Here is a 144,179-nt window from a genome sequence, read left to right as displayed (position 1 = left end):
TCAATGCAGGACTTTTACTTGTAACAGAGTATTTTGCCTTGATGCATTAGTACTTTTACATAAGTGAAGGATCTGAATACTTCCTCCAACACTGGTATTAGCACGTTCGTTAAATTGTTGAAGTATCTGTGACGGATATGTAACTTTATCTCTATTGTGTTTCTCATTAGGTGACTGTATCAGAGCACCTCCCAGCAGGCAGTGCGGTCATTACAGTAACAGCCACTGATTGTGACTCCGGGGACAACGGGAAGATTACCTACAGAGTAATGTCATCAACTAGGGGCGTCTTCTACATTGACCCAAGCAACGGTAAGGTTACTGTGTGCACATTTATGGCTGTTTATAACTATTTTCTAACCAGAGCTCCCCTTAATTACCCTTCATAAAAATCTTATCCCCTACGGCTCTTCTTGGATGCACATTTGGGGTTTGGACATATTTTCAACAGGCATTGCAAAATATTTAATCATTTTGTTCATTAAAAGTCATTGAAAGCCAGATTTAATGTTATTTGCCTCAGATGTTTTGCTTGAGATAGCATCTAAAAATAAAGAGGACTCTTTTTGCCTCAAGCTGTTCGGTCTCCTATTCTCAAGTGCAATTCCTTTTGCCTCAAATAATGTTCCCTTCAAATCTGCCACAGTGTTTAAAAAAGAAAATGCAATTGAATTATTTATCTGAATGATTTATTGTTATTTCTTAAATAGCAAACCACCCTGTCTAATGCACAATGTTGATAATTAAATGATGAGCTCTGCATAGCAGATCAGAACAATGTTTCTCTTTTTCTTTTTAATCTTACAGGTACTCTGTTTGTCAACCAAAAAACCGAGTTTGATTTTAAGAATCCCTCCATCCTGGTGGTTATTGAGGTGCGGGACCAGGGCACTCCATCCCTTTCATCCGTTGCCACTGTCCAGGTCCAAGTGTCCGATGTCAACGACAACACCCCCATCTTTCACCAGTCCGAGTACAGAGCCACTGTGAGTGAAGACGGGCTCCCTGGATCAACTGTTCTGACCCTAGAAGCTGTGGACGGAGACCTGTCCCGGGACAACTGCGGTTTTGATTTTGCCATCGCCAGTGGCAACTCCGGTAATACCTTCCAGATTGAGAGCAGCGTCCGCTTCTTGGAGGGGCAGGGCTTCCAGACGGTCGGCAGCCTGATCCTGGTGGAGGAGCTGGACTTTGAAGCGGTGCCGAGTTATAACCTGACTGTTGTGGTATCGGATCGTGGAATCCCCCAGCGTAGCTCCAGCGTGCCCGTCCTCATCAGTGTTACAGACGCCAATGACAACCCTCCAGCTTTCAGCCGGGCGGACTACAGCGTAGTGCTGAGTGAGGGTGCAGCAGCGGGGACAGAGATCTTGCATCTTTCTGCCACAGATCCAGACTCTGCTCCCAACGGAGAGGTGCAGTACTCCATAAGCTCAGGGGACGAGACGGACCTTTTCCAGGTCGACCGGTGGACTGGAGCCTTGAGGCTGCGCAGAGCTCTGGACAACGAGAGATGGTGGTCCCAAATGATTGTTGTCCAGGCTACTGACGGTCAGGGCCACTACGCTTTGGCCCCAGTCAGTATTGAAGTGAAGGACATCAACGATAACCGGCCCTTCTTTCCCCTCAAAATAATAACTGCGAGCATCAGGGAAAACCAACCCCAGAATGCCTTGGTCACCATGCTGCATGCGATCGACCATGACAGAGGTGTTTTTGGGCAGTTGAGGTACTACATGCTAGACAACTCTAAAGAGGGAAGGGAGGCCTTTCTCATGAACCAAACTTCAGGACAAATACGGACTCGCTCTGCTTTTGACTTTGAGAAGGTGAACTCCTTCCATTTTGTGGCTGTTGCCATGGATGCTGGCAACTATTCTGCTACAGTAACAGTGCAGGTTTACGTAACAGGGGAGGATGAATATGATCCTGTTTTCACCTCCTCTGAGTTCTCATTTGAAGTGCCTGAGGCAGCAAAGAAAGGTCAGGTCATCGGCAAAGTGCAAGCCAGAGATGAGGACGGAGGTGTGGACGGCATTGTCCTGTACTCTCTAGCAGACAGCTCGCCTTATTTTGAAGTCAATAAATCCACGGGAGCACTTTCCTTAAAGATGGACAGCTACAGTACACATGCGAGTCGCTCTAAAAGAGAGGTGCGTGTGATGACACTGGACGTGACGGCTCACAGCCCTCTGGAGACGTCCCGCATAGCAGTGGCAAAAGTTAGCGTAGACGTGACCCATACGTCTTTTGGTCTCACCGCTGACGTGAATATGCTGCTCGTCAGCGTCATTGCAGTTTCCCTTGGGACCATAGTCATACTCATAATAATTGCTGTGGCTCTCTTTTTTGTTAAATTAAGACGTCAGAGGAAGGTGCAAAAAGCCCACGGCCGAACGGCAGCGTCGGGCACCATGCTGCACAAGTTTGAGGAAACAAAGATAGTGGCCAATGAAATGATTTACCACCAAGCCCTCCCCGGATACACGGCTGATCAGAGCAGCAGCAGCGGGGGTCCATACCCTCGTGGAGGATCCCTGGATCCCTCCCACTCCAGTGGGCGTGGCTCTGCGGAGGCAGAGGCAGCCGAGGATGACGAAATCAGAATGATCAATGAATACCCTAGAGTGTCGAGTATCTCCTCGTCCATGCAGGAGCACATCTCTGCCCGAGGCCCGGACTCTGGGATCCAGCAGGATGCGGATCAGCTATCAGACGTGTCCTGCGAGCCTTCCATAGATTGGTTCAAAGGGAAGAAACTGGGCAGTCTGAATGGTACTTTATTAGCTGGCCAGGTGCCAGTATACAGGGACGAGGGGGGTGGGTATGTGGGTGTGGGACGGGGACTGAGCATCTCCCACCCTAAAGATTATACTTTCCCAGAGGATGGAAAGCCTGCTGTGGATGGCTCCCTGACAGCCATCGTAGCCAGTGACGAGGAGCTAAGGGGCAGCTATAACTGGGACTACCTGCTAAACTGGTGTCCGCAGTTCCAACCTTTAGCTAACGTCTTTACCGAAATAGCACGTTTAAAAGACGAAACAGCTCCTCCTCATCCTCGCAGGTCATTTCACCACAAAGCAAAGGCAGAGACCAGAATCGACCCCCCGCCTCTCATAACCTCTGTGGCCCACCCCGGGGCCAAAACCGTACCTCCGAAGCCTGCTGTAGGGAGGACCTTCCCCCACCTCGCGTCTTTACGAAGATCTCCCATCAGCGCAGAGGGGTCCATCTCCTCCGCCGCCATGTCTCCGAGTTTCTCCCCCTCTCTCTCACCGCTGGCTGCACGCTCTCCCGCAGTCACGCCCTTCAGTGTCTCCCAGGGCCCCTCTGCGTCAATGATCAGCACAACCGAACACAATTTAGAACACAGCGAGGAGGCAGAGCTGCGCATTTGAAACTCTACCGACACATTCTTCAAGGGGTGAATTAAAAATGAGTCATTTCTGTCCCAGACTTGTTCTACTGTATGACCACAGCGGCTGCAACCTGAAATGATTCAGTGCTATTCTCGAGAGTACACAAGGTTACGCTAAGAAGTCCAAATAGCTGAAGTTGTGGTGCTTACTGAAGACAGACTGAACTACATGACTAACAGGCCAAAATGGACTATGCCTTCATTGTGTTTGTGTGAAAGGAACTCCTCATTCTTCTGTTGATCAGTGTTAATTTGCACATGCGAATGGAGATTCATACATGATGTCAATATTTTGTACTAAAGCATTGTCTATATTTTTATATTTCCATGTGGTTTCTGACAAGAAATGGCATTAAAGTGTCAAGCGGTTTGCTCAAACCTCAGAATTTATTTCTATATTTGTATATTTGTAGTTTGTACTGTATACTTGTTTGTACTGTAAGTTGTTTTGATCTTGTAATTCCTAACCTTGTGGTTTTAAATGAAGCTCTTCATCATTGCTTTATGAATTGGGATTTTTGTAACAGATTATTGTCAACATTTACAGAGGAAGAGACGTCCTTGCTTGGACAAACGAAACATCAGGCAGAAAAGACTATTGTGTGATCAGATGTTCTGCGGATCCAGTGTTTGATCTCACATCAAAAGGCAATCATGAATGTGAAATGCTGAAAAGTTGTCTTATTCCACACACGTCCCTTCAGAAAAATGGAACTCGACATCCAATAATCCTGTTGTTCAGGTGCCCTGGCTTTAATTTCTCACAGCAAACCTTAATGCTTTCATTTTATTGTGAAAATAATTCCCGCGAGGAAGAACATTGAGCAGCTACGTGGTAAATGTAAAACATTTTGCTCTACCAGCAGCCATCATTTCAGAGAATGTAAGCATGTGTCAGTCATTTGTCTACTCCTCTAATGTTCCTCAGTAAAATAATAAAGAAACGTTACTTAAGCTCTAAATCAGTGCCATCCTGACACTGAAATTTGCAGCAGCTTTTTCTCCTTTTTGACCTGATTTTTTGTATAGATTTACTGACAAACTGTAATGAATGTTATTTTGGACCACATTTGTCCCCTCTTTTTTAATAGCACTATAAATAATACTATATGAATTAAAAGTAATACTAACAAATGTTACATACGGTATGACGGAAGTATGAAAAAAGGTATTTTTATGAATGTTCAAACACCACCAGAGAATGTTTAATGAAAAGAAATCCATGTCATGAACGTGTACATGTTCAGCCGTAATTCACGTAACGCTTTTACACAGATGCCTATGCTATAAATACATTTGTGATCATAATTGTGTTAATTGTGTTTGGCAGACTTTACAAAATTAAATAATGTGTGAACTTGCATTAATAACTACGTAGAGCCCTGCTGTGGCCTAAATGTGGCTTCCTCTCGCCTTGATGATTATGAAAGTATTTTGTTTGCTTATTCCCCAGTTTTAAACCCTTGCTAACATTACCTTAAGCAACACTAACATTCTGCAGTATTTTTTTTAAAGTTATTATATATGTAGACTTCGGAAGCTGAGAGGCTAAGTAAATTATTTACAAGGATGCTATTTTTGACCATGGCCAAATATACATGAACACTACCTATTTGATAGAAGGTACCTTGTTATTTGTTTTGTTTCATATTGAACAGTGTTACCTGCCACTTACGTTTCATATTTGTCCAAATTGTGCGTGTTGTGGTAACCTGACTCCACCAGATGGATTGCTTCACATTTGCTCGGCATATCCATCTGGGAACTTTCCATTGGAGAACTTTTGGGAAGGGGCGGAAATACTGGTTAGCTGATTGGATGAACCATCTGTCTATAACCTATGTTGCTGATAGACGGGCCAAATAAACCAATCAGATCCACGAAGCGTATGAAAATACAACTACAAGCCCGCCCCTGCTGCTGCAGGCAAAGCACAGCTCGTTAGCTCGGCATGCAAACATGTCGGTAAAGGATATTTGCTGTTTGTGTAACGAGGCTTTAGGAATAAAAGGAACCATTTCAGGTTCACGGACCATATTCCAAAAGAAGGATCCAAGAGAAAAAAAGCATTAGCGAGCGGCTACCGCTGTCTCAAAAAAAACTGGTTAGCTGATTGGATAAACCATCTGTCTATCACCACCTAACCCACCTCAAAACCAACACTGATTGGCCCGGTCGTTTGGCTAACGGCTCCAAATTTTCTCTGCCTCAAGATGCCAGACTGATCTGCGAGTGGAAAACTGGAGCTCGCAAGATCAGGACGGTCTCACGAGGCTAGTGTTATGGTGCCATAGAAGAGACGTTCCTCACTAGCTCGTCCAGAGAAATGTTTTGAGCAAAAAAAGTGCCTGATTAAAGTACTCATGTGAACACATTGTCGTCTCTGTCACTTCTTTCTCAGCTCAGAATAATGGTAACGTATGGAAACGAACCATGTGATTATAGTTGTTATGTGCAGTTAATCCATAGATAAATTCAGGATAACAAGTGAAAGATCCCAAAGATAACCAGTGTCTTGCATTCGATTTGTCCAACAAGCAGGCAGTGACGTGACATTTGTTGACCAATGTTCTACCCTGAGGGTTTAGAAGTTGGGCCGCTCTGATCACTGATGTTTTGTTAATTTAAGTACCTTCAGAAGGCATTCCAGACTCCCAAAATCTAAGTACAGCTAAAGTATCTACCCTGTAACCTCAGGCTTATACTTTGTATAAACTGTGCAACTCAAAACCCATTATTGTCCCAGGGGCAATTGGATAAATGTACAAATGTCAAACAGCCCAGTTCAGTCCCAGTATTGTCCCAATCTTAAGAAAACGTATCTCATATGAACAATATTTGACTTAATGGTAGCCATTAAGCGTTATTTAGAACTTGATAGGCAAATATGATGTAACACATTCACAATACCATAACAAGTTATTTGAAGTAATGGCTTTACAGATGTCTCCCCGCTGTCTCCCATTTCTACTGAAAGAAGCCATGAACAACAACAAGAAAGTTGAAGCTTTTCCAGCACAGATGAAGACAAAACACAAGACTCTGAAATAAAACACACTGGAATCCAAAAAGAAACCTTCAGTTGCTCCACATCAAATTCTCAGATCAGCCTTATTTTATTCTATTCTATTCTATTCTATTCTGTTTGTTCAAATTAGCACCACATTAACATGGAGCCAGACCTATTTCCATCCTGTGTTTATTTTCTAACGCCCATTCGTCAATTTGGCCAAAAGGTCTCATTCACATTATGTTTTGCAGCTCAGAAGTCATTCATCATGTAACACTGACCACACCAAATCCCAGGTCAGATCTCAATTTCTTATCTTTAGGCGTATGCAGCTGATGTTCTCACAACAATTCTTAAAGTATTATTACTTCTCTGTTATTGTGCCTGGACTCTTTGTTTTGCTACTTTAGAAATACCAGTGCATGTTGCTGTTTTTACTAACTGCCCTCAATTTCTATTCCCCAGATCATATAACACATAAGAACAACTTGGTGAAGTAAAGCAAAGTTGAGAAACATGTACAGTCAGGCTTAAGTTTACTTAGTCTATATCGACGACGTTCCACTTCCGAGATTGCTCCGGTGCCACCGGAAATCCTGCCGGATGTCCCTCTTTTTACTTAGATGTCCCACACCTTCCACTTCCTTTGTGTTGGCGTTCTAAACTCCGGCCAATCTCTGCAGGGTAAATCCAGACAGCTAGCTAGACTATCTGTCCAATCTGAGTTTTCTGTTGGACGACTAAAACTACTTTTGAACGTACACATGTTCCACCAAAACAAGTTCCTTCCTGAGGCTATATAGCAGAGGCACCGTCATTGAGTCCGGTGCGTAGACAATTGTGATTGGTTTAAAGAAATGCCAATAAACCACAGCATATTTTTCTCCCATCCCGGAATGCTGTGTGGACTAGCCAGACCCTCCTTCGCAGCGCTGTGGAGGAAGGTCTGGCACTGTGAGACTAGAACTAGAATTGTTTCCTTATTGTAAATAAATCATCTGCATATAAAATTGAATACTCGTTCTCAAAAACATCCAAAAGACTAAAAACTATGATTTCTTGTTTTTACCCCAATGAACTGTTCATCAAACGGCAGAAAGTTCATGTTGGCTAGTGTAATGATATCAACTTTTCTCTCTTTCTGAAATGCATTTGTCAGAGCTCCTTTGAACTTTTGCACACGTAAAGATGAATGCATGTCAAAAAAGTTTACTAAATACTGTTATTTTTTAATATCCAAACCCCACCTGTCATGGGAACTCATTGCATCACTCCAATATTCCCTGAGGCAGGACAACACTCCTGCTGCCTGATGAAACAGAGCTGTAACTGGACCGGCGCTGTTAGTTGGCTCCAAGGCCTGCCTCTGACTGGTTGTGCAGCTGAAACCTAAACCCTGTGGTATTCTGAGCAATTACACACACACACACACACACACACACACACAGGTGAATTCATGTGTGTATTTTTTCTCCCTGGACTGGAAATATGGGCGGATCTGGCTGAATGGGACAGCCCGCTGATGATAGATAAACTCAGCTTGAGCGTCATAGCAGACTCAGGGTATGAGATAAATGCTGTGACCCACACTGACCCACCTTGGATCAAGGGCCAGTATATACACAACAGAACTCAGATGATATGAGAAAGAGGGCAAAAGCCAAGTCATTACTCAAAGCTTAAATTAAAGGGCTCTGCGGAGACCAAATGAAATCTATCATTTTCCCAAAAAACAAAGAGTGGATACACAGGAGGCTGCTCTGTTAACATGCAATCAGTGCCAGGCTGGCCTTTTCCCTACCCTGACGTACTGCGACAACCTGTGTCTCTTACAGAGTTGGCAATGCTGTCATGCTTATAAAAATCCCTGATCCTGCAGTTTTTCAGCAGTCTTAACCTGCTATTTACTTAGTTCACTTAATATTTATTGTGTGTATTTGTTTACCTGCATATATATATTTCTGTCCATTAGGCCTGGTTATGATAACATTGTACTCATCATGTCCATCGTAGATAGTTTGGGAAATGTGGACTCCGACAAGCTTATTGTTGATTGAGACTGCATATAGAAACACAAATGGGTCCTCTCTTTATTGAATATTGAAAGTCAATGAAAACTGAAGGGTGTTTACGCTGTCATTTCAATTTTCAGTTTGGAAACTAGCAAACCATTTTCTCGCACTTGCTAATACTTCTGTAGCATGCACAAAAGCTAAATCAAAAGTGAACAAGAGCTTCACACTAATAAATCAGTATGTGTACATGATTATGACATGTGGGGCTACCAACAAGTTAACCAGGAAGGGGAGCCACTATGCTAAGTAGTTTCCTACAAAAGCTACTGCACATGGTTTTACAGGAGACTACTTTGTGTGTTTACTTTCAGATGAACCCTATGAGAAGGGATTTAAATACCATGGTTTCCCTTTAAAACTTGGAAAGTCATTTGTATTCTATTTCCGTGTGTTCATTAAGCTACCTGTGTTCATGCTGTTCATGCTTAAAGCTGCTTTTTCACAGAGAAGGCATCCAGCCTTTGAAATCTTTGAACCTGCTGGAGAACAAAAGTCTTGTTATTCATATTGATCAGTTCCACACTTTGATCAAAGAAAATTGTTAGCAACTAATTTCATGCATTGCTGAATGATTCCCCTTTGTTAGCAGTATAGCACCCTTCTCAACAGCTGTAATCTTCTTTTTTTCTTGTAACACAATAAGCTCTCTAATGCCATTTCTGCGAAGCATATTGCGTTGCTTTGATTATGTGGGCGCTGCTTGTCTCAGTGAAATTATGCCGAATCAAAAGCCTGTATAAGTTGCATAATTATGATCATGATTACCTTTTTCTGATGGGGCCTGATCACATCTCATAGTGTTTTATTTTCCTCATGCAAGTTTCAACGATATGTCTCTAAACAAAAGGAATGGATGTCTGAAGAGGATTTTAGTGTTGACTACTTGCATGTCATTAAACAGTAACAGTACCTCTAGAAAAAGATGGATGAAAAATCATTTGTTTTCTCTTTCTAAATTTTATTTGACAGTTGCATTCCAGCTCACGGTGTAACGGATTGCTATCGGGGCAAGTCGTCCATTATTAGTGCAAGTCTTATAATGTACTTTACCATGTTGTATATAGTACACATTTGAATACAAATAGTATGTAGTATTGGGTGTTTGTCTCAACCCTTTAAAATGCTGAGTTTGAATTTCTCCAGACATTTATGCAAAATACACTTCATGATGAGTTCCAAACTTGATCCATTATATAAGTGAGTAAACAATATTAAAGTGGCCATATTATGCTCATTTCAGGTTCATAATGGTATTTTGAGGTTGTACCAGAATAGGTTTACATGGTTTAATTTTCAGAAAACACCATATTTTTGTTGTACTACACATTGCTGCAGATCCTCTTTTCACCCTATGTGTTGATATCTCTTTTTTAGCTACAGAGTGAGACATCTCACTTCTGTTCCATCTTTGTTGGGAGTCGCAGTAGCTAGATAAGGATCACATCAGATAGCTGTTTGTTTCTACAACTTCAGTCAGTACAAGGCAGGATTAGCCGGGACTTCCAACTTTGCGTGGAATACCTGCAGAACTGGGACACGTAAGTAGTTCTTTTGTAGATTATGGTGAACTAGTGTGTTTTGTAGCAGTGTTTTGCCATTGAGAATGAGCTAGCATGCTAGCGCTAGCATGCTACGGTTAGCCACCTCGTCTCGGCTGCTGACGTAGAAAGCCCTGCCGATTTCGAACAGCTCATCCGGAGACTGGAGGCAGAAGACATTCAGAAACAAGTATCTCACTCAAAACAGCATGGATGGAGTTTGTATGTGTGTGGAAGCACCAGAGACACAACATACAAACTCAGAAAAAGTGATTTTTTTTCATAACACTAAGACATAGCGCCTGATTTTTATCAGATTTTACTTAATAGACCACCTGAAAATGGGTGCGGTGATGTAGTTCTACCAAAAAATATGGCAAATTCTTTGGCCAGTGAAAATTATAATTATAGTCAATTAGTTATCTCACCAGGCATTGACAGTTGACTAAAACCGTAATTGGTGACTAAGAGTGCAACAGGTCAGACGTTTTGAATCAGCCTGTCTACATAGAAAAAGACCTGCAGTCAAATCTGGTTTGGTTCATTTGGATTTGCCAACTAAGGAACAGGATCCAACGCATAACTTTCATTACAACAGGCTAGTAATGAATGATGTGATGTATGTAATGTACAACACGTCCTCAGAACCATACGACCGTATGGGTCTATGACGAAGGCTCTTCCATTTTTGGATGACACATGGTAAACCCACTCAGGTCACAAAGCACCCAGACAATTTATTTGCAGTCACACTTTTATACATATCATTCAGTAAAACACTGTTGAAAAAAAAACACCACATTACATTAGTTTAATCAGTTCAGTTTATTCATTTAAGTCATTTCTATTTTACAACAAACTATGTTACTTAACCATTATTTTGAACGCTCTTTCCTCTCCAGTCCCTGGGTCTGAACCCGAGCTGAGGCAAAGTGCTGCATCAGAGGCTACAGCAGTCCCACTCAGGTGTGCTGCTGGTGGGAGATACCATTTATCTGGGTCGTAGATTTTCTAGTTGAAAATGTGTGTACGTTTTTGTGTTTTCTAAAGTTAGATGAGTGGAAAATGGTTTGTTCAAGAGTCTGTTATTTGTTTATGGTAGAAAAAAGCAGTGAAATTATGAATGTCTAAATGGTAACACAATCGAGAGATAATTGAAGCAATTAAGAGTTATTCGGTCTAGTGGGAGGGGCTTAACATATATAAGCCTCTGGCCACCTAAGCATGGAGGTAGCTGCACTACAGGTCACCCCATTAGCATAATTACTGGACTTTTATTTTCTGACTAACCATACAATATAACAATACAGTGGTGAATTTTAGGGCTGCACGATATAAGGAAAATATATAATTGTGATTATTTTGACTGATATTGCGATATGATTCACGTTATTGGAGGGAATGATCATTTTTGTATCATTATTCTCATTTTCATTGAAAAATATTAAAATTCAAAATTGAAATCATTGTGTGTGTGATTTACGCGAGGATCTATACAAAGCTTTTTTCTTTATTCTGTTGAATAGCATTTGTAGGCCGGGACGTCTCTGCTTTAACAAATAATGCACTAGTCCATATTGAGATTTAGATTACAATTGCAATTAATTGTGCAGCCCTAGGGCCAAATCTACATGTGTCTAGTGTTGAGACACATTCTAGAGAAGTCCTTCTGTGGAGTTGCTCATTTAAAAATGCGCTGGGGCACAAGATGAGGACCACATGGTGTCAGAGGACTGAAGGTTTTGTGCAGCATGCCTACCTGACATTAAAGGTAGCCAAAAAAAAAGAACCCTTACTCAGATGTTCCAGAGAACTGTCATGCTCTGTAGCAGTAGAGGACTTATGTAGCCCTGAAGGCACAATGACTTTAACGCCTGGAGGATATAATGGTTTTAACATGGCTTCTGCAGAAGAGCTTGTGCCATGGGTCCTTCTCACTGTCTTATGTTCAAAAGCACTTTCTATAATGAAGCTACCAAAATAGGGAGGCTTTCAAAGGTAGTTAACCAGGTCAAGATAATGTCTCTTTTTTTTAATAATCTAGGCAATGATCTCATCTTGATGACATAGTATATGATGTGACAGATAAAAAGATGAATACCAGCTGCAGAGTTTAGTCAACTGTGAAGTGAATCACAGAGAAGGATATGGGCTTATGGACATAAGGAATGAGAATCTTTGCATTGGGGTGTGAGCTGCTTTGTCTGCAGGCCGTTTGGTAAGGGTCAGACCCTTCTCTGGAGAAGGCCAGGCTACCGTCCAGTTAAAATGAGGCCCGACCAGAGAGAGGTCTCTCTGTTCATGCTTGGATTACCCATAAACCCCTCATACCTGCAGCTTGCACGGAAGTCTCTCTGCTTGTTCCCTAAGCAGAGGGCCAGGCTCTAGGGATGCTCCAACCCCAGCTTACCACAATCCTTTCTCCAAACACTCCAGAGAGACTTTTTTCCCCCCTCCGATCATCTTGTCTCTTACGAGTTCTGTTTTTTTACCCGGCTCTCTCTTCAAGGTCTTGCCAGGCTACTTGCGTGACTAGAAGGAGTGGAAAAAAAAGGTTTCAAAACCCATTGGCACGCGAGCCCCAGATCTATTTTTGGAGAGCGTTCTTTTTTTCTTTGAAAACAAAAAAGCCACAGGGAGAAATAGGCAATACTGGGGTGAAGGGGGTCTGTTTCTCATTTGGCCGGGCCTGCCTCCTGTCCTGCCCCGCCAGCGTCAGAACCACAGCACTATGGGGAAAGAGGGTGGCTCAGACTAGGGAGGAGAAGTGTTTTTCCTGCAAAACCGCGGCCAAAGCTATGGACCCTCATCTTAGCCCTTGTCACTTAGCAACCAGCCCAACCTGCTTCCCATTACCAGGCCATCTGCTTGTGTTTCAGGTTTTACTTTGTTTTGATTTGTTTCGCCCCTTTTTTAACTTTTGTCTTAAATTCGCCGTGATTAAATTACTGCATTTAAATTCAACCTTCATTGTTAATTCGGCGATGTTCGGTAGGCCTGCTGCAGAAGCATTTACTGCAGTGCAAGCCCATGGCTTAGCCTCGGTGATTTGTTGCAGTTATTGTGTACAGCGGTCTGTGGAGGGGACAGACGATGAGATAGGAATTCAATAAATTATGCATGGGGCGTTTATTGTTTTGACAAATGTGAATATATTCTTCACTGTTTGTAGCACGTTATATTTACAATAGAGTGTTACAACAGCTCTGACTTTGGTGCATTTAACTGGAGTCAGTCCTTTTGATGTTACAATAAAATTTCTGCAATTGTTGCGACTGCAAGACATTGTTGATGTTGGATAGCAACAAAATGATCAGCTGCACAGTGAAAGCCCTGTAAAAAAAAAAATCAACCCCTTCATTTATCTGACAGCAACACAATTAACATACTTTAAGCATAATTTTACAACTGGCATATGTTATCCTCTTTGATTGTTGATGAGCATGTTTGTTTATGCCAAGTTAAGATTTTCTTTGTTCTGCTGAGACAAGACATGGGATCTTGTCTGAAAAATACTGTAATAAATAAAATTGATGATGATGTAACTGTTTTTAAGACTTTCATTTAGGGCCATTAAGGCTGACAACTAATCTGAGTTTATAATGACAACAGTTGTAATTATGGCAATCTGGGCAAAAGATGCAGCAGTCTGTCAGTCTGATGGGCCAAAACATTATGGCATGAATGAAAATGGAGAGCTCTGCGGTTGTACAGTATAATGACTCACAGCAGTGTGCTGCTGCGCTGATGACGAAGTGTTTCCCATCACTGATTCTGTGTTGGGAAATTTCTTGACTTAGGAAAACCACTCTGCCCTCAACTGATTCTGTGAAAACAAAAGCCTCTTCTCCTTCAAATATTCTGTACAACAGCAGAGTACATGTCTTAATATCCCGACGCACAGTATTGGTTTAGAGCCTAGTACCATGACTCCTTGTTATTCACTTTAAAGGCCCAGACACACCGACCAGACGGCCGACCCTCGGCAGAAAAGGCAGTCGGAATGATCAGTCTCCCCGAGTTGGTCAAAAAAGTGCCTCGGAACACCAAAGCGACGAGATGTAATACGTCTCCACAACAGCAGGCGGCGCTAATCTGTATTGTCGCCCAAAAATGAAAACCGGCAGCTAATTGGATGAACGCGTCATGTGGGTCTGGTTTCTCCGGAAATTCAAAGACAGACTGTCATGGCGGCTTGTTCAGAATACGATCTCATATTGTACTAAAATAGTTCACCGAAACGTGTTTCGGAAAACATTTTAAGCGTGAAATAGGCCGTGCAGTTGCTGAATCTGTCTTCATTTCAGATCTACAAAGGTCAGTTTAAAAGATTTTTGTCGCTCATTCCGCTCCCCGTTTCCGGGTTAGCACTCTACCAATCAGATAGGTCATTTGAGTCCAACTGCCGGCAGTGCCCGCCCCGCCGATTATACATGGCAAATCGGCCAAAATGAAGGCCGACGGCCTCTAGGACAGACAACTGCACCGAACACACCAAACAGACTGGAGTCACTGATCTTGCCAGACTGTCCAACGGACGATTATTGGCTTGGTGTGTCTCGGGCTTTAGGCTACATCTACAATACTATCTTTTAGTTTTAAAACTTTTGCTACGTTTACACCATGCATCTGCAATTTTCAGTATTTTCAACTTATAAATCCATGATTTTCAAGTGCAGAGTAACATCAGACAAACATCAGACAACCTGCTTCCTGCACACGCATTACATGCCCAGTGTATGCAAATGGTCATGTGATATGCGTTGTCAGTTGTGTTAATATGAACGGTGATTAGTTATGCTACTGGAGCTAAAACGTTTCTGTCGACGAAGATCGTTTTTTTCTCAAAATCCTGCTTGAGAATTAAAATGTAGGAGTGAAGATGTACCTAAAAGTCTCAAATGTAAAAGTGTAAGTGTTGGCGTATGTACACATTCTAGAGAAATGTGTAGTGCATGTTTACACTCACCTAAAGGATTATTAGGAACACCCTATCCTATCAATATGGGCCAACATTTCTAAAGAATGCTTCCAGCACCTTGTTGAATCAATGACACAAATAATTAAGGCAGTTCTGAAGGTGAAAGGGATCCCCCACACCATTACACCACCACCACTACAAGTCTGCCCAGTGGTAACAAGGCATGACGGATCCATGTTCTGTTTACGCCAAATTCTGACTCTACCATCTGAAAGGCAAAATTTTCAACTTGCTTCAACTGTCCAATTTTGGTGAGCTCATGTAAATTGTAGCCTCATTTTCCTATTTTTAAGAGATGAGTGGTACCCGGTGGGGTCTTCTGCTGGTGTAAGCCATCCACCTCAAGGTTGTGCGTGTTGTGGCTTCACAAATGCTTTGCTGCATTCCTCGGTTGTAATGAGTAGTTATTTCAGTGAAAGTTGATCTTCTATCAGCTTAAAAACAAGGCATTTTTGCCACCCCAGAACTGCAGCATACTGCATGTTTTTCCTTTTTCAGACCATTCTTTGTAAACCCTAGAAATGGTTGTGTGTGAAAATCCCAGTAACTGAGCAGATCGGGAAATACTCAGCCCAGCCCATCTGGCACCAACAACCATGCCACGCTCAAAGTTGCTTAGATCACCTTTCTTTCCCATTCTGACATTCAGTTTGAAGTTCAGGAGATTGTCTAGACCTGGACCACACCCCTAAATGCATTGCCAGTTGCCATGTGATTGGTTGATTAGATCATTTCATTAACGTGAAATTTAACAGGTGTTCCTAATAATCGTTTAGGTGAGTGTACATTCCCAAACCAAAGAAACTGGATTCTGGAGACCCTTCTATTATTTAACATGCACTATTATCAGGCCAAACCTTCACTTTTCAAAAGATTGTCTCTCCCTTAACTCCTAAACACATTTGTTATGCATTAACATGCTCCACACAGGCAGAAGAGACTTATTGATGCTTGAATTGCTTTAAGTGGCTCTGTGACATCTTTGGTACTACTTTTAGGCTAAACAGGTACTTAAGGTCTGCAGTCAGTTGAGTGCTATGTTTTCTGCAATCTTGTTTGGCTGAACAACATGGATTAAGTGGTAGAAAGAAATCCAATTTGATTAAAAAGATGAAGAGAATCCACTTTATCAAAATTGGATAACAATTAGAGAAAGAGTCAAGTACCCCTTGACAACTAACCAGCGAGACCTTTACGGAAAGAAAAAGAAGTATTAGGTTTGTTTTTGGCAAGAGCCAAACCTTTGACAGTCATGTTTTGGTAAGATTTCTGAAAGAGAAAACCGGCTTTGGTTAAGGTTTGGGAAAAGATGAAGCAGCAGTATCACTGCCTCCTCTGTGCATATCTATACCCGTGCAGAAACAAGTCGGATCAAATAATTAAACAAATATCCAGATTTCTTTCATTAAATCCCACAACATTGCACAATGCTCTAAACTACATTCTTGTCCCATTCTATCTTGAGAACACACAGTGTTGATCTAACCTTGTTAATAAAAGATGGGATTCTTTTCTTTAGTTGATTCATTCATTCATTGACTGGATGCAGATTCCAGCTTTCTTAATGAAATGGGGACCAGTCAGTACACCCGTGATTTAAAAACAGCCGCAGAGAAAAACAATGAATATATTAAAATCTCAAAGGCTTCACCACATAATTATCAGCCAGCCTGCATCTGCAGTAGGGTATACAGGTGCTGGGGGAGTAAGATTAGAAAGCATCCAAGGGGAAAAGTGGCCTTCTAGGGGCACATAAACATACTTTCTAGACATATTTGGTCTGATAAACAACACTAAAGTCCAACTGTTGTAACTGAGGAACTCAGCACTCAACACCTGCTTTAACAGACATATCTACCTTCCACCACTGACATACATCTGGGACTATGAAAACACACGCAGACAGGCAGAAGTAAAAAGACCAGAAAAAGGCATGAGTCGTTTTCACTATCTTGTCATTAAACTATCATATATTTAAACTCTATATGTTTTACTTTGGAAAATCTAAAATAACTATCCAAATATCTTGCATTCAGCTTAGTGCTGCTGGCAACAAAAATAACTCAGTAAAGATGGTAACACATGAACAGACTTGTTCAGAAAAGTTGTAGACAAGCATGCTGCACTCAGACTTCCATTGTTCACCAGCTAAAACCTTGTTTATCTGTGTTTTAAGCCCCCAACGTCTCGTTCCAGGCAGCGCTGCCTGGAAGGCACTAGGATTAGGCAATGGTTATGGTTAGGGTCAAGGTTAGGTTCCTTGAAGTCAACGGTCGCAGCGCTGCCTGGAACGAGACGTTGGGGGCTTAAAACAGCATTGTGCTAAAACCTTACTGTGGTCAGATTTGCCTGTTTTGCAGTTGTAAATATCAGACGTGTTTGATAAGATCATGACAGGTCTGACTGATTTTTCATAGACCAGTGCAAACTCTCTGCAATCTTGAAAATCACTCAGGGTTATAGTCAGCCTCTTGCAGTGTTTTGAGCTTAATAAATGATGGGCCTTTTTTGTTGACAGAATTTTTTCCATTTGGGACTGATGGGACTTTAAACAGACCGGGAACTATAGATAATAAAAACAAATATAAATGGGCTGGTCTGAGAAAATGGGATAAGTAACTTTTATAAGCTTCTAAAAAGTTCCCATGCCTGGCTCCGCTGGCAAACGGTTCCGTAAGCCTGAACATTTTCCACCCGACCACCTGATTAGGAACCTAAAGAAATATCCAATCCCTGATGCTAATTAACCTCCTGACATCAAAATACACTAAGGCCTGAAAGGGGCTTCCAGGCAATTTGGATTTATACCTGACTTTCAGACTGATAAACAGATTTCTAGAACTTTGTTTAAACCCACTGCCTTGTAGGGTCTGGCTTTTAATAATTGTGCTTCTGTTGCGCCGGGATGGCACGGAGCACAGTAAAGCACGGCTGTGTTTGTGTTTTCTGTGAGGCCGACGGTTTCCACCAGAGACCTGAGTATAGCTGCTATAGCCGCCAGCCTTGGGGTTTGATGAGTGGACCGACATACTTAACCTCATCAGTCACTGCACATGTTCTCTCATTTGCATATGATACTTGGCTGTGAGAAAAAGGTGGGGAAAAATAATAAAGTTGTAGCCGAAGGGGCAACAATAATTTATGATGATCCCCTATGATGTTTATATCAAATACACACACTCTCTACCGCTTTGAGGATTTATTGTGGTGCACACGATGAATCGAGAACATATGGCAGTGCTTAGCTGCCAAGTGTGGTTTTTTTTTCGACAGCTCACTATCCTCACAGCTCAATGAGGAGTGGCGAGATTGCTAACATTGAATGGGGATGTTAGTACAAAGGTGCACAGTCATAGAGGAGTTGGTTATTAGTGCGCTTTCCTCAGCCAAAGCTCTTCAATTGTCCTTATTGTCATTCTTTAGTCAGTACACACCGAAAATGCATCTCAAATATTTTAGATGGGGGCGGGGGGGGGGAATCCATTTAACTTTTCACGTTTCACATAAACCTGTACAATGACTCAGCCAAGAAACAGAGCAGCAGTGGTTTCTTTATCCTCCTGGGAAAGAAGAGCTTTGTTGGTTTTCATTCTAATAATGAACTGAGGTACTGCTGGAATGCTAGGTGAATGCGAGTACGGTAATTGCAATTAACAAGCTTTTGTTATACAAAACCAGCAGTACTCTAGACCCAGCCAGGAACAGCACTGAAAACCACTGCTCTATGTGCTCCCTCGCCCAACTTTATTCCACTCAAACCTTCATGTTTCACATAACAATACAAATCAAATATTTACTGTACGCTGTAGCCCGCTACCACTCTCACTGTGTGGTCAATCATGCATTGATATTGCTCTTTTAGAATCCCTTCTGCATATGTATAAACAAAGTGCATGTATGCACACACACACACACACACACAAACACACACTTTTGGCTGGTAATGAATGCACTTCCACGGTACTGGTATTATGTATGCTGCATGGCTCAGTGGCCTGGCTTATGGGGACACTTTGATAGAACTGAGCCATCGTTTCACCATTTGTTTCACCTGTGCGTTGATTGATTTGATTCACGTGATATGACGAGGACAAATCTCTGCTGGGGGGAAAAAGGGTAGCATTAGAAAACATTCCGAACTTAGTTAGAATTTTAGTTGATCGATCGCTTTCCGTAGAAATTGGTGACTTGCTTATGACAGTGGAAAATGAGAATGTTTCTTTCATGTTTTAAATGCAAACTGGTCTGAGTCTGCAGCATTGTCACCATATTGGAACATGGGAGGTTTTTTATGACCACCATGCAACTGGTGATTTCACAAAGGGCTTTGGAAGCCACAAGTAATTTATTAAATAAGTAGCTGAATAATTAAACCCCTGTTAAAACAATATAAATCAGACAGTGAAGGTGAAAGATTGGTATGATACAGCATATTGTGTACATACATAGAAAAAGTAGTATTGTGTGATTATTTAAATGATTTTAAATGAAGTCCTCTGTTAATGTGTTGACATGATCATCTAGTGGATAAATAAAGTTAGCCACTGTATAGAAAAGCAAATTCATCCAATCTAAAAGCATTTTGGGGCATTTTCTATATAAATGATATTTTATTTTCTGCTATAAACTATTTTTTTGTCTTATCCTACCTGACACAGACTGCACTTCCCTCTGCACACTCACTTTGTGTTCGGGTCCTGAACTATGATCTTTTTTTCAGATAGCTGTTTACATGTGGGTGTCACAGACAGATGTGAAAGAGCTAGAGTGGATAAACCAGCCCAATCTGCCAGCGATTTGATTTCCCCCTTCAATCTTAAAAGATTGAGCTTGGTCTGGTGATAGCCAGACTATGAAAGCAACATTTTTCAACTTTCTGCTAAGATATATGTGAGTTTTTTGCAACGAAAATGCGGGGATTATGAAATCATGCAAGCCCTACATATTTTGCACGGAAATCGGCAATTTATGCGGCGAAAGTGCGGTGTATTTGAAAAAATGCGGCCCCCGCTGGCTGATTATGCATTGAATTATGCGATCGCATAATCACATTTTTCTGGAGGGACTGTATAATGTTATTAAATGTCAAAATTATTTCCCTTCTCCTTTCAACAAATCTCTCTAACTTAATGAATAAATAAAATAAATAATTAATAAGTTAACAATAAGTTAGATTTTCAAGGAGGGATTAGTAAATCTGAAATGATGGTGACACCAAACATTCTGAGACAAATTAGAAGTTGGCTAGGGTAGCAGTAAAAGTCCAATCAGAATCCATAGTTCCAGGTCAGATTGGTGGAGTTGGGTGTGTGAATCTTCCCACAGTGTCCTCCATCAGATACACTGAAGTCTGAAGTGAGCTCTGAGGCGTACTTCCTGCCTCCTGGATGTATTGAAGACTGGCCTGTCATCATCAGCCCTCAAAGCTGCAGAGGAACACGTCCACTGGGCCGTGGCTTGCTTCTGCACAGCCACATGTGGCAGCCACGCAGGGCTTAAAGTTGCTCTAAGCGATGTCACGTGTTTTTTAGGCTACAAAATTTTTTGTCACATACAGCAAACATCTCCTCACTATCCGCGAGCTGCCTGTCCCCTGAACACACTGTAAAAAAACGCGGTCTCTGTAGACAGCCCAGGCTCCACAAACGGCAACAAAAACAAACTGTGCCAACCTGCACCACCAAACATAAACAGTGTTCCAGCCAATAACCGACAAGAAGGATATGGGGGTGGGGGTTGGGGGGTTAGTGAGCGGAAGGGAGGGGGAGGGGAAGGGATGAGGAGGAGGGAGGGGCGAGCTAGCCTCCGTTTTTTGACAATACTACGAACGTCAACAAGAAGTGACATCACCCAACATTGCTTAGAGCACCTTTAAGAGCAGGACTGAGTCTTCCTCACAGTCCAAACGGCCACCATCAGCAGAGGCTGTGACAAGCTACCCCCGTAATAAACGGGCCTTTAGCTCCCAGAATGCATACTCTGCAGGTATGAATGAACCAACGTGAAGGGGTAACACGCGGCTGGAATAGGTTGAACTTCTTCAGCCTATTTGCCAGATGATTGACCTCCATTTTGGCGGGGAACACCCACAGGAAGCCTGACCACAGTCGAGAACCAAGGAAAAAAGATAAACGAAAGGAAATTAGCATCGTGCTATGTTGTCAGTCTCATCTGAGCTTTGCCGCGGTCTGCCTCGAGCTTCACAGCTGTCTAGCTGTCCTCTGTGGGAGTGTGGGAGATACAGAAGTTCATCAGGTCAGAACTCTAATTTATGCATGAGATGACACTCTAACATTCTAATGTATTACTGCATACTGATTATTGGATCATTGCATAACCAATAGCTGCAATCAAATGCCATACTGCATTGTATCTCTCTCTCTCTCTCTCTCTCTATCTCTCTCTCTCTTTGCTAGTCCAGCGGTCATGACATTTTCTGTGGCGCAATGCCGCACCATTTTTCACAAAAATTCACAGTGTGAACCATTAGCAATAATGAAAAAACACTGTATGGTAAATAAATACATTTGGTCTATTGCTTTGCAGATTGCATACATTTTAAATCATACATCAGAAGTTTAAGCTGTACAATGTTGCATTAAACTCCTGAATGTTTTTTTTTTTAAACATTCCATATGATCTATATTTTTTCCATATTCCTTTAATGATCAAATACCAGTCGGGACAGGAAGAAGGAAAAGGGCTATTTGGTCCCCCACACTTTATACCCATGGCCTGTTTTAGCATCGCGTCTGGAGTGATCTCATTGCAAGATGGTTTCTAGAATTAAACACTTCCATTCATTAATTCTAGACCAATAGATAACACTATCAAAAGCCCGAGACAGTCTCGGTACAGCCCAACAGCGGGTGGCTGTGGCTCGGCCACAGTGTATGAATGCGTGTGAATGGTGAATGGTTCCTGTACTATGTAAAAGTGTTTTGAGTAGTCGTTAAGACTAGACTAGAAAAGCGCTATATAAAAACAGTCCATTTAACAGGTGTTTTGACTTACTTTGGCTGATTACATTAGGCTGTGCTTGGTTGACATCTACCTTACTCTCCTCCTAACTTTTTTTTAAGTTTGGTGAATAAGTACATTTTAAAGTCAATGCATAGCTCTGCCTAACTTCAACCAGAGTAGAGGTCTAATTGCCAGAATAAGTGAAAACACCTGTGTGGACATGCGAAGCCTTAACTACAGTAAACAAAAGCTGTATATGTTATACTACTTAATTGTCATTAAGTATTTTCATAAAGTCAGAAATAAGATCTTACATGTACTGTACAGACAACAAGATGTAAGGACAGGACATGTAATTTGTCTCCATTTAAACTCTTGAACTCTCCTGCGCATTATGTCCTTCTGTGCTTTTCTTTTCTTTTCTTTTCAGTTGGAGCAGCTGCATACGTGTACAACATGGCAACAATACTTGAATAGCCACAAAATATACACTGTTGTGTCTGGATACTTGAGTGAAATTCTTCATCTCTACTCTGGGTACTCTGGTCCAGTCCAGTATGAGGACTTCTGTCGTAAATCAACACTCTACCCAACGACAGTGTGGTGAGCGTGCTGGGAGCCAAGTAGTTTGAACTTCACTTCTCCAGCCGGGCGTCTGGAACCAGCCCAGCTACTGAGAGAGCTCTGAACAAGAGCGGCCTACTTCAAGTGGAAAGTATTTTAGGCTGCAGTACACTCCCATCTGCTTTCACTAAATAGATAGTGTCTACAGCGTTTGGACGATTATGTGTTTTACACTGCAATTCACTTTGAAAATATTGATGTTATGGAGATTTTCTCTCGTCATCATAAGCTGTCCACTACGCAGGTTCTGCTCAGATCTTGTAGTAACACACTCAGCCTCTCATAAAAGTTATGGCTCATAATTGCAAAACTTTTTACGGCTCATAGGAAACTATTAAGTTTAAAACTTTAAACTCTGACAAGAATGTCATTGATATCCTCAGGAAATGCCTGCTTGTTTCTTTGAGTCCCCTACATTAAAATAGACTTTAGCGTTGCCGGAAAAGTAACCTACATGAGGACTTAAATTTAATCTTACACATAATGCTTATACATATAAATAATGTTAAATATTTTCATGTGTGTGAGTGTGTTGTGTTGTCTGTTATAGTGTGCTATTGCGGCTGGTATCATTAAAGCTCAGAGCATCCATTTCTTCAACGCATAATGAGCATTCATTAATAAAAGATTTTGCTATTCCACCGGATGTCCCTCTTTACGGCCAGATGTCCGTCACCTTCCTCTGTCTCTGTGTTGGCGTTCTAACCTCCGGCTGATTTGTGAGGACTCTGGTTAACTGCTCCTCAGATCTCTGCAGGGTAAATCCAGACAGCTAGCTAGACTATCTGTCTACCTATTTTGCAGCGGCACCATGGCTCTGTCCAGCGCATAGCCCTGCCCATAATGATCGTGATTGGTTTAAAGAAATGTCGATAAACCAGAGCACGTTTTTCTCCCATACCGGAATGCTGTGTGGACTAGCCAGACCCTCCTCCGCAGTGCTGTGGAGGAAGGTCTGGCAAAGCGAGACTACTTTCTAAATAAAACCCAGGTAATAGAAATAAAATAAATGCAACCCTAACCAACCTTCTAGGCAAATAGTCATTGGAAAGAGTTGGCTAAAGTCAACTCCTGTTGGGAAGCAATTTGCCACGAATGAAACGACCAACGGTAGTAACTGTAGCCTGCCAGCATATAGGTCAGTAAGCTTTCAACACCAACTGTGCCACGTTGTGGTGTGGTCAGGCACTTTACTATGTGGTCATCTCTACCTTAGCCTGACCCCAAAACCGTAACTGTAACCCTAACACTGAGTGATTGCCAACCCTAGCTAACCTTGTACTAGTATCTGAAACTCTTTCCTGAGATATTATAGTGAGTTTATCTGCATTGTACTATCGTATATAAAATGTAACTAAAGAAGTTTTACTAAAGGCTACATGTGTACTTTAGTGAACGTGAAACATTACTCTGCTCTGCTCTTGAACCTAGCTAGCTACATATTTAAGGGTGAGTCAGGTTTGATTATCATGATGTCTATTTGGCAAGACTATAAAGCTTCAGTGTATTGGTACTGTTCCACCCAAGACCCAGATGCTGCAAGATCCAGATCAAAGGCATATATAGTGCCAAATAATATAATGCAATCTAAATAATGTAACCTAAGGTTCTGTTAATTAAACTTAAAACAGGAATACAGATTTGATGATGGCAGACTTGAAAGGATCTCTACATCCGAGCTGCTACTGTAACTACTGTACAGGCTGTCTGTGGAGGGGTCTTACAAATTACAACATACAAAATACTGTACTCTGCATAGTCAGCTGTTTCTGGCCGGAGATCAATGTTGAGATTGGTCATAATGCTGTAGGTTAAAAAAGAAGAGTTTTTTCTAGGTCATATTTAATAGCCAACTCATTTGATTTCTTCTTTTAAATCAACTTTGATTGATTGATTGTTTTAAATGATCTTCTTTGTGTGCTGGTTGGGTTTTTTCCTCGTTCTTTGCAGAACAAGCTATCCTTCTCAGTTGTCATAGGAATGCAATGGATTTTGAACACTGCAATACTCTTTTCTGCCTCTGCTTCTATTCTTTGTCTGTCATTTTCTATTTTGTTTAGCGCTTAATCAGTCCATTCATGTTTAGTGTGAAGGGCGATCAAATCGCAAAATCCTTTTTTAAAACTTGTATGTGATCGCTGTTTCTTTGAAAGAAGACCCAGATTGAAAAACAACATAAGGTGAAAGGTAAATCAATGTCCATGTAGGCCCAATCTGAGTGTAGTCTACACTGATGAGGGATTTGGGGTGTGCAGAGTTAGAGTTGAACTTCCTAAAGTTGTTAGGGGCCTCGGTGATCCTCTCTTGGATTGGACTGATGAGAAAGTGGTGTTCTGATTTGCAAGTCTGGTTTAAAACTTCAAAGAGTATCCTTTAGTATTCACAGAGTGGGAGGTGAATCATGGTTCTTCCCTTAAAGCCCATGGAAAAAACCTAATAGGCTCCCTTAACAAAGTTTTTTACCGTTTCCAAGGGTTAGGGACCTCTTTTTTTGATACCAATGCCACATACTGCCTTGTCAGAAACTTGTAATTGAAACTGAATAAACCACATCGCTCTGAATGTTGCCAGAGAGCATCAAAACACACCCTTAAGACATTTCAAGTGCAAACTGACCGCAGTTGTCCAACCCACACTGTCAGTCACATTAAACAGTTCTTTGGAAAAGAAATTCAGAAGTCCAGAAATTTGGACACACTGCTGAACGGTGCATCACTCAACGATACCACAAGAAGAGATGAGCTGACAGTGTTCTTTCTGTCCAAGTTTAACTCATTTCAAGTCATTTTTTTATTGGAATGTTTTTCATCTATAACAGCATCACTACATACATGCTTACACATTTTTATGTAACGGCAGCAGCACATGAACCTGATGCCTCTTCACTCGTACCAGTGGAGTTAGAGCTGCCACACAACATGCTGGTCTGCTCAGCAGGAGCAGTTTGGTGTTCAGTGCATTGCTCAAGGACATACAGAGTAACCAGGGATCAAACCACCAATCCTTTGATTAATGCATGACCTGTAGTACCACAGCTGCCCCAGAAAATACAGAGAATAAAATAATTTGTTATGGGATGGTGTTGGAGGCCAAACAAAAAGAAATGTGATTAATTAATTAATTAATTCTTACATTTGTGCCATGATTTGTGTCCTTGCTAAAGCGTGCTGTGTGTGTGTGTGTGTGTGTGTGTGTGTGTGTGTGTGTGTGTGTGTGTAGAATAAACAAGCGAACAGAATGGCTTCTTCAACTGCTGTCCGGCACACATGCGGTTCAGAACTTAAGAGTATAAAGCAGCGCTACAAGGAACGTTCACATATTTCTTTTGCTAGTCATGCTGCTGCTTTTAGGAAACATGAGTAAAAACACAAAGGGGTTTTACTCATGGGGACCAGGAACAGAAATTATTTTTCTATCCATTATTTCTTAATGCACCAAGTTGTTAGGCTACCGAATAAAACAGCTTGCTGCACTTACTGTACCAGTGCCTGTGACATTTTGAAATGTCTCCTCTGCAGCAGAGTTTTTCTAAATGTATCAGGATTTGGACTCCTAATTTCAAACAGATTTACATATCACTTTGAACACTGCGAGACACCAGTAAGTATGTACTGTAGCTCATAAAAAGTGTAGAAGCCTGGCAAAAGTTTGACTTTAGCTGTTCGTGCAGTGCAGATAGGGTCTGTAGTTGAGCCATTAACTAACACAGGCACATCTGTGAAGCAGGTTGTACCTTATTAAGTGACAGAGTTAGTATTTGGTGTGTAGTAAGCAGATACTCACTACATATTCTACCTTTAACATCAGTCTGCAAAAGTGTATAATATGATCATGGCAATCAGTCATGGAGGAAAAAGATTCATTAAAGATATTTTACCTTTTAACATTCAATGGATTTAAACACTTGAACACTATAAACATTTGTTATAGCATTAACATTTTGTGCGGCATCTATTTGAACAATGGTGGTTAAAAAAAGCTTCAAATCCACATGAAATAGATTGGTTAATGATATCAGGGGATACAATAACAAGCTTATTCTTATCCTTTATAGTCCTGTCACGTGCAATAGACATCTTCTCTGCTCAGGAAGCAGAGTAGGAAGATTCAGGAGGATGTGAACACACATCTTTGGCAGATGTCCCTGATGTAGTTAAAAATCCCTACACTAGATGAGAGCTGATCTGAAAAGCTAATGCTCTGGATATTGTTGGATGTTGTAAATCTTTCGTCAGTGTGTCACAGCTTTTGAAAACACATTTGAATTAGCAAACATGAATGGCGGTGCCCATACTTTCAATAAAAGTGGATAGATTGATGTGAATAAGCTTTTACCAGGAGTCACACCTTCCTCTGAAAGCCTCTGTCAAGGTGCTGGAAGTGAGACTCCAGCCAATTGTCAAACCTATTCAAAAGAACAAATAGGATTCCTTCTTGGTTGTAGAGTGGTGCACTTTGTATCCTCTCAGCTAACTGAGGCATCATGAGAGTCTGCTAATCCTGTCTACATATGTTTTGTAACTTTGGAAAAAGCTTATAACCAAGTTCCCCAAAGTATCTTGTGTGAAGAACTGCAGTATAAGTATGAGCTATTTGGTTCCTGTACATTTAGAATTACAGCTGTGATGGTTCTCTGAGCATTTTTTACAACTCGCTCAATGTGAGCATTAAGCTTTCAGAGAAATGCTCTGTGTCCACTCCTCTGCTTGTAATATATGCATGGACAAGATATCAACACTCACCTGAAGTCTATAAAGCATCCAAATTGGTGTCACAAGAGTGGTATTTCTCTGTTTGCAGATGACACATTCCTTTTGACATCATTGCATGTTTATTTACAGTTTACTAAAATGTATATGCTAAGTCAAAGATCATAATCCCTGATTGAGTCCCCCAAAACAGCTGATAAAGGTGAGGGTTGAGTAACTGCTCTAGGTGGAATAAGGTTTTGTATGTATAGCCTTGTTTCCACGGCATGGTACGGCTCAACTCGACTCAACTCACTTGGAACTGTTTTGTTTTGGTTTTCCATTGGCAAACATTGTTGGTACCTTTTGAGTTTAAATAAAGGTTTGAAATTAATTTGTAGTGTGTGTGAGCTGAGCTGAGCCTATACTAGAAGGTGGAGTTAAAATAGTGCAGACCACTGATTGGTCTGAGAGAATTGTCACATGGGACATCCCGCCATTTTAAATAGCCGAGCTACCGACAATAGCGACCGGAATTCTTTAATTCACTCAACCCAGATTTAAAAAAATAACAAACCGCAAAACCACACTGTGGTCAATTGACAGAATGCAGACATTCCTCTGTTTGGTTGCAGATGAAAGGACCCAGTGAGAGCTGGACAGAGCAACCAAACTGTGTTGCATTGAAGATAACTAGTGGAGTGCCTGTTGAAAATGTGCCTGTTTGGAATGGGCCGATTGCTTGGCCTGTGGTATTGCTGGTTGTAGAATTCTCCAAAACCAAATTGTACCCCAAAATTACTTACAGAAGGACTCCAAACCACTTAATATGCAACTCCACTGTATAGCCTACTACTGACTTACAGCGTAGGCTACGTTTACATCTACATCAGAGGAAGACATTGTGCTACTATATTTGCCTGACAGAGAACGTGGCAGATTCAGAATTTAATGACAAAATATCACAATTAAAATGTGGAGTTATCGGACCTCATGGACTCATGGCAGTGTGATTAATTAAGTGGTTAATCAACCACCGGAAACGGAGCAAGTAGCCTACAGAGACAATCTCACATTTAGGTCTGGACTGTTTTGTGTGTGTGTGTGTGTGTGTGTGTGTGTGTGTGTGTGCGTGTGAGAGAGAGAGAGAGAGAGAGAGAGAGAGAGAGAGAAAACATTGTAGTGTTGTCTTTTTTGTCAACATATCACCACAGTTTAATTACAGCGCCGTTGTCTCGTCTCTCGTGCGATGTCCATGTAAGCAACCCACTGTTGCTCTGGAAAAGCGCGGAAAGGTTTGGTTGTTAACGTTATATCCAGTAATCACGTAACGCAAAACAATCAAAGTCAAAGCCGTTGAACCTCCCCCAATGCTGTACAGAGCGTCGTCAACATTTAGTTTTAAATTGCTGCAGTCAACCTATGGGAAAGACTGTTAAATACACAAAAGTATTCTGGGTTGAAGTTTGTTGCCCCGTCGAGTACTTTATTGTGATTGTAGTAATAAATACATTGGCCAGGTTTTTGTGAGGGAGAGATACGTCATAGGTGTAACGTTACAGGTACCCTGGTAATAGGCGTATGATTTGCTTTTTTTAATCGCCGGTATTAACATTATAAGGTATACGTGGTGAACGTTAGAGGCAAACTTACACAACATGTTGCGATGTTCCTGTATGCTATCCACTCGTGCTCCAGGAAAGTGAAAAAAAAGCTAGTTTGGTATATCCAGCAATCATAGAACGTTGGATGTAACGTTGGAAGTGTACTGAAGTCAAAGCCGGTACACCCCCCCCACCCCAATAAAGCCATCAGTGCAGTTTGCTGAAGTAAGTTGTGTCAAAAGGTGCTTCATGGCTTCTTTAAAAATTAGTTGTGAATGAGTTATATTTATATTGTACTATATATATATATATATATATATATATATATATATATATATATATATATATATATATCTTGTTATGTTTAACATGGAGTTCAAATCTTCATATACCCATCCTAATTAATGGTTTGAGAAAATGCCTGAAACTTAAATGAACGAGATTGCAAAATTGGAGACCTGCAAAGCGGAAAATTGCATGACTGACAAAGTAAGTAAACAGTATAAAGAAACTGAACAACTGCCCTATCGTGCATATCCTGACCACAGCCTCTGTGTCCTAAGCAAAGGTAGCGTTCATGACAACAAAATTAACAACTGCTTTAACACTTCAGTGAAAATGCCAACAAGCCCTTTGTGGGATTCACAATTCTTAAATTGCCCCCCTCATTTTATTTGCGGCCTCTGACTGGTTGTCCCTCTGATTATGCAGGTGAATTTAAGTGGAAACATCAGAGCAATAGCAAAGCCTGTATTTTCTGTGGGTCACTGCTCTCACGCCATATACCCAAGGTTGTTGTGCTCACTGCCACAGAGGCGGTTTGTATAGAAGAGAAAATCTTGGAAAATGACTCATACTTTACTCATGTTTTATATATTACACTTACTAAATAATACCCTAAAGTTTGTTTTTGCTTTCATGTGTTAGATATTTCAGATATTACTTTCCTCAGTTGTTGGGGACTAAATAATAAATACACTCTCGTCAGCTCTGTGTTTATTCCTAAATGAAAGCCTTCAAAATTAAGAGAACACAATACAATGAAACAAAGTCTTTCTGTCAGCAGTGATCCGTCAATCAAAAAAGCGTTTCTTGTCATTAGAAATGTCATTTACCCCTCTAAACCATTTATTATTTCACACAGACCCATGTCTATACTTTTCATACTTTTATTCAATGAAGGGAAAACATAAATATGTAGTGTTCTTAATTATTATTCTCCGATTGACAATCACAGCATCTAATTTAATTAAATTCAATTCCATTTTATTTATAGTATCAAATCATAACAAGAGTTATCTCGAGACACTTCACAGATAGAGTAGGTCTAGACCACACTCTATCATTTACTAAGACCCAACAATTCCACTAATTCCCCCAATAGCAAGCATTTAGTGCGACAGTGGCGAGGAAAAAACTCAACCTTTTTTTGACTTCCATATGCTTTAAAATGTAGAAATTGAGCACTGTTGGTAATTCCTTTGGAGTAACGATGCAGACAGCACTGCTTTGCCATGTTTTTTCTGGATTCCTCTCCACACCAGTACTCTTGTTTGCTGCTACAGAGCACAGGGGACTGTGTGAGGATGAATTTACCTCCCAACATCTGGAAGCGTGCTTAATGATCATTAAAAACAAGATTAACTATTCTCTGAAATGACAAGGGGAGGGGTACACTGTGGTTTAGGTCTCACGCTCCCCTCACATGCATACGCTGACTTAGTGACATGCAATGCAGTCTCAGAGGAGACCCCGCCTGAGACCTTTAAAATTTAATTTGATCGTGTTCTAAATTTATAGGCGACACTAAATTTACATTCTCCTGTGTGAGAATTTGGTGTCTTAAAATGTCTATCCAAGGGTGAGAGTAGAGAGAGCTTGACAACTGGTATGAAGCCCGCTCCCCCCCCACCCCCACTGCTCTTGTTAAAACATTAAACTGTTGACTGTCACGAAGCTAAGTTAATGTGATGTTTATCATGCTGAAACATGAGAGAATTTGTGATTAAAGTCTGCTTTAATAAGCCTCAAGTACCTAATTGCAGTTTGCAATCTTGTGCAATGTCGGTAACTATTGCCTACTGCACATAATTTCCTTTTTCCTCCAACTCCAAACAACTGGTTTTAAAATTCAAGCCTCAGCAACAGCAGACTGTTTGTGGCCCGTGAATAATGCGGGGGTCAAAGGTACCAGAGCTAAAGGATGTTGAGTCAGTCACTCTCTTCAAATGGTAAGTCAAAACATACCCATACAATAATTTACTCACCAAAGTGGAACTAAAGTATAACTGGCCAACCACTGAGATATTTAGCTTTGAGATGATGGTAACAGCCACAGCCTCGTTATCATGGCATTTCTGTGACACCAGTTCCGGTCCTCTGTAAAAAAAAAAAATGTTTTATATGTTTTATGACTCAAACACATTACTGTATTGGCAGACTGGTATTGGATTTGTCTGTTGGCAGTATCAACTGTAGCCTTGTTTTTCTGCTCCGTAAGTAAAGGCATAGATACTTTCACTGGACAAATTTAGAATCCCTTTTTTTGACAGGTCACTAGGGATTTACTAGGTGGACTTGTGTCCTCAACAAAACATACTTGCGATAAGGAGAAGTAGAGATAATTGGCATTGTTACTTACACTCTACCCAGTATAATACACACCACCATGGTTGATTCTAATGATGTAGAACACACGTGTCAAACTCAAACCCATGTGATGCGTAAATCCGGCCCCTGGCAGATTTTGATCCGGCCCGCATATCAATTTAGGTTCACAATACATTTTGGCCCACCTAGTTTTGGTCACTTTTTCTGAAGTCTTTGTCAATTTTCCGATGTTTTTCTACATTTTTTTCAATGTTTTTTCCAAAGTTTTTTACCCTTATCCAACGTTGTTGTCGCCTTTTCCATCTTTTTTGGTGCATTTTTCAATAGTTTGGTCACTTTTTTTCTATGATGTCTAAGGATCTTTGCCGACTTTTTTGGGGCTTTATGAGGCACAAATTATAAGTGAGAACGCTAAATGAGACATGCAATAATACAGTCAAAATATCTGACTTAAATAATAGGATGTCAATAAAAAGTACATGTCTGGCTCTTGATGTGATTCTCATTTTCCAGTCTGACCCTTAGTGAAGTTGAGTTTAACACTTCTGATGTAGAAGACAAATGGACATCTCATTCTCAACATGTCAGGCATGTAAACTTTTGTTAAAATGTGACTTCAACGTATACAAGTCATTGAGGTTAAATGTCTGGTCAAATCACACTTCAGTCCTACAAACATTCGCTGTCTCCCATTCATTTCTATTGAAGCCTGCATGATGGACAAATTCAGGCATCCGTTGCTTGTTTCTTTGCGATCTTCAGCCAATAGTTCAAATGAGAATAACAGTGCATACCGTGGGATAGTCTTTTCTCAAAGGTATTCATGGTGCCGCACTCGTTTGCACATTCAAAAAGGAATAGAAGTAGAGTTTAAAAACCTGCATACTGTCTTACCTCCTCACACCTGGCCAATTGTATAGTGGGAAGTGGACACACTTGTCGCGACGGGAAACATTTTCGATAATCCAAAAAGCACTTTCCTTTGACTTTTAGATTCTACTTTGCTGCTTCTACATACTTCAACTATATCTAATAAACTGGATGATTGAGAATGTAAACATACAACTTAGTTATGTTTGTATAAGGTGCAGCAGTCCAACATTATACTCAAGTAGATCAAGGATCAAAAGCAGAACACATATCATGCCAGTCAAATAACCTTTGACATGTTGATTTGTTGATTAAGGGGAAAACATGACTAGCCCAGCTTCAATATTTGCCATTTTGTGGTCTTTGATCTTTGGGATGTAATGCAGAAGCCTGAGGAAAAAGCAGGAGGATGATGATGAAGAATTAACATCAACATGAGACTTTAGATGTTTGGAAAATATGTCTCTTGTAGAAAATTAGAACAGCAAGGATAATTATCTATTTCACTGTAGGAATACATTGGGGGGTGGGTGTGAGGGCCTGGTTCTCTGTTCAGACCTGGAGTAATTACAGCAAAACCTCTACATTTGGAAACCATGTGCACTCCCCTCGCATCCCTGATTGAAACAAATGAGGCAAATAATTGGAAGTGTGGTCAGTTTACTAGGGTGAGGTCTATCTCGAGGCCTTTCACATCTAAAAACAAACGACTGTATTTATATAGTTTGATTTCAAGAGATACGGCAATCAATGTAACAGGCAGTAGGCTACGCAACAACCTGCCTTCTAATGATTAATACTCACAACATTTGAAGGGCCAGCGCCTTAATTGAGTTACTGATGGAAAGTTGCTGTGTGTTTGACATGTCAGCTTTTCTTTTCACTAGTCAGCGAGCTGTTAGCAACATCTTCAGGACAGGAGCAGGATAGCAGCACCATGACAGCTCCGACTGCAGCCAGCAGTAAGCAGGGATAAAGCTTTTTTTTTTTTTTTTTTTTTTTTTTTTATTGCAATGCTATGAACATACAAAAATAATGCAAGGGGTAAATACAATTAAAAGCACAGTTACAGGTTATAAAGACAGGAGAATATCAAACAAATGACATAGTGAGACAGTTTTAAGGGCTTTAGAGTTGCTGGATGTACTGAGAGTGTCCAGGTAAGATTTGAGTTCCTTACAAAAAATAAAAAAGTAGGGCTTAGTATCCTGAAATTTACATTTGTGTAAAAAAAAACTTTGCTAGAAAAATAAATAGATTTATCAAAAAATATTGGTCCTTTAAGTCTTTATCAAAGTTGTGCTGACCAAATAAAACATCTTTGTATAAAAAAGAAAATCTCTGTGATGAGAATGAGCGTACAAAGATACAGAAATCCTTCCAGAACAGACTTGTATATGTGCATTCCCAGAAGAGATGAGAGACAGATTCTTCCTCAGCACCACAAAAAGAACATAAAGTGTCAATATCAGGAAACATCTTTTTTAAATAAAGCTTCGCCGGATAAAAAAGATGAAGTAATTTGTAAGACACATCCTTGATCTTATTGGTTATTAAGTATTTAGAAGACAAAGACCACACTTTCTTCCATGGAATATTAACAAATTGGCCATTCCAGTATGGCACAATGTATGGGAGAGAAACAATCTCATTTTGAAAAAGCTGTCTAATTCTTCTGTTCCGACCATTAGAGTTAGATAAAAAACAAACATTTCCAATATTTGTATCAAAAGGATGAGCTACTGACATAGAAATCTGGGATCTAGCTGAGTCTCTGAGAAGAGTTAATGCTCCATAACGGATGGCATGCAAGCATAGACAGCAGGGATAAAGCTACAGCCATATCTATGGCTACAGCTACGTCAGCACTGCACTACGTGGAAGACGGAGCGTGGGAGGATGATGCTACGATAATATTATCCTTCAAAATAAGAGCATCAATTCACAGCATAACCTTCCAGCCTCTCGTTTGTCAAAGAACACCCACTAAACAGTATACATTATAGCTTTTACACGAAGTGATTTGCTTTTAAAAGCAAGCCGTGTGACTTGCAGTAGAATAAAAGTAACACAAACTTTTATTTCGAAGTGATACTACTAAAGCTGTTAGCTGGCTGGATGCAGGGATTTTCTGGCCGAATTACATGGAAGCAGGCAGATAACGTGAACGTTGCAGGGAGAAAAATCATGGATTTAGCATTCAATAATAATTAAAATAAAAAATAAAAAACAACGGTGCTTTTCCGTTGAACTTATTTTGTATTTTAAGGCTGCTTTCTGTGCAAACAACGGCTTGTTTCTCCTTCGGACGACTGGACTTGAGGTTTGCTTCAGTGGTGAGGAAGCTAGCTGTCAAGTAGTAACGTTAGCTCACTAGCGGCCACATCAGCACCGCTGAGATTAGCCAGCCGCGTTAGCATCAATGTAAGCAAGCTGTTTATTTTGTGTCGGTGTGTACTAGAACGCTGTGTGATTATCATGTTGTCACACTGCAAACATGATAACATCCTTACGTGTCAGGGTTTGGTGCTGTCTTGCAGAGATTAAATGATGGCAGACAGTATCATGAGCAAAGCTGCCACCATGGAGATCCCCATTAACAGCAACGGAGACACAGGGACTCTGCCAGAGGATGACAGCCTGGAGCAGGTCAGTTAGCTAGTCACATGGTCTCTCACCGTCTCACTGACTATGTCATTTTACTAAATCTGTTTTTGGCATTTTGTGGTTCTCTATCCCTTTTCACATTATAGCACAGTCTTGGACTGAGGCTGGTTAGACCAGCTGTTATCTAACCATACACAGGCCTGCAGCTATGTAACGTACTGTAGCTATACCAATATCACCATCAATACCTGCAACTGGGAATGGTGCGTTGAGAGCATGGAGAGTGAGTACACTTGACATTAATTGGGATAGGATGCTTACGTCACATGAGCTTGCATGACAATATGCATAACTAGTGTAGATTTGTTGGTGTGGTTCAGTATGTTCCTTGTGCAGGTTGACTTGGATCACTTAGTTTCAGTTGAGAAAATATGACCCAGAAAAACTGCATTGCTTCTTTACATTTAAACGCAAAGCGTCGTTTCATATTTTAATTTTGGAATATGGCAACGTGTACACCTATTTATAATATCAACAATTTTGGATGAGAGATACTTTGAGTTGATGATCGATGTAGATAAAGTGTTTGGGCCCTCAAATGTGATAATCGTTAATGCCTTCTTCAAAACCATACTTATTAACAATATGTTGTTGAATCCATCAGGATTTGCAGCAGGTGATGGTGTCTGGACCCAACCTGAATGAAACCAGCATTGTGTCAGGAGGTTATGGAGGACCTGCAGGGGGCATCATTCCCACCAGCACCATCAAAGGTATGGTTAGAAAACCTGATTGCCATCCTTTACAGGTTTTGCTTTGTTTATTCTTACGGACACAGTTTGTGCCCCCCCCTCAACAGGCCATGCAGAATGCAATGCGCTGTGCCAGAGATCTGTCAATGTTGTTGCAATCCTTCACTGAAAGAGGTCGATACCTAATACCCTTTTAAGAAACCATAGGGAGAGCTCTTCCTCCTTGTATTTTGATGTGAGAGTTGCTGACCTCTTGGCTCCTGGTTCACGTTACAAACATCCGTATCCCATAGGGCCTGCAGTTCGCTTCAACCCTGAGTATCTGGACAGAAGACGAGCCCCTGCACCCGGACCAGGTGGCTGTGCATTCTGACCACCCTTTTTTTTTTTTTTTTTTTTTTTTGGTTTCTAAGTTACCCGTCATATGTTAGTCTATGGCCCGTATCAGAGGTTTTGATATTGCTTGCCCGAGGGAGTTGTATGCAACCTTGCTTGTACCTCTTCAACTTACAGCTTCAGCAAGAAGAAATGTTTTGGCAGTTTTAAAAATTAGGGGTGCACTAACCTGATACTTATAGGGCTGTCTATATACTTTAAATGTTGTATTGTCTAATAACAATGTCCTCTTTTGTACTGTAAAATGCACTTTGGATGAATGTTTTGCCATTTTTGGGTTGTTCCGCGCATCCCATTTATTCCATTTTCATCTTTTTATAAATCCCTTTCTTCTGCATGAGAAACCTGCATGGTGGGTTATTTATAAAAAGCCATTTAACTCCAACTTATCATGTATCCTCCACCACAGAGCCTAACATTTTTCTTTCAGTTTACATACTCTGCTGTTCAGCTGCATATCTTACTGCCACACCTTTTTTGACACATATTTCACTCTATGCCCTTTTCTCCTCCTCACTCTTTATCATCATCATCATCACGCTCATTTCAGACATTCGCATGAAATCCAGCCAATCTGCAGCCAGTCGACTTGCCCAACACCCAGACCAGCATCCAGGTATCACCAGACTCATCACCATGTCCACACCGTCCTCACTCATTGTCATGACCCATGCAATTTCTGAAACCTCTGCCATGTAAACTTTGAAAGGATATCATGCATTGGAGTGTATATTGTTCTTTTTTTTCCCTCTGTTAGGGCTGTCGAACAATAACACTGGTAATTCCACTGAGGAAGTTTCTCGTGGTGTGGCAGTGGAGAAATTGGACAGTGTAAAGAAATGGGGCATCAACACGTATAAGGTATGGTGCACTGTGTGTAGATCCTTTGTTTTTAAACGTTGCCATAAGCTGATGAAATGGATATGTTTGTCCTTTCATCACTCTTTGCACTAAGGTCTTTACACACCAGGGACGTTTTTTGTCGTGCGATTGATTTGCACGTCAATGTGATATTTTTTTTCACGAGTACTTTCTCACAGAATATTCTCACAGAATATTACGCACCGATAATGTAACATCATTTCTTTTTTTCAAAACAAGGTCAATTTTTCTGAGCTTTCGCAATGCAAATAAAGAAACCAACCAATCACGTTATGTTGTTTACTTACGAGGATCATAATACAACATAGAGTCTGCTGTCCGAACCATAGACTGCCATTGTACAGACCGAGGGGGTAAGCGAGCATCCGGAAAGTGTACCTCTTATGGAGAGATTTTTAGGCTAACAAGCCATCACCTCCCGTTAGCATCCCATTGACTGCCATTCATTTTGACGGCACTTTGACAGCGAATAACTTTACATCTGAAGCGTTTAAAGACTTTGTTTGTCCATTGTTTATTTCTAAAGAAACACGACAATGTATAAAAGGCTCCATTACCTTGTATCTCCCGTTATGGCTCCGTAGCAGACGTTTTTGTAAAAATAGGCTAACGATTGTGTCATAACCACGAGACTTACTGTCACACAGTAGAAAAATTACAGTACAGGAGAAGTTCGCAAGCAGTTTCGACTTACATTAGCTGTTTAAGTTTAATTACTAATGTTAACTAGTATGTTAGTGATCAATAATGAGCCTGTACCTATGTTATCTCCTTACATGTACCTACACTCTCATTCTCTGCAAGATTGGGAATTATTGAGATTTCTCTCGGCACAGCTACCAGAAGACTTCACACTTTCAGACAGGTTGCTTACGTCACATCTACAGTACGTCTTCAAGCTCAGTTGGAGGCTGCTCAGTAACGCTCAGCCAGCACCGGAAAAGTGACTTCACTGGTCTCCGTCGAAGTATATGGCGTTGCTGTGTCCATTATTTACTGTCTATGGTACAGACGGCAAACTTTATTACTCCTTTCAACCTTAACAAAGGCAGCATTTATTTGTGCTCAAACTGCCGACTCTAGCTACTGTACATTTATTTGATATCTTCACAGCTGTTAATCCTCCTCTGCTCAGATATCTCTCTCCCGTCCGTTGACAAAGCTTCTCCAGTCACTTTCTCCCTCTCTTCAGCAGCGTCTCCAAAAGGAACTCAATTTTTATTATGAATAGTTTTGTTGCAAAATATTTGTAGCAGATCATTTCTTATTTTCATGTTGTTTGTTCGTCACGCCCCCGGTGTGTGACGGCCTTTACCCGCATAAACTCGTGTATTGTGTATAGCATTTAAGAGACATTTAAAATGCATGTGGACATTGTGGGTATCCTTTGGTATAAAGTGTATCCCTATTTTTCCTATATCAGGTTCAGCTGTGTATATATCAGCTGCAGTAGGTAGAAAGTGGGGAAAAAAGTAGAGTGAAATCTCTTCCTGCAGCCAATGGGATCTCTCTCTCTCTCTCTCTCTCTCTCTCTCTCTCTCTCTCTCTCTCTCTCTCTCTCTCTCTCTCTCTCTCTCTCTCTCTCTCTCTCTCTCTCTCTCTCTCTCTCTCTCTGAAATGCCCTGTGATTGTCCAAAGTCTCCCGTCACGGCTAGATTATTCTAAAGCCTGACAACACAGCCAAGTGGAGGTGCAGAAGTCTAGTTTTCTCTCGGAAGAATTAAATAACAATATGCTGAAAGGTTGTTATGGAATCTTTGCCCAGTGACACCAAAAATATACTGCCTATCGCAGCTTTAAGTATATTGCCTGTATTACCATATACTATTACTGACCCATGTATATGACCTCATTGTAAAGGCAATCTCTTGGTTTTTTCAACTGTGACCACTTCCACATGCGTTTTTCAGGCGATCAGACTACATGTTTATGAACAAGTTCATCAGATTCTCTTGACGCTGGGTACCCCTACCCAGCGTAGCATGATATATCGACTCAATATCGTTAACGATATTGAGTCAATATATATCATGCTACGTTATCGCAATATCACGTTGCGCAATATTATATTGAAAGTGTGCATAGATAAGTATGCAATATTTTTTTATATTTATTGTTTCTAATATGTCCTGTTCTGTAGACATGCTCTTTATTTATTGTTTTTATACTGTACAACCAGTACATGTCCTGTTCTATAGACATGGTCCTTATTTATATATTTTATGCTGTGCAACCAGTAAAATATGTCCTGTTCTGTAGACATGGTCCTTATTTATATATGTTATACTGTCCAACCAGTAAAACATGTACTGTTCTATAGACATGGTCCTTATTTATATATTTTATACTGTCCAACCAGTAGAACATGTCCTGTTCTGTAGACATGCTCTTTATTTATATATTTTATTCTGTCCAACCAGTAGAATATGTCCTGTTCTGTAGACATGCTCTTTATTTATATATTTTATACTGTCCAACCAGTAGAACATGTCCTGTTCTGTAGACATGCTCTTTATTTATATATTTTATACTGTCCAACCAGTAGAACATGTCCTGTTCTGTAGACATGGTCCTTATTTATATATTTTATACTGTGCAACCAGTAAACCATGTCCTGTTCTGTAGACATGCTCTTTATTTATATATTTTATACTGTCCAACTAGTAAAACATGTCCTGTTCTGTAGAAATGCTCTTTATTTATATATTTTATACTGTCCAACCAGTAAACCATGTCCTGTTCTGTAGACATGGTCCTTATTTATTTCTAAATAAGTTTAGTAATTTTACATATGTTTAAAAATATTGAACTTAATATCGATATCGCAATATCACATTTTGTCAATATCGTGCAACCCTAAAGCTGGATCTATTGTAATAATCTGTCCATATCCACCACGCAGTGTACAAAGCAGATGTTCTCCGAGAGGTTTGGCCGAGGTTCACGAACCGTAGACCTGGAACTGGAAGCTCAGATTGACGTGTTGAGAGAGACCAAGAACAAGTACGAACACATCCTAAGACTGGCCACTGCACTCACCAGTCATTTTCAAAGCATGGTGCAGACACAACAGGCTTTAGGAGACACCTTCACTGACCTCAGCCAGAAGTCCCCAGAGTTGCAGGTACTGTACAGTAAGCTTCCGGTGTGATGTCACATGGAATCTACGTCAGCAGGTAAAACGTATGTGTTTCTCTGCAGGACGAGTTTGGGTATAACGCAGAAACACAAAAGCTGCTGTGCAAGAATGGCGAGGCTCTGCTTGGTGCCATCAGTTTCTTTGTGTCAAGTATCGACACCCTGGTCAACAAAACAATGGAGGATACTCTGTTGACCATTAAGTTGTATGAAAACGCAAGGTAACAAACCCTGACATCCTGTGTGGAGTTGTGAAATATGAACTGAATTCCTGTATGGTGAACACCTAGGGAATGAGAGTCTGTGACCGCCTGAATTTTTGTTTTTTTTGCGTGCAGACTTGAGTTTGATGCCTATCGGTCTGATCTGGAGGAGTTGAGTTTGGGCCCTCGGGATGCAGCTACCATGGTCCGCATTGAGATGGCTCAGCATGATTACCAGATCCACAGAGACAAATATGAAAGGCTGCGTAGTGACGTCACCATCAAGCTCAAATTCCTGGAGGAAAACAAGGTCTGTGGTTTACATTTTTCTATTTTCTTTCAAAATGTCTTCAAAATTAAAGAGTAACTTAAAGGTCAACTATAATATAGCATTTTCAGGATTATACTTGCATTTTGTGTTTGTACTAGAACATGTTTACATGCTTTAATGTTAAAAAAACTTTTCTCATACTGCCCATGGTTGCTGCACCTGTATTCACCCGGAGAAATGAGCAGCATTGGCCAAGATTACAGCTAGGTCGTGTTAGCATGTAGCTGCTTAATAGTTAGCAGTATGCTAACGTTAGATTGTAGTGGAACGAAGCAGCGCTTTCTACCGTCAAAAATCGCAGATAAAGGCTTCTGAACCAAACACTATCCAATTGGACATGTTTCAGCAGTAATGTGACCCGGAATTGGGGAGAATTTAACAACATTTGCAGCCCAGATGACAATGTTTACTGCCGTTAGCCATGTAGCTACTGTAGTTGGCTGTGGATACTTAATAGAATATAGCAACAATTTCTACAGTCAAAATAAAGGCTTTTCAATCCAATACAACTAACAGAACATGTTTCAGGAGTAATATGACCCGGGAATAAGGGAGAATGTAACGAAACTGGCAGCCAAGACAAAATATATATATAAAAAAAAAAAAAATGTATTTAAATAACACTCGAGTCCTGCCTACTTGGAGCAGATGACCAATCATAGCAGGCAGGCTTAGAGTTGCATAACACTTGGCAAAGAATAGAAAAAACTCAGAATAGTTGGAAATCTGAACGTTTCAGCTCACAGGGATTTGGTCTAAAATATGTTTACCTCATTATTTGAAGTTTTGGCCACGTTTAACATGAAAATCCAACTTTATAACATTGTAGATATGACAGAAAACCCGGAAAAGCATAATATGACCCCTTTAATACCTCCTGAAATCTTGTTTTTGCTGATCTCCACTGGACCCCATGACTTCACTGTTGGGATTGGGTGCAGATACACAACAACAGTGCACACACCTCTGACCACACCCAACCACAGGCACCAGGGATGCTGGGTGTGGTCCGAGGTGAAACAAACTTGAAACTAGAACCAGTAAAACACTGCTCTTCAGGATGGTGTTTAGTTACTGCTCTAAAAACTCAAAATTGATTTTGGATAGCATTCTGAATGAGGAAAAAAATCAGCAAGTTAGTAAATTATATTTACAACAGATAGACATTGTTGGGATGCATTCCAATTTGTCATTGCTTTCTTGTCTTGGTTCACTTCCAAGTGCACTGACTAGAGTTGGGTTCACTTCAGGTGAGAATGTAATCCGACCCAAATATAGGAAGTGAACAAAAATACAGTGCATTTATTTACTAGCCTGCAATTTCAACCTTGCACACAACTTACGGATTTTTATATGGTTTAAGGGATGGTAATCTTAGTTTATTATGACCATACCTCACTCATTGTCTGTGTGTCACAACACATCATAATCTCCCTCTCATTATGGTCGCCCTCTCCTTCGTTCTCTGTCTGTCAGCTTCTTCTAAAATATAAGAAACCCTAAAGCAAAACCAGAAAACCCAAGGCCGCATAAATTTGGTGTTCTATTATTTCTGAGACCAGAAGTGTAAGCGAGTTTCACTCGGATATTCTGTCCAATATACCAGCAACCGTTTCGGGCATTTGACATTTGTTTACAATGATTGGCGTGCTAAAAATGTAGTGTGAACAGAGGTGTCAAAAGTATTCACATTCATTACTCAAGTAGAAGTATAGATACTAGGGTTAGAACAGACTTTTGTAGAAGTTGAAGTATCAACTCAAGCTTTTTACTTAAGTAAAAGTGTAAAAGTACTGGTTTCAAAACTACTTAAAGTATAAAAGTAAAAGTAATGTAAGGCAGAGATCTTCAACAGGGGGTCCTCAAAGTCATTGCAGGGGCCCTCCATATTATTGTAAATTTTTGAGTCTTTTTATTATCTTTGAGTCTTTTAAAATTAAAATGCCTTAACATAATTCCAACATATTATTAGCAAACATAAATTCCCACTGATGATAGGCTTACTGGCATATAGGTAAGGTAGTCCTTAAGATATCAGCCCACAGATAGTTAATCCTAGATTTACTGTGCCACATACAGTATGTAACATTAAAATATTATAAAATCATGCCAACAATTAATATTTTAATAGCTTATGAAAAAAGGGTATGTAAGAACGCTTTAGGTTGCCCTAACTGTTATTGTAGGCCCAGTTTAATATGCAACTTAATTTCATACAATATGTAGTAGGGGGTCCCTGCTACATCTCACTTTAAGTAAATGGGTCCTTGGCTTAAAAAACGTTGAAGACCCCTGATGTAAGGGGGAAACAATGCCATTAAGGACAACAGCTTAACCCCAAAACGTTAGGACAAAATCATATGACTATAATAATGTTATATTAAAATCATACCTGCAAACTCAGAAGGGCTGAAAAAGGTGACACATCTCTTCTGTGTTTTTCAGACAACGGCAGCTACAGTCTGGTGTTACAATCCTCTCCAGTGAAATACAGACACACTTTACACCGTTTAGCTCTCAGTATTTTAACCGTGTTTACTCCAGCTACTAGCTAACGCTAGGCTAATGTTAGCTGCTGACAACTGTAGTGTTAACTAGCGTCCCGTGCGGCGATGTTTCAGTTCCCTCTAACGTCCGTTTTCGGAGCATCAGAGAGAAGCGCAGGCATCTAAGTGGCTCCTAAATAAGGCACCGAAATCCACGTTGCTATTCGGTCCGGTAGATAACGGTCGTTAAAGCACCGGTGGCGTATTAGCAGGTTTGATGGATCGCGTACAAACCAATAGGGTGTCGGAATGACTATGTTTATACTTCTCATCCAACCACAATCAAATTCACTCTATCCGGATGGAGCGATCTGGATAGGGGTTTTTGTGTGTGTGTTTTTTTTTTTTTTAACGATGACGAGCCGGAATGAAAACAAGCCAAACTGAAATATGAGTAACGAGGCTATTTTTAAAATGTAAGGAGTAGAAAGTACAGATAATTCCGTGAAAATGTAAGGAGTAGAAGTAAAAAGTATGCTGTAAAATAATTACTCCAGTAAAGTATAGATACCCAAAATTTCTACTTAAGTAAGGTAACAAAGTATTTGTACTTCGTTACTTGACACCTCTGAGTGTGAATACTAACTGAACCAATTGAAAAATGCAACAATGTGGCAACTTCACCCCTGAATCGCACCAATTCTACCGAATAACATGTGGGAAAGCACCCTAACTTGCCTAATATTCACAGGTCTTTAGACTGCAGAGGAAACGCAGACAACAACGGGCTGATGGAACTTTCTTGTTCCTTCAAAATAGTTTTGGGGACCCCAGAACCCTTGTGTCGAAACATGGCTTGAATACATGTCCATGGGCTCCTTAGAAGATGTCCATGGGCTGTACTTTCCTGTAAACACTTGAAACTGTGTTTGCAATAGCAGAATGTCCCTCTTCTTTTTCTTCTTCTAGGTGAAGGTTATGCATAAGCAGCTGCTTCTCTTCCACAATGCTATCTCAGCTTACTTTGCTGGCAACCAGGAGCAGTTGGAACAAACTCTAATACAGTTCAATGTTAAGTTAAAGCCCCCGGGATCAGACAAGCCATCCTGGCTGGAGGAGCAGTAAAGAGCGCTTGGGGTGCAGCTGTTTGAGATGTACAGGGACACGCTGGTTACTGAAGAACTTGGCATTGTGCTTAGATGGACAAGAGTGAAATGTATAAAAAGAGTATATTGTAGGATCAATTGCAACCAGCGATAAAGAAAAACATGAGATTTTTGTTTTTGTAATGTTTTACGTATTGCATAGACGGTACAACAGTTTCAGTTGTATTTATATTTTCTTGTTAATTCACAAAATGACCTTTTGTTACTTTCTCATTATTTAGGTAGCACAATCATTTACATGAACATCACGTATTATTTATGTACAGTATAGTCTACTATTGTGGAGATACCCCTTGGCAGTTTTGCACATGCATTATTTAGTCGTTTCTTAATGTTGTCTAAAGCGATATATATCACAAATCACATTAGCAAATTAGCGGGATGATGTTAAAAAAATAATTATGAAATATCCTCTGAAATTGTATTTATTATTTCTCTTGGGTATACACAACTGAACGATATTCTTCAAATTTAGTTTTACAGAATTAAATCAAAAACATCAGGATATAGCATATGGCCTTGTGGTATTCTTGCCTGAATGGTCAGTTTACAATGCATAGAAGGGAATATATATATATATATATATATATATATATATATATATATATATATATATATATAGTAATTTTCTTTAACCTAGTATACAATCCATAATTAGTTTGATCTCCTAAATTTTGAGTTACCTTCAGTTATGTTCCTGTGAATCCAGCACAGTTCTCAGTATCTGTCTTGTTTACACATGGAAACAAGCCTGAAAACAGATGTTACACTCCATATGTTGTATGCTTCAATGATAAATAAAAACATCTCAACTATCATAAAGAAATCAAAATTCAACACACAGCCAGTCATTGGTTGACTATGTATTAAGTAAAAAAACGCTGTTGGGACTCCTAAAGCTTGATTTATGGTCCTGCGGAGGCTCCACGCAGAGCTCTCACCGTAGCCTACGTAGGTGGCCTGATGTTTACTTGTGCGCCGGTATGTGCGTCGAGCCTGCGTGTGTTTGTGTGTGTGATGGGGAGTGGGTGATAGAGCGAGGGAGAAGCGAGAGAATGACGGCTATTAGCTTCGGAGTGAGTAGTGACTCTAGAGTCCTAGTGAGAGAACCAAAGTGTCTCCCCTGTTCTTTCTGACCTCGGTGGGAGATCTGGAGCAGGAGAAGTTAACCCTCTCCTTGATTTCATGTTTATGGAGAAGGAGAACCAGGAAATGAGTCGGGGGGATGCAACCTGCCAAGCGACGTGCGTCACTACGACGTGTGGGTCTGCGGGGGTACGCCGTCGATTTGACGCAGAAGCATAAAACGGCCTTTAGAGTCCCAGTTTTTAAAACAGCCATGGAAACACCGGATACATGTGATGCCATATGCACTCTAGGTTAAAATACACTTTTCAGTGTCTCTTCAAGGACAGAATGTATGAGTACATTTTTTTCTTATTCTGTTATTTATTTATGGTTTGTGACATAACACTGTATGTTGTGTACATTTCTTTTAAATTGTAGTCAGGCGATTGTCTTGTTCTGCATTTCCAATAAAATGTGCTGGATGTTTTGTTTCACTTAACTGTGCTGTCGACACACATCTGTCTGTTCATATGGGAAGCTCAGAAAACAACTGACAATATAACATTATGGTTACGTTCACACCGCAAGTCTTAATCCTTAATTCAGATTTTTTGGTTGGTTGTTCACATGACCTTTTAAGATGTGGCCTATATCAGATTGCAGTTTGAACTGTTTGCGGTTTCAAACTGACCTGCATGTGCAAAAGAACAATAACAGTGACATCAGACGCAGCACGCTGTTGCACTAAAGTTAGGGAGGTTATGGAGGAAGTAATCATTTTCGCTTACTTATTATTTATTACACTGCTGCCACGTTCTCCTGTGTCCTCGTTCTTCCATTTTGTTTGCTATTTTTGATTAAGTATCTCCCCATACACTAATTAGGTCTAACACCTCCCTCTCCCTCCATTGACTTGCTCCATCACTGCTCTCCATGTTGTAACCCTAGTCAAGTTTTTAATTTTACCGTCCGTGTCTAGGGCTAACTCCCACCGGTGCATAATTGTGACAAATGTCGTAGATTAACGTAAAAGTCGCATCAAATCCGCCTCAGTTGTTCACACTGCGGCCGCGTTGAAAAAAATTAGACCTGGGTCTGATTCAGGACCACATGTGAAAGTGGTCTAAACCTGATTTGAAAAAATCAGATCTGGGCAAGATTTGAGTGTTCACTCTATTTCTGAAGAAGTCTGACCTGGTCACTTGACCCCAAAAAAAATCTGATTTGGGCCACTTTTGCCTGCAGTCTGAACGTAGCCTATATGTTATACGTATAGCACTATTAATTATGTACATAATACAATCTAATTTCTCAAACATGCTTTCCATTACTTATCTTATTTCATTATTTGAAGGTGTAGTTCAGGTTACTGTAGGAAGGTACATTAAAGTATGTTGATCACTAAACTGTTTCTTTTGGCAGCAATTTCTTGTTTTTGCTCCTTGGTGATGGGGGTCATCAGCAAAGTTCACCGACTAAAAACACTAAGTTAAGTCAGAAATGCAATATGGAGATAAGAACATGCTCTATTCACACTTAACTAACTTAACTGATTCCTTTACTGTAAAAAGCAGTACCAGAAAACATTACCAACTCAGTTCAAGCTGTTGCCCGTACAGGTACTGTAGACCTTGTATAAAAATACTTTGTCAACCGTAGACTTGATGGGTTTGACAGAAACCCATCCCATCCTGTGGCCTACTGTATGCATTGTAACTGTTGTGTGTGTATCTTGGCCTCTCTGATTTAGTTTCAGGCTAGATCTAATGGCTCTGCATTAACTCTGGGGTGGAGAGCTCTGAATGCATTGGTCATGTAAAGCATCACATGTTTTTACCATACAAGCATGACAAAAATATTGACAGAAACCTTATAATTTACACTTCACAGTGTAGGCCTATCCCCTGCCAAAAAAAATGAGATAAAACATAACTCAGTCGCAGCAGGTAGGCAGCAACAGCGCCAACCCTGGGAAACTCCGCCCACTGTGGCCTGTTAGCATAGCATATTCACATGCCTAATAGTTTGGGTAGGCCTGTTACTCGATAACACCGGAGTAGTGTGGAGCCGGTTTTAAAAAAAATCGAGTTTAACAGTACATGGTTACAACACAGCGCATGAACTAAACTGGGAACGATAAAGAAAACGATTAGCAACGGCCCCTGCTGCAGATGACAACCGGGCATTACTGAAAGTGCAATTCAACCATAGACAGTATATGGAATTCAACCTCCATGAGTAAAAAGCCAATATTTTGTCAATTAGCTACACCTGTGTAGGCCTAATTCCCAAAACAACAGACATTTTAGCTGTAGCCTATAAAACAATGGAGCAGATGAAAGTTGGTGCTTGTTATGTAATTAATTGACCAAAACGTCTCACCACAATGGGTAAGGCCAGACTAATGTTTGTTTGTTTTTGTCACAAATTCCAGCACATTTCTAAAACTACATTGAAAATACTGAACACATGTAGCCTACACAGTAGCCTACTGATGACAGTAGGCTATGAGCATGCCAAAATGATCTGTATCTGAAAAATACTCTCAAACCCCAAATGGTTAACATAAGTTTATTAAAATGGCCTGCATTTGCAATACTTGGGACAAAGCTAATATTTGTCAAAAATGTCAAATAACTGACTTAAAAATGAAGGCAGACATTTCTTCCCTCATCCTCCTTTTGGTGCAGGCTACTGCAGATGAGGAGTCCAATAGGCTATTTGATAGTGAGGAACAAAATATTTGCATACAAATGCATTTCGGTTATTAACAGAGCATCATAATGACTTATCATTTCTGGGGCAGAGTTGAAGTGCTTGCTTTTACAGGCCAGTCTGACCATCAGACCACATTCAAACACATGACATTGTCTGAGCTGGTCAAATGGCTTAATGTTTAACCAAAGTAGGCCTGTTTTTGAACTTTTTGCGCATACTAATTACTTGCCATGTAGGTCTAGTCTTAAGTTTTTAACGGTAGGATAGGCTACAAGTGACGTGCTAAATGCTTAGACTACTTCAAACGCCTTTTTAAGAAATCAATTGTTCTTTATCACGCTGGAAGGGTCTAAACAGTGGACTGCACACTTCATGACAGCCGGACAGACACCTCAGCTCGGATCCAACCTAACCTCAGTCCCTCCCGCTGCCTGCCGAGGTGTGAGCGGCCGGGTGGCCGTGTTCTAACCTGGGCTGGGCGTGTCCTTTCCACGCAGGTAGTTTCGACATAGTTCCCCCGAGCTGTTGTCACGCTCTACTTTATGCTGGGGGAAGTTTCAACACGACCACGGACGAATAGGACGAAGACGGCGACACGCAGGAAAATGAGGCGGCATCTGAGTCTAACACAAAGGTAAGTTTTTACCTCCCGGTCCTTATCTGATAATGATGTTAGTGTATTAGCAAACGCTGTAACAAATGGCGGTTTTAGTAGTTTATAAGATTAAGGTGGGTCAGGTTGCCGAATTAAACACCAGACCTTTTACAAGCTTTATTATTTAAAATGATGTATCTTTATTAATGTTTTTGCTAAACAGGCATCTATTCTCAATAACGATTTCTGTATAGTAGCCTACCTCCTAAAGTGCCAAAATAACAACATGTAAATTGTGTGATAGTTTTGGATTAGCTTCTGCATTGTGATTCCAAAGTGTGTCATTAGAGATGGCAAAAGTATACTCACTTCCCGTACTCAAGTAGAAGTACAGATACTTGTGTTAAAAAATACTCTGGTAAAAGTAGAAGTAGCCTACTGATTTAACTTCTTTACTCAAGTAAAAGTAACAAAGTACAGGCTTGGAAATGTACTTAAAGTATACAAGTAAAAGTAGCCTTGCAAATGACAACCACCTGGACCACACAAATGTTAATGGAGAGCAAGCTGAGACACTTCAGTGGACCTGGAGAAAAGTCTCTTTATATGCCATTGCCTACATTTTAATTCTGCCAATAGGCCTAAAACATCACATATATGATTATTGTGACAGAGACTGGGACTCCAGGTTAATAAGATCCTGACTGAGTAGCAAGATATGAATTCAGTCGTGATTCTGTGAGAATTCACAGATCCAGTTTCTCTTTTTTTAATCTTCCCCTTAACATTTAAAAGAATCAACATGTGCTCAAATATGGCTTCTGGAAAGAAAATCAAGAATAACATATGAATTACTAAACAGACATTAATTAAGAAGTTCCCCATACTTTTAGAGTAATGCAGCACATTGGCCAGGAGTCATTCTTGATGCCTATGTCAAACATCTCTCTCAGATAAGGCCATGGATGAACAAGTTACCCCCTGATATTCGCACAATTACAGATGTTGCTCTTTTCAGGTCTAAACTCAAAACCTACCTGTTTAGAATGACTTTTAATATGCAGTAGTGGTGTGACAATGTCCTCTTCCTGTTTCTATACCTTTTATGATTTTAATGTTTTCTACGTTTCATTCTTTTTATTGCAAGATATGTTGTTCTATTCTTAGTTCCTGATGTAAAGCACTTTGGATACCTGCTGGTTGTTGTAAAGCGCTATACAAATACATTTTGATTGATTGATTGATTGATTGATTGATTGATTGATTGATTGGGAATGTCTTGCTGCTTGTCTGCCAAATCTCTGGGATCTCCGTTTTCTTCATTTTCAATCGTGTCGCCGTCCGTACTACATATATGTACTAACGTTACCGCCATCAAGCCGCAATGATTTGCCACAAATGAATGCCGCTGAATCTGTCGAGTCGTCTTGCAGTGCTGCGTCAAGTGCAACGTATATTCCCATCCAATTAGATTGAATTCGGTATTGATGACGCGAAAAATAATAACGGTAACTCCACTGAAATTATTAACTAAAGTAACGAGCCAATTTTGTAAAATGTAAGAAGTATAAAGTACCGATATTTGTGTTAAAATGTAAAGAGTAAAAGTAAAAAGTCGGCACAAAAATAAATAGTAAAGTAAAAATATCTGAAAAATCTACTTGAGTACAGTTACGAAGTATTTGTACCCATCGCTGTGTATCATAGATTATTATAATGTTTTGACAACCCTTTGAAGCACTACTACATCATACGTCATTTATTTAGCTGTGGAGAAAGTGAATCCATTGCTAATCACTGTTGCTTACAGTCATAGACTACATGGGATTTGTAACTGTCTCCACCCTGTTCTGTTTCTTTCAGTCTGAATGCATCATCCTAACGGACGACATTTTGGACAAGTCCCCTCCAACACAACGGCTGAATCACAATCCTATAAAAACTAGTTATATTTTTATTTTTTAGTCATATATTTTACTGCAAATTCCGTACAGACTTTAACCCCGTCTGTGTGTGTGTGTGTGTGTGACTGAGGCCATGACCGCATCCCAAACCCGCTGAGAGCTCTTTGACAAAAGATGCAACCAGGAGGTCCTCCACCACCTCCTCCACCACCCCTCCACCCCTCCACCCCTCCACCACCTCCACCTCCACCTCCACCTCCAGCCCTTGGCCTCCCTCCATCCCTACATGGCTCGGGCCTCATTGCCAGGGGAGCGCTCCGACGCTCCACAATGCGCAATTTCAACTGGGAAACCCTTCCTCAACACAGTGTGATAGGAAAGCACAACATCTGGACAGCAGATAAGACTGATGGGGAGTACGAGCTGGACACTGATCACATGGAGGAGCTGTTCAGCAACAAGCAGGGCCAGCAACAAGTCAAGGCCCTGAACCGCCAGAGTCTGAGGGGCCTGCCAACTGCCGCCTCAGGAGGGGCAATGGTGAGTTCTCCAGCCACGGGACACAGGCGTCACACTTAGCTGAATCAGAGTAACACTTTAACCCCAAGGGTTTGTAGCAATAGATTGAAATGTTTGGTATACAGTATTTGTTGTGTAATGCTGAGATTCCATATCTCAACTCCTGTAGACCTGGATTGATTATTCATTTTAGGTATGTGGTTGAGATAAACAGGAAACAATGTGTATACCTAAAAATCTGTACTAACGGCAAACTGTATCAGATGTAGATCTCCTCTGTTAAGATCATTCCAAATGTGCCATAAATGACATGTGAGTTTTACTGACTATAATGATATTTTAGAAACATCGCTTTTTTAAACTCTTCCCTTTTGTAAGAGTAGAAAAATAATTTATTTATTTGTAAATTGTATTGCCAGAACATTAATAATGTGTCTTGGGAACATTGTTTTGATTTAGAATCACTCTGTACAAGGGTGGAGTCTCATTATTCTTAATTTTTGTTTGCTAAAGGATGGTATAGTTGGGTCCTCACACAGCACTATTGTGTAAAGTAGCCTACTTGTGCTTGTTATTCAAGCTACGGTATATAATAACCTGCAGTTATTGCCATTAATTTAAAGGCAAGTCTTAAACCAGACCATATCTATTCATAACCTTCACTGTCATTGCTTTTGTAGATCAGTCGGTGTTCTAATGTTTACTTTGACCTATGTCCCATTTCCCAAGAGATTCTGAGAAAATGTATCCCTGATACAAACAGGTATCTTTGTCTGGATTGTTCAATACAATCAACTCAAAGAATCCTTAACCTTTGGAATCAACTTCTGCTTGGAAAGCTGACACAAAAGACACCGCCCAAGCCAGTAGTGAAACCAATAGTTTAATTATTTTAGCAAATGACCAGCTGATTATATCCAGGTATTTCTGTTTTCCTTCCCAGGTTTCCATCCTCAGCTCCAAGAGAAGCATGAACATGGGAATTTTCCTGAAGCAATTCAAGCGGTGAGTCAGTGGTAGTACTCTGAAGGTGTGATTGGTTTTGCACAACTGTTTCGTCACATCCCACTGTACAATAACACAGGATGAGGCAGGTAAATTACTCTGGAACATGACCGCATGAAGCCGCCTACACATGATCAGTGGTAAAACTGTGAGGTTGGGCGCTGAGCATAGTGCACTAGACACTTAAGAGGCCAAGTGCAGCGCGGGTATACGCCATCATCACTTCTGGCTATCTCTTTATCTCATTGGATGTGTCTTGAAAGGTCAGCAGCAACGAGGTCAAAGTTTAAATAATTTCAACTTTGTGCGCAGCGCTCTTCTGCAATTTTGAGCGATTTCTCTGAGTTGTCTCCACCGCTCTCCCCAGTGGACAACAATGGCACAGCTAGCGCAGAGGCCAACATGTCCTGGCAGGTCTGATCGACACTGTTCTACAGCTCCAACAGGTTACCTCCCCATGTATTGCCTAAAGCTATTTGGCATATGAAACAGATCTAACAGGAAATGGAAATAAATAGTATAAAACTGTCAATGATGGCCTCCAAACATTTGCCCAGATTTCAGCAACAGCAAAACAACATATGCATTAACTTATTCCTCTAACTATTCAGTGCTTCTGACTACTATATTTGTCTCCAAACATGTTTATACGTTTTTGTTATCCTCTGTTCCAAATATGTTTCTTGGTAATGGATATTAAATCGTTGGAATATCCTGTACAGCACGTGTTTTTCTGGGAATTGACATCAGATGTGTTGCTATTTTGTAAAGCTATTTGAGCAGGTTGAGGCATGTTGGGCGGCCCAACTTTTTCAAAGAAGCAAAAGTGCGGTATTAACTTAGACATGCATTGCTCATGAGAAGTCCTAACCCTTAACAAAAACGTCAAGATAATTAGTGACTCAAGATCTGAACCCTGTCTGTCTCTCCACCTCACTCCACAGGCCTGTAAAAGTCATGATTGACGAAATTAAATCAGGAAGTGGTCTCAGTTTTGGTTCTGGGAAACTGAAGGAGCTGTGCAAGCTGCTACCAGATGAAGAAGAGGTACTTGTGACAGCTGCTTACATTTTTTTCAATGCGTCTGATGTATACCTTGTTGCTTGTAATTTTACCTCATAAAACACAATCTGGTTTTAAGACTTGTGCTTTTGTTTCGGCAGGAGAAGCAGCTGGTCAATTTTAAGGGCGACCACTTTTCTCTCCCAGAAGCAGATCTGTTCATGCTAATGCTGGTCAAGATTCCTTGGTGAGCTCCCTGAATGCAATTCCATGTATTGCATTTGTTAAATGTCAGTGGTAGTTTACTAATGATGGAAACCCTGTGTCTGATAGCTATGGAGAGCGTCTCAGCAGCTTGGTGCTCAAAGAGGAATTTTTCCCCCTCATGCATGAAATGAAAGAATCCATATGCACTCTGACAGCAGCTGGAAAAGGTAATGCTTGTTTTTTTACATTACATGTCATTTCGCTGATGCTTTTATCCAAAGCGACTTACTGTATATGTCAGAGGTCACACGCCTCCGGAGCAACTAGGGGTTAAGTGTTTTGTTCAGGGACACATCGGTTGATGTATCGCAGTGGGAATCAAACCCAAGTCTCCCACACCACAGGCACGTGTCATATCCACTGCGCCATCACCACTCTAGATTTTAATAAGACTCGTAACAGATTTTGAGCAAAAATAGAGTTGTAAACCCATTTAGACTTAGACTTCACCATGTGTGTCTTCTTTTAGAGCTGTTGGAGTCTGATCATCTCCATTCTGTCATCCGCCTGGTACTGAAGACCGGAAATTACATGAATGCTGTGAGTGTATATTATGGGATAGTGGAGTCTTGGGTGACTTTCCTATGTGTTTGTGCATCTCCGAGCCTCATTTTATTCATTTGATCTCAGGGTGGCTATGCAGGCAGTGCAATTGGCTTCCGAATGGCTTCTCTGTTGAAGTTAGTGGACACCAAAGCAAACAAACCCGGAATGAATCTTATGCATTATGTCGTGATGGCAAGTAGCTTTTATTACTTTGATCTGATTGCAATGTAGAGTTTGTTTTTCTGTATCTTAAGATATGTATGTTTGTGAAATGTGATTTTCATACCAACGTTCATATTCAACACAGCAAGCTCAGAAGGCAGATGTGGAGCTGCTTAACTTTACAGACCAACTCAAACACATTGAAGCTGCAGCAAGGTAAGCAATCCCCTTTACAGGCACTCAGCATATTTGAACCCCCCTTTTCTTTGCTGTATCATCAGAATGTATCTCTTTTATTCTTAGAATGAATAAAGGGGAAATTGAAGCAGAGTTTGAAAAGCAGGTGAAGAAGGTCCGAGATGCCAAAGCAGACACCTTGAAGCAAGAAGACCTCAAGGCACAGATGTGTGATTTTTTAAAGGTGAGGGAGCCTTTTGTTGAGGAATCGAGTCCAGTTTATGTTTTTTTTGTGTGTGTGTGATTACATGTTCTAATGTTTTGATTTGGGCTCTATTCAGGAGGCTGAGGTCTGCTTGTCAGAAATAGAAATTGATCTTCAGCAATTGCAGTCAGTGAGTGACTCTGTGGCAGAGTACTTCTGTGAATCCCCAAACAAGTTCAAACTGGAGGAGTGCTGCTCCATTTTCAACTCCTTTTGTGAGAAATTTATGCGAGCCATGCAGGTAAGCCTGTGTACTGTACTTAGCTGAGATTAAAAAATGATCCATTAACTATTAGGGGTGTGCCAAAAAGTTGATTCACATTCGTATCACGATTCAAGCTTTACCGATTCAAAATCCCTTCATAGAATTCCCAAAAATATTTTTTTTAATTGCATGTCTACTGCAATCACATGGGAAAAGTAACTACATTGACATGCTATGAATCGTTTTTGAATTGAATATTGATTTTGAATCGAATCTTGAGCCTAAAAATCAATATTGAATCGTGACATTTTCTGAGTCGTGCACCCCTATTAACTATTACTATATTACTATATGTGATTTTCTGCAGGAAAACAAGGCTCGAGAGGTGGCAGAGGTGCAGCGGAGACAGAGAGACAGGTTGCAGAATGTTACCAAGCGCAGGTCCACAGCTACCTGCTCCAGTAGAGACAAGGAAATGGATGAAGTTGCATTGCAATCCGTACTACAGAACTTCCTTACCAAACGTGTCTCTCGGAGGAGACCGGGATTGCCCTCATCCGCTCATGGAAGCCCCACGAGTGGCAGCCCCAATGTCGGGAGTCTATCAGAAATAACCTCTCAGGCAAACCTCCCCACTGGAAGTCAAAAAAGAGAAGGCTCTTTTAGAGCTGTGGACATGGGCAGAAAAGAGTGGAATTCAGCAGTTGAACTCACAGAGAACTCTTCACAAAAGAAAGCCCAGTCTAATAGCGAGGACAACAAGGCAAAAGGGGGCATTCCTCATGAAGAGGTGGTGAAAACTTCCAGAAAAGAGGACTCTAGAGGTTCTGCACACCCAGCCCATAGGACCACCAGCATTTTCGCCTCAGGCAGATCTTTCTCAGTCATCATTGATGGGAATGAGGAGGATCTACAGGATAATGATGAAGAGGAGGCCCAAAAGTTGCGCGAAGCATCTAAAAAGGTTTTGCACTTTCAGAACAGCCGTGGCAGCATCTCATCTGGGGATTATTCTCTGGAGAATCAGAAATCTCCTGGTCCAATTAAAACTTTGCCTCGTCAATGCACCTTCGATGAGGACATGGAGAAGTATCCTGGAGACCCAACCAATCAGGATTTAGTTCAATTTTTGCTCGATCCTCAATCCACCTCAAAACCTAACCGGCGCCATACTCTTTCTACCGCAGTCCCTAAAACTAAGGAAGAGGAAGATAATCTGTGCCCTAAAACCCCAATCAGAACTCCTAATTCTGCGGCAAGAGAAAAAGGGACAGTGCCAACAGAGGGTGCGGGACAAAATCCCTCAGAACAAGTGTTTGACTTTACTGACGTATCTCACAACATTGAAAAATCTGGTGCTCCAGACCAGAATTCTCCATCAGCAGAGAAGAAAAGCAAGCCAAATGTTTCTGTAACCCCTGTTCCAGATGAAGGTCTTGTGGCTCAAAAGGAAGTGGGCAAATCGTTGGAGCCCAAAGGCAACCACGTGCAGAGGAATAGTGAAAGTGTGACCCCCAAGAGTGCATGGATTAAGACTGAAAACACTGGACTATTTTTTAGCTTTTTAAAACGCCTTGGAGACATGGGCAAACAGCAGATCAGCAAGGAAACTGCCCATAAGGGCACTGGGTCTGGTGTATAGGCTTTGAAACATGTACAATGTAATGTCAGGGAAGCACATGTGACTGCAGTGTTACTTGTAATTAACTTATCATGGTGATGATGTAGTGTTATATTTAATGTTACTTTGTAAATTGATAATGAGGTCGTTAAGAGAAGGAGAGACGGTTTTAGGAAAGTGGTTGGAGAAGGGAAGGTTGAGGAAAGGCCATTGTGTATGTTGTACCACTAGATGGCAGAATATACCAGTAACATGGTAATCTAGCTCAGAAAATATGGGTGGTGTTGATTTCCAGGCAATCTGTGCATTGCCTTGTAAACAAAGAACTGTGGGCCACACACTGTAAAACGTTTGTCTGATGATAATATTCCCTCATCAGTTGGATACATTACTTACAGTGTGTTTTCTTTGTCTGGATTGAAATTGTACAGCCTTGCAGAATGTATTGAGAAAGTCAATGAGCGTGAGAGAATTCAGACTGTTTACAATCCTGGTTTGGTTGCTATTTTTGATACTTTGATAAAAGACTACTTTTCTTGCTCAATTCAGCCATTGTTTTGAGCTTAAATGGGTCAGTGTTACAAAAGGCAGCCTGTATCTGAGCAGAGCTGACCCACAGACTCTCAGTGTCAAAGTGAAAGGTGCTGATCTCAAATTAACTTGAGAAGAGATTACTGTGCTCAAAGGGCCAACACCTGCTGGCCTGTTATGATGGAAGGGAACCGGCCTCCCCGCATTTACAGTGTGGACACTGCTCCAGGAAACGGCCCCAATGTCTCCGATCGCTAGGATCGGATTCAAGGGGTCAGTGAGGCCACAGCTTGTGCCAATACAAGGCAATACAAAATATAAGTTTGACTACTGGCATCTCTTAGCAGTTGACACCAGGGTTACAATATTAAGCTTTTTAGGATTATGTCCAGCTGTCCGACTGAAGTGTAACAATGAGGTAATGAATATGACCTATTTAGTTTTGTTCTAATGTAAACACCACCTGGAGTGATCTGAATGCTTTCTATATTTTTCTTACCGTTGGATATTTATAGGACTAAGATGGATAGCTATCAAAATTACAGAGAAACAAATAGCGTTGTCACTGACTCGTGAGTTGTCAAATTGTTCTTTGTAACTGTCGAATCAGAAAGAGTTGTAAATAAATATCTATGAATACCATAGACTGTATAAAATGATGATTACCCATTTTTTGTATATAAGAGAATCACGTAAGGTAAAAGGGTCAAGGTAACTACTCTCCAACTAAGAGTATTTATATCTTTATTTACATATTTATAGTAACAAATAGAAACAACATATTCATACTGCTCTACAATGTTTGTAACGTGCGATAACACAGCATACTAAAAGTGAAAAGCTCCCCGGCCATAATAATGATTATTTGTATTCTTACATCATTTGTTAGAAATGTGATACGTCTGCTGTAACACGCTGTCTATGATTTGATTGTATTATGTTTTCTGGTTTCTATTACCAGGACCTGGCAGCTGTCCGTTGCTACAGGCAACCATGTTTATTTTTCAATAAGAGATAACCTATCAAAGAATAATCAGCCTTAGCAAATTTCACCCATTGTAATGATGTTGTATTTGTTATATAATGTACAAATGTTAATGAAATAGTTAGAAATGTGGATTCTTCCATCTTCAGTATGTTACAAAACATGTTATCAGCTATTCAGTCCCAGTGTTGGCAGTAAGCGGTACCTACAGTATGTGTTGTGTGACCTGCTCTCTGCTGCTGCTGCTGCTGCTGCTTCTGCCAGACTGCAACAGCCATCTTGACTAAACTATGATGGAAGCAGTCTCCATGGCAACCCCACATTGCAGAATAAAACCCAGAGATGACTGTGTTTTCCTCTCACCCCAAGCCCCACCCTCAACATACTCCCCACCACCTGCATCTCCACAGCAGCCTCCCACAGTGCATCCACATTACAATAGGTTGCCATCTTTTCTTTCATTCATGCCTTTCTGTTATCCTCTTTCTCATTAATCTTTACCTAGAGCATCTATTGACCCATCCCCCCCCACTCCATCCATTGAGCCGTAGTTTGGGCTAATTGCTTTGTTCTTCAAATACCCATTTTGTGCACTTCCATTTTTCCCTTCTACACACAGCCTTTATTATTAGCCTACATATTCCAATAGATTCATCAAGTGTCCTGATCCCAACCCCTATACCGCCACCACCGGACTCCACCCAAATAACTGGAACATCCATACCAGAACAAACAGGACACCCCCTGTGTCTTTGCCTTCTCCTGCACCCTCTCATGTCCCTTCCGTCATCGACTCTACATAGCAATTTCCCTTTTTACAGTTAAAAATGCAAGAAACGGGGGCCTTACAGTATGAGGCATAGGATTTAACATAAAACATGCTGTGAAACATTCCAATCACTGAACTAAAGTCATGGTAAATAGCCTGATTATTATTATTATTCAGAAGTATATTCCTTGTGTCTTTGTACTCGAGTAATTCTTTGCACCCTCTCAATTCAAGGCTTAAAGGTAATAAACTGCATCCTTTGTCCTTTTAAGGGAACTGGGCGGTATCTAAAGAAACCAAACCCCTTTGCACCAGACAGACTCTCCCTCAGTCAGTTCCTGAGATTTGAACTGTTTTGCATATTCCCTACCCCCTCCATATGCCGTTGGGTTCTTCAACTCCTCCCATCAGCCGTCTAACCAATGCTGCATGTAAGCCACTCCCCTAATCTCCTCCTTTCCCTTCTCCTCTTCCTTACTGTCCCCTTCTTCTCCCAGACAGACCCTGCCCTTTCCTTTCTGTTGCCCGGTCTGTGGATTTTGTTGTAGAGGATTGGGACACTGACAATGGGAAGCTTTCGCTACGGCCTGCAATGCTGACACTCCACTCCCTCCTGCTGGGTATTCATGTGAGTACAATCTTGGCTATTCACTTCCTTTTATGATATCATATTTCTGCATTCTCATCTTGTTTGTTCCATCATCTGGATTCCTAAATAATACAATGACTGGGATGAGCGCAGATGAATAATTGATTACTCCATCCCATCTAGCATCTGTGCATTGGTAAATATACATCCAGTCCTCTTTGGTGTGATGTATTCTCTTTTTTTTTTTTTACTCATCTTCATCTGTCAATGAAAACGTAAAGAAAAAGCATTTTATTTCAGCCTTGTGTAAGAGCAACTGTTGCTGCTCTGATTCTTTAATGCTTCCTGAACCAGCCCACACGCTTCTCCATTTTAGCTCCTAGGCAGCCCTGGCTGCCGGCTCTGTAGCAGGTGGGCATCTCTGCTGCAGTCTGAGGGCTGGGCTCTGTAAGCAGGCATACGTGCTCTTTTGTTTAGAGGATTAGTGATCTTTCATTGGTTTTCTGATCTGAATATGTATGGGCTATATTGCTGGGAAGCTGTGTGAGCCACATGTGAATCAGCGTATTGTTTGCTTATGTCATTCTGTGAGCCCTTGTGTGGCATTGTACTGCAGCAACAGCCAATGCATCAGTTTCACACCTCAGGCCTAGACTGTGAGCAGATGCTTCGGTGGTTCCTTATTGGTTGGTCTTCTGTCGTGGAATATAGCTCATCTTTGGTTTGTGTAAAACTATCTCAAAAGTCACATGCTTGATGAGTGCTGTGGATGGAAATGTTTGGCTGGTTTTACTCTGTTGGCTGCCTGCACTGGGTCACAGGGAGGTTGCAGACGGCCCTGGATGCTGTGCCCGAGGGCAGATACTTAGCAGGGCTTACATGTCTGTCTCATGACTTCAGGGTTTCATTCCGTTTGCATGCATGAGCTTGGAGTCTCAGAGGATGTCCAGTATTATGTAGGTAGACAGGGCTGGCAGCACGTGTTCAAGAACTGTGTTACAAACAAGGCTGCTTTGTTGACCGTAACACACTCTTTGTAAATGTTGAACTAATGACAAAGTGTAGTCTGCCAGAATACAAATTGTACCTTCAAAATGACTAGATACAGCCTTTGAAGGCAGACCCTAATTATTGTCCATATCAATATGCTGTGCACCCAGACAAAAGAGCATATAGACCGATTGATAAATGGATTGATTAATCCGTATTATTTGGCCCTGATCAGTGATAGTCATTGATTTAAAGTCAATCTACAGGTTACATCACCCTTGTGTGAATAAGGTCTATGACAGTAACTTTTTTTCTGGGTTTATTTTCTTAACTTGTGCTCTGAAATCAAATGGTACAATCTAAATATGATTGAATTCAATATCAGTTGAAATCATTTATTTGGCTTGTCCTTTAAATTTAAAATGTGTTTTATTAAACGGATTTACTGCGGCATATATGTGTTTGGAACAAATTTCCCATGTAGGACAATACAGACTGAACTGAACTGTAGGTATTAACGTGCCGCACACAGTTAAAGCATATTGTAGTAAATTTAGTAATTTGATAACTTTATTTTAAATCTTTTCAGACTAGGAGCTGTTTGTATCCTGCTCATTATCCTGTATGAACTGTAGGTCTACACTTAAGATTGATCACAGCCGATCATTAGACAATGTAATTTGCCCTCCTTTAAAATGGATTTTCCTGAACCAACCAAAAAGTCAGCACTTTCACTGGTTGAGGGCCTTTTCTTTAGGTTCTGTACGTGAGGCATCATAAGTAGCCGATAACATAACCTCATGAAAAAAGATGTAGTCATAACAGAGATGATATAATGTGCACTGCATACTTAATATTACATGAGACTCTATGAGCAACATTTCCCAGTCTAAGCTTTACATCAGTAATGCCAGGAAAACAACTTCACCATCGTTGCACAAAGATGTAAAGGGTTGATGGTTTATTTCATATTTAAAACTTCAGCAATTGAACTTAAACGTTGCGATTGTTTTTAGTGAACTATGTAGTTTAAACAGTGTTTGGCACTATATAGGGATAAACCCAGATGATGCAGGGCTTCCAGGAAAAACCAAATTACAGCAATGATTAAAGGTTTACCCTGTCAAACATGTTACAGGCCAAAGATTAATGAAGGCTTGACTACTAAGTCAATTATAGTAAACATAAGGCAACACAAATCCCTGTTATTTAGATGTTATAATTCCCACATACATTTTTAAACCCACATACATTTATACCTTTATTATGATTGAGTTGCTTTGTAGAGACCATTATGCCCTGATATAGTGCATTTCATCAAACTAAATATTGTGTCGCTCAGTAAACGCTCATTCCAAAAACCCATCCAGATCATCATACATCAAGATTCACTTGTCTTGTAAAGTCATTCAGAGCTGCAAAGATTAATCGATTAGTCGTTTTTTATGAAAAACAAATACAAATGATCTAAATCAAACTTCTTAAATGTGAATATGTTCTAGTTTCTTCACTCCTCTATGACAGCAAACTGAATATCTTTGAGTTGTGGACAAAACGAGACATTTGAGGATCCACATTTTTCACCATTTGAGGACATTTTATAAACCAAATAACTAATCGATTAATCGAGAAAATAATTATGAGATTAATCAACAATGAAAATATTCGTTAGTTGCAGCCCTAAAGTCATTGACATTCTGTTGTACAAGTTGCGACACCACTAATTCTTCATAGTGCACTCTGACCATTGGTAATCAAACTGTGAAGCAGAACATTGCCGGTGCATTTGCACAGGATAACATGAACAGGACATGATGCGACTATCTGAGTCCCTGTCCCCCGAGTCACTCTATAACTCTTACTGCAGGTGGATAAGGGTCTCAGGCTGGGGCCCGTGTTTGTGCACTGATCGACTTTTTATAAAATCTGCAGTGTATGTTGTGCCTGCAGACACACCGCCTGCATGCCGCATTGTCTTCTGTCAGCCTTTGTAATAGTGGGCTCACTGGGAGGGACACAAATGTCTCCTGACTCCCTTTTGGTGTCAGTGTTGATTAAAACCTCTGCTGACTACTGTTCTTGACATCATGTGGTCACTTTCTCTTGTCTTCTCTCATTAGTTGTCAGATCTTATCAATGTAATGTCTGCAGACAAAAGCATATGAAAGATGGCTACAGTGAGTACAGTACAAGTCAGGGCTGCAACTAATGATTCATCTGTCCATTATTTTCTCAATTGATCCATTAGTTGTTTGGTCTATAAAATGGTGTTCCCCAAAGCCCGAGATGACGTCCTCAAATTTCTTTGACTGTTTTGTCGACAACTCAAAGATATTCAGGTTACTGTCACAGAGGAGAGAAGAAAACTAGAAAATATTCACATTTTAGAAGCTGGAATCAGAGAAGTTTAACTTTTTTTGTTCTTAAAAAAAGACTCAAACCGATTAATTGATCATCAAAATAGTTGATAACTAATCAATTCATCTTTGCAGCTCTACAGTTAGTAATTAATCCTATAGTTTTAAAATGTTAAAATGTACACACTTGGTCGGCAGCTTTTGGCCAGGCATTTGTTAAATATTCAAATATTTTATATATATATATATATCCCTATGCACTCAGACTCAAAATCAGACATAAAATATGAATACTAACACTGAGCACCGTTGTGGATTAGCTAAGCGCCGTGAAAACAATATAACATGAAACAATAGTTGTGTCTTATGTTGAGTCTGTTGTTCTCCAAAGCCTCCTACATTATGGCCACAGACTTTTTTCTTTCATTACGTGAAAAACCAGCGTCACTGCTGTGAGCGGTCTGACAGAGACTGATGCATTGAGACAGATTCCTTCATCCAATGCAGTGAAGTGTAAGGGGAGCTTGTTAGTTTGAGAAGCAAATGTTTCTGTGTGAATAATGATTGATAAGTCATCATCATAGAGCCAGGCACCCTCACTGGCCCCACAACAGCCCCTTAACACTCCCAAAAACACAGAAATGTATTTTGAGAAATGTCTCGTTCTCAGGTTTACAGCCGCCAGCACAAGGCTTCTTTAGATTGTTATTGCTCATACAAATAGGACAATGCAATCAGTCATGCTCGACCTATGTCTGAATTAGATTCAATCAGATATCGCTGCAAATTGACATTATGATCACAAAGCTTTTAAAAAATTTAATTTATGGAGAGTAATGCATCCCTGCGGTGAAGCTAATTTAAAATCTCTGGTACATTACTCTCTCTTCTTTTTTCTCTCTCAGTCAAACAGGTTATTTCTTCATTACAATCTACACACTTCTTTAAAACTTCATCAGCAAAACATCAATCACAGTCAGTAATGGGGAGCTGATTCTAAATCAGATCTAGGCTGGTTCTGCCCAGGCTGGGTATAGGCAGGAACGATTACTGCACGATGACACATGCACAGGGACACAACAGATGTGGATGGAAGCCTAAACTAACAGTCTATATTTAAACACAATCTTGACAGCACGTCATCGGGGTGGCCAACACTTCCTACTACAGGTCGCTGAGACTTTCGCCCATGTTTACCGGAGCAACACACAGCTGCCTGCTGAAATAAACATTTGGAAAACTCTCTAGCCTGAAGTCTCTTACTCTGAAGTCCTCTCTGCTGTGACTCATACAGCAGCCATCACAGATGAGTTATTAGAAATAATTGTGCGTATAATATAATCCAACACAGGTTCATAAAGTAGTAAACCGATGATACTGAAACAGCCTCTTACTCACACAGGGGAAGAGGAAGGGAAGGGTTTAAATACGTTTTATGGCCCTTGAAGTGCAAACATCCTGGAATCCTAAGTAATCACCGTTTCATTTCTCAACTTTCAGTGGAATCATATAACAATGATATGACTGTAGTAGAAATCTAATGGATAAGCTTTGAACATCAGTTTGATTATTGTCTATGGGATTTTGCATGCATTTGAAGTATCATGATATGTCAGAGATACCATAAAATGTCTTCATTAATGTTATAATGATGATTTCAATGATCAGTGATCCTACCCAGCCCCAAAACCATTTTTGTATTATCAGCCAAGTTTTCAAGATCAAATTACTTATTAGCAATAACATTTCTTTCTAGAAGTACTTAGTCAAGACCATATATGTTTAAAAACATAAGGTTGATTTTATTCTGTGGATTTATTTTTATAAACTGTCCCCTTAAAGAAAATACATGTTTAAATTCATATTCATATTGTTTTCTGCATCACACTTTAGGAGTACCCTGACTTACCCAAGAGGTAATATTTTGATATTTAGGGTCTTTCTATGGAATCTTATGAAATAGGTCTCATATATAATCAAATATAAAAACTGTCGGTGATTATCTATTCATTCTGACCCTTTGGGGGATTCTAAACAGGACGTTTTCTTATCCACAAAAGATAACATTAAATGTCTTTCTTTTATTCATTACACTTACAACATGAACTGTACTAGCAGTCATGACTAATTACTTTTTGTATTGTAGGGAAAACCTCCTTCAGAGTGATCATTTGCAGAACGACTGGCAGCTCTTTAGTCCAAGTTCACAACTACAAGCAGCACTTTAGTGAGAGGTGAAGAGCGGGGCATGGCTTCCTGCCCTCCTGCAGCAGAAAAACTCCAAGCGTAATAACGTTTTCTCTGAATGTGAGAAAACGTTGCTGAAATCCATTGAAACCATTCATATTAGACGTCCCCGTCTTCAGCACACAAACAACTCACTAGGGCTGTGCAATTAATCAAATTGTAATCGTGATTACGATTTTGGATTGATCACAATAACAATGTAATCCAAAAAGATTGATTATTTTGCATATTACGTTTTGCAAGTAAACTCTTATTTTGTCTTGTCTTTTAAATATAAAAACAAAGGTTGAGACGGGAAAAGTATTAACCCTCATATTGTCTTTCCGTCGGCCATATTTTGACAATTATCAACACTTTATTGAAGCTTTTTTGTCGCTTTTGACTTAATTTTTAATGCTTTTCTCTGACAATTTCTGTGTTTTTTGGGACCCTTTTTTCAACGGTTTTAACGCTTTGGAGGCTTTCTTTGACACTTTCGACGATTTCCTACCTACTCACATGCTGTCCTATGGTTTGCCTGTTTGTAAAGCATAAAGTATAAATTATTAGCCAATTCTGTGTTACATCTAGGCTTCTAGCCAACTTCATTCAGTTATTTTTGGGAAATTTGGTTGAAAGAGACCCAGATTTCTGATTTAGAAACGGGTCACGTTTGACCCGAGGAAAACAGAAGGGTTAAGGGAAATGTCACAGTTTAAGGTGTTTTCACTATTTCTTAAATTCAATCATTTCAACTTCTTTCCAAAAGTCAATAAGTAATCGTGTCAAATAATTGCGATTTCAATATTGACCAAAAATAACCGTGACTATGATTTTGTCCATAGTCGAGCAGCCATACAACTCACCTGTAGTATATGTAGTATATGATTCCTCCCTATAGTCTGGTCTGTGGTGGACAAGCATCGCCTGTAACTGCTTCCCTGGTGGTAACAGCATTTGAGTAGTGTGTCAGGCCAGGCTTCTGTGAATGTATGTGCAGTGTTTGCTTTAATTCAGATTTGAGTTGACTGGGTGTGATGGAGTCATCAAGTCTGGCAGACACAAATCCAGATGGCAGACAGGACCTGACCCTGCAGGAGGACATTAAGCCACTTAGCTGTAATTCAGGGTGAGAGTGGCACGAGACGCTTTGCAGTCAAACAGCCAAATTTACAAACGACGTTCACATTCCGTGGATTGTCTGCAGGCGTCTCTCTAGTACAGAGGAAACACAGTTGCATACTGACTTGGAAAACTGACCTCGTCTGTATGAAGTGCTGATCATGCAGTTTCCGTGACAGAGCCGTGAAGAGCATCTCGTCACATGCTGCTTCAAACGTTACAAGAAACTGCAGATTTAGCTCTCTACTCTGTACTCTGCTGTCACTAATACTGTATTTCTTATATTTCTGTCAGATCTATTTTTAATCTCTCAACTGATGAATCACTTCTGTTATTTTTAGGTTTGTCAGTCTTCTGAAGATTTAACTATATTACACTATACTATACTATTTTATAGAACATATCATTTATATTTAGGCTTGTAAAGTTCTATATTTAAATCTGCAATTATTTAATCAATGTTATTTTTGTCTTTTTTGTTTATTATTCAGTGCATTTTTCGCTCACATTACTTAGCTTTTCTCTAAGCACATACACGGCTACCCAGAGCTGCTGTGAGTGGGAGAAAGATCCTCTTTCTGTGGTGAGGCGAGTGGGAGGAACTGAGCCGAGGGCTGCTGAGAGAACGGACAGGCGGGGAGGAATAGACAGGCAGGGAGGAAGGGAAGGGGGGGGGACTGTTGCAACCCAAAAGGCAGCAGCTAGCTAGCCGAGAGGGGAGGAGCCTGAGGGCTTTGGCTCCTCAAGCTTCCTCCTGATGTCACCGTTCAGCTGCTGCAATTCAGAGTCCATGTGAAGGGAAGACAGTCCAGGCAGGGGAGGGCTTTTGTAGGGGAGACAAGAGGAGGGGGAGGCAGAGCGAGGTCGGGGAAGGGCTGGCCGTTTGGACAGTGAAAGGGGGAGGCAGAGTAACTTAGCAAGGAGCAACAATGAGGCCTACATGCCTGAGAAAATCCCCATCTGCAAGACGTCTGTGACTGAGAGCAGGCCCGCTGATGCTATGAGTGCATTTATGTGGTTTTACTAAAAGAGAGAGAGAGGAGAAAAAAGAGAGGACAATAGAAAGAAAGAAAATATATGAAGGGAGGGGAAGAGAGAGGGGAATGTGGGGTGGTGAGCTGTGAGCAGATCTGGAATGCCATTGTTAGAGCTCGCTGCTCTGTGTTGTAGAGAGGGACAGCTGCCTCTGAGGCCGGCCTGCTTGTGAGACAGGCAGCCCAGTTCACCGGGAATGTTCTCCCTACAGACAGACAGACAGACAGACAGACAGGCACAGACAGACATACAGGCAGACAGACAGGCAGGCACAGACAGACAGACAGGTGGTGCCTACCTCAACCAGCTGGGAGTTAAGGAAAGGAACTAGGAGGAATTTGGGGAGTGGCGTTTTAAAGCTTCCTCTTTCCTCTCCTTACTCTCAAAGAAAAGGGGCCAAGCTATATTAGTCAGGGCAGAGGCGAAAGGCAGAGTGGGGGGCTTTAGCTCTTGATGCTAGGTGAAGTGCAGGCCTGATGGTTAGCCTTCTGCAGGCCAGACTGAGAGAGCAGTTGTGTAGATGCAACTTCAAAGGAGAAATTACAAACCTTGCTGTTGGAAAAGTGGCTGAAAGATGAGGCGAGGCTGAAGAATAGTACAGTCATAGGGCTGTGACGCATCAAGAGGTGATGGGTGAGTTGACTTTGCCTTCTAAGGAATAGTTTGAGTGTATCTTCTTAGCATTTAATTAGATCTAGATCATGGCTCTTAACTGGGATGTTAACAATTGCAGGTATGCAACATTACAGTCAATAGTGAGTCTTGCAATGATGTTTCACAGTTACTGATAATTCATTACATTTTTATCCACAAGGCTGTTTTTAGGACAAAGATAGGATCCTGTCTCATTTAAGGTTGGAGTTTAGATTTGTCTTTTTGCAGTTGAATCAAGTCAAACATGATGGTTCTTATGTTTCACTGCTCTCAGGCTCACATTGATTATATTAGCACTACAACTTCATGCATATCACATATCTCTGAATGTAAGTAGATTTCACCTTTTCATATACATACACATACATTTACATACAGTTTTTATATTATTTGTTCATGAAGTGGTTTTTAGTATATTTAAGATATTCTTTTCCAAATTCGAATGACATCGTTCCTTAAATTTTCATATAAGTACTAAATTCCATCTCTCTAATTAAATTCGATGAAGTGGATGGAGAGCATTCATTCAAGAGGCACAATGCGATGTTAACGTTATTAGGGGATGTTGCATGACAGACATGGTGACAACAAGAGCAGCATCTGAAATGAAGTGAAAACTACAAAAAGCCAGTGGCTAATGACATGCACTCTACAAAGTTGTGTCTCAGTTACCCGATAAAAGGTGTCTTAAGCCGCTTTTTGACCGCAGGAACTTCAACCACAGGGACCAGGGTGTAAATCAAGGCCCGAGGACCTTTTCATGGGTCTTTTTACCCCCCAAAAGTTCCTGATCTGAGGGTGGTACTTTCTGAAAGTACAGGAACCTTCGGGGTGGGGTTTGCAGAGATTACCGTCATTGATTGGTCAAACACACAGCAACTCAGCGACTGCTTCATTCATAGAACTAGGAATAATAATAATGTATACTATAATATATTAATCCCCAAGGGAAATTACAATGTTTTCACTGTGTTGTTATTCCACACAGGCCTGAATTACACACACATGGTCAATACCTATACATGCACTAATGAGTGGGGGAGGCTGCCCATGGAAAGGCGCCCCGAGCAGTTGGGGGTTCAGTGCCTTGCTAAAGAGCACCTTGGCAGTGCCCAGAAGGTGAACTGGCACCTCTCCAGCTACCAGTCCACCACTATACTTTGGTCTGTATGGGGACTTGAACCAGTGACCCTCCGGTTCTCAACCCAACTCCCTACAGACTGAGCTACTGCTCTCACAATGTCTGTTTATGACCATTTTATGACGAGGAGGGAGAATATATCTCTTTGTTTGATAACATTAAAAGTAAAGTTGGCTTTTTCTTGGCTTCCTGACTCAATTTAAAAAAAGACAGCGAGATCAAAAAGAGGGAGCAAGTAAGCTTGGGCAAGCGAAGACAGAGAGCGGAGGAATGGAGCTGTGAACGAAAGAATCAAAACTTTATTTTGGTGATGCTGAACCAAAAAATAACCAAAGAAGCCTTAGAAGAAAACTTAAGGAGCTTAAATTCTGATTGTGTACAGCCAAATTAAACAGAAATACTTTGTAATGTTACAATACAAACGAGCTAACTACCTAACCAGACCAATGGCTGAAACGTCTTTAACATTGCATGAAATAGATTGATGCTGTTTTGTAAGCAATATTTATGGATCACATTAAAGCAGTGTGCTTGTATTTTTACAACATGTCATTGGCAAACTGAGATAATCTGTGCTTGACCCAGTGATACAATTTCATGTAACAGCAACAACCATCTGAACAGAGAGCCAGCAGGCATCCACCTATCATCTGCAATTTTAACGAATGTTAAACAATAAAACAGCGGACTTTGTTGTGTATGGTCAAATATTGCCAGGAATCAGACAAGATGCATTAAGCATGTTTTTGTTAACAGCATATTTATATACACACATATTCTACACTTCAAACTCCACTGTAAACACAGACATGTTGGCTCCCAGACTGCATAGTTGTCGGGGCTGAGAGTTCTGCCCCGCAAAGGGATAATCACATGTAATCATTTTTCTTCCACTGCATTAGCGTATTAGAGTTTTCATTTATAAAGTCACATAACCTCTGGCTATACGGGTGTTTGTGAAAAAAGACGCTCATCCCATACTGATGCAGTTTAATAAGAAAGGGAGAGCATACAGTGGCAGCAGAGGTTTTTTTGTTAACAACATTAAGACTCATTTCTTCCTTCGCTCATGCTGATGGTAAGCGAACACGCCCTCCTCACTCTCTTTGAACGTTTCCTCTAGGCTTTCTTGACCTTAGTCCTGTTTCTTCACCCTGTGTGTGCAGGTTAAGCGGTTCCTGTGCCCTCTTTGAATGTCCGTCACCATGGCTAAGCGTGAGACCGGCAGCACCAGCCCTGTGGTCAGGCAGATAGACAAGCAGTTCCTGGTCTGCAGCATTTGTTTGGACCATTATCACAACCCCAAGGTCCTGCCCTGCCTGCACACCTTCTGTGAGAAGTAAGCTCTGAACCAATCAATCCAACTTTATTTGTACAGCACCTCTCAAAAAATGCAGTTCAACGTGCTTTACAGATGACTGATTAATTAATACTGCAAGATTAGTATGGCATTAGAAAATAAAAAAGTAAAACAATGGGAGACAATTAAAGAGAAAACAATATAAGATAAAAAATCTAATTAGAGCCATAAAAGATTTGAAATCAAATTTTAAATATGAGACAGATTTTACCCATTTTAGGCTGATGTACCAGAATTTGTTTGTTTCTATATTATGCGTAATTCAGAAAGTGAGCACATAAGAAAAGACATAAATCGTTTAGTGTACTATAATGTTTCTTTGTATTCCCTCTGCCTGCAGTAAGCTCTTTATTTGGGATGCATTTAAGGGATGTTTAAAAGGATTTCAAAATGATGTGTAATGACCCCAAATCACACCACTAGGCCAGCTATTTTGTCATCATTGTGGCTTCTGCATGATGTAAGGCACCAGCCACTCTGAGGTTGGCCCCAATAAAACAGACAGCATTCTTTATGGCACGCCATTGTTGGCAGCAAGCACCAATTTCCACAGAGACAGATAGTCTATTATTTAAATAATTTGATGCTCTCTGTTGTGCCGAGCCAAAAGGAGCAGAATCTTATTGTCTTCTAAGCAAGTCTAAAAACAACAGTTTTGCTCTTTTACACCCTGTGACCTGGAGTAGGTGCTACATTGCAGCTTCAGCCCTCACAGTCATTTCTTTAACATCTTGTCTCTCTGTAGATGTCTACAGAACTACATCCCTCCCCAGTCTTTGACGCTGTCCTGCCCAGTGTGCAGACAGACCTCCATCTTGCCAGAGAAGGGTGTGGCAGCCCTGCAGAACAACTTCTTCATCACAAACCTAATGGAGGTGTTACAGCGAGACCCAGAGTGCAGCCGACCCGAGGCCTGCAATGTTCTGGAGTCAGCCAGTGCAGCGACGGCCTGTCAGCCCCTCTCTTGCCCCAATCACGAGGGCAAGGTAAGCTAAAACAAAAGGACAGAGGGTGTTACATAGTAGTTCAGATCTATCGGAGATCACCCACAAGCTCATGACAGCACTGTCTACTGCAAGATCTCATGAAATATTTCTTTCTTATATGGGTTTGAATTTATAAGCAAATGTAGCCACAGAAATGTGATGCTCAGTTGTCTTGTGCTCCTCTGCGCCATCTGCAGGTGATGGAGTTTTACTGCGAGTCATGTGAAACAGCCATGTGTCTGGAGTGTACAGAAGGGGAACACAGGGAACATGTGACAGTTCCTCTGAGGGATGTGCTGGAACAGCATAAGTCAGCGCTAAAAAATCAGCTGGACGCTGTGCGCAACAGGTAGGATTTTCAGCGCTTTAATCCATAATCAAGTATGTGATTGCATTTGGAAGATCTTGGATGTGTTGGAAATACAAAGAACGCTAATGTGAAAGTATTATTCTGTGTTCATCTACTCTGCTTTTTTTCTGGCAGGCTACCTCAGCTGACGGCTGCCATTGAGCTTGTGAATGAGATCTCCAAGCAGCTTACAGAGCGGAAAAACGAGGCAGTGACCGAAATCAGTAACACTTTTGACGAGCTGGAGAAGGCCTTACACCAACGCAAGACCGCTCTCATTACTGAGGTGGAAAACATCTGCAGCACTAAGCAGAAGGTCAGAGGTCTTTCGGATTTCCCTTTTTTGTAATCGAGAAATCGTTGAGGGGCGGCCCCCATTTCCAGTGACATTGAGTTAAATTACAATAATAGAAACAAAACAACAACACAGAAAAGAAGCGACACCATAAGAAAAATAGAAAGACACTAAACTTTTTGAATTGGACAAATGATTTGATAAATACATTAGGATAATAAGGATGCAAAAGAAAGTACAAGCATGTCAAGCAGTTACAGAATTTCTAAATTGTGAAAAAAAGGCACGAAGTGAGTTGATTTTAAGAAAGTTCTGTAATTTGTTCCAGGGGTCAGTTGTATAAAGTTAAAAGCAGTTTTTCCAAGTTCAGAGCAAATCCCTCTGAGTAACACAGAAGTTCTGTAAGGGAGTGTGGTAGTTTTCCAACAAGGGCCTTATAGTGGATACAGAGATACCACTGAGTATCACGTCTTTCTTGGAGAGAAGACCACCCAACACTTTTATATAAAATACAATGATGTGTACCATAGACATGACCGGTTATGAATCTCCAGGCAGAGGGATAGACTGAGTCCAAAAATGTAAGAGTTGAGGAGGATGCGTGTCTATAAATCACATCACCATAGTCCAAGACCGACATGAAAACTGCTTCAACAACCCTTTTCCTACAAAACATGGGAAAGATGCTTTTATTTCTGTACATATATAGCCAACTTTCTGCCTAAATCGGCACACAAGATTATCAATGTGAAATTTGAAAAGGAGCTTTTCGTCAATCCAGATGCCGAGATTTTTATATTCTGTAAATCCGTTCATAGTGGAAATATTAAGGTTAGTATAATCTATAGCTCTGGCTCTGGAAAATAGCATAAAAAGTTTCCACATTTTAGTACAAGCGCCACTGACTGTCTGCCTCTGTCTCTTCGGACATTCCCAGGTGCTTCAAGCCCAGCTGACCTCTTTGCTTCAGGGCAAAGAGAACATTCAAAGCAGCTGCAACTTCACCGAGCAGGCCCTGAGCCACGGGAGCGCCACAGAGGTCCTGCTGGTCCAGAAGCAGATGGGCGAGCGGGTCAGTGCCCTGGCACGACACACGTTTCCTGAGCATCCCCACGAAAACGGACATCTGGAATGCCAGGTAGAGACGGACGGACTGAGGCGCTCCATTCAGAACCTGGGAGTCCTGATCACAACAGGGACCGTAGGCCACACCAGTGTCGCCACCGGCGAAGGCCTGCGGCACGCACTGGTCGGCCAGCACACTACTGTCACAGTCACTACTAAAGACAAGGACGGAGAGCTAGTGAAGACTGGCAACGCCGCTCTGAGGGCAGAGATCATCTCAGCCGACGGAGTGTGCACTGAAGCCGAGGTGGCGGACAACAAGAACGGCACCTACGAGGTCGGATACACCATCCGCTCAGAGGGAGAGTTCACCTTCTCTTTGCTGCTGTACGAACAGCCCGTGAGGGGGAGTCCGTTCCGTTTGCGCGCTGTCAAGCCGTCGGACGTCCTGCAGTCGCCAGACGACGTGAAGAGAAGGGTGAAGTCCCCGAGCGGAGGAGGAGGTCACGTTCGACAGAAGGCTGTGCGCAGACCCTCCAGCATGTACAGCACCACCAAGAAAAAGGAAAACCCGATAGAGGATGAGCTGATCTACAGAGTGGGTGGGTGAACCTGCTGTTAATTCTGGTTACTACTGACTGAGAGCTGTAGGACGGTGTTTCTCTAGAGCACACTTGCAAGATGCAGAGTATTAGGTTTTAGAGCTCTTTTGCAGCACACAGTTGTTTCCTGTCCGTTCAAACTGTTAAAAATCACCACTGAGGTGCCCTTGAGCAAGGCCCTTAACCCCAAAAAAATAAAAAATGCTCCAGTGGAGCTGCTCTGTGGCCAGCAGATCAGACTATGGTTGTACTGGGCAGCTTCCAGGTATGAATGTGTAATTCTGTAAATGGGACAGGTCGTTGTTGCCATAGAGAATTTGTTCTCAATCGACTTATATATATAAATAAAGGTTAAATAAAAAAATTAAATAAAAATGCAAGTAAAAGCTAAACCTTTTAAGAGATATTCCAAGCAAAGTACAGCAGATTTGAATTGTGTATGATGTTTACACACGCATAACACTGAAGTAGCCTGATGTCTTGTTGATATGACAGGAACAAGAGGGCGAGATAAAGCCGAATTCACTAACCTACAAGGCATCTCCACCTCCAGTAATGGACGGATCGTGGTGGCCGACAGCAACAACCAGTGTATACAGGTCAGTGGCGTCCTCTAGAGCTGAATAAGAAATGTAATGAGTTATTTAATTGTTAAGTGAATTTTGTCTTTTCCTAGGTTTTCACAAATGAAGGCCAGTTTAAGATGAGGTTTGGGGTCAGGGGCCGTTCACCAGGGCAGCTGCAGCGCCCCACAGGGGTCACAGTGGACATGAACGGGGACATTATTGTAGCAGATTACGACAACAGATGGATTAGCATCTTCTCTTCGGATGGCAAGTTCAAGGTGAATGGTCACAGCCAGGAATAACCAGCATTTTCACTGCACCAGTGGTAGAATGTAATTAAGTACATTTAGTCAAGTACTGCACTTAAGTACAAATGTTGAGGTACTTGTACTTTACTTGAGTCTTTTCTTTTCATGCCACTTTCTACTTTTACTCCGCTATACAGAGAAATATTGTACTCCACTACATTCATCTGTTACAGCTTTAGTTACTTTACAAATTAGAATGTTTGCACACAAAACACATGTAGTTTATAAAAGATTATATTTTATATTATTGAAATGATTAACCGATTAAAGACTCACTAAGAAGTGTTTTGATTGTTTTCCAGTTTCTGAGATGTGAGGATTTTTCTGAATTAAGTACTTTTACTTTTAATACTTTAAAGGTCCCATGGCATGGAAATTTCACTTGATGAGGTTTTTTAACATTAATATGCATTCCCCAGCCTGCCTATGGTCCCCCAGTGGCTAGAAATGGTGATAGGTGTATACCTATCACCATCACCAGAGAGAGACATCATGGCTTTCAAACGAGCAAAGTGGCAGTTGGTCAAGGCCACACCCCCACCCTCCACCTTGCCCCCCCTCTCTCCTCCTCAATAGCTACAGACACAGAAATGGCACATACTAAGGAAAGCTCATTGTGGGACTGGCTCTAGTGGCTGTAATTCTGCACCAAGGCTGAATTTCAGGAAAGAGACTTCAGATACAGTATTAGGGGACCACTAAGGTCTATATAAAAGAGACTTCAGATACAGTATTAGGGGACCACTAAGGTCTATATAAAAGAGACTTCAGATACAGTATTAGGGGACCACTAAGGTCTATATAAAAGCATCCAAAGAGCACCATGTCATGGGACCTTTAAGTACACTTTCCTGATGATACTTACATACTTTACTTACTTACAACATTTTCAATGTAGGGCTTTTACTTGTAACAGAGTATTTTTATAGTGTGGTTTTAGTACTTGTACTTAAGTAAAGGATCTGAAAACTGCATCCACCACTGCACTGCACAGATTCATTAATGTTCCACTGAATTACTAACATGTGCCCTCTGGCTGTCGCAGAACAAAATTGGAGCTGGGAGACTGATGGGACCCAAAGGTGTGGCTGTGGATAAGAATGGACATATCATCACAGTTGATAATAAGTCCTGCTGTGTCTTCATCTTCCAATCAAATGGGAAGCTAGTGACAAAGTTTGGAGCCAGAGGAACATCGGACAGACACTTTGCAGGTACTGTGTAATCCTTAGTACCAGTACCTATGATCATTTCATTAATTATGTCTCTTACATGTCTCTTACATGCTTTTATGTATCAGGGCATGTAGTTAGGCCAGATTTACGGATTTTATTTATGTTTTATACTTGGAATGTTGATTTCTAAACTTTATGAAGAAAAAAATCGCACATCCAACAATTCTTCTATGCAGGTATGTTGGAAAATATCACGTTAGACTTAAAAAAGGAAGATCCCGCACTCTGCAAGGAGAGGATTCCCTCATGACGAAGGTCCAGAGGGGTTTCTTTAATAAATTGTAATGCTGAGCAAGAACAGAGTGCGGGATCTTCCTTTTTCAAGTCTAATGTTGATTTGTACAAATCTCATTTATTAATAAGTGTATCATCATCTCTATGCACCCATTAATTTCAGAGTCTAAAGAATGTAAGCCTGTATAGCTGCTTGTTTAATTATAGACATCACTGCACAGGTAAATTCCTTACTATTGCATTAATACTCTTATACTGTAAACATGCACCTGATCATCATAGTGCAACACAGAGGTGTACAGAGGCAAAAGTTCTTAATGCACACTAATGCATGAAAATGATGTGAGGACGGTCTTCCTGTCTTTGCCTTTCACTGAAATTTGGGGAGAACAAAACCTTCTGTTAATAGGATTTGCTTGCTTTACTGGAATCCCTTGTTGATATGGCTTCAGTTGATGCACAGAGAGCAGTATTTCAGTTGAAACTCACCCGTACTTTCAATTTAATTTCTCACTTGGACCTTTTCTTTTCTTTTAGAAAAAAGTGGTGCAAACATTGCACTGGAACAAAAGCTTAGTAAATCTGGCCCTGTTTTCAGTAAGTAATGAACTCCCTGTGAATGTGAACGCAGGAAATCAAACTGTTCTTTTTACATGTTCGATGCATCAGTTGTGTCATGTCTCACTTGTTGTCCCACGTCCACTCTCCGAGTGTCTTTGTGTCCTGTGTGTCCTGTAGTCCAAAAATAGTGTGGAACTTCCTGTCGCGTGTTGTAAAGCAGTGGATGACTCATCTTTCCTCTCTTTCCCTCTCTGTCCCCTCTGCTGCTTCCAGGTCCTCACTTTGTGGCCGTAAATAACAAAAATGAAATTGTGGTAACAGACTTTCATAACCATTCAGTCAAGGTATGGCTTTTTGCAAGTGTGTGTGTGTACATTATTTAATTGTAGTGAACCTGCATTGGAAGTATTGTGAATAAATGGCTTACAGAAAAAATATCTATACTTGAATAATTTGGAACTTGCCAAAGCTACAGTACAGTGTCTTTGCTCTGCGCTGCTTACCTTTTTTTTTCTTTTTTACAGTCAATTTAAATTCAGTTATCTGAATTTAAATGAAGTGCTAAGGGTACTTATAAATGGTCATGGCTGCCATTCATTTACCCATTCATTTACCCATTCTTAAAACAATAAAAAAATAAAACAGCAAGCAATTTAAAATTGCTCAGTTTCAATGAAACAAGAAAATCCATCAAACATAAACATTAGAAAACATAAAAAAATCTTTTAGATCATTTAAGCAATATGATTTGTAACCTGTTTTCCTTAACGTATCTGTATTATGTGTGACAACAGAGTGTCATGTTCCTATTATCTTTCCTGTTTAATTTCTCCTGCAGGTGTACAATGCAGATGGGGAGTTCCTGTTTAAATTTGGCTCCCACGGAGAGGGCAACGGCCAGTTCAATGCTCCGACAGGCGTGGCTGTGGATGCCAATGGAAATATCATCGTTGCCGATTGGGGCAACAGTCGGATCCAGGTTAGCTTGAGAGAACTGGATCTCATCCAATGCAGAGAGCACATTTGTAAGTACATCTCTTAACTCACCTTTTCCCCCTGTGCCGTGTTACCATTCAGGTGTTCGACAGCTCAGGGTCCTTCCTGTCCTACATCAACACGTCAGCGGACCCCCTTTACGGCCCCCAGGGCCTGGCCCTCACGTCTGATGGTCATGTGGCGGTGGCGGACTCTGGGAACCACTGCTTCAAGGTCTACCGCTACCTGCAGTAGAGACCGGAGACGGCCATCTTCACCACTGCGAGCACTGACAACGACACAGCCAATGTATTCCCCCCCCTGGTTGCAATGACCTTTCCAATACAGCCTTTTGATGTGCACATCAGCTGATCTCCCGGATATAATTAAGTGTGTGATCATGAGTTTACCTTCCTTTATGATGTGTATTGAAGGTTGTTTTTAAAGTTGGATAATGTAGCATCCTTGTAATGGACATAAAGCTATGGACGGGTTTTAGAGAGGTGGCAAAAACAGTTTTTGTGTGTTGTACGCTGTTGATGGTATTATTAAATCACACTTTCTATGAGACAGGACAGGGTAGGATTTAGATTAAAGTATTTAATGAGCCATAACTTGTCCAAATGCATGACGTTTTCTTTTATCTTAATGCCTAGGCAACAACACAGTGTACCCATCGGTTGCTTTTCTCATAAACTAGTTAATGCTTACAGTGAAATGAACAGCGCTACGCTTCTCCAGCAATGGAATGTAAAATTTCTCACATACAAATGTCACCACCATCTGTGCATTGATTTGCTGTATGTACTGTATATACATAAATGTATATTGTGTATATTAGATCACTCTGTATGTATGTGCTTTTGAAACACACAGCCGTTTGGCTATTCAGAGAGCAGCAGTCAAAGGATTCCAGGATTTTAAACTTGTGTGTATGGCAGCTGTTAAAAAGTGTGCTTTAAAAACATACCCAGCACATGCTTAATAGAAGAAGAGTGTCATATTTATTAATGTAAGCAGCACAATAATCATTTTTGTTAATATCTGTTGTTTCAAAAGGAAAAAAAAACAAAAGGAAAAAAAATGCTAATTTATTTTATTTTATACACTAGCTCAGCAATTACAAATTATTTTTCTAAATTGATGTGCTTTTTTTTCTTTAGAGCTTCACACTTTATCCCTTTACCTTAAAGGGAAATTTCACCTTTAAGCAGAATTCAGCATCCAACCCCCCTCCCTCCCACACACACACACACACACACACACATCTGGAAACATTTGATCAGTGTTTGTGCATATTAGCAGCTTTGTCTCAAAGCTACAAATCCGTCTTTGTTTTCATCTGGGATTCCTATTAAAAAAAAGTTTTCTCTGTTCAGAACAAATGGCTAAAGATTAGAGCTCATAGAATGAGTGTTATGCCTTTAACAATTAAAGAGCTTTATTCATTGAAGTGCTAAGAGTTATGAACCAGAAAGAATACACATATCTCAGGAAATCCATCCAAATTAGACCAGCATGTCAATGGAACAACTTTCAATATATAGTTTTTAATTCTTTTGATAGTATCACATATCAGAGACGTTGGGAGCTTTGTGAGGAAACTGTTAATTGGTGCAAATGTAGTCTGGATCCAAGGCCACAAAAATGATCGGGATGGAATATGAATTCTGTTTTACTGTGTTTTTGTGTGTGTGTGTGTGTGTGTTTTTTATGTTTTTAGCTTTCACATAGAAAACAGTTGACACAAAACACAAAATGATTATATGAGGACATTTCTATTGGATAATATTTGCCAGCAAACTCATCCACGCTTTAGAACACTCTCGCCTATGATACTGTTGAGTTTCTGCCTGCACTACATTAAGCCATGACTCCCAAGGAAACCCCTGTAGCAGTAGAGCTGTTGCTGCTCTTGCTCTCCCTGGTGTTCATTCTGTGTAATGTCATAAGACAACCTAGACCAGGTGCAGGAAGAAAGCTACTTCCTGGTCCGACATAATTACCCACAGCACTGTGCTTAACTCCCTCACACCCACATTCACCCTCCCCAGGGTAGAGATTTTCCAAGCTACAGAATATGACCTAATTTCACCAGTGAAGTCAAGCAGGAAGCTTCTCTTTTTCATGCACCTGATCTGCTGTTTGACTCGTTGCCAAACAGGAGCCCAGACATCGTGAAACTTTTTTCAGACGTGTCTGAAGCATTTTACCCTATGCTGTGTCACACCAATACAATTTTGTTTTCACTATGAATATGCACTGGTAATAAAAGCACATGGTTTACTGAGATGTTGTATATGTATGTAACTACTCATCATGATTGACTTGCACTGAGGGGGATTGGATCTGTGTCTAACATAATCACTGAACGGTGGTAATGAGGAAATGATGAGTAAAGTAGGCACAGTGGGTCCACTTTTTGGTTTACAGTAAGCAGACTTGGAAAAAAGGAAAATCCCGCACTCTACTTGGGATCTTCGTCAAGGTCCAGAGGGACCGAAAAGTTAGTTTCTTCAATAAATTGTGACACTGGGCGCCTGGGTGGCTCACCTGGTAGAGCACGCACCCATATATAGAGGTTACTCCTCGACGCAGCGGCCGCAGGTTCGACTCCGACCTGCAGCCCTTTGCTGCATGTCATTCCCCCTCTCTCTTCCCCTTCATATCTTCATCTGTTCAATGAAAATAAAGGCCGAAAAAGGCCCCAAAAATAATCTAAAAATAAATGGTGATGCTGTAAGAAGAGCAGAGTGCAGGATTTTCCTTTTTTCAAGTCTGTGATATTTTCCAACACAACTGCACAGAAGAATTGTTAAATGTGCGAAATGTTTCCAGTGGTTTACAGTGAGCACGATTCATTTTTTCTCCACAAATTCATAATCCTGAAATGAATGAGCAACCTCTGAACAGTTTGTAGCTTAGTGTACATTTTTTTATGGCCTTGCACCTCTCTTCATAGAAGTCCTTATAAATAGCATTTTAACATAAAAGGGGCTGATACTCAATTGGATCAATATGTATATTTATAGATTTACATACAGGCATGGCAGTGGTTGCACCTGATTTTCAGCTTTTTTTAGTCAAACTGTTTGAGGAAATGGTTGGTGAGCAGTATGAAGAATCTATCAGCCATTCCACTGACACTGCCTAATAATAGCTTCAAGCTAAAACATATGTTTCATCAAAAAACATACAATTTATTGAAAAATTATTTATTTGCAGACCACGCTGTGCTTCTGGTCTATGTTACAAATACTTACAGCACATACAGTATGCATTTTTTAAACAGTAACCGTTCCCAAAACATCCAAATGGTATATTTATAGGTAATACATATGTATATACATACATACATGTGCATAAAAAAAAAAAGAAAAGCTCAGAACGCACTCAAAGCATTAGAATAACAGTACATTGATACAGTGTTAAACCTAAATCAGCAAGCAAATTGTGCACTGGAAAAAAAAAATCATACTTGGGGTAAACATTTCATGAAGGTATGATATTACAGGTTGCATAGAATTGTTTTCAATTTCAAAATAAAACTGCAAATAAACGTGACATTTGTAAAGTAGTGACTATGAAGTTAGTGTCCAGCATAGGATATACAGTAGAATGAGGTAATCAGATTTTATGGCAATCCTGTGCCTGGATCTGGAAAAAAAAAAAAAAAAAACACTGATACATGGAAAGCTTGTATGATCTTCATCTTATGTGCACATTAACAATGTTCTAATGCAAACATGGCACATAAGTGTATTCTATTTTAAAATCCCAATAACTAACAAGTTATACGGTTTGTAAAGCGAGGTTACAAGCAAAATTAAAAAGGGAGATGAAATGATATATGACTTATGTCTGCACTAAGCAACAAGCATTGAAAAATAAATAAATGCATTTTTAAACTAATGAGTCAGGGAGAGGAGAGAACAGTTCGGACAGCGGTGAGGATGGTTGAGGGTAAAACATTTCATTCCCTTTAAGTGAAACCTGCCAAACTTGTTAGAAGATGTTTCGAGGTTTAAAAAAAAATGTAACAGCACAGTCAACACAACGCCGCGCTGTGCGAGGGATCTGGAGTCCCAGCTAGCTCTACTAAGCTGCAGGAGTCTACACTTAGAAATGATTGAAAATAGTTCCTGTTGTGGACCTGGAACTACTACTATAGAACACTGTACATTGCAGACCAGCTGTCTTAAAAGTCAGTTCCATACTACACACTCTAACAGTTTCACTTTTCTTATTTGCTTAAGTGCCATGCGGCAATTATAAGGTCTTAAAACCATCCACTGTTTCAACAACTAAATATTAGGGGGGATTTAACAATAACAATTGGCCATTGATAAATATTATGTTTCATGGGATACACTGTAAAACACAAACTGCTTGAAATACAGTAGATCAGACACATTTGTCACAATTCCATTCAAATCAGCATTTAGACGTTTTTTTTTTTTACAATGTCAAAATACAAAAATAAACGCATGCAAAAACATAAGCAAAATGTGAAAAATATTTTTTCACTTGCCTTACAGATCACACAGGACAAAACGTAACATACATCATAAAACATCAAAAAAGTGTGATTTCTTAGGCACGCACTGAATCTAAGGACGGGTCGCTCTAAGAACAGACAGGTGTACCTAGTGTAAGCAAACTACGGACAGTGTCTTGATGCAGAAAGTCAAACATACAACGCCCCGCTGCTGACAGCTACTACGGTATGCAAAATATCCGCCTGCTCTTCATCTACTCAGCAAAACACCAAATGCCATTCAAGTTAAGAGGCATCTTCTGTAGCACCTTTGGAAATGTAATAACACGGCTTTTTTTTTTTTTTTTTGGATCAAATGGCATTAAAGGTGCAGTAGGTAAGACATATTTGCTGAAACTGACCCTATGTTCCAGTAGAACTACATAAAGCAGGTCATTAAAAAACAATCCGGCTCCTCTGGCACCACCTACAGCCTGTAGTGGGATTTGCAAAAATCCACAGCTCCCTGTTCAGATGCACCAATCAGGGCCAGGGGGGGTGTCTAACTGCGTGTCAATCACTGCTCATGCACACGCATTCATTCTCCCTTGTAGGGGCCTAGGAGACCGTTTTGGGCTTTAGCAGAAAGGGGGGGAGGGACTGAGAAGTTGTTGATGTTCAAATGTTTTGGCTAAGTCCTGGATCTTCCCAATCCTACCTACAGCACCTTTAAAAGCAAATCAATAAGTGAGTGCTGACAACTCGACCAGTGCCTTCAAACAGCTGCTAACAAAGCCTGTCTCCTAGTTAGTGTCCGGACCCCTCCCCGGCCGTGGGAGGGACGCAGTATTTCAAGTAGTATTTCTGAATAGAATCAAAGCTCTTGTTGCTTGTGTTGCTACACACACAATCTTCGTTGTTTTTTTTTTTATTGTTTTTTTATCTAAATGTGAGGCACTTGCAAAACTAAAATATGAACTAAAGACTCTCAATGGTCAGTGTGTTTGTTAGACCTCGGAGCTGTCACTGAGGGCTTGTGTCACCATGGGTTCTGCGCTGCTGGAGCTCTTGGGTACGCCTTTCTTCTCTCGCTTGGACCGGACCAGTAACACCACCACGATGACGACGAGCACCGTGAGGAGCAGCCCGACAAAGACGCCGATGATCAACACGAGTCTGTCGTCGCCGCTGTCTCTCTGGTTGAGCTCCCGGGGGAGGATTCCTCTGGTGGAGATGTCCCTCTCTGGGCTGGTCCTCTGCTGGCTGCTGCGGTCCAGCGCGATGTGGAGGATGTTGGTGCCGCGGTTGTTGCTCCGACCGATGTCCTCTATTATGTCTGGCACGTCGTCGGCCGATCTTCTGCTGCGATGTTGACCCTTTGGAAGCAGATTTGAGTGCCGGCTCATCACGTGGTACTCCAGGCTTCTCTTCCCTATGCCACGGTTAGCGTTGTCTCGAGAACGCACGGTGTAGATGGTGTGAATGTACCACTCTCTCCCTGCAGACACCTGGAGAAAAGCAACATTATGTTATTGTTTTAAATGATACCCGTGGGTCATTTTTATGGCACATCTTTCTGCAGGAGATTATTGTTTTAGGGGCTTTTCCCTTTATCAGATAGTGACAGTGGATAGACAGGAAAGGGGGAGAGAGATGGAGGATGACACGCAGCAAAGGGGCAGCAGGTCGGATTCGAACCCGCACCCCTGCAAAGGACTCAGCCTACATGGGGCGCATGCTCTTACAGGGTGAGCTAGAGGCCGCCCCCTGCAGGACACTTTTGTCACTGTTATAGCTTCACATGACAGGATGACTGCTTGAGATTGATGAAAATCCAGACTTGACTTTAACTGCATGATCTCACAGATCCCACAGTAAAACGTTACATGCCTTCATAGGCAGTGGTTAAATTGGCTTTTGTAGGGAGGGGGAGCCCTTATTTACGGTGAATGGTCATCATTCAAAATCGCCGTAAAATGACTTAATGTGTTTTTACACCAAAGGGGTTCTTTTTCCAGTATTAATGTGTAAGGTATGGTTGATTAGTTATTCAAACAAAGAGAAATACTTTACAATTCACTTACTTATTATTATTATTTTTTACCTTTAGGCTAATGTTAATAGGCAGGAAACGGATTTCACCCTCGGAAAATGTATGAAATTGAACATGTTTAAAAATATTGGTTGGCAAATATGTAAACATCTTTTTAAACAAAAAAATGATGTTGATTTAAGAGAATCAGGGCCAATTTCTAAATCACCATTTTTTAAAGGCTCTGTTTCCTAAATGGTAGCTACTCGATCGCTCTAGCCATTATTCAGTCTCATATGCCATGTATTTGCCAAGAGATGAAAAATAATTCAAGTGGAATAACAATATTTGGTGCCAGGGGTGTTTCTAGGACTTGAGTAGATTCAGGGCTTAGCCCGGACCCATTTAAATAAACTGAATGCAATGCAAAACAGCGATTCTGGTCCACCCCCAGAATATTTTCACACTTCATTTCCTGCATTTTGGTAAATTCTTATGCTCCTATTTCTACCTTTTTCTGAATCAATATGCCTGAAATATCTTTATGTAAAGGGAAACATTACAATCCAAATTTAAAAACATAATGGAATATATTGCAATAAGGCTCTTAGGCATTATCTATTGCTTTCATCTATTTATTCTCCTTTGGATCGACTTTTCTAATTATATCTGAGTCAGCAGACATGTAGCTTAGCCATCATTTATTCTTCCCTCTTTTGCATCTTTTGTTGGATATGTAACCTCCTTAAATGTGCATATGACAATTATTCACCTCAATGATACATTATTCATTTTAATTTATTGATAAACCCCTGGACTGTAATATTTCAGATGTTTGAGCAAGATTTGTGCTCATTCTCCAAAACTTTGTGCACATTCAAAATATATCTCACCCCATCTGTGTTCTCTGAGGTTTGGAGGAGTCGTGATATTTTGTGAAAAATAAAGTTATGGCAATTACAAGAATTGCAAGAATAATCTGCATGTCCATGTCAAGCCCACTTTTATTTTGGTCTTTATTTGGCCATTAGTCTTCATTTTCTGTGGCACAGCGTTGCACAATATTTGTTTTCTTTTTTAACTAATTGTACAGAATTTTAATACAAGCGCCTTCCTTCCTTCCTTCCTTCCTTCCTTCCTTCCTTCCTTCCTTCAGTTATTCAAACATCAATGGTTACTCTCTGCTTTCTAAGGACGTAACAGTCACTTTGTGTGACTCTTATACTGACCTGGAAGAGAGCTGAGGAATCAATTCTGAACCCATCTGACCCAGGTTGTCTCACTAGGACTAACGCACCGGGGTCATCCACCGCCAGGAAGGCGTTGAAAGCTACATTGCCAAATGACCGGGCCTGGGTCTCTGGCTGGGCTTTGTCCTGGAGTGAGAAGATGACACAGGAAGGAATAATTTGGTTTGAATGGACACAAAGCACATGTGACATGATGAGAGATATCACTTTGTTACTTACAATTATCTTGAATCTGTAGAGTAGTGATGGAGCATCCGCCAGACAGCCAAACTCAAAGTTGCTGGGGTTGTATTTAGGGACATATCCATCAGCTCCAGTACACAGAAACACTTTCTCTATGTTACAAATAAAGGAGTCGCCCAAGTTCTGCACTGGATCCACCATCACTCGGCCGTAAATTGTATCCCCTGAGGGAAGAGAAATACAGTTTCCATCACTGCAAAACACACGTAACACATCACACATGCACAAACTGGATGGTGTAATTAAAAGTTGTAATACAAAAGATTTCATGCTGTAGACTGATGCAGATCACTCAAATGATTTTGTTTTGCTCAGACAACACTACTGAGAACAACATTAAAAGCCCAGCTAAAACTACTATCACGATTTTGGCAATAAGAGCGTTCCACGCAGCTTCAAAAACTTTCAAGGTCTTGTTGAAAGAAAAAAACTCCAGGCTCTTGTAAATAGCTTCTTTTGGGAAAAGACATGGAAGTGGTCAAAATTACACTTCATGGAACCCTCATTTTCATTTCAATGTTATGCTGTTGGGTCAGGAATAATAATGGGGAACATTTCTGCTAAATCAACAAAAATATTCATCACACAGGGACTTCTTTTTTGATCTGTAGAACAATCTGTAGAAGGAGCTAAGCAATAAAACACATCCGTTTTTTTTTGTCATCCACAAACCTTTGAGAGCAGTGGACATTTTCTGACTGCGTGTTATTGCCTTACCCTGTGAGAAGGCCGTGTCACTCTCCTGTCCAAAGCCCATGGAGCCGTCTGACAGCCAGAGCATCCGCTTAGAGAGTAAGATCATCTGCGTGTTCAGACTGAACTCAGCCGCCACGGGGTCGCTAACCTAGAAACACATTCACCACAGACAGACAAACACACACAAACCATATTTAGAGACAAAGCCAAGCAAAGTTACCAATATAGACAGCACATGATACAATGTAAGTATGATACATTTGAAGACAAAGCTCAAAAGTCTAAATTCACTATCTTGCTTGCATTTGCAAATACTTCCAATATTCTCAATATTCATATATATGGATGACGATAATCAGCAAGGTGCTCACTTTTCTACATGTTATATAATTGTCAGTGGGGTACTTTTCTTTACTTTTTTAACTTTTAGTCAGACAAAATAAGAAATGTATCACTTTGTCTTTACTTCTGGTACTTTATTGGCAAACAAATGAATGAATTTAGCCAGGAATTATCACTAGAGATGGTGTTTTGATGCTGGGGTGGTTCTATGTTAGCGTCAGCATCAGGAGCTGGACATGTTGCACTGCAGGTGCAGCTAAATGGATTTAAACAGGGTTGTTGATTAGAGATGTGTTCCTGTCAGCGTGAGTGAGAAGAGTTGCAGTGTTATGAATACTTGATTAGATGGAGTGAACCAGGAGGGAGTTTCCTCTCAGATTTTTCAATGATGTGATAACAGAGAGAGGCAAGAAAATACATGACTGAATAGGAGCCAAGAGGTGTGGCTTACAGGAAGCAATGAATGAAGGAGAAGGTTTAGGTTGACAAGTCATTCATTAATTCACCCACTCATTACTTCCTGTAAGAGACATTTTGGTTAATGTTTTTTAATTTGTGTTTGCTTTAAACCTCCCACCACTGGGGGGCGGTGTTCCACTGTCCATTAGACAGAAGGTATTATAATCAGGAGGTAACTGCACACAGGTGTGGCTGACTCTGGAACTCTTAAACAGTTTTTTGACCATGCAGTAATGACAGTAGGTGAATGTTACCTTTTCTTTGTCTATGATTGGATAGATTAGACAGATAAACTAATAAACTGGCTGTACTATTGATTACCAACAATAAGAAATGAAACTGCCTTTGTGTTGAAAACCCTGGACATTTCATCATTTGTTGCATGCATTTAAAACAAATAGGCTATGACTCAGCAGCAGTGGTGGCCTTTCTTTTGTTAGGTAAAGGGCTCACTACAATACTTTGTGTAATCCACATCGCTTGGCTTCATTTGTAAATGTACAGTAGTAGTCCATTTCAAACAAGCCTTTGTGAGTCCAAGTGAAATAGATGACTTGATCAATACACGTTAAATTCTTAATTACCATTAGTGTAGCTGAAATGAAATGTTATCCATCTTAAAAACCCTTGCAAAGTCAAACCTCTGGTGCACTTGAGCCATGTCAGGTGGACATTTTTGTTGGATTATGTGGTCTTGTTTTGAGTTGGACAAATGAAAATGCCTCATTTGCACATTTAAACATAACATTTTAGAAAACTTGTAATACAAAAAAATATTGTCCTTATGTAAGTAATCCACTTTTCAAAAATGATCTCTCTTAGCCAGGTCTTGGTATCACAGTAGCTGTAATCTGATTGTTAAACGGCAGAGCCTCACAATGTATCTTTAAGTTCATGTTAATTCTAGAAAATAATATGCTCAGTTTCTTTCTGAATGCTGGTTGTGCAGACTACATCTCCTCACGAGAATCGACAAACCTTCCCACTTTTCCCTCTGTAATTTTAGACAAGGCGAGGTCACCTGCTGAAAGCGGATGTCCATGTCGAAGGTAAGAGGCTCTCTGGGGTTGCACACCGGAGGGATGGTGTACTCCAGGCTGGAAGGGGATGTGCAGGGGACCAGCTTCACTGTGTATGTGCCAGAGTAGTCACGCACCTGAGAAGGGAAATTATGTTTGCTAAGAATTAGGTGTAAAAACAATTAAACTGGAAAATAGGGCTGCACGATATCAGGAAAATATCTAATTGCGATTATTTTGACTGATATTGCGATATGATTCACGATATTGGAGGGAATGATAATTTTTGTATCATTAATCTAATTTTCATTGAAAAATATAAAAATAAAAATTGATTTATAGTGTGATTTTTGGGAGGATCTGTACCAAACAAAGACTTTTTCTTTAGTCTGTAGGATAGGATTTGTAGGCCGGGATGTCTCTGCAGCACCACAATATTTCATTTTAGAATGGTTTGACACATTTTTTGCCTTTAACCAATATTGTGCCCCCCTTGCCATTTGGATATTGCACTAGTTCATGTTGCGAGTTCGATAAAACTGCGATTAATTGTGCAGCCCTACTGCAAAACAAATAAAATGTTTACTCACAGCAAAATCTGAGACAAATGTCCACTGCTGGATGGGCTGGTTGTAGGTTGGCTCATTCCTCACAAGACTGAGGTTAAAGGTCAACCCAGGGTGGTCCGGACACATGACCATGGAGGTGAGCGGTGAAGCTGATGGAAAAATACATCAGTTAAAGAATATGTAGATTTAAGATTCAAAAAGCTTTGTGTATTCAAGTTCAGTTGCTAGTTAAAATACTTCAAAAAAAACAAGACATAACTGACAGTAACAAATAATATACCATCAATTTTAACTCGTGAAAAATAAGATTTTGAAAAGAGGATTATAGTATAGCTTGAAATGCATTGTCACAGGTAAAAGCCATACATTTAAAACATTCTATCACTTTCAACAATTATTTTTGTTATAAACAATTATGGCTTGCTATACAGCATATACTTATATACGATCATATTTAAAATGTTAAACACAACTGTACATCCCTTCTATATGACAACCTGTACCTGCATGAGCAAACACAAACAGGCCTCTGAATCGAGCCTCAGTGCGGAAGTTGACTACTAGTCGTCCCTGGCCATTTATACGCATACTGGTTGGGTACATGGCACCTGCAAAGACAATCACAGGCGGCTTTAATTTGGCTCCTTAAGTCATTTACAATCCCACATTTAGTCAACATAAAATTTTTAAGTAGTCATAGTAATTTTATATCCCAAAACTGCCCAAGTCTTACCTTGAAGCTCAGCCTCTGGTGGGCTACCGATACCATCCCTCCATAAGATGGCAGTGTCGTACACAAACGTGAGCCTCAGCTCCGACTGTAAGTCAAAGTGCTGCCATCCTCCTGCTCCAACGGGGGAGTGGAAGACATAGGACACATGAAGCGGGACTCGTAGGGTCACATAGGACTGGACCAGATTCAATACCTGCAGTGAAAAGCAACATGTTTAAGAGGGAGTAAAAACATTAACTCATATTTCATAACAGCCTTGTTATAAAGGTATGAGGAGGAAAACCGAAAGACACCCTGAATAAAGTGCATGTACAATACCTCTGAAGATAAACAACAATATTCTACCATTATGGCTGATTTAAGCAAGGTGTGATCTGAATAGCGCATCAGTCCACTGATTTATTGGACTTGGCGCCGCATGTATTATTAAACCCAAAGCCCACTTTCCTGGGATATCATTCAGATAATGGTAACTTCAAGTAGGCGTCAGTAAGTTCACTTGATGTTCTAAACGTCCTGAATGAAGTGCAATACCTCTGGAGATAAATATTCTACCATTATGGCTGATTTGAGTTCTGTTGTGAATAGTGCTTCAACAAGCCAGACCCACATCCAGATGTTGGGTCTGGGAACTCACCATTGACGGAGCTCGATCCGAGGGGCGGGATAAAAGGTTGTCTTTCAAATTCCCTCTGCACGTAATAGGACAGCGCTACAACCAGGCAGAGCAACGAAGAAGGTAGCGGAGCCAGTTGATAGATTAAACTTTTGCCGTATCCGGTCGGCAAAACTCCGAACACATCTTCCTTTTTTAAGAATGATTTCTGTGCCGTTCTTTGTTCTTTTCTCAAAGAAAAGCTGAACTCCAAGTCTTCCAGAAGTCCGCTGTTCCCAGCAGCAGCAGCCATAAGCCCCGCCCACCGACTCTATACACAATGTGATTGGCCTGACCAAAATTTGGTTTTTGCAGCTTGAAAGTCAACGGAGAGTGCCTAGACCCCCCCTGGCTGCCAAATAAATTTGCTGCCACTAGGGGGAGACTAGATTTCATCGGGGGGTTACATCATGGTTCCCTACCCCTATATTAAATGTATTAATATAACGGTGGAGTTCAATCTCCGATACAGCTACATGCGCTTGTACATTAAACCTTTTGCATATCTGCAAACAAGTCTCTCCTGATTGAATTGTGTGTATGTATTGCTGTAATTGGTTAACATAAAAAACAAACACAGAATGGCCTACATTTACATTTGTTGGGGATATTGAATTGCTCCAAACTTCCCATCTCTAAAAGAGCTGCCCTAAAATGGTTAAAGTGGTCAGAGGGAGAAGTCTCTGGTATCTGCACTTTGCTCTGACCTGTGAGAGCCTGCACCGGCTCGGTGTTCATGTGGAGACGTGCCTACGCCTCTGGGCGCTGAGCGATCAGGCAAATGATTTGCAGAATGGCCTTCTGACACATCCTGCTAGGCCTTAATAGATTCCTATGGTCCTGTTAAGCTTGGGCACTAAGCCCTCCACTGTGACATGACACTGGCCCCCGGCCTGCACAGAGCTGTCTTCACTCACAAAAGGCACTTTCTTTACCCATTGATCCTAACATATCCTGAAACTGAACCTGAGACTGTGCGTCTATGCATCTACAGTACATACTGTCTTTTGCGCTGTTCAGTAACCATAGCAACAACTTCTACATACAGTTATGTGCAAGACCATATGCCATTCTCCCCTTTAATAAAAAGACAATAGGGACAAGAAGAGGTTTTTTATTGCTAGATGTGTGTTCTTCAGGAATGATTTTTATGTTTAAGTCAGGGGTCAGCAACTTCAGGCACGAGTGGCACCATTGGCACGCGGTAGCTCAACCAATGGCACACATGCATCAAGTGTGCAAGAGAGGTTTTTGGAAATGTTTAAACCTGCATGCCAAATGACCCCTTTCACAGCCACTGGCAGGAGCAAAGCCTGTTATTTACAGTAGTATGATTGACTTTTTCCCCATCTGCATTTCGCAAAGACCCGCCCTACTCTGCCTCTGATTGGCTAGTACTCATTGCCTTCTTCACAGAATGCGGGACACAAAAAAGACAAAACGCTGCCTGAGCGGGCTCCGTAGATGGCAGGTTGCCGACCCCCGCAAGTAGTCCGAGGGTCAAAGCCATTCATCTCTTTTATAACTTTCCGTTATTTTCTTTTATAAATGATTGGATTATCTCTGATCAATGCGGTCAGTAAGTGCTCACCATTTAATGTAAAGTATGTGAATTATTGATTTAACCTCATGGTAAAGTTAATATTGCTGTGCATGCAGCAGTCTTGCTTACTTGCAAAGACATGCGTATTACTGCCACATTCTCATCATGTTACATCATGTTGCTACAGCCAACACAGTTCCACTTGTTGAGAAAGGCTGTTATCACCTGGGTGATGTCATTGTTATTAAATGAACCTGAAGCCATATAAAATGAGAAACTCCCATTAAAATAACAAACCAATATACACTCGTATACCCGTATATCTACAGAGCCAAAATATACTAGCGAGTGCTGTAGGGCTTGAATTAATAATCCTCAGTGGGGAGCGTAGCGGAGGTTTTCACCATGCAGTGCCTTGTGCACTCTTACGGCCTTTATCAACACTCTACCCTAATTAACTGCAAGTCACCTAACAGTGGCTTTCCAAGGTGAATGCAAATGTTGAAGGCTGCAAGGTTTGTGTGCCAGGAGGACACAGAGGGCTTTAAGATTTTCTTCCTTCCAGCTCCACGTATCGCAGCTGCTGCTACAATTAACACATTGTACAAGTACCTGAATAGGCTAATGCAGATTGTTATGAGGCTGCTGGTTATTGACTCGCCATTTCGACAAGACAAGTAACTGGTCTAGAGGTCAGGAATTGAAGAGAGCAGAGTGTCTGGTTAGTCATTACTACAGGTCAACACAGGTCTCCAGACAATAATGGATGACTTCGCCACAGGCGTATATTTACTTTAGGATCTTTAAAGGAAAACCAAGTAGGCAGACGCAGGGTTTTAATATGCCTGTAAATGATTAATTGGGATTGAAAATCCAGGAGGATTCCGAAATGAAAATGGGACCAGAAAAGACCAAAAAATGTGGAGTCCACATTCCTATCGCCAAGGGGGTCTGCTGCTTTATTGAACTCGTTGCTCCTCATGTCTAGAGACGACAAAAGGGGTCAGAGGTGAGCTAAAGCTCAAAGGTGGGGCTGCTTACCTGTCCATCAGTCCCAATGGTGCCTCCGCAGTCACTAAGCAGCTCAGACATGTCGTAGTAGCTGGTGAATTCCCACAAACATGCCTCCAAGTTGAGGTTTCTGTAGAACCGTAGTGTACTGGATCCCCTGAGGAAAGTGCTGTATTGGTAAGAGGCCGTCTCGCCGATCACTTCCGGATTTTTGGTGGCTTCAGTGAGGAAGCCGTAGCGAGTCTTGACCTCAGCGTAATCCAACAAATTGGAGCAGCGATGGTTGCCAACACGGGTACCGTCGGGGCTCAGCGTGAGCTCAAAGTTGGACAGGGCTCGGGTGGACACTACAGGCAACATACCTGAGGGAGGATACACATATGGCAGGCAGAAAGTAAAGCATAGAAATGTTAGAAAAACTAACTGAAGTACCTTATTCTTCGATTGCTAACATGCACTGGTCAAAACTAAATTCACATTGTCAAAACTCTGGTTATGCTGTCTGTATGATGAAGAGTTTTGAAAAAGTAGCTTCATTTTTGATGATGCTTGTTAGCGACTACTGTAAACCGTAAAAGACATTGGCTAACGAGTGCTCGACAGGGGTTTCAAAGCAACAACCTACGTCAAAGTGATATTTCCACTGATGAGAACTATTCTGGACATTTAATCTGCTGTTCTCACCATCAATGTGGGGCATGGTGACGGTTAGTTTGATGAGGTTGGGGTGATCTGCGTCTTCTGTTCCAGTGTACCGCAGCTTGGCGGAGAAGGGCTCGGCCCCCACTGTGCCTGCGACACGAGGCTGGCACATTCCTGCAACCACGCAATACACAAACAAACGTTTTGTTCCCCCTTCCACAGAAATTTCTTTCATGTTTCAATTTTCTGTCGGGGAAAGCAAAATGCAGCCAGCAGCAGCTTATCGCCTTTTCCATGAGCGAGAACAAACACTTCAGACTCGAGAGTGAGGTGCACTCACCCTCGTCCACGCTGATGGATACTATGGGGCTACTGAGCTCCAGACCCTCATCCCCGTTAGTGTTCACGCCCCTGGCGGCACACTGGACCCTGGAGCCAGCCTGAAAGTAGACTGAATCCAGAGTGATGAGCTTGGAGGAGGTGAAGAAGGTATCAAAGTCAACTTCCCTCATCGGGCTGGTGACTCCATCGGGGCCGGTGGGGGCGCTGACGAGCCAACGATAACGAGTCAGGGTGTTGTTGATGTTCTCGCTTACACAGATGGAGCCTGTTTTGTCATAGTCTGGGTATTTGGGGTTACAGGCCTGGAAAAGAGACCGAAGAAATGATGCTTGTGAGTGAAATGCACCCAGAAAATCACTGCATTACTCTTGATGAGCCCTCAAGATAGCTGATAATTGAGCAAAGTGGGCACATCAGCTAATCACTACCTCATTAACAGTATTTACCTGTAAAGCTGCACTGACAGAAAGTCTTGCTAAATGAATCATTAGCAGAGTAAATGACTGAAAAGTATGCTACTAAGTATTCATTGGACTATCACTTGGGACATACAGTGACACAAATGACAGGGTATCCGGCCACAGGGAGAGAGTCGGCAGTACTGTCGATGTCATCGTAGTGCAGCAGAGACACCACTCTGGGCACCGAGGGGAAGGTGACATCCGCCATGCTGTTGGTCTCCTCGATGTAGATTATGGCTTTGCTCATCTGTTGATTGACAAGCAAGGGAAATTAGGAGGATGTTCACGGAGAAGGTAGTTGCACACTTGACAGTTAAATGATTTGTTAATTTGGCGTAATTTTCACCTTTGTCTCTGCCACCATGTTTTCATCAGGCTTCAGGTGCACAGTGAATGCCTCCCTCATTTCTCTGACACTGTCGTATAAAATCTCCACGTCCACATAGTGCTCTGTGTCACCCTCTTTGAACACAATTTCTGCAGAGAAGGGAGAGATTTGATCAATATTTTGTGAGCACATTTCAAATAAATGCTGTTCTGAGAAAAGTGCTATCGTTATTTACCCTCAGATACGGGATGGTAGTCCTCCCCAGAGGTAGCAGATCCATCCTTGGTGTGAACTCGAACAACCGAGACCTTGGAGGTGTCTCCAACACGCAGCACTGGGATCTTCACCACAGACACTTGGCCGCTGTTCTTCGGCTCATTCACGCTGAATTTGGTCTCTCCAAACCTAATAATCGCCTCTGGGAAATCATGACATATAGTTTCAATCATGCTGGTAAACTATAACCCTAACATTACAGCATACCACATAACACTGTAAAAGCCCATTTTTGTGCTGCTCCAGGGGTGACAAAACAAATTGTAAAAAAATGTTTTTACAAACTAATATGCCATTGGGATCATTTAAAAGCCCACACATAGGTTTCAGTTAATCTAACTGATTAGACCTCTTCCCTTGACTGTGTTAGTGACTATAGACTGACTGATTGACATCTTCCTGAGTCTCCTGTTAGCTTTGTTGCATCTGTTAGGACAGGGCAAATGACCGCTTTATCATTCTTATTGGTAAAAAAGATTTGTGACCTAATGAATTCCCATCTGAGCTACAGGCCCACCTTCAACCTGAGCAGAGGTCTAATCAGCCCGAATAACTGCAATCAGCTGTGTGGGTGTTCAGAGGCTTTAACACATGTTCTACTCATGTAAATATTCTGCACATGGGGCCATTTAAACAGAACTATTTCAAAGGACAACGTATAACCGCAAAACAAAGCATTCTTACTATCTGCATCGTCTTTTATCTTGATGAGCGTTTCATTCTGCCTTCCAATAGATGCTCCAAACGGAGATTCACTCTTGGGGCTTCCCAACACAAGACGGAGCTCTTCTTCTTCCTCGTGTTCTGTGTCATCAACTAGTACCAGTACACAAGGCTTTTCAATCTCTCCTGAGACGAGAGAGAAGGAAAAAAGATACTGAATTGGACAAGTAAAGACAACACAACCCATGCAAAGAGACGTGTGCTAGGTTTTACTACAGCACCTGGTAAGAAGGTGATGATGGAACCATCTGTGTTGGGCCTCTCATTGAAGTCCATCATGACCTGGGCCGTCCCCTGCCGACTGTAACAGCGTACCGTGGACTTGTAGCTGATATCTCCACTACGGTATACAGTAGCTGAGATCTGCCCTGCGTTCTCATCGCCCACATACACAGCATCACGGAACTGCACCTTTGGCACTAGAAGAACATAATTAAACCCTGTATAAATAATACAGTGTACACATCTGAAATCGTGAAGTGTACCCGTTTTTAAATGAATTTTGATTTAAGCCAAGATTTTTGTTACTCACAGTCTGAAACGGAGTCATTGATGAGGATGGTAGACTTGCTCGGCTCCCCGAGGATCCCGTTCATGGGCATCCGGAGTACCAGTTCAAACTTCTCCGGCCCCTCCAGCACCGGCTGGCCCAGGTCATCCAGGATGATCACACGAAACGTCTGCATGGTGACCCCCGGTGCAAAGTCCAGATTCCGACTGATCCCAACGTAATCCACGCCAGCTGCTCCACAGCACAATATAGGTCAGGAATGTTTCAAAGAACATAGTGCTTATGAGATATAGTGGATACAATACAAACAGACTACAGCACTCGATCTCATTTCGACAGCAGTTCTCATGTTACTTCATAATTCCTTTGTGAATGTCAGGCAGCGAGCAAGATGAAAGGCTAAACCATGTGTGCTGACAAATTGACACGTTCTATCTCATGGTTGATAGCCATGAACGGTTGGAATTTGTTGCGTGATTAAAGGAGAGCTGCGAGAAATTGGATATCTCCCCGAGCGCAAACAGGTTATTCATTTGCCATTCTTTGAAGAGTCTTGAGTACTGAGAGCTCACCCTTTGCCCGCAGGCTTTTCTCATGTACTTCTGACCCAGTTATGTGCGTAAGTGTGGGCTTGCATTTCCACTACTCTGCATATGATTAGATGCTAGTTATTATTACGGTTATCAGGGAGCAAGAGCAGAGATGTTAAGAATCTGTACAAGAGGGAGAAGAAGACTGCCCGGGGGCTGGAGATAACCGAGGCTGTAGGGAAGGCTCGAGGAGATATAGCCACCAGTCGTATATATCAGATGCCCAGAAGGCATAAGCCCAACAGAAGAAGCCCTGACTTCTCTCCCACTAACCTTAAACAATGTTTACATTCCCCAGTTCTTCCACCTAACATTTCCAGCTTTAATATCACCAGTGGACTCTTGAGCTCAGGAAAACAGAGAGTGACAGGGTGATGACTTAAGTCTATTGTTTCCTGTGGTTTACATTTCTCTAAGCGCTAACTAGACCAAGCTGTCAGAGAAAGGCGCCTCGCGGGGACACGTACCCTCCGCCGAGACAGGATCTGTCTTTCTGGAGCGCACTGTGACGGTTCCACCTTTGGAAAGATCGGTCCCCGTCCTCCATACCTGCACCTCCACGAAGCCATCGCTCTCATCCACGTGGTAGTGAGTGTTGCCAAAGTAGAAGATGGGAGCTGGGGAGAACAACAAAGCAAGGAGTAAAAAAAGCACACGGGAGGATGTAAACCATAATCATCTTTAAGCTGTTTCACAATAACCGGATACTCGACCGCCTGTTGCAATTGCTGAGTTGAATCTATAATAGCCAGCGTACTCTGTGAGATTACCTCTGATTACAGGAGAAATTGAGAGAATGTTTCCATCGCAAACGCCAGAAGGTAGTCAACACTGTAATTGTAGCCCTTAAACAACACTTTCTAACTTCCTGGATGATGTTTTATTTTTTTTGGGGGGGGGGATTTCTACATCTGTATTGATTCATTGATTCTTAAAAGATGAAAAGCAACCTGAGTTTGGTTGTGGGTGAGCGTGGTGGTGGAGCGGACGGTCTGAGAGGCAGACAGGAGGCCTGACAGGAGGTCTGGGGGATGTAGAGCTCGGTGTGCCAGCCCAGGCCTGCCTGACTGCAATTAGTATTTCTATGAGCTGAGATTTCACTGCAGCCAAACTCACCCACTATTTTTCTATTTAACCCTTTCAGAGTCTGTTTTCTCTCATGTCATGCTGCTTGTGAAACGGTTGCTTAAGGGACCTCTGTATACGAGGTGCAGTCAGCGACTGTAACACTGTAAGAACTGCCATCACAAAGAGACAATTTATGGACTTTAACCGCAGGGAGTCATGGTCCCTGACAGCCATACAGAAATAACTTGAGCAGCCACAAGCTGAAACCATTTCGAAAAGCAGCTTTTAGTTACAAAATGCATACATTCTCATAATTGTTCAAATACATCGCTGTTATTATAACTAATGTGAACAAGCCACGACTAGCAGTAAAAACCTTGTGCTTTTGAAAGCAACTGTGACCAAATAATGAATAAATTAAGTGAATGACTATGGCTATGGGCAGAGTTGTCGTTTCCATGACAATGGAACTCTGCATCTACAAAACGATACTTAGCTGCTTCTCATCACACAGTGTGCGGCAAAAAAGGAGGGTGGGAATGTGGAACTGAGCAATAAGTGCTTGGAAGAAAATCAAATGCATACTGCTGTAACTGCGTGATGATAATGTTATCTAATGAAACCAAAATACAAGAGCAGGAAGAAAATAAAGGGATTCAGTGTCAACAGTGCTGCCAGGCACAATTAGTGATCAAGAAAAATGTGTTTATTATTTTGCACTGTCATTATTCTTCCAAGTAATCGGAGTCTCAGATGATATTGCATATTTTGTTTCAGTTTGCCTTGTAACAGCTCTATATTAACAAGATAAGACGCGTTGCTTTTTAGGCAAAGCCTTTGTGGTTCACAGAGGAGCCACTTCTGTGGTTCAAGTAATATTTCCCCTAAGACCAAGCAAAGGACAGCAAACTTTTATGCTTTAATCTGTCCTGAGAGCACAGCCGGGACAATGAGTGCTGCATCAAGAGGCTTGCAGCTGCCAGAGTTTCTCCCCACAGAGAAACCAAACAAAGATGGTTTTGGCTGCCTGCACAGGCTCCCCAACAGGAGGAGTAATCAGATCTACTAGCCGGAGGATGGCAGCCAGGAACTCAGACTCTGTTGTACTAGTCCAGTAATCAGATAAGGTTTGTGAAGCAGACAAACGGTGAGCTTCAAAGAGCTACGGCCCATTAACTGAAAGGTAAACCACTGGCTCCTGGGCTCCATCAGCCCAGCCAGCAGCAGCCTTCTACGCCACACGGTCCATCTAGGGTTACCTGAATGGAAATGGAGATGATCCAGATTTAGACCTAGCTATTTTGTGCTTATGTAAGGTGTAATCACTTGCATTTCTTCCAAAAAAACCCAACTAATTTAACTGATTTATAAGATTAGATTGTATATAGTTAATACATGACGTGTTAGGACAGCCATTGAGTAGCTTAACCACTCACTTTTCTTCTTAGAAATTAAAATTACAAAACCTACAGTAAGTCAGAAATAAGAGCACCTTACGTATTCTCATTATGTCAGACAATTTGTTGTGCAATATGCCAGAATAACAAAGCCAAACAAAAGCAGTATCTTCACTGTTGCATACGTGTGACATAGAATAAAATAAGAAGCACAAGGAGAGACACAGGCATCCCGAAGGGGACTGTTACACTCCCACTGACTGCTTGATTCTACTTGAACTTTGCGTGACATTCCCACAGCGCTAAGTGGCTTCTCTAATGGTGAGATCCAAGTGAGCCCTGGCAAATGCTCCTCTGCACTGTGTGCAAAAGCATGAAAAGCAGCTCCATATTCAATACAGAATAATCTACAACGTTAACCGTTGACGACTATGAGAAACGTTTGAATTTTCAAAGGAGGCTCTGGATTGAGTGTCTCAAAGCTGTTGATTAAAGTCAGCACCTTTCTGCTCAAGTACTTTGGACATCTGTTTATATCAGAATTAATGGAAATCCAGGTGAGACATAATGACAGGGTTTGTGGGTTCCCCCTTATTTCATCCTCGTCCAGGATATACTGCACACGCACGGAACCCGCCCATCTTTAAAACAGCTCATAATCATACCTTCAGAACCAGAGGAAAATTTACAGGCAACTGACACAAGACTATAAATACACGAGTGAAGACCTGCTGTACAAGCATTCTCATGTCTTACAGCCCCAACCACAAAAACATTTTCCCGGAAGCAGAGTCAATATCAAACAGCAATTATCTTTGCAAGAAAAGACAAGTTTCTCCGAACCCATGGTAGCCAAACGTGGAAACTGTAAGGGTGTGGACGTTTATGTGCAGATGGTCTGCCGCTGGGAAAATAGCAGGTATTCTGAGGATAGCAGCTGGCCGATGCATGCTACTGTAGAATGCCTGGACAGCTTGTAAACTTTACAGTCTTAAGTGCCAAGTTGCCAGAAGATTTACCTTTTTTATACAGAAAACAGGGAAACATAACTCATGTGCCTCTTCTAAAAACTGTCAACATTAGCAATAAGCTTGGCAAAAACCCATTTTCAGCAGCAGCTCAATAGTATTGTGTATCTATTTTGCATTAGCTGGTGGCGTCGGTGTGTTTGTGTGTGTGTGGTGTTGAGAAGAAGACAGAATCAAGAGTGCGAAAGGCTATTAGGCTGTGTTTAGATCTCTTTATAAGCAACATAATACAACCAGCTATAACCTTTTGCATTCATAGTTTCCCACTAATCACCATAGTCCGTTTTATGTTTTTATTGACCGTGTCAGTTTGTACCTCCTCATGTTTACTGCCGTTATTTCGATTCTGTTCACCAGTCCTGTTGTGTCCTTACTTGTTATCTTGAGTTCTTGGCTTCTGTTTATCTTTTTTACTTGATTCCTCATCTTTATTGTTTGTTTTTACGGTAGATTATTTCTACCCCTTTGTCCTCTCCACTTTAGTTGTCTCTGGCATTAGCCACTTCTACATCGGAGTGTCTACACATCCACGTGCCTCCTCCAATAGCATGACCGGATTCACCTGGTAGTGGGCCCACAGCTAAATGACCTGCTTGGTGCCTTTTTAAAACCCATTCCTCCCAATCTCTGTACACGGTGTGTGGTATTCCTATGTTGAAAAACACCCTCATCATGTCAGTTTATACTTTGGTGTAGTGGTGCATATTTTTAAACAAATTTTCAATAAATTAAATTAGCACAAGACCAGGTGACACACATAGGGCCTATAGTTTACAGAGCCCATGATCTTTACCACCTTGGTAATCTAGCCAAGTGTCACCAGCTGATCATTTGTACCTGGGTTTGCTGAGTTTTTACTGAGCACACAACCTGAACAAGCAGCAGGGATCGAAGGTACAGGAGGCAAACGATGATCCATCCCGACCGTCGCACCTGTGTAGCCTGGCAATTGTGTTTGTTGGAGGTTTGAACAGCTGGAGGCACAGCTGTTGGGAACTGAACCTGCATGGGTCTCTGTGACTGTGGGCAAATATTGTAACTTTACACTACCTATATATGCCCAACAACTTCCTTTGCTTGCATTCTCAGTGTAGCAATGCATCTTGTCAGGCACACACAAACACACTGTGTACCATGGAATGAGGGTCATCCATCAAAAAGTCTAATATATCATTTATTCCAAGGTAACCATCCCTTAAATATCTGCTTATATTATAGTATTGCTGAAAATGTTATCAATCAATTAGCAAAAGTGCTTCGGCAGTATTTGATTTAAAGGAATTTTGCATTAATGTGATGAAGTACTTGTTTTTTTTCGGATTTGGATTATCCAAAAATTGACATTTCCAACTGATTATTTTAATTGTAAATGGTTTTCTTAACTGAACTTTCATACTGACAATGCAGCAAGCAGTGATTGAAGATCACTGATCACTGATTCAATGACTGCAATTCTAAGGATTAACATAAGGCATATAGACATGCATTTAAAGTCAAAACAAATGGCAAAGAATAGCACTACTCAATTATGGGTTTATACATAGGGGGACATTAAGCAAATTAACTAAATGTAATACTATTAAATGGTTTGTTTCTGAATAAATTATGTCAACCCAAATATGTAAATTGGGAAAAGTCTGAAGACCACCCAGCGGGATTTTCTTGGTTTGGTTACACTTACTGTCTGAGATCAGTTGCCAACAAAGTTCCTTCAGAGGCATGAATAACAATTCCTGTGCCATGTTAGAGCCTGGTGGTTTTCATTTCAAACTGAGCTAATTTTAATTACTCTCTCTCTCTTTCTCTCTCTCTCTGCGGGTGAAGGTGTGCTTATTAGTGAAATGAATGTTTTTTTTGGAAAGAACATTTCTTCTCTTCCGTGGCAGTTTTTTTTTATTTTTTTTTTATTTTTTTTTTACAAAACTGGTTATTACTGCAATAAACATCAACTAATTTAGTTGTCAAAGCTATAAACATTCTCAATATAGATTCCCATAACTTGTAACGGTAACATCAGACATTTGGCAGACAATACGAGCTCCGCCTCCTACTGCACTTGTGTGGTTTCTTGCATGTGTTCGTACCTACGTAGGTGGCCGCACAAGGTGCGTGTTTGCACCGAGTAGGGAGTGCATACATTGGTGCCCTGTGGCTTCTTATTTCATCATATTATGCTACTCTGGTTTGCTGGCTTGAAAAGAAGACATATTGCTGACATGCTTTTTTGCTGATACCAGTAGTGTGTGTTTCTAAACTATTTGAGTGCATAGTGCGGTGTAGCCGCTGAAAGCCCTCCTGGGGAGCCCCAGCATAGAGCATAGACCTCAGGCAGGCAGGCCCAGGTGCTCGGCCAGGCACCGACTCCTTCCTTCTGTGTACTGGACGGCTACTGCTGCAAGAGGGATGACAAAGAAGGATGTGATGCCCCCATTTGCCTCCCTTTCCACATATACTGGAGTGGAGTTAGGAAAGGAACCTGGAGTATGTCTGTACTTACTTTCAATACCAAGCCAGGATAGCTAATAAATCTCCTGCTGCCATTCTACTCTTCCAGACAGGAGATTGGTCTTGTACTGCTTGCCTCAGAGCTATTTACCATTTACTTTACCATCAGTACTCTATGCATTTCTTTATCACCTCCTTCAGGGAGCTATGAAGGCTTGGCATCACGTTATTCCTCCCCACCCCCTCTCTTCACGTTCCAATTATTCAGTGGATGGAGGCAACTTAAACACCTCATGCCCCTATGTGTTTGTGTGTGCGTTCAGGCAGTCAAACTGATGTCAGGTACTCGTGTCACTATAATAAGGAACCAAGCTGTTGGACAACAGCTCGAGGCATTGTATGTCTCAACGTCACTGAAAGTCTTGACAACAGAATCACAATTTGACATAAACAATGTTTCCACAAAAGGAGTAGTAGTCTGGCCCGTACAATCATGCTGTATGAGGCAATGGGCACCCTTGTGAGTTGGGTGCTTTCTGACAGCTGATATGCATAAGAAGATGTTGATTCAGTCACTCAGCCACCCTGACAAAGCCAGAGGTACAGATGACATGATTGCAGATAAAGCAGGAATAACGCCGAGTACAGACTGATAACGTTGGTTGTCAGTCTGAATCAAGTTAATCCTATAAATGCACTGAGCCTTCTTTTCTCCTCTGTCTGTTTGATAATACCACTGACAAGATCTAATGTAGGCAAATGCCTGTCAGGAAGTCTCCTTGGAGATATGTAGAGACAGAACGTTTCTTAGTATATTTTATAATTAATTGACTTTTCAAGCTACAAAAATGTGATTACTCAGGCAAGTCATTGTTTATAACAGTTACTCACTGGCTGACTCTACGAACCAGAGGCAATCATAAAAAAAGAATTTGCCTTCCAACACTATGGAAAAAGCAGCAATGCATGAACCTGAAGATAAAGAAGAAAACTGAAGAAAACTGTGCCCCACTGAGGGAGTAGTTTCTTAAACCATTAACCCTTTGTCTTTGTTTTTATGAGACTACTTCTAAAGCAATCTGCAAGTTGGCTAATCTTATCTAGTACTTCCTAATATGTATGTACTTTGTCAGCCTCCCTGTTTCTCAAACAGCCTTGACCCTTGACATCCTAAATGTAAAGGACAAGCAACCGTATGTGACAGAGTCAGATGGTCCTAGTAAGACATTAATCAATAACTTCTCCGAACAATGAGCTCTCTGGCAGTTGTAAAGACATGCATGACTTACACCGTTGGAGTCGGAGCCATCCATAATTGGAAATGTAATAACTGCAGTGGTAAGAGGCTGAATGCCGGAAGGACCGACTGTTGTACATCCTATTAAAAACCTGTGTCTCAGCAGCTGCCTTTGCAGTGTGGAGTCAATACTGAGGAGCAGCGGAGGTCAGAAGGCCCTGTACTCACTCTCAGGTTACAGCGGGGGCGGACGCTGCTACAGTCAGAAAACATTCCATCCACGTAACCTCCTCAAGCCGATCAAATCCACTTGAAGTGTGTTTGCCTCGAATCTCACAGGAATATAAGAGGAGTATTACCTGTTACACAGCCTGCTATCTGCTGCTGCAGTAGCCTCGAAAACAAGACATCCTCAGCACAGGTTCATGGACACATGATTCAAATCCTTATGATATGATCTAAAACTATTGTAGAATAATGTTCTTACTATTTGCAGATAAATATAATAAGAATGTAGAAGGTTTCCGTAAGAGACCAAGGGCCCTATTTTAACGCTCTGAAACACAAGTATCAAACGAACAAACGCAAGTAGCTTTGTGGGCGGATCTCGGGCGCTGTTGCTATTTTACCGGCGGGATAAATGACTCTTGCACCCGACGCAAATCTAAAATGAGTTGGTCTGAAGTAGCTACATTACTCATAGATGTGGTTTGGGCGTAACGTGCAATAAACCAATCAGAGCGTTACCTCACATTCCCTTTAAAAGCAGGAACACTTGTTCCATGGCGGATTGCTATTATAATGGCGGATTTGCTAGGCACATGCTCTTAATAAATTATATTCATGGGCGCCCGCCAGGAGCGATTGACAGCCAAGGAGACCAACGTTTGCTATTGATTTTTCTTTTTGACAAAATGTAAATAAAACAATGTCACAAAAACATACTTTCCGATGTTTTGGGCTCACTCTCACTGAATCCCGAGGTTATGAATGCATGGTGATATTTTTGCAATGTAGTCTAACATTAGACCGAGATTACCTCACTATAGACGATGCAGCTCTTCTGTCTCTCCTCTCCCGTGCTGTTGCTGGGGCATTTGGGTTAAGTGGCATCAGCACATGCAGTTCAACATCACATCTCCTTAAGTCCTCTAATATTTCCTCATTTATGTCATCAACACATCCATGGTTCATGGAAATGTTGTGTAAAACAAGGTCATATTTTTCCTTGTATTTATGTATGGTTTGAAAAAATGGGAACTGCTGCGTCCGTGTATCTGAGAGAGGCAAAGTGTGTGCGCGGTGTGCACACTACATTACGACCAAGCGTGCACCCTTAAAATAGCATCTGAATAACGCACCACTGACTTTAGACCAGGTTTTTCCTGGTCCGTGGCGGAATCGTTTTCCGAAACTGCAAAATAGCACCAGGGCACGTTTGCGCCTGAACACGCCTCCCCTTTTTGCTGAACCTCCCCCGGGAGCGCAAGTTCATTCCCTAATTTACCGACGTGAGTCTGTGGAGGGAAAAGTCCGCTGTGTGTCGGGTGCAAAATAGGAATGATGTACAAGTGGGTGCAAGATAGCGCCCCAAGTGTGTTTTGGTGTATGCTTATTTAGCTTAAGCCATAACTATAAGATAGGTAGGGTCACAGTGGCCTCGAGCAAAGTACATTGAGTAATAATAAGTGAAACAGGAGCAGAATGTACCGCTTTGCGTGAGAGCAAATGAGGACGAGACATAATACAGTGGCCCCCACTGTGGCGGGTGTTGTGAGAAGAAACTTTACAGTCGGAGACTTACGGGAGAAGAAGCGGGGGCCCAAGAAAGAAAGTAGAAACTTAGTCTCTGCGTGGAGGGAAATCCCCAACACTATCAGATGTCTGAATACATTTCTTGGGAGGGGAAATGCAGCACTGAATATGTCTGCGATGCTAAAGCACTGGAGGTTCTCAATAATGAATGTGATTATTTCATCAGTTGCCATGTTGACGGCAAAGGTGCCAACAGCAGGACCATTGTCACTGACCACAACAACCTTTGTTTCAGGTTGGACGTTGGTCATTAGCTAACTGGATCAGTGCTATGCTGTGATGAAATCCGGATATTTTTTACTTTAGTTAACATTAAAGTCTATGACATTTTCAGCAGCATGTAATGGGACGGCCTCCTGCCGGAAGACTCTAATTTTGAGCAGTTGGAGAAGCTTATTTCAATTACATTACATTTCCCAATGGTCACGACTTTCCAACTACTTAAACCAAGCAATTAGATAACGGAATGCTGAATTAAATATTGCACCATCACCCCAATAATGGAGCTCAAAATGGTTTTGATTCAAGAAAAAGAAAGACGGCAATCATGCCGTTTTTTTTTTTTTTCAGCTCTAGTGTTGCCTGGCTGTGATCACATACTGCAGTGCTTCCGGAGATCGTCAGAGCGATAGGGAACTAAGGAATGGCCGTCAGGTGTTGGGGAACAAAGAGGCGTCAGGAAGATATGGGAGACTATCAGCCCTCCAGTCTGAGCCTGCAGATACGAGATAAAGGCTTCGCCTCCAGGAAGGAGGCTCGCACACTCAAACGCTTGCTCTCCGAGGCACTGTCAGACAAGCACAAACGCACACCGAAGAAAAAAGAAATCCAACACGCATTTCACATGCACACAAACATATTTGCCATGTGTCTCCCAAACTGTTTGAATTTCTCTAAAAAACATTTAGCACTTTTTTTCCAAACCAGCCATAACATATACACAAATACTGTAGCACCTCAAACTAAATCCGATAAAAGCCCTTCTTGCCAAGAAACCCATTCACGCTGCCTTTTGTTGAGGCTTTAATCAGAATTGAAAAACCTTACGTCTCTAAATGCCACGAAGTGATTCAATAATCAAAGCCCTTTAATTCATTGTACCTGCACAGAATATGACACCGTATTGCATTCCATTTCACACTCATGATCAGTGAAATGTCATCTTACCGTCTTCCATATCGGGAATGATTGTGATTCTAGCTGCGGGGAACTCTAAGCCCAGACGGCCCCCCATGGGCATGCTGAGGGTGACATTGAAGCTTTCCTCGTCTTCATACAGGGAGTCATCAATGATCACAACCCGGCAGGATTTCTCCACCTCTCCCTTGTCAAAGCGCAGGATGCTGCGATGGTCCTCAGGCCTGGAGATGTAATCAGAGTAGGACAGCACCGTGGTGGGGACCGTGCCTGTGGCCGAAACTGAGTGGGCAGAAAACAGGATTACAGAAAGCAAAGTTAATGATCCAGACTCTGCCATAATACAGTGTGTTTTTCACATGACAAATCAATACATAAATATGGTTTTCTTTTCCACCGAAATTGTTTTTCATGAACGTGCGTGCGCGAGTCTGTGTGCGTCTGTGTGTCTGGTTGTCATTTAAATACCTCGACAACCCTTCATCCAATCTACTTCACACTTGGCGGGTGAATTGCTGGGTACCCAATGAACTTGGCGTTTGGAATTTGGAGCAGTTTGGACAGTGTTGATATGAATAAACTGTGAATAAAACTAAGCAATAGGTTGAGGAAAAAGAAGGAAAAAAAAAACAGTGACCTATGTGTATAAATATTCACTGCCTGCTCAAATTGTAAGTTTGCCAACTAAATTAATTTTACTTTATAACACTAATAACGTTACCGCTGGCAAAATACCTACGCTAATTAAAACCATGCTTTTAATGTTAAAGATCCTATGTCCACTTAAAGGGGAACTATGCAGTTTTTTTTTTTTTTAGCTTAATTTACCTTAACTGAACAGCTTCGGAGTTATTGGAATGGTTATATGACTTTTTTCGGGTTGAATGGTGGTGGTCTCGCTCCCCCCTAGTGCCTGTGAGCGGAAAAACCACCCTTGCAATTTTCGTCCGGCGGGCCGCCGTCAGGAAGTATGGCGTGATATCAGATCTCACGATGTAAAAAATTGCTTCACGGCACTGCGCACATATACGCCCATTCAGGAACCGGCTAACAAGGTAGCAATGGAGTTTTTCACACTATCGTCATGGCTGAGCCGGTTAAAAAGAAGCAGAAAGCTAGGAAAGCATTGTCAGAGGAACAGAGAAAGAGGAAACGGCAGACTGACCGAGAGAGGAGTTAGACACGAGTAAACATAGGAGCTGCCAAATATCTATTATGAAGCTGTAGGGGGAGCTCTATAGAGAAACCTGCCAGCAAAAAGCGATAAAACAGCGAAGAAATGGCCAAAACTGCATAGCGCCCCTTTAAACTCCCCTTTAAAAGTTACCTTGCTGAGTGTAGCAGATGACCATGAGCTCCTGACTGGCATCTCCACTCCTGTGCACTGGGATAAGCAGCTCACCAATGTCCTCCTCTATGTTGTATGCAGCTGAGGGTATGAACACTGTTGACTCTGTACATGAGACAAATCAACCACATTAGATCATTACTTTGACATAGTGCATTGATATTATTGGAGTTAATTACCTTTATGTTAAATCTTATCTGACTTTTGGTACGAGGAAATAGCTTGTGTATTATCGGTGTTCTGGCATATTCAATGCATAAGTGACAGTATACACATGCTTGCAGGCGTTGCAGCTTACACACTGCGACCAATGACAGCTCTCATTACAGCTCCTCTGATGGTGCTTCCATCACGTATAATCAAAACCCATCTACTGTTTATTCATCTGCAGCAAATATTCCAATCCAGAGTCGTCTTACAGCGATGCACAGAGAGACGTGGATGTGGAAAAATGTTATCTGTAATATAATGCTGTTTAGGAAAAGAGTAAGGAATCCTTGTGTACAAATCAGCGTCTCACACACTTTCATATAAGAAGTCTAGTTACCCCCATAAATTGGCTAGAATAAAAAGGTGTGTTAATTCGGTTTGCAAGCAGAGACGCGTTAAACAATTTGTTTTTTCACTCAACAGTTTTACTGGCAGCTCTCCATCTCTTTGTCTCCTTCCTTCTCTGAGCTGCACATGACAACCAGAAAGGTAATGAGCTTTCAAAATTTCCCCCCTGAAATCCACCGAGCTCAGACAGAGGCTTTGTCTGCCTCTCAGAGAGCATCATGGTCACCCACATTCACACGGTGTTGACCCGTCCTTTTCCCTCCTGAGGACCAGGAGGATGTGGCCACTCTTCACTTCTTGATTCAAACGCTAAGCTCATTTCAGTCTGAGCCACTTTAGCCTGTCTGGTGTGAAATCATTTATTTTTCACAGTTTCATGGTGGCAGCCCCTGGGCTATTCTATTATTCTGCTCTCAGTGAAAAGAAACAAAAGAAAATACATTTTTGTATGAGCCTTCAGAGTTTATTTGACCTCGTGAGGCAAAAATATTTCAAACTTTTGAAACAGTAAACAGTATAATGATATGATAATGGACATATGGCTGTAGGAAGACAATGTCTTTTCAAGGCATAAGGAACTAATAAATTCACATCTTGCAGAGAGATAGCTGCCAGTTTTGTTGATTGCCCTCCAGAGACTGGGGTTTTGGGCAGCAATGTTCCAACTAAACTTGATAATTAGCATGCATTGTTGACAGCAAATTCTTCCCTTTCACCCAATGAAGCCCTATGGGATGAGGAGGATAATTATCCATATTTATACATCTCTACAGTAACTCAGCTGTATCACAGTCGAGCTGTTTCCACCGCTCATCTGTTCTTGTAGAGCTCATTTCAGATGCAAGGGCGGTCAGCTTGGTTATCTCCATATATCCTTTTCACAATTTTTATCTACACTTGTGAAAAGAAAAATACTGCCCATAAACATGGTTTGCTTTTTACTCATGATGTAGCTGTTTCCATAAATAAGGTTAGGTGCATGATGTTGTTAGTTCTCTCAACATTCAGTCTTCATGTAAACATATTTTGTATTTACAATATCGAGCTCTGATGCCCTCAGAAGATAGACAGAAGCATTTAGCCAGAACATGATTACAGCTGAGATGAGGGCAAAATGATTCTGAAATATCTGCTGCTAGAAAAAGATTCACCTTTAGGTAAACAGAAAAGACTGCACTTTGCAACGAATGCACTTAAAATTCAGTGCATTCCTTAAGATATTCAGTACATTCCTTAAGATGTGGACTATTTTAATGACTTTGTATTGGTTTATACTTTCCCTAAAGTGCATTGCCTTCTTTCTCTGTCTTTATAGATTTGTCATGTTCTAATGTACCGAGAAAGCACAACCATATGTTATTTGTTGCTGGCACTTATAGTAGCCAACTAGTTTATCATGGGTGTGCAGGCCATTGAGGCTGCGGCCCCCTATTCAAAATATAACTGATATCTTCATCCCTTTCTACAATGGATTTCTTTCTGTATGATTGTTGAACATCCATGCAAAACAATGTCATATGATTTAAGACACCCAACATCAAACGCTAAACAATATTTCAAATAGCTGGAAAATGTTCTGCTGTCAAACTCTATTGTAGCTCCAATTATGACCTGAGTGTGTTGCATTATAGGCAATAAATCCCCCAAAAATGCAAAAAGCAAGGTACCTTGCCAATTTTTGTTTTAGATTTTATTTTTTAAGAAAGAACTAAAACACTAAACACAATCAACATTCTAAGCAAGATAAATAAGTGTAAACGTGTCATTACTGACCATCGTCAGGGTCCAGGATCTCCACAGTAGCGAACTGTGGGAATTCAAGGGCTGCCATCACCGGTTCAGACAGAACGATCTGGAAGGTCTCGGACACTTCATACTCGCTATCTGACAGGATCCGGACCTTCCAGGTGGCCTTGGTCTGGCCTGGGTTGAACTGCACCTGTTTCTGAGATTTCCCCTGGAAATCTTTGTCCTTTTCTGCAGTGCCATCCGTTGTGCCTATACCTTAAGAATGACATGGAGAAAAAAATTTTTTATTATTATAAAAATCATGTAACTTCTGCTAAACCTGTGAAAATACCAAACATCAGGCATATCAGAGAATGTATCACCTTGGTCAGGTTTTAGTTTCACACCTTGCCTAGTCACCCTCCTCTACTTCTTGTAATGCTGAGGTCATTAGGACTGATACTTGTGCTGCTACACCTTTCCATAGGTCTATAGTAGATGACTTGGCTTTGTTAGTCCTTGCCGTAGAGAGCTCAAGCATAACTATGACTAGAAAATACACCAACCACCGTTTTATACAAAGCGAGTGGGGGGTGGGTTGAGCTATCATTTTCTTGGTTGCGGTTGAGCCGGCTAGCCAAATCTTCCTCTGTCTCCCAAGCAGGTGTAATTTAGAGTTGTCATTAAGTAATAAAAGAATCGGGTCAGTAGGGATTCGACATCCTACCACATCAGATATTATTGATGTTGTTCTATTCCAGAACTCATGTACAAGCACTTTTCTTGAAAGTATCTGTGAATCCTGATATGTGTGACTATAAAAGGTCAAAGTTAAAAAAAAAAACTCAATCAGTCAATTAAAAAGATGCAATTAAACTGTTTTTCATCGCCTCTAAAACCAGGAAAAAGTCACGTCCCAGGTGGTCTAACACGACAATATCTGCCCATCTTCTGGCTGCAGTTTCCCAACCCCAGTGTTTCAAATGGCTGTAGTGGGAATAAAGCCAATGAACCCTTATGTCTGCCTTGTTATGTTGCAGCAGCAGTGGATTGGAGGCTGACATGCGTTGCCTGACCTTCGGCATGCGAGCTGTTTGATGGGGCTACCGTCTCTATAGCTGTGACATTGGCAGGGTTCCTGTCGAGCAGGAGCACTGAAGTGAAATGTCACACAACCTCTCCATTGTCTTTTCTAACTGGCCACGCAACAAGCAGCAGGGGTCTGACAGTCAATAGAAAGAGCATGGCTGCATACCCCAAGGCAATCCTGTAGGCTTCCATAAATGTAGGAGATATTAAATAAATGAAGCACCATAATGGGAATAAAAAATAAAAAATAAATGCTGTTTGTTTACAACCCAGGAAGGAAGAAAGAAAAGAAAAACTGAAGTATCTCATAAGAACTACACACAAAATCTTCAAAAGACCCCAGATTGAGAAATGCACAAGTTTTGGCTTTTAGGAAAATTACCATTCTTCTCTTTGATGAATATAAAAAAGAAGTGGGCTTTGATATGCAAGTACAGACAGAAGGAGAAGGCCCCTGCACATATGTGCTGAGATAAAATGGTCAAGCTCAATGGAGCTTGAAAAATCAGCAATCTTCAAAGACTAGCTAGGAGAGGAGAGGTATGATTTGCTCTTAACTCTCGTGCACAATGCCTGGATTGGATGGCCCACATCACTCACTCACTCGGAGGCTTCTCGGCAGGTGGGCTCGCTGCAGCCTCCAAACTGGTGACACCTGCACTGTGTGCACATTGACCAGTGAACCACCAGTGGGCTCCTCTGATCAGTGTTCACTCAGGCAGGGCTGGGCAAGAGGAGATATCCCCAGTCTTCATGAGAAGGTACTGGCCTAGGATCAGTCACTATCTCATCCCACCACTGAGGCAGATGGGTGGCTTGAATTGTCAGACTTCTCAGGTTGCCCGTTTATGCTGCTTCATTAAAATAGTTTGCTGCTTTATTTTATTTATTTTTTAAAGAATTTTTGTGGGGGGCATTTTCGGCCTTCATTTTGACAGGAATGCTGAAGATATGAAAGGGGAGAGAGAGGGGGGAATGACATGCAGCAAAGGGCCGCAGGTCGGAGTCGGACACTGGCCCGCTGTGCTGAGGAGTAATGGGCGCCCGCTCTACCAACTGAACTATATGGGCACCCATAGTTTGCTACTGCTGTTTTTAGTTGTGTACCTGCAGGGGGAATGCTGCAGAGATGTTTAGAAGCATGTGTGAAAAAAGAATCTGTCCTGATTAATGATTTTTTAGGTAACGTGTTTCTCACTGAAACCGAGATTAATTATTAAAGATTCAAACATACTCCTACTCATGTTACATCCCAAACATGGCAGAAAAAGGCAAAAGGTTTTGGCAGGTGAAATACAAGAAGACATTAATGTAATAGCACACCAAAACCATTTTCTGTTCAATCTTTAAATTAGGTCTGCAAATGTTTTTCTTGGCAAGAAATTGGAAAAACTATATTTCCAAAGCCATTTCATAAGACTGACAGAAAGAAAAAAAGAGTGGTGTATAATCAAAGAATCAATGTCTGAAGATGTAAACATGTACTCACTTAGTGTAATGAGAAATGGACAACATATAAGCTTTCACCACTTGTGCATTTAGAAAGAGAAACTTTATTGCTATTAGTATCCTTTTGAGGGCGCTGTAAAGTCCAATTTAAATTGCAGCTTCTTTTGTGTGCTTTCCATCACCGGCATGGAGAGGTACATCACTCTCCCTCATCCATTATCATTCTCCTTCATGCTGCCTCAATCATAAGAAAACTGCACTCTGAACAGCTATGGTTTGGGCTTAAAAGTACACAACACAAATGTTGGACGTTATGAAAATGCGAGGCATGTTTTCTCTGGGCACTCAACACAGAGTGCATCCAAGGTTCAATGTAGCGCTTCTTTAATTTATAATGCAGCCATTAATAAAACAGTAGCGATGCTCCAGAAAATCAAAACAAAGGACAATTATGTGATTGCTCCTCATCAAGCTTCTTATACAAGATATATTATTTTGTTGTTTAATATTAATTTGCAGAGAGATCACTGTGGGGTCATTTTTTTCAGTTTCTTTTGTTCTTGTACCAACATAAACAACAAATATTAAGTGTGTTCTTGTTATCACAGTTACTTATTTCTCACTGTGGATTATTATTATTTTATTTTTTTGGGGCTTTTCCCTTTTATGAGATGGTGACAGTGGATAGACAGGAAAGGTGGGAGAGAGATGGGGGATGACACGCAGCAAAGGGCAGCAGGTCGGATTCGAACCCGCGCCGCTGCAAAGGACTCTGCCTACATGGGGGCGCACACTCTTACTGGGTGAGCTAAAGGTCGCCACTCACTGTGGATTATTAACGACTATATCTGCCGGCATATCTGTAGTATGTGATGATCTGCCTTGAGATGTGTATTTTTAATTTGAGTGGCAGAGATTGCGCATATACATATACTGTGCAGTGTGAGGCACTATAAAGGTCAGCAACATTTGCACATCACCTCCGAGATGTTAGTCTGACGCACTGGGGCATACAAATATATAAAGTCGACGGTAGAGCCAACGATCCCGTGGGTTTTGGCCTTTAACATCAGCTCGTTTTAATCACACCTCATATTTATGGACAGAATAAATGGCAGCACTAAAAAAGACTAACGGTGCGAGCAGTTAAAATTCCTGCCACTCATAAATGCTTACAGCAGCTTGTCTTTTTAAACAGTCTTAACAGTTATTGTCTGTTTAGTTCCGGCCAGTAACATTCCTAGAACTAACATTTGGAATGGTGTCTTTTAATGGCCACCAACTTTGGGTGACCTCTCTTCTGTGCGCAAGCGGTCCTTGAGGGATTGTCCTGTGCTATTGTGCGATTGGAACGTAAATACTGACCGGAGGAGACTAGCTGTCTGGATTTACCCTGCAGAGATCTGAGGAGCAGGTAACCATAGTCCTCAGAAATCCACCGAATTTATAATTCCAAAACAAAAAAGCGGAAGGAAACGAAAAATACATGCATCTGGCGAAATTTGGTGTGAAGTGCAACATCAAGGATATAGGCTACGACATGTGTGACCCTAAAGGGTGTCTAGGCCAGCCTTAGACTTGTCCTAAAATATATCAAAGTGTGCAAGTCTGTGCACTGTGTGGGCTGTGGGAGTTTGTCTACTGTAAAAGTAATCTGATAGGTGTCCAAATTACAAAGACAAAACACAAACGGCTTGAAGGGAATCAATATCTTCTGACAAGGAGTGTATGTTTTTCATTTTGTGTGTTATTTTGAGTTTGAGTGTTAGCTATCAGGATACCTGTCAGCAGGTTCACTCAAAGTTGGTGTAAATGAGTCCCTGAGCAAAGCAATAAGTGAGATTATGGTGTGGAGGAATATGTCCAGTATGTCACTACAACACAAAAACATATTTTCTTGTGATCTGCTTACCTTAATGAAAGAAATCTGGCCCATGTATCTGGTCCCTTTTGATTTATTTCTCACTCCTTCCTTTTATTTTGTAGTATCCATGTAATATGTTTCATAGATTATTTTAAATTACATTCATTTATTTTGAATGTGAGTTTGTTGTTGGTGCAGATCTAGATCAAGATCCACATTTCAGTTAACATGAAATAGAAATGTTTGAACAAATGAAAAGGCTGCCCGCTTGCAGTGCTGTCTAAACTTTAGTAATGATCAGGGCCACACATAATTCCGGACATTTTCCGCAGATAAAAGACTAAATAATAATACAAAGGCAAAGGCAGTGTCTGCTTACTAACGAAGGAGGTCTCCCCCAGGTAGCCTCGCCGTTTCAGCACCACCTCCAGGAACTTGACCTCTTCGTCCACCACGTAGCGTTGCTTCTCTAAAGAGATCCAAGCCCAGTTCAGACGGAACTGCTGGTTCTTCAGTTGGTTGCCTCCTGCAAACAAATACAGTTGATAAAGTTAAAGGAACTTGAAATGGCTCCTTTAGAAATCAGCAAGGAAAAGTCAAATAGCCTCACTGAAAATGAATAATCTAAAACATGTTTGGAAAATTACCATAGCGATTTGTTTCTGGGGTAGCACAGGAATTTTCAACACCTCATTTGAATCATTTCTCGGTAACCTTTAGGACTTTATGACTCTGAGCCAGCACTCAGTGGGAGGTATGAGGGATGAGCAGCCCTTATGCAAAATGTATAGAGTTTGTGCCGTCTAATTGCATCATTCCTAATTAAGATAAAAGGTGTCGGTTTCCTGTCCGAACTGGGTCATTTTATCCTTGCCCTTTTTGAAGTTGGATTCAAAGGCCGAGGCTACGGTCCTGGAGGGCATCGCTGCTACCGTTTGACCATAAAGACTCAAAGCAGAGCCACATACACACAAAGATAAACTCACACTGACTCCTACAGAAACCACAACACATTTTATTTTTTATTTCTAGAGCACCGAGTAGCAGTCCAAATAATTATCCACTGATTCCTAGAAATCAGCATGCATCCACCAGACTGCACAGTGAGAGCTGCTGCCTGCTGCTACAGATGACTGAGCCACTAGACATCTGGCAGTTCTGAAAGTGGTGGAATAAAAGCGAAACAGCCGGGAGGGTGCAGGCCCATTGTTCATAGGTTTCAGAGTGTTGCTGTTGTTTGTGTTAGGCGCGACTGAGAGCCTCTACCCTGCCCCACCCTTGTGGTTATGCTCAGTAAATCTGTTAGGTCCAGCTGACCGCTCTGCTGTGTCCATTTCCTTCCTCGATGGTCACAGTGAGATCCATACACATTCACCCTGGGTGTTTTACATTCACCATGGGCGTTGTGTGTGTGTGTGTGTGTGTGTGTGTGTGTGTGTGTGTGTGTGTGTGTGGTGTGTGTGTGTGTGTGTGTGTGTGTGTGTGTGTGTGTGTGTGTGTGTGTGTGTGTGTGTGTGTGTGTGTGTGTGTGTGTGTGTGTGTGTGTGTGTGTGTGTGTGTGCGCGCGCGCGAAATGTCCTCTGGACATGTCCAAAGCTTTTTTTCCTTTGGTCTAATAGTGTACATATTTCCTCCTTACAATTGAGCCATAACTGGGACAAAATCAGCGTGACACACAACAAAACCCCCCCGCCCCGTCTCATTCAAAACCAACAACTGATTTAAATCCGTGACTTGAATAAAGTTGATTAATCTATAATGAACACATAGGGGTTTGATGTTTTCTACCAGATAGAGGACTTAAAGTTGTGAAGACTGTGAATGTAGTGAGATGCTATAGAAACATGATTTTCCCTAATTCATCTTTGTAGCTCTGGTTTGCCGCAATAATGGGCTTTGTCAAAAATGCTGGAAAGAAGAAGAAGAAAACAGAAGAGCAATGCCACTGTTCCTTGAACACGTAGATTCAGGTCAGAGTGAACTTCAGACAGACTCGGAGATGTCGACACTGAGCTGTAATTGGGACAACATGCGGCAGAAACTGTGGAACTTGAGCAGAAAGGAGACGAGAAACTGTTCGATTTTCTCTCTCCTGGATGAACTAAATGTTTGAATCTTTTAGCTGTATACATTTTATGAAATTCAGATCACAGAATTTCTTTGTATCAGAATTTTTTTTTCTTTTACTTTAGAGACACCACTTCAGAGTTGTGTACATCAATGTTAATCCCTGATTTAGTCCTTGATTTTTGACTCAAAGCATTGTTTCCTTCACAATTCCTATAATGACAAGAATTTGCCTCCGTATTGCTATGGAAGTCAATATGGTCCTGTGATGACTTTTTTTCTCAAATGTTCTAGTTGGTGTTGTTTGTCTGCTCAGCCAGCGGTCCCTGTTTATGTGCACAACCCAATTTGTGTTATGCTATAATTTGCATCATAAACAGCATGAAAACTATCATAGGAGACATGCACTGAATACAATTACAGCGGGAAAAGTTGTTTGGTAAGTCAATATGGTATTCGGTCTGATGTAATAAAATGATACACAATTCAATCTGAAACCTAAAGCACATTTTGTAAGGTGAACAATTTTTGGCAGATCACTGTGTGCTTAAAGCAACAACTGTTGCAAATGTGAAGGTTGACTGGTAAAAGGAGAAAACGTGTGCTTTGTATGAAAAAGTCTCAAGTGATACATTTTATAACTGGTACATTCTTGAGGTCTACCACATTGTGAGATTTTTGCTTCCTGTGTGTTCCACATCATTCTTCTGGAGACAGGTGACCTGTGTATGACAGGACCTCCCTACTCCATTTGGATTAAAGCCAGCCGCATGGCACGCATGCCACCGGTAAACACTGCATGTGTGATCTCTGAGTCGTGAAGGAAACCGTTCTCCGCTGAGGTAATGGAAACCATAGAAGGTCTGGGCTATTTATCTAACTTCACACGCTGGCATAGGCTTTGTAATAGCTACAGTATAACATGGCAGAAACACTTGATCTTAAGATCAAAAATCGAGAATATAAATTATATGAATCATCATCTTTCTACAATCAAACACCCAGGCAGGGACATTTTAGAACTGGTTATTGGTGGGATTTACCCCAGATACCTCATACATTTCAATAAAAGCATGAAATGGTTACATTTTGCACAATTATTAAAATGACTGAAGAAACTACACGCCTACACGTCAAGCTAAGCCTCAAAGAGGCAGCTCTCCCTTTCAAGATGAATCCCGTTAAACACCTGTTTGCCTTTTAACAGTATTCACAAACAGAAACAGGCTCTATTAATTATTCATTTTTTTATATCTAAGATCTGAGGAGGATAAATCCAGCAGCGTTTTCAAATCTCAGAAAAAAAAAGTAATTTATGTTCACAGTTTATACTACATACAATCCCATCGTGACATGAGTAAATATTGAGTTTAGGAGGCCTTAAAGTCTGCGCAAAGCTGCAGAGTGGCCTTCAGGGACCCGGGGAGTGGAGGTGCTCGTTTCCAGAGGACCACTTCACTCCTCCAGATTTCTTTCTAATTAAGATAAGCAGGGGTTGGAGTAAGTCCACTTCAAAGAGGCCCCAAGGAAAACAGCAGAGTTAATCTTTAACCAGCACTCACAGCACCGAGACAGAATTTAGTGAACAATATCGGTTTCTCTAATGTTCACTCTTTGCACTGCTGTGCAATTTAGTGCAGAAACATACATCATTTGCAGTGACTACATTACATAAGATAAGGTACATGAACTTTATATTAGACTGTATTTCTACTTAATATCCATATTCTCATTAAATTCATATGGTAATAGCAGGAATCCTACAAATCCCAGTGGCTAGTCATCTTAAATTATTGGACTGCCTGCCTGCACTCTGTCTTGTTGGGTTCTAGTAAACATTTTAACACTCGTAGTGTAAGTCTCTCTAAATAATAGTGTCAACTTTAGTGTCAGCCTGTACTATTTAAACCACTAAACCCTAACCAGCCTTGGGCATGAACCTTTACACAAAAGAAATCTTGTCCACTGACAAAGTAGATGTGTGATGGGATGGAAGCCTTTTAAGGGAGGCCAGAGAGTGTAAGAGAGACTAGACTGTGCCAACTTAATGCACTCTGTCTTGTTGGTTTCTAGTATGGCTGCACGATATGAGGAAAATATGCGATATGCGATAACGGTGTTGAATATCGCGATAACGATATTACTTGCAATAAATGAACCGATATTAAAATGTACTCAGTTCTGCCTTTCTGCTGCCTTCAGTATACTGCTAAAATACAACATTGCTTGTTGAATTAAAAAAAACTGAAAAATAATTTCCAATATTATTTTATTGAACAAATTGAAGATAGAAATGAACACAAAAGGCACAAAAAAGGCACCAAAAAAACTTTTAAAGTGCAGTATCTACTGAAACTCTTTCAACTAACTAAGAGAATTCCTGAGTGTCTTTCACGATGTGTTTATTGCACAAGTTAATAAAAAAAAAATAATAAAAATGGATACAGCACTAAATTCTAGTAAAGTTTTTAGCACTTGTAGTGTAAGCGTCTCTAAATAATAGGATCAACAAAGTCTCAACCTTTTTTAACCACTTAACCATAACCAGCCTTGGTTCATGAACCTTTTTACAAAAGACCTTGTACAGTTCATGTAGTTTCACTTCTTAACACAAGTTGTGTCCACTCACACAGTGAGTGATGTATGTAGATGTGTGATGAGGGACAGAAGCCTTTTGAGAGAGGCCAAAGAATGCGAGAGACTGGACTGTGCCAACTTAGTGCCCCTGGCTCCTCCCAGCATACATGTTGCAGACAGCCCTTATTTGGTCACCGTGAAGCATCGTGGGGCCGCGATGCCCCATGGATCCTTGTCTGTTCATTCAACCAGGCAGACAGACAGGCGGCCCTTTGCCCACAGAGCCAGCCCCACACTGATTAGGCAGGGTAAATTGGGATGAGCACACAATACATCTAAAAATACTTAGTGATCATGTATTGCAAATGGACTTTGTGTGCTAACAGTTTCCATGATGTGCAATAACTATATTCCACTGCAGCATTAAAGACGTCAAGCAACGTACTATAGAGATAGACTGGGGACCAGCAAAGTGCTCACAGGCACCAGATTTTAGGTTGGTTTTAGGCGTATGATGGAGGAAGAAGGAATCCTCTTATATGCCATTCAAATGGACCACAGTGGAAGATGTATGTAAAAAACTAATGGTCAGATCTCCATGAAATTTCCTGTGGTTGTTCATGATCCCCAGAGGATGAACCATTTCCATTTAGAACACTCCGTGATGTTTCCCCTAGCAAACCTGTAGCAATATTTACAGTTAAAGCCCCACAAGCAGTAAGGCTTGAATTCTAGAATTGTCACAATATGCATCTAAGACATTAATATTGTAATGTTTGATGAACGTTGCCGTGTCTAGGGGCCGTTAGTGGGTCTTTAGAATTTGAAAGTGGTGCATTTGAAATTAGGCTGTAGTAGTAGATTTGCTCCACGCTGCTTTCAGGACAAGATATAAGAGACAAAATGGTCAGCTGACTTTACTTAAGTTAGAGAATTATCAATACCAAATACTGTTCTAAATAAAATCTGTGATGAAGCTTCAAAGAAAATATATCATCACAACTTATATTGACTCTATTAAATGAGTTGTCTCTGGGTTCTATAATGTACCAGACCATACCAGCCTACTTTTCACCTCTCCAATTAAGGGAAAAGGGATATGGTAATCCTGTTGAAAGAAAGAAAGCAGATGGCAGAGCAGAGAGAGAGAGAGCGTGATATGGTCTAATCACCCTAAGCCTTGTATCAGCAGTAACAAGTTGGCCATGGCTTGAGAGATTTTGAGAGAATTGTTATGATTTCACAGGCCCTAAACCCTTTTCTACAAGCACAGCCTTTCAGGGAAGTGGTCCGCCATAAATGTGGCTGCTCCAAAGGTTCCATACTGGCTGCTGTCGCCTCTGTGTTCGCTCTAACACATTGGTCACTCTGAGGCGACATTCGAGGGGCCTGAAAGAAAGGCCAAAGGCACTTCTGAACAAAAGTGCTGGGTCAGAGAGCCATGCAAGGCTTAAAGCAAGCACGGCTTTGCTCTCAGCAGGGAAAGTTCTTTGAGATTACCATATGAACCACAACTATAGAGGTGATTTAATTCTCAGTGCTCTTTCAAAATTTGGAATACAATGACTTCTTAAACCTTCAATGACCATAGCAAGAAAAACATTTGCTATAGCTGTTTAGAAGGTGTTTAGAAATGCCATAACCAAGAGGCGTTAATGTTTTACAGCGTTGCTCAGAAATATGACTTCCTGTTCATTTCTATGGGAACCTAGTTATCTTGTTATGTTGGCGGTGATAAAATTACATGGACAATACAATTTTCGAGGCTTTTAGGATCATATTTTCACCACTCTACGGCTGTAGAAATGTGTCACATTAATCATTATATTCTTCCTCTTGTTCAGCCTTATGCAGGCAAAACCTGACACTAAGATTGACAAACTATTACTTCAACTGCTCAGAGTCAGTACATAATAGCGATGGCTGGATGAGCACACAGGCTGAATAGTTCATGAGAACGAGCAGATTTTGAAAATGCTGCACCATTAACCAACATTCACCGAAAGTCATTTAAAGCAAAGCATTTCACTTATTAGTTTATGAATTAAATGGACAATACAGCAATTTTTCAAAACGTATCTCTATCTATCTGAATGAGGGGTAACGTGATAAAGCCTGCAGTTCTTTCTACTGTTCTCTGTGTCCCTTGGGCTCAGCCGGCCGCAGCTGCCAAATCTGCCAAGCTACTTCAGGTAGGTGGTAGTGAAAAGACTTTAGTGTGTAACTTTTTTATATTGATGAAAGTCCTTTACATTCAAGCCATTGCCAAATGACCACACAACTGTGTATTGTACTGTGTCTGTGTATTGCTCAGTATGGATGTGTTCAGAACATGGTGTCATCCAGCAACATCTTGAAGATAATGACCTCTTCTGAAGAGTTTTTTTGAATCCTCCGTGTCCTCCTTGGCTACTAGTAACTGCGTAGCGGAGGGGTGGGTGCGTGATCACTGAACGTCATGTGGACGTTACATGTCGTTACTTAGAATTTCTTATTGGGGCGACAAAAACTACACGCTTTAGCTTAAACTAAGAAGAATTTGGTTCGTTTTATTTAATCTCTGTCCCATTTGAATGAAGAGTGTTTTGTGAGTTAACAAGGTAACGTTAATTAATCTTGTCTTGGTTCGGTGACAAACTTAAATTCACAAGGTGTGCGGTTGTATTTCTCTGTTTAGGTGTAAGAATATTTTCTTTCTTAAAACGTTGTGAGTTTATGCCGCTTGTGCGCTATAAATCCTGGCACAGCTGTCAGGGCTCTGCGAACAGGAGAACTCGCTTTCTCAATTAATATAGCACACAGTGGGGAATGTATTTCTTCAATAGACTACATATCCCATCAGTATTGATTGGACATCCACATTAAAAGTGGAGAATTTTCCTTAATGTGCCTTTTATGACACAGAAAAGGTGCATCAGTGTTCTTACAAATGTTGTCCCCCACAGTGTGTTTGACAACAAAAAGTCATTTTAAGCAAAGCAGCAACCTTTATCCTGTTCCCACACTTTCTGTTTTTGATTCCAAATTGCAGCATAAGGTTGTTGTGGAAACTGCTCCGTGACTTTCTTGCTGTCACAATAGGAGCCCCCTCGCCTGTGTGGAAAGGCAGTGAGGAATTCCCAGAGCTCTTATTTCAGATGGGGCTCCTTTATGTGTGGCCCAGGAGAGAATAGTGTCAGAGGAAGTACTGTACAGTGTGATTGCAGGGAAAGGTCACTCCTGTCCTGGGACTCTGCTTCACGCTCTAGTGTCCTCACACTGCCACAAATGACATCATTTGTCATCCGCTACAGAAAACATTTGACACAAACCCACACACTGGCTGGAGAGATGCATTCTTTTAAAGTTATTGAGGGACATTCAAAATGAATTTGTTAAAGAAAATATATATATTGTATGAATCAATGTGTGTAGATTTAAAAGAAAATGTAATCCAAACAGCAGAGAGAAAAACAACTCAATACAGTACCCTTTGGATACTTGCTGAGGTTACTAATTCTCGGTGTGTAGAAATTACTACATACAAGCAAACATCATGGATTTTTAATTATAATCCTATTACCCTCGCCCGGAAATAGTAGTTGAAAAAGAATCTTTCCAAACACCTTAAGGATTAGCAAGAAGGCCAACTCTGGATGCACAACTCTGGAGAAAATCTGCTCTGTCGCGGCTTGCTGATTTCCAACCGGGGGGCACAGGGAGTCCTGCCAAGCGGGGTCAGGACTTATCCCTGATCATGGCTACATCATTAGGGCTGGGAAAACAGGCTGTTCAGACTTGGGTGGGCACAAGTTATTTCCTTCCATTTGGTTAAGCTACAATCATTAACAGCATAATTATTTATATTAACATAATTTGGAAATATATAGCACTAATCTTAACCTCTACATGGAACACATACTGTATGGTGCATTATAATTCCATTAAGACCATAATGCGCCTTTTGTTGTCAGGCCTTGTTCAGCAGAATGATAATTATTGCACCTGAAAACTGAAAAGATGAAAAGTCTAACTCTCTCCTGCATCCCTCCACAAGCGAGCACATAAATCAATTAGCCGTCCTTGGGTTTCTGAATCCAAAAGAGGTATGCAAGTTTCTGCTAACGGCTTTTATTGTTTCGATTGTGTAGGTGAAGTTCAGACAAAGTATTCCTTGATTGCCCTTGAACGGCATTCCTGTCTGTCAAAGAGGATGCAGCCTTGAGTGTCTTAATTAACAATCAGCCACACGGTTTAGAGAGTTAAAGCCTGAACTCGCAATTGCAGGGGAAACAACAACAAAAGGCTGAATCAGCGGCTGCAGGGCTTTCTTCACCATTCACTTGTAAAGGTCATTGTGGATTTAAAATCGAGAGTTTCTCGCTCATTACCAGTCGATTATGAACTGTATGAATGCCCAGACAGCCATGAGGCAAACTCTGCTGAAAAAGATACAGTAAGAGCCATAAGGGTAAACCGGCTTCTCATTACAACATCTTTATGAATAAGAACCCATAGAAAAAAAAAACATGTTACACTCCTTTTGGGCTAATCTTGAAAAACAAACATACATCAAGTCATGTCACGCACTTCCTGACTGAAGGGATGAGCTCATGGAGACAAAAAAATCTGTCTCCATCCCAGGAGCTGAAAGGCTTGCATTGTTACAAGTGCATATGTTAAATATAACTCTCAAATGATGCTGGTGACTGAATAGAAAAGAGCCTTGAGTGAAAAAACAAAGGGGGATACAAGGGAAAGTGTGAAAATTTGAGAGAAAACAAAGCAACATAAGGATGCAGGATGAAGGGACTTGACAAAGCGAGGGGGACGTGCTTTTGCTTGACCCTTGAATGCACAGTGTTTGCTCTCTTGTCAGATCGAATAATGGTGGACTGTTTGCTGAAAGCAGCAGTGTGAGGCCATAGAATATAAAAGCCCATCCCAGTCCCACAGAATCATGAGCTCCATACTAATAGAGCGGGGTGTTTGTCGAGGCTGTTCTCGGGGCCTCCATTGGTTTCCTTTTATAACATGTTTCAGCTGCATTTCACAGTTATTACTTGCAAATCCTCACGTGTAGAAAGGATTTTGCCTGAGAGGTAAAGGCTCCCTGAGAAACAGGAATGGTAATTTCTAAAGAAGTGTTAAATTACTCTTGGTTTTTGTTTATGATTGGTGAAACGGAACCCTTCAAGTAGAACTGTGCAAACCTGCACGTTGAAGATAAGCATGCTAGTCCGCATTCATGAAAAGGGGAGGAGAAAATGTCTTTGGATTTAGTGTTGTTTTTGTCTCCTTCTTGTAATATTGAACAGAAGATTAGTCTGTGCATTAAAACAAACCAGGGTTCAGAAATATATACATGTGTACAGGAAGATTACTTCTAAGGATGCTTGCAAAATTCCATTTAGACCCTCAAACGGCAAGTTTCTTCCCCTGTATTTTAATCATTGTAAAACAACTTCTGGCGGTTATTGTATAAGAATGTGGATTTTACACTGGAAAAATCTCAAAGAACTTTTGCTGCAAATTCAGACACTCTGGTAGTTGCAGGGATGGATTCTGTGACGTTGTGGGTATAGCAGTGGCCATGCAAATTACATTCAGAAACTTATTTGTGTGCTGTGATTGTATGTACATTACTCTTGCATCATTTACATGTAGTATATTTAGTCCAATCATATCTCATTTTTAAAATATAATATATACAGTACAGGCCAAAAGTTTGGACACACCTTCTCATTCAATGTGTTTCTTTATTTTCATGACTATTTACATTGTAGATTCTCACTGAAGGCATCAAAACTATGAATGAACACATATGGAATTATGTACTTAACAAAAAAGTGTGAAATAACTGAAAACATGTCTTATATTTTAGATTCCTCAAAGTAGCCACCCTTTGGTGTTCTCTCAATGAGCTTCATGAGGTAGTCACCTCAAATGGTTTTACCTTCACAGGTGTGCTTTTTCAGGGTTAATTAGTGGAATTATTTCCCTTATTAATAAAAAAGCAAAGGGTGACTACTTTGAAGAATCGAAAATATAAGACATGTTTTCACTTATTTCACACTTTTTTAAGTACATAATTCCATATGTGTTCATTCATAGTTTTGATGCCTTCAGTGAGAATCTACAATGTAAATAGTCATGAAAATAAAAGGAAACGCATTTGAATGAGAAGGTGTGTCCAAACTTTTGGTCTGTACTGTATATATATTATTATATAGTGCAATACATTGCATTGTGCTGTGAAGTTTGTCATTAGGAAGTACAGCCTTATAGTTAGCCAAGCAATTATACATTTGTAGAGCTGCAAAGATTAATAGATTAGTTGTCAAATATTGAATTGTCAACTATTTTTTATAATCATTTATTTCGTTTGAGTCATTTATTTATGACAAAATTCTAGATCCAGCTTCTAAAATGTGTGAATATTTTCTAGTTTCTTCTCTGTGACAGTAAACTGCATATTTTTGAGTTGTGGACAAAACAAGACATTTGAGGACGTCATCTTGGGCTTTTTGACAGATTTATCGACCATGAAAATAAGTTGTTAGTTGTAAGCCTATACCTTTGCACGGCAAGGCAAACAAAGCCCATCATAAGTTGCATAATCATTTGGGCAAACTATTTCCTTAAGTTTCGATTTTGAATATAAGTTACACTAGTGCAACGCTTGAATAGAAAACTTATTGTTATACATGACATACTGTAATTATCACAATTATTATACCACTCCCAACACTACGTCCTAATTAGCCAATAATAATGCCATAATGCCAATTTGATGCAACGGCTAAATGCTGTAAGAGCATAAATAGATTATGCTAATAAATAGTCAACACTGCATTGAACTGTTTAAGCCTATACTGACTGCAAAGTTTAAGCCACATCACCTGACCATAACTGACTATAATATTTCAACCTTTACAGTCATTATCTTTATTGTCCCCAGAGGGAGATTTGGTTTGCAGCCAGGTAACTAAAGCAGTCACACATCATTTAAAAACCCATCCGTTAAAAAACAACATTAACACTAGCAGTATATGTGTCACATCCACCGACTATAATATCAACACTGTACCTAGTCTAGCTTACTAATATAGCAACAGTCCTTAGAATTGGTATACCTTAGTTCCTGCACGTCTATGTTAGTAAATTAAGTGTTACATCTAATACTTTATTGATCCCCAGGTGGTAAATTAGATGTTACACCTCCAACTTGGCAAATGGCATTATGTCATATACAGAGAGGCTTTACATCAGGGGTCTCCAACCTTTCTTCATCTGAGGGCTACTTTAAAATAACAAAAGTGGCCATGACCTACTTGCAACACATCGCTTAGATTTATTTACATAACACACATAAGCTGAATGAAGCTACTGTTCGCTGAAATTGCAATACCCAAAGCTTATGAATCATGACTATTTTACATTTTTTTAGCCCACAAAGTTAGCTACATCACTGAAAATATTCCCATCAGGGTCCAAGAAAAAATTACCACTTTACACGTCTATGGCCCACAAAGTTAGCTACCTCACTTTTAATATCGTGGTAATTTTGTGTCTCAGTTTGTCAACCTATTGGCGAGCTACTGGAGACCCCCGCTTTACCTCATCAAGTGGCTATTCCATTGGCAGTTCTGATAAGCAACTAATGATGTTGTATCAGCAACCATTATTTAACAATACAAAGGCAGCAACAAAGACAACGGGTGGGTTATATCTGCTGGTCAAATAACTGGCAAAGAAATCTCAAAAGACACTGTTCCATTATCTTTATTATGACTGCCACTGTTCATCCCACCCCCAACCGGCCCTGTCAGACACCGCCTATCAAGAGTCTGGGTCTTCCGAGGTTTCTTCCTAAAAGGGAGTTTTTCCTCGCCACTGTCGCAATAGCCACTGCTAATGCTTGCTCTTGAGGGAATTACTGGAATTGTTGGGGCTTTGGAAATTATAGAGTGCGGTCTAGTCCTACAAATCCTAAAATTGAATTGAATTGAAAAACGCCAAATAAACTGTGTCAGTGCTTAATGTAGCTTGTCAGTCATGAAGTTTAAATGTATTTAATATGGCGCAGGGAACAGTGTTGAAACTGATGTCAGCATTGAAGAGCAGAAGTGCTCACACGTTCAAGCTTACTGATAGAGAAAGGTGGTGATAACAACTATGATAGTTCCAAAATAGACCTAACACTTTGAAAATAACCACAGAATTGGATAAAATGTGTCAAAAATTAACAGATTCAAAAAGCTGCTCTCTATGTTGGGCGGTGATTCAGAGACCATGGGTGTTGAAAGTGAACACAAAGCTGCACGACCCGGTGTATGGAGCACAACACCCTGAGGAATGGAATAAAGTAATACGATGTGATGAGTTCTATCTCACAGACACCGACAACTATTAGATCTGAAGCACAAAAGCTAAATGTCAAAGGGGATAAACATGAGAGGCGTGCAGAAGTTGCATCATTGCCTACAGCTCTGTCTGTGACATTTTAACTTATGCGCAATCAATGCCCTTTAAAAAAATTATCAACTCTTCCTTATAAGGTAAATTAAGTGTAAATCTGTTAGCTGAATATGCCACAGGGCCCCAATAGCACTAAATGTCCCCTCCCTGTAATGACACAAAATGTGCTGAAAAAAGCTTTTGCATATGACGCATTGACCAGTGATAGCCTTTTGTGGTAATTGTAATAGCTTCTGCCAATTACTAAATGATCTAAATGTAACCGCTGTATCAGATTGCCTAGTGGTTTAGACCTGCACCCTGTGGCCTATTTTCGTCTCCCTCTTCCCATTTAATATGTAACTCTTCACTCCAAGCCTATGTCCTGGAAAACCAAGATAAACCCAGGCATGGTCGAGTTAATTTCAGGCAGAAAGACATTCCTCACTATTCTTCATGGGGGAAGGGTTGATCTGAGCTCTGGACATTTCCCTGGTTGATCCAGATATGGTTTTTAGTTATTTGTTATGTCCTTCTAAGCAAAAAATCTATTAAAAAATTTAAAAAAAAAAAGATGAGTCTATACAAATCATTTCTATTGTATGTAGATCAGTGGTCTTCAATGTTTTTTAAACCAAGAACCCCTTAACTGAAAGAGAGACGGAGATGGGACCCCCTACTACATATATTGTATAAAATTAAGTAGCATATTAAACTGGGTCTACAATAACGTGTAGGGCGCCTAAAGCCTTTATATATACCTTTTTTTGCATACGCTTTTAAAAAAGCCTAATAATTGTTGGCATGATTTTATAAATTACATTTTCAATTTTAAAACATACATGTGGCACAGTGAATCCTTCAGATTAACTGGATCTGTGGATGGCTATCTTAGTGACTACCTTACCTATAGGCCAGTAAGCAGTGGGGATTTATATTTGCTAATATGTTGGATTCATGTTAAAACAAAACAAAAATTAACAATAATTTGGAGGCCCCCCTGCATTCCCGGACCCCCTTTTGAATATCCCTGATGTAGATGATGGTGCACACCCGAAGGGCTCACCTACTACGTTTGAGCCCTCACAACTTGTCAACACAGGCGGTGTTTAGAGTGCGACTGCACATCAGCACATTCATGCCATTGCTACAGGCGACAGGAAGCAGCTTGACGCCTTGCCCCCACCAACACTGGGACCAACAGAGCACTTCTATCTATCATCTCTTCTGACTGCTATTCCCTCCCATTTCTCAGCTAGACCACTTCTCATATCCTGCCTATCAGGCTCCACTTATGGAGGGAAGCAGGTGGCGGTGGAGGTGGTAGGGGTGAGAGGGGGTTTATCCACAAACAAAATCCCCAAAGGATTTCATCTGCACCTTTTCTGAGATGAGAGCCCTCTCAAGACACACTCCATGTATGTTCATAGGGAGAATATAAAATGCAAACCGTGTAACATGTTCAATTCCCCTACTGTATATATTTTCTTGGAGTACTGGAACGCTGGTGATATCAAAAGGAAAGGCTGTGTTTTTCCCTGGCTGACATCGCGGCAGTCTAATCAAAAGAGACAACAGCTTGAAATCAAAGACAAAGCCATTATCAATTAAACTGTAGTTGATGCCCAGCATCTAGATGCAACATTTGAGCAGTGCCAGCTTCATCTCTGATTATGGGATCATGCAGCTGGCCCTGAGAAGGATAGATGGTGGGGGATTTGGGTGTATGACTGTGTATGTGTGTGAATATTTGTGCATTCAAAGTGTCTAAAAAGGAGCCCTGCATTGGGCTCCAATCCTGAAAGCCAGTCTAAGCTGGAGAGAGTTGTGACACTATAGAGCCTTAGCCCAGCTGTCAGAGGCTTATCCTGCACCAGGGCTGAGAGGAGCAGCTCCGACCCACTGCTGGGATTCAGGGGCCAAAAACACATTATCCAGAGTGATTTTGCAAAATTGAACAAAAGTTCTGCTACAGTGAAAAGAGATGTCACAGCAGTGACTGTGGCATCACCGACTCAGAGTTCCTGCTGTTTTTTGGATTATCCGATTTCTCAAAACACAGTCTCATTAAATGGTTTGATATGTTATGGCCAAAACTCAAACAACATTGCTAAACGTTTCAGTTTCCTATCCCGTTTTACACATGTATCTTCTCCTGTTGCCATTGCTAGAAAGCTATATGTATTTTATATATGTATTCATCAGGTTTATGTGGAGTTGAAGGGACTCCTGACTGTCAAAACTCAAAACTGAACACAAACTTCAGCCTGCAAGCTTTTTTCACAAAAGAAGGATTTTCTACAAACTAATTGCTTGAGCGGCCCCAGTTCTGCTAGACTGATATCCTGAGGCAGGTATGACGACACATATCATCATCTAGGGAACAAGCCTGGGCCTGGGGTTTCTATACTTTTGGGAATTTGCTTTTGCTTTGTTAACCTCAGCTCCATACATTGACTTTGGCAGCATATTAAGACAGAGGAAGGGAATCATCAAGCAGGGTTTCCCTTCTGTTTCCCAAAGGGAAAATGAGGGCACAGCCATGTTTTACCCAAATACCTACTGTATGTGATATACAATCGCCACCAGAATAAAAAATATATAAGATGCTGTCGCTCTTCAAAATTATCATTAATACATTCAGGACTCTTATTTTCTGTCCCAGGACACCCATCTCAAACAGTAAGATGCTTTTCTGACTAAACATGGACTAACTGCTGTTAGTAATCCAAAAAACCTGAGCCAGGGAAACCCAAGGAAAAAGACAGAGAACCCATTCATTGTCTAACTCAATGCATAATTCATAACATAAGAATAAAACTTCTCATCGACATGTTTTGGCTTACGTGCATTGTAGAATAAGCCAACCATTAATAATGGAATTTTTTTTATCTCTTTCTAAGAAAAATTACATTGGCTCAAGGCTGTAAGCTCACAATGGATGTCTCATACCCTCAGCGAAGAGCACAGCTTCCTCCTTGTTTGTTTAGCCACTGCAGCACTCTCCAACATACTGTACGCCTTTTCTTTACTTCTCTGCTCTTCACACACACATTAAAGGAAAATAAATCTGGGATGCTGGGATTTAAACACTGCACATATACCTGCAATGTAGACCGGTGAGAAAATTATAAGTCACAGTTAGCGACTAAAGACATAAGGGACTAGTGAGAAGCGCAGATCACTTTTAAACCATTTAAAACGATTAATCTAAATCCTCTCTGTAATTCAGTGTTGTTAACCCCCAATGTGAAGCAGCTGTTAGCCAGGAAAGGCACCTCTAATCAGCCCCCAGATGTCTTTATCACTTAACATTTTCCACTACAATCAAAAGGACTACCTATTTTATTGGCTGCAGCACAGATGGACTGTGAGGAAAACCTAACGCCCCTAAAAATCCCTTTTAAAAACTCAACAACTGGACCGGCTATGTAATTTCCTGAAACTCACATATTATGTGTATGTGATTCAGACTTTAGGTCCCAAGGACAGAGGAATATCATACCCCCCAGGAAAAGTGTAGGGAAGACATTTTCATTAATAACAGGATAGAAACACAGTGAAACTGCAGAGTCATCACCTGCACTGTGATGGGGATATTATAACTTACACAAAGTCTGTATTACCCTCACAACTGCATGTGAGTGCATGTCCCCCCTTACTTTTGTTGTGCTGTAGCACGCTATGGGGAGAAAGATAATCCCTCCGAACCTGGGATTAGTCAGGAGGGGGACGAGGGAGATGGATTTAAGTATGCACTCAGTGTCACAAGCGATTACACACCGATAACACGGAAAATGTAGGAGATCTACACGGCAGATGTTACGGCAGGCCAAAATGGTTCGGAGGATTTATTAGGTCGAGGTTCTCACGGGGACCTGAACTTATATAATAACAAACAAAACATGCTTGTTGAGGAGGGCGCTGCAGACTTACATTGGAAACTTGAAAAGAAAAAGAAAAATTCCTCTCCGTTTGCCACAGTAAGAAAAAAATTTTCCAGTCAGGAATTTGACCCATTCATGTATAAATCTGAAATAAAGTTGTTCTGTACTCTATGCACATACTAAACAAATCTCACAAGACAAATGGGAAACTCAAGGAAACTTTGGACATAGCTGTGGAGTTGGAGCATCAGAAGTAGCATATGTTTATGAACAGAACAATCGATGATCTTTTGCTGCCTCTTTGTAGCTCAGTGAAAGAAAGAAAAAAAAAAAAAAAAAAAAAAAGAGATGGTAGTGAGTGCCTGGAATGAAAAACAAAGACCACAGCAGTGTGTCTGTCAATAGGAACATCCCTGATGCTGACTGACTGGCTGGAGGCAGACAGGGATTCTGCTCCACAAATAGTAGCCTGGGAATGCCACGGCTCGTGTGTGCTCAGGTAAGCTCACCTGAATGCACCCAAATCCTCAGGAGACAAGGGGAGGCCTGGAGTCCACCGAAACACAGCAATTAACAGACTTAGAATGACAGAGCAGCACCCTCCTTGGCACACACGGACACACAAACATCCAGATCCCTAAACATGACACTTTCTAAGTGATTAAAAAGGTTTCTGGCCCACCCCTCTGTTTGTAACATTGCTTAGCTGTCCATGATGGGGGGTTTCTCTAAAACAGTAAACAAACACAAATTAATATGTGTAATTTCAGTCCTCTGTAATTACTTATTCAAAGCTTTGACAAGCTTGACAAAAAAGCGCGACAAACAAGCAGCTCTGAGTAAATAAGCTGTTATCTCCTTTTTGGCAAAAAGCCCCTTAAATAAAGCTATAAAGGAACACAGTGCAAGATTTCTTAAATGTAAATAACACACAAAGTCCACCAATAACCCATGATTATAAAGCCCATTAAAAAAAAAAGTGCAGTATAATTTTGGTGTAATTTCAATATTAAGTTTGTTCTACCACATCAGGGTTAAAAGTAGCAGTGTTTTAGTCACACAGTGACAATCCTTTTATTGTGACACATACTAATTTAAAAAATATGATAAGCATTTTGGGATGCAGCCTAATTGCCATGTTATTATTTGTGGTAAAAAGCCCATCTTCTCAAGTGTAGATTGCATAATTTATCCATCTTTACAAAATAATTTACTGAGAGTTATCCTTTTGTAGCAGTTCTTATAAAATGATAAATATTGGGCCACTTAAAGCAAACGTCATCATTGCAGCCAATATTCACATACTGTAGAACTGTGCAGAACAATGGACAAGAGTAGGTCAGGTCCAATGTAGATTTTAATTTGGGCTCTGAACACTCCAAGTTTGAATGACACATCAAGCAGCAGATGCATCGCTGCCAAGAAGAACTCAGGAGCCAAGACTGTGCCCTGCACCAAGACAATCCATCTCTCAGAGAAACTATGATTTCAGCTTCAAAAGCTAAAACCACTGTGTGGACAAACTGCCATAAGTATTTGGATTAAGTGTAATGAATGGCCTGGCACTTTCCAGTCATTCTCCCAGCGCAAAAGAAAACATGTCAAGAGTAAATTAGTGCCCTGCCCTGTAATGAGTGCAAGTTGTAAGTCCCATTATTTTTGGATTGACAATGGAGCCAGCACAAATCCTATAACAATCACTTGTGTGGGGCACTGATCTCAGTACAGTAAGCTCATCTTTGAGCAAGGGAAAAGTGACAACAGATAATGTTAGTGGCTTCAACTAGTGCTGAGATGATGAGTCGATTTATAAGTTAGGCAACCAACAGAAAATTAATCTACAGTAAGAATGAAACTTGATAAATTCTTGAAACAATCTATCGGACAAAATCTTGTAAAGTTTAATGTTGTCTACTTCTCAAATGTGAAGATTTGCTGCTTTTCATTGTTTAACGTAATTGAAAATCAACTGAATATCTTTGTGTTTAGTCGGACGAAACAAGTAAATTGGGAAAATGTCATGGGGATTTTCACTATTTTTGTCCATTTCATAGATTAAATTATTTATTTTTTAAGAAGAAAAGATCATACTCAATAGCTCCAGCCCTGGTTTCAATCCTGTCTATTGGTATTGTAGGTCTATATGTAACGTAAACACAATGACCACCACCCTAAAGTACACACATATGCGGATAAATACATACATATATATACTCAAAGCAACCTCCTGCAATCCCACTGAACAGATGCAACATTAAAGTAACGTTTCTACTGAAGAAATTGCCAAGTGCAGTTGGTAAATTTCCCCGTGAACTTAAAAGTGAGGAGGAGAATGTTTTCCACTGCTGAACATGACATAGTGCAGCTGTGTGCCAGTGTACACCATTCGGCTCCTCAACACGACTGTTCAAAGAGCTGGAGGCTCTGTCTGGGGATTTAGGGCAGCCACCAGCACAGCTTAAATCTTTTTAAAAAAGATGTTCACTGACTGCCTCACAAGCTGCAGTGCAGTACATGTGTGGATGGGTCATCCAAAAAGACTCAAGCCATTTAGATGCCACTATAAATTCCAATTCCCATGTCATAGAATGACATTTTAGAGATATACGATGTGTTTGTAAGTTTTGTTAGAGCACATAACTATAATTGAGGACAGAACAAGACATATGGTGTTTTAAATCCTCTTATCTAGTCTAAAGGTAATGTAAAATATTGTAGGGAGTGCTAGAACAAAAATAATCTAATTGCCAGTTCTGGAAGGTAAACTACCTATTCAAGTACATATGTCATCAAGCATCAAGCAAGCTGGAAAGACAGAGAATGTGACAGAGGGAGAGAAGTCCCGAGAGATCCATGACAAATAACCCAATTGAGACAATAATAAAGGGACCAGCGGAACCTCACTCAACAACAAAAGAGCTCTGCATGGGCTTGGCATTTGCCAGCAGCTCAGGTAAAGCACTTTTGTTCAGCATTGTGGCCTGATAAGGAGTTGTTCCCTGCATTTTAGTCATCACTCATTAGCACCCCATCCACCTGTTGGCATTGATGTTAACCTGTGTATTATTCAGCTGAAGCCACCGATTAGTCCCGAGTCTAGAGATGAGAAAATGTGTACTGGGGCCCTCTGAGGTGCTTGTGGGAAAAGAGGGCCCCTATTAGAGAGGTCCTTTGTGCTCACTCATCACGGCTGAAGGGTAGCAGAAAGGACACACTGTCAGGCACACTGCTTCTGCTAATCGGCAACACCGGCATGATTGCCTCAAACCATTTACTGAGCCTGTGCCTGATTTCATATCTGCAGTGGAAGGAAGGTCTTTGCTAATTGTTCTACTAATTACTTGCTTGCTAAATCAATCTTAACTTTTTCAAATAAGGCGGCCCTTGCATGGAAAAGAAATAATGGTGGATCATAGGTGGGGTGCTGTAAGACTCATACCTAGTATACTGCACAGTAAGAAACGTGAATGTTCAGATGAAAGGTTAATACGCATGGGGGCTCTGACTTTCTGATTTTTTTTCTTGTTCACTGCATGCATATTTTATCATTTACTCATGCTGAAATAGGAAACTGTGCAGTTATTCTGTAACTTTCTCTTGTCTGTGCACACAGCTTTTGCTTAGTAATTCTGCCCATTATGAAGCACATGCAAGCTTTTCCTTTCCCTTCTTAAAGAAATCAAAGTCTCTTAAATTTAAAGTTGATCAAAATTCAATATTTCAGCCCCAAAGGTATGCATCTTAAAGGTCCCATGGCATGAAAATGTCACTTTATGAGGTTTTTTAACATTAATATGAGTTCCCCCAGCCTGCCTATGGTCCCCCAGTGGCTAGAAATGGTGATAGGTGTAAACCGAGCCCTGGGTATCCTGCTCTGCCTTCGAGAAAATGAAAGCTCAGATGGGCCAATCAGGAATCTTCTCCTTATGAGGTCATAAGGAGCAAGGTTACCTCCCCTTTCTCTGCTTTGCCCGACCAGAGAATTTGGCCCACCCATGAGAGAGAGAGAGACATCATGGCTAGGGTTGGGTATCGTCTGTTTTTTTTTCGATTCCGGTGCTAAATCAATACTTTTAAAATGGTGCCGGTGCCTAAACGGTGCCTGAACCGGTACTTTTCAATAAAGTTAAAAAAAAAGAAGAAGAAAAAAAATAAGTGTAGTAAACAACAGTCAGTGACTTGTTTATTGCTAAGGCCATGGTCAAAATTAAAGATTTAATAATAATGTAATAACTATAACAATAACTTATTTCGACAGTAAATTGCTGTTGAACCCCAGATGGGAAAAGGGTATTTTAGAATTACTGTGAATGCACCACAGGGCTACCTGTTTTAAGTGAATCTGTGTTGTTTAATTCCGACAATGGCAGCTGCGAGTTAACGCACCGTCTGTGTTGTTTAATTCCGACAACGGCAGCTGCGAGTGAACGCACCGTCTGTGTTGTTTAATTCCGACCATATAAACATACTGTATATCTATGAATTGCGACAACGGCAGCTGCTGCGCTGCAGAGCAGACTGTTACATCCCGCTGTAGAAGTCCTCCACAGTGAAATACAGTCACACTTTACACTGTTTAACGTTAGCTGTCAGCATTTTAAACGTGATTAATCCAGCTGCTAGCTAAAGGTAGGCTAACGTTACATGCTGTCAGGTGTAGTGTAAAGTCGAGCACCGAAATGAGGCACCGAAACTTTCGTTCTTATTCGCTATCGTTACTACCGTTTACGTCGGCACCGGTTCCCTATTGGCACCGAGTTTCGGTACCCAACCCAAGTTGGTCAAGACCACACCCCCACCCTTCACCTTTAAGTAAAGTAACTTACCATTGTCCTCAATGGAGAAATAGAAGATGTCATTTGTAGCATTGACGCCATCCCTCAGAACATAGCATATGTTCATGTCGTCAATTTCAGCTGAAAAAGAGATATAATTGCATAAATATCCATGATATCCTACTCATAAAAGTTTACATCAGTTATTTGGCTGATATGACAAGTGGGAAATTATGTTCCTGAAAAACTATCCGTCAATAATTCCTCCTTAGCCCTTACAAGCAGGCTGAGGCTGTGTGATGAATTGGGCCCACTGCATAGTGCCGGGGGAATCTGAAAGGAGAAACTGCCTGGTAACATGGGGTGTATATCTATTTAGACTCCTGAATGACACAGAACATAAAGAATAGCTTGATTGTTGGGACTCCATCACAGCGGTCTGTTTGTCATCCTGATATAGCCCTGGATCTGGAAGGTCAAAGGGACGATGCATAAAAATGCATAGCCATGATTTTGAAATGCCCAGGAGATAGCATCTTTATTTACTGTCTGTTTATTTTTGTGAGAACTCTTGAAATATTGAACAGGCCTCTTGGGGAAAGCATCTCACAGTGACTTAGTAAAAAACAAAATCAGAGGATACATGGTTATTAATTGATGCAGCTACCCTGAAATTTAGCATTTACCAAGATTTATCAAGACACTGCTCTGGTCTGCTTAAAATATAACTTCTGTACTCATGTTAGCAAAGTTATTGGTCTGCTGTGAGCCAGGCTACCATGCCACCTATCAATCACCATGTCCGTAATCCCCTTTCCTTCGGTTACAAAATACGACTCCGGTAATGCACAAATTACCATCAGTTCGCTCCCAAAGTGAAATACACAGGGCACTGTTGGAAAAATGCACTCCTCTAGTGAGATCTGATCAGCCTGAGGCACTGGCATATTTTATCTCTGTAAATAGGCAGTCTCTTGAGCGAAAACAAAAACCTTGTGTTTGAACTCTTTCCAGGCATCACAGGGGAGTACATTTAGCAGAGTGAGTAAATGTAAAATGAGAGTGGGCTCAAGAGAATTAAAAATGGTTTTCAATGTGAGTCCTTGCAGTATGTTACAAATCTAACAGAATGTCACAGGATTGCAAAGCTGTGATACTGATACTGAAAGGTGTATATTTTAATTACACTGTACATGTAAAAGCCCAACTAGGGACTAAAGTTGAAAATTTGTTATAGCTATTAGAGCTGCAAAGATTAACCAGTAATTGATCAGTTGTCAACTATTAAATTAATCGCTAATTATTTTGATAATCGATTCATTTTTAATGAGTCATTTTACATGAAAAAAAAGTTTAAATTCTCTGATTGCAGTTCGTTGAATGTGAATATTTTCTAGTTCCTTCTCTCCTCTGTAGTAAACTGAATATCTTTGAGTTGTCAACAAAACAAGACATTTGAGGACGTAATCTTGGGCTTTGGAGAACACCGATTGACATTTGTCACCATTTTTGGACATTTTATAGACCAAATAACTAATCGATTAATCGAAAAAATTAATTTTTAGATTTAGATTAATCAAAAATGAAAATAAATCGTAAGTTGCAGCCCTAATAGCTATATACTCCCTGTTCTGTCAATTTTATGCTCTGTATTGGAACTATTTTAAAATTGCATCAAATTCAAATCAGCAGCTATCTTACCTTGTGTGAAGGTGGTGATAGTGGCGTTTCCTTTGCCGAGGTTGATCAGGTAGCCATGTTCTGGGGCACCGGTGATCCTAAAGGCCACAGAATTCTGAATGCTGTCTCTGTCCTCTGCTTTAAGGCTCTTACTGGTAATCACAAACCCCAGGTGACCAGTCTCTAGAACCCGCAATGTCGGGGCCCCCTTGTTCATCACAATCTGGGGCACCCCATTATCCACCGGGAGGACAGTAATCTTCATCATTTGGGGCTTTCGGGTCTCAAATACTGTGTCGGGGAAGATGTAGAAGTCTGTGTGAGTGCCATCGGTGACGGTGAAAGAGAAGCTGTCCTCTGCACTCTCTGTGCCATCGTGCTTGTAGCTGATCATGTTCTCATTCAGGTCCTGCTTTGTGAAGGAGGTGACAGGCCGGCTGTTGTTAAAGAGGAGGCGACCATGAACTGGGATTTGAGTGACTGTGAACTTTAAGAGGCGGTCAATAGTGTCTCTATCCTCCACTGTTAGCTCAAAAGGAGTGATGAGTTTGTTCTCTCCTTCGATTACCACCAGGCCGTGTATTGTCACCACAGGCTTTTTATTGTCCACGTCCGTGATGGAGATGCGGAAAGTGCGGAACACAGGGTTGTAGCCGTCGGTCACTTCAAATTCAAAGCTATCCATTTTCACTTCGTCATCGGAAGTGTGGATGTAGTAGACTTTGTTGCCAGCCAGCTGGAGCTGTGTGAAGGACGAGATGGGCATCCCAGGTGTGTCTGTGCACTCCAGGTGTCCTCTCGTGGGAGCTCTGGTGATAGTAAAAACCAAGTGTTCGTCTGGGCTGTTGAGGTCGCTGGTGCTGAGCAGGTCTGTTGTCAGAGTAACCCTGCCACCCTCTTTAAGGGAGACACCTTTACTGATCACGTCTGGGAAAACCATGTCGATGCCACCCACTGTCACGTAGAAGTATCTGTCAATCAAAGGGTTGATGCCATCTGTCACATCAAATTTGATGAGGTCTCGAATCCCCTCTTGCCCGTTATGGGTGTACACAATTAAACCCTGATCCACTTCGCTTTGTGTAAAGTTCATTCCAACTGTGATGTTTTGTAAAGTCCCAGAGGGTGTTGCCCTCTGTAAATATCCCTGACCTGGCCCATAGCGGATAATATAAGTTAACGTGTCATCCTCTGAGTCCAGATCCGTGGCTTTTAAAACATCGCCATTTATGACTTTCACGTCGCCTATCTCAATTTCAAGGCCGTCATTGATTGCCATCCTCGGTGTCTCGTCGTCCACAGGGATAATCATAACTATTACCGTTTTCTCTACACTGAACTTTCCGTCGGTGAGAACAATATCAAAGCTGTCCTCTGTGCTCTCTGAGTCATCGTGCTCATAAACAATGCTGGAGGCCTCTCTGATCTGATCCAAGGTGAAGTTTGAGACGGGGATAGTGCCGGTAGTGAGCTGATTGAGAATAAATCCGTGCTTGGGGGGTTTGGTAATAATGAATGTGAGTTGATCAGAGGGGAGATCTGCATCAGCGCCATTCAGAATGGGAGTGTCTATGACTATGTTCATGCCCTCCATAACTACAAACTCTCTCATGTAAATCTCAGGCTTTTCATCATTAGAGGGGATTATGGAGATAGGGAAAAAGTGCCTTTCAGAGAAATTGATGCCATCAGAGCATCTGAACGTAAACCTGTCCTCCACTGGCTCGACTCCTCTGTGAATGCTTTGAACATAGTTAATGTGATTCTGTCTGATGTCCTTGATGGTCCAAGCGCTAATAGCTGTCCCGGACCTGGATTTCTCTGAGCCGGGGGCAGGGGAGATATTTTCCACGTACCCTGAAGTCGGCTGTACAATGATTGTACAAAGGAGGTCATCGTTGGAGGTGTCTGCATCATCAGCGCTTATATGAAGAATTTGAATGACATTCTTCTCTCCCTCAATAACAGTGAACTGAGGCCCCACAAAGACCTCTGGAGCCTGGCTGTCCAGGGGAAGAATAGTTACATGCACTCTGACACCTGTGATCTTATTTCCCCCTACAGTCCACTCATCAGACATGTCCGTCAATGTGAGATTAAAAAAGTCCTCCTTTGTGGTCAAACCTATCTCCCCGCTGGTATGAGCATAGACCACAAAGCCGTTAATGATATCAGCTTGGGTGAATGTGCCAGATTGGACACCTTTCACCAGAATGACACCTAATGATGGTGGGTCCTCCACAATGAACGTCAATCGGAGGTCATCCGTGTCCTCATCTCTTCCCTGAATGACATTACTTGTGATTTCTGTTGCTCCATTTTCCAGTACATCTATGTAGGAGCCAATTGTGCCAGCTGGGAGACTGATAGTTGGAGTCTCATCATCAATTGGCTTCACTGTAATCTTTATAGTAATTGGGACAATGTGGACGCCATCGCTGACATCTATTTGTATTGAATCAACCGTTGATTCATGTCCATTATGGATGTATGACATTCTGCCATTTCCAATATCCTCGAGGCTGAAAGTGTCTCCTCTTGTCATTTCAGTGAATGTGAACTGGATCTGGCCATGCAGTGGAGGCTGAGTAATAGTGAAGGATATCTGTTTGTTGTCTGTGTCTGTGTCTGAGGTGTCCAGCTCAGCACTTGTAATGATATGCGTGCCGCGTTCAAGCACAGTAAATCCAGAGTTGGTTATTTGAGGCGGCTTGTTGTCTACAGGCTTTAAAAATATAGTAAAAACTCCTTCTACAATATTTCCAGAAACATCCTCCACGGTGTACCGGAACTGCAAAACGTGACTGGTAATTCCTAGCTCTAAATCAGGAGGTTTGTAAGCTATTTTATGGTGGTTAATTTGCGCCTGAGTGAAAACTGTGACTTCAGTGTTTGGCTTTTCAGTTAATACCAGAGCTCCCAATACAATGGGGCTATTCTCATCTGTATCCATCGGTGGCTGGATTATTGTGTATTTGAGATCCCGATCCTCTGAGTCCAGGTCAGTGTAACGCAGGAATTTCTTTCGGAAGTACGTAAGCTGATACTCATGCACGGTCATTTGCAGAGTCGTGCCAGGGTACAGTTCAGGAGGGACGTCGTCAACAGGGAGAATTTTGATAATAAACGAGCTCTCACCTGATTGGTTTGGTGGGTCATTGTCATCCTGAACTCGAAACACAAACTGATCCATGACTGTGCTGACGCTGTGAGGCCCAATGTGCTTGTAAAACAGTTTGCCATCTGTAATATCCTGCTGCAGCCATTCAGTCACTGCTTTCTCATACAATTCATCCTCTGTATTAAACTTCCAGGTCGACGGGTCCTCTGGGGCTTCAGACTGACGCAGCAACACCTGCCCAATCGTGGAAAATGGAAGCTCTATTGTGAATTTTATTGAAGAATCCTCGGAGTCGATGTCTGCTGCACTGAGCATGAGTGAGGAGATTGCCATCATTTGGTTTTTGAATAAAACCAAACCAGTGTTGGCGTTGATTATGGGAGGCTCGTCGTCAGTTGGCACAACAGTGATGGGAAACAGAAACTCCACCTCATTTGTGCCGTCTGTCATTCTGAAAATAATATTATCACTGTATGTGTCGCTGCCATCATGTTGATAAATGACTGCTCCGGCGTCGAGGTCAGCCGGAGTGAAAAATTTCCTCCTCAAACCCAGAACACTTAATTCTCCATGCCTCAGCCCATCGATAACTGTGATTTTGACTTTATCTAAACTGTCCTCGTCGCTGATTTCCAGATTCTGTGAGCTGGACAGAGGCCTGGACTGACCCTCGTACAGTAACTGGCCAGTATTTCTAGTCACCACAGGGGCCAAGGTGTTCATAGGCTTAACAACAATCATGAAAGCAAAAGGGTCTGACACAGCCCCCTCTGTGTCCACAACCTCAAACTCAATCTGGAAAATCCGCTCAGTGTCTGAATCCACAGCAGGGGGCTTGTAGGCAATTTTCAAGTCTTTGAGGTCTCCTTGGTAAAATGAGGTTATTGGTAAATTCCTATCATCTGTGCTCACTATGTAGCCCTCCTCAAAGGACAGGGTGGATGTGATGTTGAAAATTAATTCGTCAGGATTAGACTCAACATCCTCCGCAGCCAGCATGTCCATGGTTATCGCTGTCATTACAAACTGGTCTACTTCCATCATCATCATTGCAACAAAGCTGGGTTTGGGAGCTGTGTTCTCCTCTCCATCTTTAATCCTCACTAGAATTTGGAAAAACTCCTGCTTGAGCAAATTGCCTTCCTTATCATGCAACTCCACAAGCATTGGAATGTAATCTCGGTTTGGGGACTTCAAAGCAAAAGTGTGCTGATAGCGGATGTCCATTTTAATAAACTCATCACAGTCTACCATTGTTCCAAGGCTGTCCCCATCCACAAGTTTCCCATACCTGGGCAGCACGCTGCCACTGGACAGAGAGGCGATTTTGCATTGATGCACGCTATTATCATAGGTGAATTCTAAAATTCTTCTATCGATGGGGTTACTTGTGCCGAGCAGTTTCTCGACAGTGAGTGGCATGTTTTTGGTCAGCACTTCGAGCTGTGTGAAGATGACTTCCACCTCCATCATAAACGGGATTATAACGGTATCCGTTTGGGTGTCGTACCTGAGTTGTAATCTCACTCTATCCCTCGGAGGACTCCTGGAACCAAAGTGAGAATACTTCACGTCGTTGGGGCCAAATTCACACGGAAACTTTTTCGGAGACAAGTGCCCAGGCCTTTGAGACAAGGGATCATTGTCCAGGACCGTTATGCTGCATCTATCGCCGGGCTGAACTTGGATAACCAAATCGTTGATGGGATCAATGAAGACAGATCTCCCGAAAGGCACGCGGATCCCATTATTGGCAACCAATATTGTGTCCTCTGACAGCTCGGACCTCAAGGCGTACGATAATCCATAGCTGTCAAAGACCTGCGCGACCGCATCACCTGTCAGAATCACCGCAAGCAGGACAAAAGCAGCGCCAGTCCCGTGCAGATGCGGGGGAATAATCCAAGCCATTTGGAGTGTGGAACCGCAACGGAGACACGTTGAACTTTGCGCATACACCCTCCTAAATTTAGTAGCCTACGGTTAAAGTTGCGAGAATATAAAACCAGAGTTGGACAATATCACGCACCTACGGGCACTACGGTGCACCATTCTCCCCCAGCAGCTGTACACTGATAACATAAACTTCATACTCCTGCTTTGCCGGAGTAAGGACAGTTACGCCCCCCTCTCAGCCCATTGGTCAATATCTCCGCTGGAATGCGTTTGTCAGCTTTTAAATGGATGTGGCTCGTGTCATTCTGGGCGCACAAAACGATGCCGCGTGGGCTGCACCTCATCAGGTTGGATAAGGGAAAGAACAATACATGAAGGAGTCGATATTTGGGCAGGAGGCAAGGTTTATAGCATGCATTATGGCCAGGACAGAAATGGAAATGATGTTCGAATGACTTCATGTTACGCTGTAAGATAAAGTCACCTACATTTGTGCTCTAATCAAAGATACAGTATTCAGTCACTCCACTCCATGGAGCAGACTAGTCCTAAAAACAAGGGAAAGCAATGAAAAGTACAGCTGTATAAAAGAGTCTTCACTGATACTCTAAACTAGAGAAAAGCTTTGTCTCCCTCTGGTGGTTGACGATGCTGAGGAGGGAGGGAGGGAGGGAGGGAGGGAGGATGCTCCACACACCACACACCACACACAGCTCATTTTGACAGATTTTACCCTTCAAAATAGCCCACAATCCACTTTTAAAGCATGATTCAAAAGTTCTATTTATTGGAGTTGTGCATTGTCCTATTTCCTGCTCTGCTGCTCTCTCATCACACAGGTCCTCCAGGTGTCAGACGCTTCCCCCAGCAGAGCATTCTCCTCTGACTCCTGACAAGCCCAGTCATGATCCTGCCTCTCTCTGCGCCACTCATCTGCTCAACCAGCGTTGATTAAGAGGACACCCACGCAGGCATTGTGCAGCACAGCAGGGTAGGTTTAAATGACTCAGTTATATTACATGTTGGTAGGATTTTGGCACGGTGAGCAACACTGCACATCCACATAAGACGTAGATATTTTAGAATTAGAAGGTCATTATTAAGGCTGCCAATCAATTAAAATATTTAATTGTGATTAATCGCATGATTGTCCATAGTTAACTCGTAATGAATCGCAAATTTATCACTTTTTTTATTTGTTCTAAATGTACTTTAAAGGGGATTTTTTTTTTGTATATGCTCAAGTGGCATTTTAAGACTTGACGTACTCTGGTGGTAACTCAGTTCACATTTACAGTACATGCAAATAACTTTAGTCTTGTCCAGAGAACCATCTGGAAT

At 41.1% G+C, this 144,179-nt stretch overlaps 5 protein-coding genes and 1 long non-coding RNA gene across 10 annotated transcripts in view; 5 read left to right on the top strand and 1 right to left on the bottom strand.

The window, feature by feature from the left end:
* Positions 1-5,184, top strand: part of LOC114551763 (protocadherin-16) — a 114,392-nt gene extending 109,208 nt beyond the window's left edge. The window contains exons 20-21 of the mRNA XM_028572723.1: positions 171-312; positions 808-5,184. Of these exons, the coding sequence (XP_028428524.1) occupies positions 171-312; positions 808-3,398 (2,733 nt within the window). The 3' untranslated portion in view covers positions 3,399-5,184. The remainder of the gene's footprint in view (positions 1-170; positions 313-807) is intronic.
* Positions 5,185-34,434: 29,250 nt separating this feature from the next.
* On the top strand, positions 34,435-44,903 carry LOC114552521 (arfaptin-2). Of its 3 annotated transcripts, none has more exons than XM_028573388.1 (10): positions 34,435-34,717; positions 34,922-35,030; positions 35,653-35,761; positions 36,034-36,096; positions 36,687-36,752; positions 36,894-36,997; positions 39,921-40,142; positions 40,220-40,377; positions 40,495-40,669; positions 44,146-44,903. In XM_028573388.1, the coding sequence occupies exons 2-10, from the start codon at positions 34,929-34,931 to the stop codon at positions 44,299-44,301; spliced, it is 1,155 nt and encodes a 384-aa protein (XP_028429189.1). In that variant the 5' UTR covers positions 34,435-34,717; positions 34,922-34,928; the 3' UTR covers positions 44,302-44,903. The 3 variants fall into 3 exon arrangements, with proteins under 3 accessions (XP_028429189.1, XP_028429188.1, XP_028429190.1); XM_028573387.1 differs by having other exon boundaries at positions 34,435-34,805; XM_028573389.1 differs by lacking the exon at positions 36,034-36,096 and having other exon boundaries at positions 34,437-34,805.
* A 6,004-nt stretch (positions 44,904-50,907) lies between these two features.
* fhdc4 (FH2 domain containing 4) lies at positions 50,908-57,796 on the top strand. The gene is made up of 11 exons (XM_028573786.1): positions 50,908-51,167; positions 52,090-52,151; positions 53,096-53,198; positions 53,315-53,400; positions 53,487-53,587; positions 53,890-53,960; positions 54,051-54,158; positions 54,274-54,344; positions 54,432-54,549; positions 54,647-54,811; positions 55,143-57,796. The coding sequence occupies exons 1-11, from the start codon at positions 50,958-50,960 to the stop codon at positions 56,415-56,417; spliced, it is 2,370 nt and encodes a 789-aa protein (XP_028429587.1). The 5' UTR covers positions 50,908-50,957; the 3' UTR covers positions 56,418-57,796.
* A 531-nt stretch (positions 57,797-58,327) lies between these two features.
* On the top strand, positions 58,328-79,621 carry LOC114552706 (tripartite motif-containing protein 3). 3 transcript variants are annotated; one of them, XM_028573710.1, is made up of 13 exons: positions 58,329-59,309; positions 69,962-70,134; positions 70,901-71,141; positions 71,339-71,490; positions 71,626-71,806; positions 72,723-73,452; positions 73,948-74,051; positions 74,129-74,296; positions 75,372-75,540; positions 76,333-76,392; positions 76,630-76,700; positions 77,195-77,335; positions 77,434-79,621. In XM_028573710.1, exons 2-13 carry the CDS (start codon positions 69,989-69,991, stop codon positions 77,584-77,586), a joined length of 2,316 nt encoding a protein of 771 aa, XP_028429511.1. In that variant the 5' UTR covers positions 58,329-59,309; positions 69,962-69,988; the 3' UTR covers positions 77,587-79,621. The 3 variants fall into 3 exon arrangements, with proteins under 3 accessions (XP_028429513.1, XP_028429511.1, XP_028429512.1); XM_028573711.1 differs by lacking the exon at positions 58,329-59,309 and adding an exon at positions 67,048-67,633; XM_028573712.1 differs by lacking the exon at positions 76,333-76,392 and having other exon boundaries at positions 58,328-59,309.
* A 2,854-nt stretch (positions 79,622-82,475) lies between these two features.
* On the bottom strand, positions 82,476-142,994 carry frem2b (FRAS1 related extracellular matrix 2b). The gene is made up of 24 exons (XM_028573513.1): positions 137,843-142,994; positions 136,193-136,282; positions 114,776-114,922; positions 110,040-110,270; positions 107,688-107,813; positions 106,391-106,642; positions 96,701-96,850; positions 95,665-95,874; positions 95,354-95,551; positions 95,094-95,258; positions 94,369-94,551; positions 94,152-94,282; positions 93,897-94,052; positions 93,343-93,646; positions 93,045-93,176; positions 92,391-92,722; positions 89,152-89,344; positions 88,922-89,026; positions 88,440-88,567; positions 87,852-87,986; positions 86,051-86,177; positions 85,310-85,497; positions 85,070-85,216; positions 82,476-83,316 (listed from the first exon to the last, which is right to left on the bottom strand). The coding sequence occupies exons 1-24, from the start codon at positions 142,851-142,853 to the stop codon at positions 82,816-82,818; spliced, it is 9,342 nt and encodes a 3,113-aa protein (XP_028429314.1). The 5' UTR covers positions 142,854-142,994; the 3' UTR covers positions 82,476-82,815.
* Positions 86,982-111,285, top strand: LOC114552593 (uncharacterized). The gene is made up of 4 exons (XR_003692193.1): positions 86,982-87,069; positions 87,837-87,879; positions 108,342-108,407; positions 111,038-111,285. It is a non-coding gene; the product is annotated as an uncharacterized LOC114552593 (long non-coding RNA).
* Positions 142,995-144,179: the final 1,185 nt, after the last annotated feature.

The sequence above is a fragment of the Perca flavescens genome, chromosome 3 (genome assembly GCF_004354835.1).
Source record: "Perca flavescens isolate YP-PL-M2 chromosome 3, PFLA_1.0, whole genome shotgun sequence".
NCBI classification, from domain to species: domain Eukaryota; kingdom Metazoa; phylum Chordata; class Actinopteri; order Perciformes; family Percidae; genus Perca; species Perca flavescens.
Note: the sequence above shows the minus strand (reverse complement) of the source record. Positions and strands in the feature narration are given on the sequence as shown.

Coding starts and splice junctions, on each gene's coding strand:
- fhdc4 (XM_028573786.1), top strand. CDS start 50,958: ATGCGCAATTTCAACTGGGAAACCCTTCCTCAACACAGTGTGATAGGA. Junction 51,168..52,089: donor CCGCCTCAGGAGGGGCAATG/GTGAGTTCTCCA, acceptor TTTCCTTCCCAG/GTTTCCATCCTCAGCTCCAA. Junction 53,588..53,889: donor TCTGACAGCAGCTGGAAAAG/GTAATGCTTGTT, acceptor GTCTTCTTTTAG/AGCTGTTGGAGTCTGATCAT.
- frem2b (XM_028573513.1), bottom strand. CDS start 142,853: ATGGCTTGGATTATTCCCCCGCATCTGCACGGGACTGGCGCTGCTTTT. Junction 89,027..89,151: donor ACCAGAGGCTGAGCTTCAAG/GTAAGACTTGGG, acceptor TTGTCTTTGCAG/GTGCCATGTACCCAACCAGT. Junction 83,317..85,069: donor ATTCCTCAGCTCTCTTCCAG/GTCAGTATAAGA, acceptor GCTTTTCTCCAG/GTGTCTGCAGGGAGAGAGTG.
- LOC114552706 (XM_028573710.1), top strand. CDS start 69,989: ATGTCCGTCACCATGGCTAAGCGTGAGACCGGCAGCACCAGCCCTGTG. Junction 71,807..72,722: donor TCTGCAGCACTAAGCAGAAG/GTCAGAGGTCTT, acceptor GGACATTCCCAG/GTGCTTCAAGCCCAGCTGAC. Junction 75,541..76,332: donor ATCGGACAGACACTTTGCAG/GTACTGTGTAAT, acceptor CTTTTCTTTTAG/AAAAAAGTGGTGCAAACATT.
- LOC114552521 (XM_028573388.1), top strand. CDS start 34,929: ATGATGGCAGACAGTATCATGAGCAAAGCTGCCACCATGGAGATCCCC. Junction 36,097..36,686: donor AGCCCCTGCACCCGGACCAG/GTGGCTGTGCAT, acceptor CGCTCATTTCAG/ACATTCGCATGAAATCCAGC. Junction 40,378..40,494: donor AAGTTGTATGAAAACGCAAG/GTAACAAACCCT, acceptor TTTTGCGTGCAG/ACTTGAGTTTGATGCCTATC.